This window comes from Oncorhynchus clarkii, chromosome 21 (assembly GCF_045791955.1).
Source record: "Oncorhynchus clarkii lewisi isolate Uvic-CL-2024 chromosome 21, UVic_Ocla_1.0, whole genome shotgun sequence".
Taxonomy (NCBI): Eukaryota; Metazoa; Chordata; class Actinopteri; order Salmoniformes; family Salmonidae; genus Oncorhynchus; species Oncorhynchus clarkii.
In genome coordinates this window covers 31909894-32054072 of record NC_092167.1, presented here as the reverse complement: position 1 = coordinate 32054072, position 144179 = coordinate 31909894, and the positions used below count along the sequence as shown (strand labels likewise).

The 144179-nt window shown below is 42.8% G+C and overlaps 6 protein-coding genes and 7 non-coding genes across 15 annotated transcripts in view; 9 read left to right on the top strand and 4 right to left on the bottom strand.

Annotated features, from left to right (window-relative positions):
- The window catches only part of LOC139378905 (dual specificity testis-specific protein kinase 2-like), a 22718-nt gene extending 10769 nt beyond the window's left edge, over positions 1-11949 (top strand). The window contains exons 3-10 of the mRNA XM_071121499.1: positions 2979-3100; positions 3823-3871; positions 4836-4982; positions 6244-6326; positions 8503-8677; positions 8944-9030; positions 9194-9290; positions 9833-11949. Of these exons, the coding sequence (XP_070977600.1) occupies positions 2979-3100; positions 3823-3871; positions 4836-4982; positions 6244-6326; positions 8503-8677; positions 8944-9030; positions 9194-9290; positions 9833-10995 (1923 nt within the window). The 3' untranslated portion in view covers positions 10996-11949. The remainder of the gene's footprint in view (positions 1-2978; positions 3101-3822; positions 3872-4835; positions 4983-6243; positions 6327-8502; positions 8678-8943; positions 9031-9193; positions 9291-9832) is intronic.
- A 4302-nt stretch (positions 11950-16251) lies between these two features.
- LOC139379189 (uncharacterized) lies at positions 16252-20327 on the top strand. Its single transcript, XM_071122009.1, has 4 exons — positions 16252-16593; positions 19307-19478; positions 19584-19687; positions 19848-20327. Exons 2-4 carry the CDS (start codon positions 19331-19333, stop codon positions 20325-20327), a joined length of 732 nt encoding a protein of 243 aa, XP_070978110.1. The 5' UTR covers positions 16252-16593; positions 19307-19330.
- Positions 20328-23203: 2876 nt separating this feature from the next.
- LOC139378904 (phosphatidylinositol 3-kinase catalytic subunit type 3) lies at positions 23204-41639 on the bottom strand. 2 transcript variants are annotated; one of them, XM_071121497.1, is made up of 26 exons: positions 41181-41586; positions 39995-40183; positions 39495-39638; positions 39125-39254; positions 38980-39006; positions 38001-38087; positions 35850-35948; positions 35625-35696; positions 35395-35499; positions 35212-35304; positions 34648-34833; positions 33086-33225; positions 32786-32864; positions 32632-32699; positions 32369-32474; positions 32045-32161; positions 31753-31884; positions 31358-31486; positions 30959-31028; positions 30805-30869; positions 30400-30484; positions 30199-30273; positions 29826-29994; positions 29612-29702; positions 29373-29498; positions 23204-23452 (listed from the first exon to the last, which is right to left on the bottom strand). In XM_071121497.1, exons 1-26 carry the CDS (start codon positions 41243-41245, stop codon positions 23438-23440), a joined length of 2664 nt encoding a protein of 887 aa, XP_070977598.1. In that variant the 5' UTR covers positions 41246-41586; the 3' UTR covers positions 23204-23437. The 2 variants fall into 2 exon arrangements, with proteins under 2 accessions (XP_070977598.1, XP_070977599.1); XM_071121498.1 differs by lacking the exon at positions 38980-39006 and having other exon boundaries at positions 41181-41639.
- A 2310-nt stretch (positions 41640-43949) lies between these two features.
- LOC139379033 (prostate-associated microseminoprotein-like) lies at positions 43950-45109 on the top strand. Its single transcript, XM_071121758.1, has 3 exons — positions 43950-44073; positions 44387-44495; positions 44935-45109. The coding sequence occupies exons 1-3, from the start codon at positions 43950-43952 to the stop codon at positions 45107-45109; spliced, it is 408 nt and encodes a 135-aa protein (XP_070977859.1).
- A 3301-nt stretch (positions 45110-48410) lies between these two features.
- On the top strand, positions 48411-48483 carry trnav-aac (transfer RNA valine (anticodon AAC)). Its single transcript has one exon. It is a non-coding gene; the product is annotated as a tRNA-Val (tRNA).
- A 2727-nt stretch (positions 48484-51210) lies between these two features.
- Positions 51211-51282, top strand: trnad-guc (transfer RNA aspartic acid (anticodon GUC)). Its single transcript has one exon. It is a non-coding gene; the product is annotated as a tRNA-Asp (tRNA).
- A 1984-nt stretch (positions 51283-53266) lies between these two features.
- On the bottom strand, positions 53267-53338 carry trnad-guc (transfer RNA aspartic acid (anticodon GUC)). The gene has a single exon. It is a non-coding gene; the product is annotated as a tRNA-Asp (tRNA).
- A 3984-nt stretch (positions 53339-57322) lies between these two features.
- Positions 57323-57394, bottom strand: trnad-guc (transfer RNA aspartic acid (anticodon GUC)). Its single transcript has one exon. It is a non-coding gene; the product is annotated as a tRNA-Asp (tRNA).
- Positions 57395-58971: 1577 nt separating this feature from the next.
- trnak-cuu (transfer RNA lysine (anticodon CUU)) lies at positions 58972-59044 on the top strand. The gene has a single exon. It is a non-coding gene; the product is annotated as a tRNA-Lys (tRNA).
- Positions 59045-65859: 6815 nt separating this feature from the next.
- On the top strand, positions 65860-65932 carry trnak-cuu (transfer RNA lysine (anticodon CUU)). The gene has a single exon. It is a non-coding gene; the product is annotated as a tRNA-Lys (tRNA).
- A 348-nt stretch (positions 65933-66280) lies between these two features.
- Positions 66281-66353, bottom strand: trnak-cuu (transfer RNA lysine (anticodon CUU)). Its single transcript has one exon. It is a non-coding gene; the product is annotated as a tRNA-Lys (tRNA).
- Positions 66354-78248: 11895 nt separating this feature from the next.
- Positions 78249-101304, top strand: LOC139378903 (adipose-secreted signaling protein-like). Of its 2 annotated transcripts, XM_071121495.1 has the most exons (7): positions 78301-78438; positions 88650-88725; positions 89916-90006; positions 92389-92543; positions 94022-94160; positions 94867-94992; positions 99216-100899. In XM_071121495.1, the coding sequence occupies exons 3-7, from the start codon at positions 89988-89990 to the stop codon at positions 99314-99316; spliced, it is 540 nt and encodes a 179-aa protein (XP_070977596.1). In that variant the 5' UTR covers positions 78301-78438; positions 88650-88725; positions 89916-89987; the 3' UTR covers positions 99317-100899. The 2 variants fall into 2 exon arrangements, with proteins under 2 accessions (XP_070977595.1, XP_070977596.1); XM_071121494.1 differs by lacking the exon at positions 88650-88725 and having other exon boundaries at positions 78249-78438; positions 99216-101304.
- An 8004-nt stretch (positions 101305-109308) lies between these two features.
- LOC139379404 (ventral anterior homeobox 2) lies at positions 109309-132979 on the top strand. The gene is made up of 3 exons (XM_071122212.1): positions 109309-109631; positions 113335-113522; positions 131344-132979. Exons 1-3 carry the CDS (start codon positions 109382-109384, stop codon positions 131836-131838), a joined length of 933 nt encoding a protein of 310 aa, XP_070978313.1. The 5' UTR covers positions 109309-109381; the 3' UTR covers positions 131839-132979.
- The last annotated feature ends 11200 nt before the right edge of the window (positions 132980-144179 follow it).

Genomic DNA, 144179 nt, shown 5'->3' with positions numbered 1-144179 from the left:
CAGGGTAGGCAGTCATTGTAAATAAGAATGAGTTCTTAACTGACTTGCCTAGTGAAATAAAACATCTCCAAGTCACCAAGAAAATAAAGCTTGCAGTCAAAACAGAACCAAAGAGAGCGTATGCATGTAGGTCATTTCTAAATGCTGTCTGTTCAGCCACACATTTTTCTCTCTTGGTCTCTGTGTTTCTCTCCAGGGTGACTAGAGGTCACCGTAACTCAGACTCTCTCGTCAGCCAATGACAGACAGCCCTGCACATGTCCACTGATGCCCCTGACCTTTTTATCTGCTAAATACCAGCACTTCGCATGCAAGTGTGTCTGAGTCAGCTTTATTGGGCGTCTCCGTGTTCCTGTCACTGGAATGCTGATATCACACATGCTCACTGTTTACCTGTGATTATGGAGCTCTGACGCGCGCACACACACACACACACACACACACCTGAGGTAGACTCTCACACCACGTTGCCATGGTACTCCTTTTTTAGCTTGTGGCCTCTGGACACATTCCTATAACCATGCTTTACTGAGCACTTGTTTATTTGAGCTGAAATTCTGCATGAGGATGAGATGAGACGGATAGCCCAGAGAGACCGTACAGCCTTACCTAACACAGTTCAGTTCTGCTGGTTCAGCATTTGGCTCATGTCTGCATTATGGTGTGTGTGTGCGCCTATTTGTGAGTGTGTGTGTGTGCACATCTTTGTGTGAGGGAGCCACTGTCCTGTTCTACAGGCCTGTAAATCCACTGATGTGGTTAAATCCTGTAGAAATGTTATAAATCAGACCAGGGGGTAAACTATAGAGCTAATCTTCATTGTACAATGCATAGCTCTTACTGTAAGTGCGTGCGAGCCTGCAGAGTAGGAGTGCAACTGTGTGTGTGGGAGGGAGAAAGTGTGTTCTTCAGTCTCTCTAGTCCTTTCACTCCTCTCTTTTTATCTGTCTCGGTCTGCCTGAGGGATAGACTGCAGCGGCTGGACCAAATGGACATTTGGTTGTGTTCAAGCAGTAAACCTAAAGTCGTCGAGTGAAGTCGGGGAGGTGCGTCTCTGACAGCCGTACCCTCTGGTGGTTTTTCAACAGCAAGGCCCCGATTAACATGGCTGCCGTTGTTTTTAGGATTTTCTTCCGTGTAAGTGTCAAATAAACTGCTCTATACCCCGATATCACACACTCAAACTGAAAGCATAACGTTTGTACAGTAATTAATTGGTTAGAGGTCTCATCCCTTTCATTTGTATCCCCTGTAGTTTCAGAATCGCTTCAAAGTTTGTTCCCGTTTCAGTCAAGTCTTTGGGCATGGTTTTTTGTGGGTCAAACAAAAACACCCTAATTTGTTGACAAATAGTGCCTCCCACAATACAGTTAGTGAGAAGCACCCGCAGCGACTTGAAGGCAAACGTCATTAAAAACTGCATGACCTTGGATCACATGATTTTTGTAAAGTTCATGCATTTGGCATTAGTCGCAAGTCAGACACTTTTTTTTTTTTATCCCCGTAATGCAACACACTTTGAAAGGCGCGAGTGGCCAACGATGGTCAACGTCTTTGACAAAAGTGATCCGCTTGACTGCATACTGTAAGTGTGGTAGTACTGCAGCCTTGAATTAAGAGGCCTGACGTGCGTTTTTGTTTCTCTGGTCTGCTGGCCAGCTCCTATCCAGGCCACTGTCACGTTGACGATGTCGCCATACTCTTGCAGCATTTTCACTTGTGATTTACCTCTTGTGTTTTACCCAAAAGGCTCAGCGATTTCTGTTTCCATCTACGCGGCCCGGCACCCGTGTCTCACGGGGCCATGGCTCTGGCGGATCGGCTCTCACTTGGGGCCAAAGCAAGGCCCTGGGTATTTTTCAGCTTGCATTTACATCACGGCTAACTGAACTTTAACACCTCACAAAGCAACAGTCTTGAATGACGCATATGTTGTTGATTCTGCTTGCCACAAGTCTTAAGGGTCACACTCCTGATGGAAACACAATGACACTAGAGTTGACATTAACATGAAACACTGGCGACACACGTGTGGGTGACGGCGTCCGCATGCTGAACTTTGCAAGGTCAATAGTATGGTTTGTCCATTTTGAGACGCTGTGGTCAGAATACACTTCATCCAAAAACTCAAATCTGTAATTAAGTTGTCGTTTTTGCCGAGGAGATCTTAGTCAAGCAATTTTACATCTAAGTAGTTTGGTGTAGTATTTCTGAATTAATTGTTGTTGCAGGAAAATGAGTCGTCACTCGTATGACAGACCTCACTGAAGAATCCCTACTGTTGACCAATCCCCGACGAAGGGGCGTAGACGTCGGCTACCGATTTGTAGGTTTGCCTCAAGAAAATGTGCCCGAACAACCAAAAAAATCTTTACTGAAGGCTAAAAACGAGCAAAAATGTACCAAATCACATTATGCACAAACTCTTCCGAACTGTTTCTGATGAGAAGCATGCAGACCCCCTTAGTCTTTGAACACTCGCCGTCTTGCTCGCGCTCTCTTTCGCTCAGGCACTCGCACTACCAAATGTAACGCACAAATTCCCACACACGGACAAACATGACAGTAACACTCACAGTACTAAGTGGGTTGTTTTTGTGGACTGTTAGAGTACTTAGTGGTTGTCTATATGGTTTATTAGTTAGACGGGCAGGAGTCAAAGCCTCTCAGAACTCACATATAGGGGATAAGACAACACATCTCCATGATGACCACCAGACACTCACCAACACCTTGGCCAGAGTAGAGCCATATTGTCCTGACTCTAGAACACAGGCCAAGACACTAGAACAGTTGGGTGGAAATGCATACTAGAACTGGGAACCAAAGATCCAATTGACGAGTTCACATGTTCAGTTCTCGTAATTACAATCTCTGGTGTCCAATGGTGTATCGAACTTAACTGTGTGTCATATCGTCTGTCTGAGGTCTGACCCTAGTGATGCCCCCCCCCCCCCCCCCCCTGTCTCTCTGTGTAGGTGCAGCACCGCATCAGTGGCCAGGTGATGGCGCTGAAGATGAACACCATGGCCAGTAACCGAGCTAACATGCTGAGGGAGGTCCAACTGATGAACCGCCTGTCTCACCCCAACATACTCCGGTCTGTCCGTCTTCAGACGTGTATTAAAACACACACCTGCTTTCCATATGAAAGCTTTAGTCAACAAGGCAAATCCTCAGTATACACATTTGAACCATGCATTTATAACGCATTGTGAAACTTGTCATGAGAGACTCATATTACCTGTTTTTGAAATTGAAGAGTGTCTGGTAACACCTTTCTCTATACCGGCGCTGCTGAGTGGAACAAACTACCATAGCAACTCAAAGCTTGTTTTTTTTTCTTCACGTCTGCATGTAGTGCTCTAAACCAGGGGTACTCAATTCTTCCCCTACAAAGTCCGGAGCCTGCTGGTTTTCTGTTTTACCTGATAATTAATTGCACACACCTGGTGTCCCAGGTGTAAATCAGTTTCTGATTTAGAGGGGAACAATAGTGGAACTGGTTTCGAGGTCCTAGAGTTGAGTTTGAGGACTCTAGACTATGGCAATGTGGTCCTTTTTTAAAATGTATTTGGCGTTATCTGTGTAACCAAAGTATGGCTCGTAGGCTAGATCAACTGTGTAGCATAGAGGCTTAGTATGTATACGTGTTTAACCATTTATTTAAGAGGACCACAATGGAAATGCGTATACAAACTTTTTTTGTCATCCTCTGAATGTAAATGCATTATCTACATTTGGTTGAATTGAGTTTTTAAATTGTCAAATAAATCTCTCCTAGTTATTGTCTTCTAATATTCTCCCTCTCTCCTGTCTCAGGTTTGTAGGGGTGTGTGTTAATGAGGGACAACTCCATGCATTGACAGAGGTAAGATGTCTCTTTAAACTCTGGTAGACTGACTAGGATCTAGAGAACACTGGACAAATTTAACTATACTAAACAAAAATATGAATGCAACGATTTTATTTAGTTAGTTCATATAAGGAAGTCAGGCCCAGCCAATCAGAATTATATTTTTTCCTCCCCAAATGGCTTTATTGCAGACAGAAATACTCCACAGTTTCGTCAGCTGTCCGAGAGGCTGGTCTCAGACTATGTGAAAAAGCTGGATGTGGAGGTTCTAAGCTGGCGTGGTTACATGTGATCTGCGGTTGTGAAGCCCGTTGGACGTACTGCCAAATTCTCTAAAATGACGTTGGAGGCGGCTTATGGTAGAGAAAAGAACATAACATTCTCTGGCAACCGCTCTGGTGGACATTCCTGCAGCCAGCATGCCAATTGCACACTCCCTCAACTTGAGACATCTGTGGATTTGTGTTGCGTGACAAAACTGCACATTTTAGAGAGGCCTTTTATTGTCCCCAGCACAAGGTGCACCTGTGTAATGACCATGCTGTTTAATCAGCTTCTTGATATGCCACGTCTCATGTGGATGGATTATCTTGGCAAAGGAGAAATGCTCACTAACAGGGATGTAAACAAATTTGTGCACCACATTTGAGAGAAATAAGCTTTTTGTGAGTATGGAAGATTTCTGAGATCTCTTATTTCAGCTCATGAAACTATGGACCAACACTTTACATGTTCTGTTTATATTTTTGTTCAGTATACTTTACCACTGACGGTTCACTTCTGAATGGTCGTTATGGTTAGGCTGAGGAAAATCTGAAGTTGAGGCAATCATTTGATTGACGGGTGCCATTGTCATGGCTACCATACAGCGACCTGTATCTCTCTTCCAAAATAGATTTGATCTCCAATTGAGAATAACCTGTATAAATAAAGATTTGATTGACACTTGGCTGAGTGTGGTTGTCATGGTTACTTCCAGTACATCAACGGGGGTAACCTGGAGCAGCTGCTGGACAGTGACCGGTACCTGTCGTGGTCAGTCAGGATGGGCCTGTCTCTAGACATCGCTAGGGGCCTGCAGTACCTCCACACCAAAGGCATCTTCCATAGAGACCTCACCTCCAAGGTAGGAAGCACGCATATAAACACACATGTAGGAACACACACGTCTGGTAATTGTACATACTTCAAATCAAATGTTATTTGTTACATGCGCCAAATACAACCGGTGTAGACCTTACCGTGAACTGCTTACTTACAAGCCCTTAACCAACAGTGCAGTTCAATAAGAGTTAAGAAAATATTTACTAAATAAACCAAAGTAAAAAGTAACACAATAAAATAACAATAACGAGGCTATATACAGGGAGTACCGGTACAGAGTCAGTGTGCGGAGGTACAGGTTAGTTGAGGTAATTTGTACATGTAGGTAGGGGTAACATGACTATGCACAGATAATAGACAGCGTATAGCAGCAGTGTAAAAACAAATGGAGGGGGAGGGTCAATGTAAATAGTCCGGGTGGCCATTTGATTAATTGTTCAGCAGTCTTATGGTTTGGGGGTAGAAGCTGTCAAGGAGCCTTTTGGTCCTAGGCTTGGCACGCCGGTACCGCTTGCCGTGCGGTAGCAGAGAGAACAGTCTGACTTGGGTGACTGGAGTCTTTGACAATTGGATGGCAGGAAGCTTGGCCCCAGTGATGTACTGGGCCATATGCACTACCCTCTGTAGCGCCTTGAGGTCAGATGCCGAGCAGTTGCCCTACCAGGCGGTGATGCAACCAGTCAGGCTCTCGATGGTGCAGCTGTAGAACATTTTGAGGATCTGGGGACCCATGCCAAATCTTTTCAGTCTCCTGAGGGGGAAAAGGTGTTGTCGTGCCCTCTTCACGACTATCTCGGTGTATTTCGTTGGTAATGTGGGCACTAAGGAACTTGAAACTCTTGACCCGCTCCACTACAGCCCCGTCAATGTGAATGGGGGCCTGTTCGGCCCGCCTTTTCCTGTAGTCCGCTATCGGCTCGTTTGTCTTGCTCTTATTGAGGGAGAGTTTGTTGTCCTGGCATCACACTGCCAGGTCTCTGACCTCCTCCCTATAAGCGGTCTCATCTTTAAGCATGCAGCAAGCCACACGCATACACACACTCCATAAAACACAGTTGTGCCTACTGAAGTACACAGTTAACTGTTAGAATACATGGATTTACCAGGGTCCATATTCATAAAGCATCAGAGTAGGAGTGCTGATCTGGGATCGTTTTAGCTTTCGTGATCATAATGAATCAAATGATATGGATAGGAGGGACCCGATCCCAGATCATCCTATTCGGAGACGCTTTGTGAATACGGACCCTGACCTCTTGTCTTCCTGGTTGTCTGTCCTGCAGAACTGCCTGGTGCGTTGGGAGAGTGGCCAGTGTACGGCTGTGGTGGGGGACTTAGGCCTGGCAGAGAAAATACCAGAGTACAGGTCGGTTGGCTTCATAAATCATCCAGCTATCAGCATGCACTGATTTTAGATAACACACTTGAATGGCTGCTTCCTCTCGCTCTACCTTTCTCGCTCGCTCCATTTCAATAGCTTGTTAGCGCTCGCCTGCTCTCGCTCCCTCTTTTGCTCCATCCATCCATCCATCCATCCATCTCTCTTTCGCTCAGCCAGTATTTTATGTTAATGTAAGCTCTAGTGTTGTAGTATTGTTGACACAGTATTGTAGACACAGCTCTACCGTTAGGATCAGTTTCCTCTTCCCCAATCCTAACCATTATGTGTACAGGAAAAAAAACACAACACTGACCTTAGATCAGTGTCTTAGGAGGGCCATTAATCCCACTAAAGCACAGTCCGATTTTCGAAAGAATGCGAGACTCTTTCACCTGAAGAAGTTGCGCTTTACCCGCTGTATCGGACTGGGTGAGTAAGCCCCTGTTTCAGGGGCGAAGGAATGTTTCGAGCGGCGTTCGTTCGCACCCCCAACCCCAGTTTGTTAATGACGCTGACATTTCCGCCTCCTATTTTATTAATCGCTTCAGCCTGCGTTGAACACAGATTGCCAGCGCTCGTGTTTCTAAACCTCTCCGCTTCTCCTTGATGACAGGAGTTAATGTCCTGGTAGCTATAGCTCATATTAGCTACAGATCCAGGAGCAGCTTACGCTCCCTCAATCCGAACCTGAACTATTAGGGCTAAAACACGAAACTGAGCTTGGCTCAAACACTCCGCTGGCCTCTTTACCGTGGTAAATGGGTCTGTATCCTGTGTCTGACGGGAGGCAGCTGTTGCGTTAAACAGACTGTGTGCCGTTGCTGCCCACTGTTTGTCTTCTGGTCAACCCAGTGTTTATCTTTGTGTTTTTTGCGTATGTACAGGCACTTTGTTTTGGTACCCCACAACAAGTTCTTGTGTACCGTGCATGCTTTTAGGTGTGAGTAAATTGATTTTGACAGTGGAACATGTTAGTATTTGGCACCAGTGAATGTCTGCTGTGTGTTGACTGAACTTCCTCTATTGCAGCGTTTATTAACATGCATACACTTGTCAGAGTATTTTTCTGTGTTGCCTTTATACATAGTGTGTGTGTGTGTGTGTGTGTGTGAGCTCTGCCTCTGAGAGAGCGGGCGAGAGACACAGATGGAGTTCAGGAAAGCTTTCCAAATAAGGTCAAACTATTCCAGCACACTCTCTTTCTCTCTCCTCTTTCTTTCTCCCTCTCTACCTCTCGTCCTCCCGCCCTCCCGTCCTCTAACACCGCCTGACCGGAGACTCTCCCTCCCTCTTCCACATCCCCAAATGGTTTACACTGGGAGCTATGAATGTCTGTCTGCATTCCTCTCCTCTATCGCTCCCTCACTCTTTCTCAGCTCCCATAACTTCCCTTACTATGATGATGGGGAGGGGAATTGATAGTTGTTACATTTTGCAAAATAATTTGGGAAGATATATCAATATTTGACTCCAAGTATCGATTAGTAAACATTTCCTACTGTAGGTAGAGTTGGCGCCGTAATGCAGGTATTTTTATTGTTCTCTCATCTTTTTGTAAATTGTGAGACAAAATGTTTTCAGCACTTTTTAAAAATGTATTTCCCTGACTGATCAAAACTTGTTTTCTCATGCTCTCTCGTCTTTCTGAAGCAGACACATGGTGAGCAAATATGTTTGGAACATCGAATTGCACTATCGAGTCGCAATCCATATAGAATCGTGAGAAACGCAATACACATCGTGTCGGCACCAAGGTATCGTGATGATATCGTATCGTGAGGTCCCCGGCCAAATCTATTTCTGCAAAATCATGGTTCACAGTGAGATGGAAATAGCAGAGAGGAAGTGACTGCCAGCAGGGTGTCTGACCGTTTTTGCCGTGTGTGTGTATATATACACACACACACACACACTAGTTTTACCCCATATGGTTGTTAATGAACTAGAGCATGATGATACTAGCTGCTAGCTCCAGTCTTGTTGGTTTCGGTCTGTCTCACTTGCTGTTCTCTGTGTGAGCTGTCGTGCCTGTGTTAATGACTCCAGGTGGAACTTTCCCCTCTGTATGATACAGGTCTAGGATCAGCTTCCCCTCCCCCAATCCTAACCTTAACGTCATCGCCTGTCATCACGCCTCATGCCTGTCTTCCTCTGTCCTCAGTGAAGGGGCAGACCAGCAGCCCTTGGCCGTAGTGGGTTCCCCCTACTGGATGGCACCTGAAGTGCTGCGAGGAGAGATCTACAACGAAAAGGTGGATGTATTTGCGTACGGCATCATCTTGTGTGAGGTCATCGCTAGGATACAGGCTGACCCTGACTTCCTCCCACGCACAGAGGTATGTTCATCACACTCAACATGCACGTGCGCACACACACACTACCTCACACACACACAATCATTTCCCCCAATATTATTGTGTGGTGTAGACTTTGTTCAAACTTTTCCCTCTTCTGCCCATTGTATGCAACTGCAGTATAAAAGCCTCTCGGGCAGTAAGTCGCAGGACTTTCATTGAAGTCTCTATTCTATTGTGCAAATTAGTGACTTTGCGTCTCCTTAGGGCTCTGTTTCACAGGGAGATGTGTGATTGTCTGTCTGTAGGACTTTGGCCTGGACGTCGAGACGTTCCAGCACATGGTGGGAGACTGTCCACCTGCCTTCCTGAGCCTGGCTGTCACCTGCTGCAATGTAACACACACAAATCCTCTTCTACCTTTTCTCGCTCCCTCTCTGTCCCCTTCTATCGTTTCCCCTTATTCCTTCTCCTGCGTACTGTTGACTTTTGAGGAACTTACCCCCCCTCCCGTCTCTTTCGCTCATCTAACTCTCCGTCCATCTCTCTCTCTCGCAGATGGATCCAAAGTGCCGTCCATCGTTCTCAGAGATTGTAATGGAGTTGCAGAGGAGAGAGACCGAGAGGACACAGAAAGACGAAGCTGCACTAAAGGGTGTGTGTTTGTGTGTGTGGGGGTTAAAGAACACCGGGGGGGGTCTTAGTCAGTGGGGGGGGGGGGGGTTCTATATCTATCAGCATTGTGTATTCAGGCAGGGGTCATTAACTGTTGTAATTGAGCTGAGGCGGCAGGTTATATGGGGTGGTATCCTGGGGATATTCTGCTCTCTAGACTCCTACAGGTTGAAAGATGGATAGATTAGGGGTGTGCAGGTAGCTTGACTGGTAAGAGTGTTGGAACAGTGACTGAAAGGTCGCAGGTTCGAATCCCCGAGCCGGTAAGGTGGGGGGGGAAATCTCCCAACTGCTCCCCGGGCACTGATGATGTCCATTTTTAAGGCAGCCCCCCTGCACCTTTCTGATTCAGAGGGGTTGGGTTAAACGCTGAAGACACATTTCAGTTGAATGCCTTGTTGTCAAACTGAGTTGTGTTTTTTTTCTCAGGCTCAAATCTCAGGATTTGTATGTTTTTTTTCTTAGTCTCAGCAGATTGCCAGCCGTGTATTATTCTTATTGAATCTCTCTCTCTCTCTCTAGATCTCGGCCCACTGCGGAGGCGCTTCCTCTGTCTCCCCGGCGACCCTCGCCTCTGCCGCAGCAAATCAGACGTGCTCCCTCCGGCTGTGCTCCCCACTCTGGCGCCTCCCACCCGTGTCAACCCCTTCTCCCTGCGAGAGGACCTAAAAGGAGGCAAGATCAAACTGTTCGACACGCCCAGCAAGTCTGTCATCTCTTTAACGTTCACCTTACCCAAACCCCCGGATCCCTGTACCTCGCCCTCAGACAGAGAGGGGGGTACCCCCCGAGGAAGGCTCCACAGACGCTGCTTATCCCTTCCTTGCACCCCCCCACCAGATCTCCTGCCCCCCACCACCAAAGACAATACCACAGAAAAAATGGGGGTATTGCCAACTGACCTAGACGCTGAGAATGATGAGGGGAATGTTGAGAACGAGAGAGAGGAGCGGGGAATCGTGAAAGATAGATTTACCTTTGAGTCGAATGAGTTCGTAGACGAGGAGGATGTGGAGAGGAGGAAGAGCAGCGAGGGCCTCACGGGCGATGACTCAGGGCTTCCTCTCGATCCAGAGCTGCTGTCATTGGACCAGCTGAGCGAGGAACAGGAAGAGGAAACTGACCAGGAAGTGGAACCTATGGATTGCACCAGCTCCCCTGACACTCTAGATGGCACTCTCCCTCCACTCTCTTCTTTCCCTACTCTTCCACCTTATTCCAAACCCTCCACCACATTCAACAACGGCTGGGGTAATGTTCCCCCCGTCTTCAATGGTCCTCTATGCCTGCCCCCCCTCCCCTCCCCCCACATGGACAACAACAACAGCACCACGGTGGTCATTAGTCGGCCTCTGGGATGGCGGGGCACCAACCGGAACCACTCACCTCCTGGTAGGCCCATTGGGGGCTCTCCATCGCTGTTCGGGTCCGGTAATGGTTCTGGTCCTTCTCTGGAGCAGGAGGAGATGATCTCGTGTCCCGGTTGCTGTCTGGTGGGTTTCCGGTTCCCTTCTCTGTGTTTCCGCACGCCCCCTCGCCGGAACCCCTATAAGAACCTGAACGGGAACGGAGACAGTACTGGAGTCACCCGAGGGCTGCTCTATAAAGGGCCTAAAGGGATACCGTCCTCCCCTACCAACCCCGAGCCTGGCCCTGGTCTAGCCCTGCCTGTGGCTCAGACATGAGAGACAAAGAATGCCCTAACCACAGATCTAGGATCAGATTACCCAACCCTGTTATTCTAACCTTATTTCTTAGGAGGGAGAGACTGGGAACTGACCTTGGATCAGTGCCTATGGGCTACTTCATTCCATTCTTACATATAGATGTTTACATAGCTGCTGGTGGGAAGGCACTGTTGTGCTAGTGGTCTATGAGTGTTGGGACGCACTCTGCTGGACTGAGGCGGTATTGATAATGCTGTACTGTATAATCCAGTATCACGCTATACTGATAAGGGGAGTGAGCTGAGGTCTCACAGATCTCTACAGTGGAGGAAGGCTGGTAAACTAACTGATTTTAATAAAGAAGCAATGACAATACTCCCCCTCAGCATGACGGCACTTGTATTGGTCAGAGCCATATTTAAATGTAAGCTAAACATGGCTTTGGTATTGGACCAATCCCGTGGGATATGTATTTTATGACATTCTTCTATGCTGTGGTCCATGGCTCCTTTTCTGACGGTCACAGTTGTAAGTACTATTTTTGAACGGTGGTGGTGTTGCTTCTATGAGGAATGTTATGGAATAGTGTTACTTATGAAATGTTGTGAAATATGAATGTTATTATTTCGATGTTTGATACTGTCTGAACGGTCGAAGGCTCAGCAGTTTGCTTTGTGTTCAGGCTGCTACACAGCTGTACGGTGCAACCTGGAGATGCTACGTACGAAAAGGGCAATGAAAGGTGTGTGTGATCCGTACACTGTTCTGTTGACTGATATCTCGCTGTGACATCTCTTACGGCCCTCGGGACAAAGCACTTATTGCGTTTTTATTTGGACTTGTTTGGACATTTTATTAGTTTTTTTGTTTGTTTTGTTTTTGCGAATGAACGGTCAAAGACCTGCTTCAGCAAAGAGATGTACAGATTCATATTATTTAAAAAATGGCATTGAATAAAACTATAGAATGGGACGACTGTCTGCTTTCTCTCTAGCTGGATTGCAGGATTTCTAGCCAACTATCGACCCAAACCTGCCATGAATAACTAGGAAGCATCAAGTAGTAGTGACTTTGGAAATAGTGACTCAAGACTATGTACTTGAATGAATATATATATTCATCTATAGAGCTTGCAAGGTGGTTCTTTTCCCTCTGTTTCCTGTCTCACTGCTTGTCTTTGCGCTTCAGGTTATACCATTTCCTCTCACACCCGTGACTACCGTGTCACGTCCTGATCCTTCCACCCCCTGCCCGTCTTTATCTATCCCTTATCTATTATTTTTATTTCTCTCTCTCGCTCTCTCCGCTCGCTCTCTCTCAATGTAGGTAAGTGACTGCTTACGCTACTCCTTTCCTATTCAACTTTGGGAAAATGATTTGTTATGCATTTTATTGTCATGTAGTCCTCTGTGACATTGTGTGCATCAGGGTAATTGCATCAATGTGTTATCCCCTACCTCAAGGGGATTTTGTTTTGGAAAAAGATTTAGGGTGTGTCCTCAGTCTTTCTCAGCCTGGCGTCTAGCTTACCTGTGTCAACATGGTGACGGCGCCAGGTGTACTGACGACCCTTGTGTTAACAGGATTGTGTGTCCACCTCACAGGTAAGTCTGTTGCGCCCTCAAACCCACCTTTATTAAATAACCCAAACCCTCCATATTGGGGACAGTGACTGATCTAATTTACACCATCTATGGGGGGGGGGGGGGGCTTACCAGAGTTACTCATATATATGGTTTGATCTCAATAGATTACATGGCCAACTAAAGGTTAAAATGGTGTCAGTCATGTTATGTCTGTGAATTGTTCACGCATGGTTATCCTTGTTTATGTGAGATCTTGAATATGAAAGTGTAGCATATGTGTGTGTGTGTGTGTGTGTGTGTGTGATCTATTCCTGTGTGTTTGTGTGTTGACTTTGAAGTGTTCCGTGTGAACTCTCAGGATCATCTAGAGCCGTCTGTACCACTCGTCTGTATTCCCTGAACTTAAACTGTGTCCTGCAGTGGGATTGTCCACAGGCGAACGCTACCACCACCTACACCGTCCAAACTAAGACTCAGGGGTGTGTCTGACTCCTCATTGCTCACTATTGACTTAATGGACTAGTATCTAGCTCTAAGGTTCCTCTCAGCTAAATGCTGTTCTAAGATTTGGGGTTCTGTCTTGTCTGCTGTCTCCATTGACCTAATCGATCTAGCTCAAATAGTATGCTGTATTACTGTTTTGCTATTTTCTAGAATTGGTAGTGAATTGTTTCCTAGAAAAGCACTACATTGACGGATCTTCTGTAATGTTTTGTTCTGTGTGTAACTATGTTATAGTCATTTTAAGTAGAGTGTTTTTTTAAATCGCGTCATTGAAGGTTGTAATCAGCAATGGGATTCTGATTAGTCATTTACTTTACAGTGAAGCTAATATGGATAGTGCAACTGTTGGGATTGTGAGGGGAAAGCTAGCCTAGAAAGGAAATGGAAAGCAAATTTATTGTGTGAACAAAGCGCTCTAGCGATGCGGAGAGGGGTAGCGTGAGAGCGGAGAATTTCAAACTTGTGGTTTTTGCAGAGAAACCTCAAAGGGTTTTAATCAGAGGGATGAATCAGTCACTCGAGTCCATGGTTGGTTGACTTTATGGGTAGATGGGTTCCGATAGATGGGCACTTGTTTTCTACCACAGCCGTGAAAACACCCTGGCTGCTCCTCTCCCCTGCCACCTGGTTTCAGTCATAACCATCACCACCCATGTCGTCCAACAACCAGTGTGTGCCTGTTATCTTGTGTGGGTATTGCATATTTTCAGAAAGGACATTTCCACATACATTTTAGAAGATCGGAATAATAAATACTACATAGTTAATCTCCGTGTTTGTGTATGTTTCTATGTGTACAGTATATAGTACCAGTCAAGTTTGGACACACCACCTCATTCCAGGGTTTTTCTTTATTTTGACTATTTTCTACATTGTAGAATAGTGAAGACATCAAAACTATGAAATAACACATGGAATCATGTAGTAACCCAAAGTGTTAAACGAATCAAAATATATTTGAGATTCTTCAAAATAGCCACTCTTTGCCTTGATAACAGCTTTGCATTCTCTCAACCAACTTCGAGGTAGGCACCTGGAATGCATTTCAATTAACAGGTGTGCCTCGTTAAAAGTACATTTGTGGAATGTCTTTCTTTCCTTAATGCATTTGAGCCAATCAGTTGTGTTGTGACAAGGTAGGGGAGGTATACAGAAGATGGCACTATTTGGTAAAATACCAAGTCCGTATTATGGCAAGAACAACTCACATATGCAAAAAGAAATGACAGTCCATTACTTTAAGATATGAAGGTCAGTCAATCTGGAAAATTTCAAGTACTTTGAAAGTAAAAACCATCAAGCGCTATGATGGAACTGGCTCTCATGAGGACCGCCACAGGAAAGGAAGACCCAGAGTTACCTCTGCTGCAGAGGATAAGTTCATTAGTTACCAGCCACAGAAATTGCAGCCCAAATAAATGTTCCACGGAGTTCACGTAACAGACCGATCTCGACATCAACTGTTCAGAGGAGACTGCATGAATCAGGCCTTCATGGCCGAATTGCTGCAAAGAAACCATGATTTCTGGATGTGTGATTTCCACCGTGAAGCATGGAGGAGGAGGTGTGATGGTGTGGGCGTGCTTTGCTGGTGACACTGTCAGTGATTTATTTAGACTTCAAGGCACACTTAACCAGCATGGCTACCACAGCATTTTGCAGTGATACCATCCCAACTGGTTTGCGCTTAGTGGGACTATCATTTGTTTTTCAACAGAACAATGACCCAAAACACACCTCCAGGCTGTATAAGGGTGATTTGACCAAGAAGGAGAGTGCTGCATCAGATGACCTAGCCTCCACAATCCCCTGACCTCAACCCAGTTTGGGATGAGTTGGACCGCAGAGTCAAATCAAATGTTATTTGTCACATACACATGGTTAGCAGATGTTAATGCGAGTGTAGCGAAATGCTTGTGATTCTAGTTCCGACAGTGCAGTAATAATCGACGAATAATCTAACCTAACAATTTCACAACTACCTTATACACACACGTGTAAAGGGATGAGGAATATGTACATAAAAATATATGAATGAGTGATGGTACAGAACGGCATAGGCAAGATACAGTAGATGGTATCGAGTACACTATATACATATGAGATGAGTAATGTCGGGTATGTAAACATTAAGTGGCATTGTTTTAAGTGGCTAGTGATGCATCAATTTTTCCATTATTAAAGTGGCTAGAGATGAGTCAGTATGTTGGCAGCAGCCACTCAATGTTAGTGATTGCTGTTTAACAGTCTGATGGCCTTGAGATAGAAGCTGTTTTTCAGTCTCTCGCTCCCAGCTTTGATGCACCTGTACTGACCTCGCCTTCTGGATGATAGCGGGGTGAACAGGCGGTGGCTCGGGTAGTGTTGTCCTTGATCTTTATGGCCTTCCTGTGACATCGGGTGGTGTAGGTGTCTTGGAGGGCAGGTAGTTTGCCCCCGGTGATGCGTTGTGCAGACCTCACTACCTTCTGGAGAGCCTTACGGTTGTGGATGGAGCAGTTGCCATACCAGGCGGTGATACAGCCCGACAGGATGCTCTCGATTTGTGCATCTGTAGAAGATTGAGTGCTTTTGGTGATGAGCCAAATTTCTTCAGCCTCCTGAGGTTGAAGAGGTGCTCCTGCGCCGCCTTCACCACGCTGTCTGTCTGGGTGGACCAATTCAGTTTGTGTGTGAACTCTTTCAAGACTGTTGGAAAAGCATTCCTCATGAAGCTGGATGAGAGAATGCCAAGTGTGTGCAAAGCTGTCAAGGCAAAGGGTGGCTACTTTTTGAAGAATCTCAAATATAAAATATATTTTGATATGTTTAACACCTTTTTATTTGGTTACTTCATGATTCCATATGTGTTATTTCAAAGTGTTGATGTCTTCACTATTATTGTACAATATAGAAAATAGTCAAAATAAAGAGAAACCCATTAATGAGTGTCTCTGAACTTTTTTGACTGTGTGTGTCTGTGTTGCAGTGATTCGTGGCAGGACGTGAAGAGTTGTGTGCGGTTCTCCTCCCAGCTGTGTGACCTGTCCGAGGCCTTCTCTAACTTCGAGGTGTACAACATGATCCGCCTGGGCCTCCACCAGGGCCCGGGGAGTCCAGTCTGGACAGAAAATCTGGGGTTTGGCGTCCGTGATTTCAGTCAGTAGCCTGTCTCTCCTCTAAGACCTGTCACGTATCTTGCCACTGTGATTTATTGTTCAAATCAACAACGAAAAAGGAAGAGCATTTAACCATCTTAATACACTGCAGAGTTCAAATAGAGAGGGCTAAAATGGCTAAAGGCACTCGCATGAAGAGATTGTTGTGATTTTTTAAATGAAAGTGGCTTTGTTTCTCCTCTTCAGACTTCAGCAGCCCCTCTGTCTTGGTCTCTCTGTCTGGAGAGAGGCTGGGAGTGGAGGTGCACTTACCTTGTTCTAGCAAAAGGGAGTGTCTTCCTCTGCAGAGTTGCTGTCCACTGTCAAAATGTATTGACCTCTGGGTCACCGTGACAGTATATGACCGACAGAACCCCTCTGACTACAAGGTACCCCTGTTGCCATCGGCGATACCACTTTTTACTGACCCTCCTTTTGTCTTGCTCGCTCTCGTTCACACATCCTTTTTCCTTTCTACCTGCTGTAAGTGAATGTAAGTGGTACAATGTTAAGGAGTGAGTGCTCAGAAACTACACTCATGTTTCCAGTGGTGTAAAGTACTTGTGTAAAAATACTTTAAAGTACTATTAAGTTGTTTTTTAGTCTAGCTGTACTTTACTTGTGTGTGTGTAAAGTACAGCAAAGTAAAGTACAGCTAGACTAAAAAACAACTTAATAGTACTTTAAAGTATTTTTACACAAGTACTTTACACCACTGGAAACATGAGTGTAGTTTCTGAGCACTCACTCCTTAACATTGTACCACTTACATTATGTATATATGTGTGTGTGTGTGTGTATTTTTTTTAAACATATTTTACTTCACTACATTCCTAAATAAAAGTATGTACTTTTTACTTTCCCTGACACCCAAAAGTACTCGTTACATTTTGAATGCTTAGCAGGACAGGAAAATGGTCTAAGTCACACACTTAACAAGAGAACGTTCCTAATCATCCCTACTGCCTCTGTGCCATTGCGGACTCACTAAACCCATGCTTCGTTTGTACAGTGCCTTGCGAAAGTATTCGGCCCCCTTGAACTTTGCGACCTTTTGCCACATTTCAGGCTTCAAACATAAAGATATAAAACTGTATTTTTTTGTGAAGAATCAACAACAAGTGGGACACAATCATGAAGTGGAACGACATTTATTGGATATTTCAAACTTTTTTAACAAATCAAAAACTGAAAAATTGGGCGTGCAAAATTATTCAGCCCCCTTCAGTTAATACTTTGTAGCGCCACCTTTTGCTGCGATTACAGCTGTAAGTTGCTTGGGGTATGTCTCTATCAGTTTTGCACATCGAGAGACTGACATTTTTTTCCATTCCTCCTTGCAAAACAGCTCGAGCTCAGTGAGGTTGGATGGAGAGCATTTGTGAACAGCAGTTTTCAGTTCTTTCCACAGATTCTCGATTGGATTCAGGTCTGGACTTTGACTTGGCCATTCTAACACCTGGATATGTTTATTATTGAACCATTCCATTGTAGATTTTGCTTTATGTTTTGGATCATTGTCTTGTTGGAAGACAAATCTCCGTCCCAGTCTCAGGTCTTTTGCAGACTCCATCAGGTTTTCTTCCAGAATGGTCCTGTATTTGGCTCCATCCATCTTCCCATCAATTTTAACCATCTTCCCTGTCCCTGCTGAAGAAAAGCAGGCCAAAACCATGATGCTGCCACCACCATGTTTGACAGTGGGGATGGTGTGTTCAGCTGTGTTGCTTTTACGCCAAACATAACGTTTTGTATTGTTGCCAAAAAGTTCAATTTTGGTTTCATCTGACCAGAGCACCTTCTTCCACATGTTTGGTGTGTCTCCCAGGTGGCTTGTGGCAAACTTTAAACAACACTTTTTATGGATATCTTTAAGAAATGGCTTTCTTCTTGCCACTCTTCCATAAAGGCCAGATTTGTGCAATATACGACTGATTGTTGTCCTATGGACAGAGTCTCCCACCTCAGCTGTAGATCTCTGCAGTTCATCCAGAGTGATCATGGACCTCTTGGCTGCATCTCTGATCAGTCTTCTCCTTGTATGAGCTGAAAGTTTAGAGGGACGGCCAGGTCTTGGTAGATTTGCAGTGGTCTGATACTCCTTCCATTTCAATATTATCGCTTGCACAGTGCTCCTTGGGATGTTTAAAGCTTGGGAAATATTTTTGTATCCAAATCCGGCTTTAAACTTCTTCACAGCAGTATCTCGGACCTGCCTGGTGTGTTCCTTGTTCTTCATGATGCTCTCTGCGCTTTTCACGGACCTCTGAGACTATCACAGTGCAGGTGCATTTATACGGAGACTTGATTACACACAGGTGGATTGTATTTATCATCATTAGTCATTTAGGTCAACATTGGATCATTCAGAGATCCTCACTGAACTTCTGGAGAGTTTGCTGCACTGAAAGTAAAGGGGCTGAATAATTTTGCACGCCCAATTTTTCAGTTTTTGATTTGTTAAAAAAAGTTTGAAATATCCAATAAATGTCGTTCCACTTCATGATTGTGTCCCACTTGTTGTTGATTCTTCACAAAAAAATACAGTTTTATATCTTTATGTTTGAAACCTGAAATGTGGCAAAAGGTCGCAAAGTTCAAGGGGGCCGAATACTTTCGCAAGGCACTGTAAATGTCAGTGTTGGAGCGTGCCCCTGGCTATCCGTAAATTCAAAAACAAGAGAATGGTGCTGTCTGTTTTGCCTAATATAAAGAATTTGAAATTACTTATACTTTTACCTTTGATACTTAAGTATATTTTAAACCAAATACTTTTAGACTTTTTTACTCAAGTAGTGTTTTACTGGGTGACTTTCACTTTTACTTGAGTCATTTTCTATTTAAAGTACCTTTTTAAAAAAAATGTTTACTCAAGTATGACAATTGGGTACTTTTTCCAGCACTGGTTGTTTCTTTGCTGCATATATATATATATATATATATATATATATATATATATATTTTTTTTTTTTTTTTGTGTGCATTTGTTAGTACAAGTGTCCTTGATTGGCTCTCTGACACAGTCTGATACAGCCTCTCTGATTGGCTGATCCTCTTGCATGTGTCTGATACAGCGTTTGTGATTGGCTGGTCCTATTGCAGACACAGATTGGTTTGGTCCAGACGATGGTGTATGGGGCAGAGTTCTCAAACCTGGTCCCAGGACATGACTACTGTGTCGTGGCTAACTTCTCCACCAGTCCGGCCACCTTCCCCCAGGCCTCGTCTCCTCCCTCGGACCCCAGTTGTGTCCACCATGCTGGCCCAGGACTAGGTTAGAGGTTTACGTTGGGTTAAGGTTGAGTCGGGGTGTGGACATGAAGCTTGGGTTATGAATACAACCCTAATTACAAAATGACGTGTGGTTTGTGTTTCCCAGGGTTGCAGCCAGTGTTGTTGGGGATAGGAGTGTGTGCTGTACTCTTCTCTCCTCTCCTTGCTCTGGCTCTGTACCTGCTGAAACAAAAACGAGATGTACCACACGTAAACAGACTCCCCAAGTCTCTAGTAAACTGTCCTTATTCTTTTGAAACACAAACACATGAGTATTTCATTTGTGTATAGTACTATATAAAATGCAGTATTATCTTGAATGTCCTTGGATATATCATTACACTGTTTTTGTGTATATTTTTTAATGCAGGCATCTCTTCAGGCATTCCTCGAGGACCTGCCGGAGTCCCCTTCAGACCCTGTTGACCCCAGTGACATTGTAGACGACCACCTCTCCATCCTGTCCTCTTTCTCCAGCTGTGTCTGCACCGAGGCCCAGGCCCCAAGCCTGGGTAATGGGTACAACAGCAACCCCTTCCTCAGTGACTATAGGTCAGGCAACATGCACTGGAACACTGAGAGAATGGAGCTGGACCTGAACTCAGGCAGCACCATATCCCTGCCATGCTCCACTGTGCCTATAGGCCTGCATATGATCCAGTGCAGCTTTGATTCACCTCGACAACCACATCCAGGGCCCAATGTGCCAGTTCTACCGTACCCTGGTTCTCTATCTCTGTCAGAGGCCGTGGAGGGCCAGGTGGTCCCGCTGTGTTCTGTGAGGTTTGGGAGGGTGAGTGGGGGGGATGGGGGTGAGAACCTTGAGGGACTACAGTGGTGTAACCTGTAGAATGTTGCACTGCAGTACTCACAATGCCATGTTTAACATATTCCTATGAACTCCACAGTGCTGAGAGGAGTTCAAAAACTTTATTGACCATTTTTGTTGAAAATTGTAATTTTTTTCCCTCAGCTTACAGACATACAGTTTCAGTTCCAACAGGACTGTTGTATGGTCCAGCACCTTACCAAGGTCAACCATAACAGGGACAATACTGGACGGTGCAATCATAAACACATACACTCTTAGAAAAAAGGGTTTCAAAAGGGTTATTCGGCTGTCCCCATAGGAGAACCCTTTTCGGAACCAAAACTATTCTTCCTGGAACCAAAAAGGGTTCTTCAATGGGTTATCCTATGGGGACAGCCGACAAACCTTTTTAGGTTCTAGATGGCACTTTTTTTATTTATTTTTTTACCTAAGGGGGTTTATTATTCTGACTCCCCTTTAAATGTCCTTTGTCTACTGTGCCAAGTCTGTCTTTTCTGCTCTTTTTCTGTGTCATAATAGGTTGTTCTCCCCCCTCTCTCTGCCTTGGTTCTGACTCACTGTTGCCCCATCCCATCTCTGGCCTGACCCCCACTCTCTTTCCTGTGTCTGACATCTCATTCTGGGGGAAGAGCGCAGAGGTTAGGGGAACATCTCTCTCATGCCTCTCGTTTCACTGGTGGTGCACTTTTTCCGGAACATTAGAACATTCGGGGGGGGGGGACAGAGGAGACGTTGGATGGGAAACAGTGATTGGCCCTATAGTTCCTTGAAACCACATAGCCTGCGTATGGCTCATAATAATATCACTGTCTGGAGGATTTTGATTCATGTTGTTGGTCTAATATTGGGGTTGTATCATGAGTCCAAACTAAGCAGTGTGTTTACCTGCCAATCATAAAAGTTACTTCTCAGGCATCCAACAGGTATTGCATCTAACCTTGAACTTTGGTTTTTGGAGCAAACTTGTATTTGCAGTCAATTCACCGGAAACCTGATCCAAAATGGTCGCTTTGTGGCTCACTCTTCACTGGTGTGTGCTGGCTAGCTCTGCAGCTGAGCACAGCACAATAAGGTGAGTCCAAAAATGTCTTATATGCTGCTGCATAAATGATGTAATATGCCAGGGAGATATGTATACCGTAGCTAAGAAAGTAATACTAAGTGTATGAAATAATTTGCTAAATTTTTCCCTCTTAATTTTCCATTCTGTTCTGAGCCTATAACCTGTTTTTGAGAAATGTAATCATTGAATATTGTAAGAGCTTTCATTGTCTGCTTATATGCCCCCTTTATTTATCCTAAAAGTTCTGACTTGGTGTACAGGGAGAATACCTTAAGAACGCCCGTGTTCTGAATTCTGTCACTGTACATTTCAAAAGGGTTGAACAAGTAGTTATGACTACGTCCATCCTAGCTCAGTCATACATTTATAAAAAAAAAGAAAATCAAAATCACGGATTGCCTCTCATCCACTTGTCCCCTTATGCCATAGTTTGTATATCTCAATTGTCAGTTAAGCAAGCTGACATTTTTTTTTTTAAGCAAGTCAGCCATGTTTATTTTAAATGAAGTAAATGAGGCTGAATGAATTGTTTCGCTGGCAGACAAGGCTCCGCTGATAGCCAGGTGTAGCAGTGGTAAGGTGTTGGGACAGCTTTATGTATGCACCGTTTGTCACTGTTATAGTGCAATTAATGTATTGTTCAGTGTTGAGGCTTTGCTGGCATGCATCCCACATTTTCTTTGTTTGTCCCCCAACCAAGATTTACATGCTAAAATCGCCACTGTCAACAGTGTGACCTTTTCGAAAATGACTAATTCATGGGTCAGCTGAAACAGTCTGCTAGTGTCTGAAAGTGAATACATGATACCCTTGCTTTCCATTCAGGTGCATCCTGTTCTGTGAATGTCAAGTTTCATATTAACCAGAGAGGAGGGGGAAGATGTATATGTGAGCACAGCAGAGCTTGAAAAAAAACCACCACCCACAAGCCTAATAAAAACTGCTTGAAATGAGCAACAATGAGATCAGCTTGAAGACTTTGTTGTGTAATGCTAGATAAGTGTAATTGCTGATGTTCTTTATGTATAGTTCCCATTCCAACACCATAAGGAAATGTAAATTGAGTGAACAATAAATGTTTGTCATTTTGAAGTGTTTATAGTGCAATATCTTGCTTTGTTTTTCATTTCCTAACCAGTTGTAAATGGATTACCTTAAAAAAAATACAAGTACAATGAGTACTACTGTTCTTTTGTATATAAAATAAAAAGCAACTAAAGTGTTATAATTCCACCTGCGATGGTAAATTCATAGTCCTGGTACCTTAAAATGCAGAAGTGTACATGCAATGTGTAGTAGTGTCATGTTTTGAGGTATAAGAAAGATCTGTCTAAAAAGCAACTTACAAAGATTACAATAGAAAAGTCTATTCCTTTCAAACAAATTGTTGCCCTTGGTCAGGGTGTCAGATCAAACATGACAGAACCACACAACTAACCACCTGTCATCTCCAGCTACAGCGTCTTCGACTGACCTAGATTTAGGATGAAACCAATGTGTTCTAAACTAAATGGCCCTTGTATGGTGACGGGGTTTCAAAAGTCCTCTGTTGAAATACAAAAGCCAGAAACCGCATGTTGCCCTTTATAACCATGATAAATTACATTCAGCTCTACATAATGACCTGGTGATTCATCTCTTACACAGGATAAACTCACCCCCCCATCATAACCATCCCACTATGTGTTGCTGCTCAATGGATATAGCCGGCCAGACATGTTAATCATGTACGTTAGCCATTATACCACACAAGTCCCAACAGATTATTTTGGGAATGCGATGTGTGTGTAAACGCACTAAAACACAACTCCAAGACAAGGCAACACCAGTGTTGCACTGTATCAACATGGTTTTTATTTGGCCATTAGTTTTATATCTATATATAATATATACAAAATGAAAACATCAGTCATTGTTTTGTTTTTGCAGTAGAGGTTGGCCTCTATTCAGCAGTGTCCTGGATGGATCCTCAATCTCACACAAGGGCGGGGGAGTGTCGGGACTGAGTTACTATGGATACAACCCCTCCTGTCTGTCTGTTCATCCATTGTTCAGATGGTCCTTCTCATCTGCGCCAGTACTGGAGGAGAGATGGGAGACACCACTGTTAGATGACCCTCACATCTACAACGCACAATTATTGGCAAAAGACTATTTAAAATGCAGCGTTATAAATAAACACTACTGATTAATTGTAGGTAGCAATCTCGGTTAACCCAGAACTAAAGTCTTGCGTAATTGGTCAGATGCTCGATTAAGAATTGGGTCCAGGCCCCCCGGGTGGCGCAGTGGTTAAGGGCGCTGTACTGCAGCGCCAGCTGTGCCACCAGAGACTCTGGGTTCGAGCCCAGGCTCTGTCGTAACTGGCCGCGACCGGGAGGTCCGTGAAGCGACGCACAATTGGCCTAGTGTCGTCCGGGTTAGGGAGGGTTTGGCCGGTAGGGATGTCCGTGACTCCTGTGGCGGGCCGGGCGCAGTGCACACTAACCAAGGTTGCCAGGTGCACAGTGTTTCCTCCGACACATTGGCACGGCTTGGTTTGGTTGTGTATCGGAGGACGCATGACTTTCAACCTTAGTCTCTCCCGAGTCCGTACGGGAGTTGTAGCGATGAGACAAGATAGTAGCTACTAACAATTGGATACCACGAAATTGGGGAGAAAAAGGGGTAAAATTCAAAAGAAAAAATGTCAAAATGTCCCCTTGCGAAATTGTGATTTGCCCAAAGCACCAGAACTAACGCTGCTAGTTATCTCACACATCCTGTTGGTACTGTAGATCTTTCATGATACATGTATGTTTAACCTGTTTGGGATAGGGGGCAGCATTTTCACGTTTGGATGAAAAGCGTGCCCAGAGTAAACTGCATGCTACTCAGTCCCAGTTGCTAATATTGTTGAAAGATTATTATTATTATTATTATTAGTAGATTTGGATAGAAAACACTCTGAAGTTTGTCTGAGTACAACAGAAAATATGGCAGGTGAAAACCTGAGAAGAATCCAACCAGGAAGTGGGAAATCTTTGTAGTTTGTAGTTCAACTCTATCGAATACACAGTGTCTATAGGGTCATATTGCACTTCCTAAGGCATTCACTAGATGTTAACAGTCTTTAGAATCTTGTTTGATGCTTCTACTGTGAAGGAGGGGGGAATGAGGGCTCTTTGGGTCAGTGGTCTGGCAGAGTGCCACAAGCTGGTGACGCGCATTCACGTTAGAGTCAGCTTGCATTTCTGAAGACAAAAGGAATTCTCCGGTTGGAACATTGAAGATTTGTTAACATCCTAAAGATTGATTCGATACTTCATTTGACATGTTTCTACGGACTGTAACGGAACTTTGACTTTTCGTCTGCCCCTAGTGATCAAGCGTCGTGAGTTTGGATTGTGTACTGAACGCGCAAACTAAAAGGAGGTATTCGGACAAAGATTAACTTTATCAAACAAATCAAACATTTATTGTGGAACTGGGATTCCTGGGAGTGCATTCTGATGAAGATCAAAGGTAAGTGAATATTTATAATGCTATTTCTTACTTCCGTTGACTCCAACATGGCGGATTCCCTGTTTGGCTTGATTTTGTTGTCTGAGCGCTGTACTCAGATTGCATGGTTTGCTTTTTCAGTAAAGTTTTTTTAAAATCTGACACAGCGTTTGCATTAAGAAGTATATCTTTAATTCTGTGAATAACACTTGTATCTTTAATCAATATTTATTATAAGTATTTCTGTAAATTGATGTGGCTCCCTGCAAAATCACCGGATGTTTTGGAAGCAAAACATTACTGAACGTAACGCGCCAATGTAAACTGAGATTTTTGGATATAGATATGTACTTTATCGAACAAAACATACATGTATTATTTAACATGAAGTCCTATGAGTGTCATCTGATGAAGATCAAAGGTTAGTGATTAATTTAATCTTTCTGCTTTTTGTGACTTCTCTTTGGCTGGAAAAATGGTTGTGTTTTTGTGACTAGGCTCTGACCTAACAATCATACGTTGTGCTTTCCCTGTAAAGCCTTTTTGAAATCGGACACAATGGGTAGATTAAGAAGTTTTTCATTTGCTGTATTGCACTTGTTAATGTATGAAAGTTACATATTTCAAAAAAATATTTGAATTTTGCGCGCTGCCTTTTAAGCGGAATGTTGTCAGTCACACCCCCCCGTTAAGAGACACACACTAAACCCCTGCAGAGAGAGACACACACACACACAAACCCCTGCTGAGAGAGAGAAAGGGACACACACACACACTAAACCCCTGCTAAAAGAGGCACTAAACCCCTGCTGAGAGAGACACACACACAAACTAAACCCCTGCTGAGAGAGAGAGACACTAAACCCCTGCTGAGAGAGAGAGACACTAAACCCCTGCTGAGAGAGAGAGAGACACTAAACCCCGCTGAGAGAGAGAGAGACACTAAACCCCTGCTAAAAGCGAGACACACACTAAACCCCTGCTGAAAGAGAGAGACACACACACACACACTAAACCCCTGCTGAAAGAGAGAGACACACACACACACTAAACCTCTGCTGAGAGAGAGAGACACACACACACACTAAACCTCTGCTGAGAGAGAGACACACACACACACACTAAACCTCTGCTGAGAGAGACACACACACACACACTAAACCTCTGCTGAGAGAGAGACACACACACACACACACACACACACACACTAAACCTCTGCTGAGAGAGAGACACACACACACTAAACCTCTGCTGAGAGAGAGAGACACACACACACACACACACACACACACTAAACCTCTGCTGAGAGACACACACACTAAACCTCTGCTGAGAGAGAGACACACACACTAAACCTCTGCTGAGAGAGAGACACACACACACACACACTAAACCTCTGCTGAGAGAGAGACACACACACACACACACACACTAAACCTCTGCTGAGAGAGAGACACACACACACACACTAAACCTCTGCTGAGAGAGAGACACACACACACACTAAACCTCTGCTGAGAGAGAGACACACACACACACACACACACACACACACTAAACCTCTGCTGAGAGAGAGACACACACACACACACACTAAACCTCTGCTGAGAGAGAGACACACACACACACACACTAAACCTCTGCTGAGAGAGAGACACACACACTAAACCTCTGCTGAGAGAGAGACACACACACACACACACTAAACCTCTGCTGAGAGAGAGAGACACACACACACACACACACACACACACTAAACCTCTGCTGAGAGACACACACACACACACACACACACTAAACCTCTGCTGAGAGACACACACACACACACACACACACACACACACTAAACCTCTGCTGAGAGACACACACACACACACACACACACACACTAAACCTCTGCTGAGAGACACACACACACACACACACACACTAAACCTCTGCTGAGAGAGAGACACACACACACACACTAAACCTCTGCTGAGAGAGAGACACACACACACACTAAACCTCTGCTGAGAGAGAGACACACACACACACACACACACACACACACTAAACCTCTGCTGAGAGAGAGACACACACACACACACACTAAACCTCTGCTGAGAGAGAGACACACACACACACACACTAAACCTCTGCTGAGAGAGAGACACACACACTAAACCTCTGCTGAGAGAGAGACACACACACACACACACTAAACCTCTGCTGAGAGAGAGAGACACACACACACACACACACACACACACTAAACCTCTGCTGAGAGACACACACACACACACACACACACACACACACTAAACCTCTGCTGAGAGACACACACACACACACACACACACACACTAAACCTCTGCTGAGAGACACACACACACACACACACACACACACTAAACCTCTGCTGAGAGAGAGACACACACACACACACAAACCTCTGCTGAGAGAGAGACACAGACACACTAAACCTCTGCTGAGAGAGAGACACAGACACACAAAACCTCTGCTGAGAGAGAGAGAGACACACACAAAACCTCTGCTGAGAGAGAGACACACACACAAAACCTCTGCTGAGAGAGAGACACACACACAACCTCAGCTGAGAGAGAGACACACACACACACTAAACCTCTGCTGAGAGAGAGAGAGAGACACACACACACACTAAACCTCTGCTGAGAGAGAGAGAGACACACACACACTAAACCTCTGCTGAGAGAGAGAGACACACACACACTCTGCTGAGAGAGAGAGACACACTAAACCTCTGCTGAGAGAGAGACACACACTAAACCTCTGCTGAGAGAGAGAGAGAGACACACACACACACACTAAACCTCTGCTGAGAGAGAGACACACACTAAACCTCTGCTTAGAGACACACACTAAACCTCTGCTTAGAGAGACACACACTAAACCTCTGCTTAGAGAGACACACACTAAACCTCTGCTTAGAGACACACACAATAAACCTCTGCTGAGAGAGAGACACACACACACAAAACCTCTGCTGAGAGAGAGAGACACACACACAAAACCTCTGCTGAGAGAGAGAGACACACTAAACCTCTGCTTAGAGAGAGAGACACACTAAACCTCTGCTTAGAGAGAGAGACACACTAAACCTCTGCTGAGAGAGAGACACACACTAAACCTCTGCTGAGAGAGAGACACACACTAAACCTCTGCTGAGAGAGAGACACACACTAAACCTCTGCTGAGAGAGAGAGAGAGACACACACTAAACCTCTGCTGAGAGAGAGAGAGAGAGACACACACACACACACACACACACTAAACCTCTGCTGAGAGAGAGACACACACTAAACCTCTGCTTAGAGACACACACTAAACCTCTGCTTAGAGAGACACACACTAAACCTCTGCTTAGAGAGACACACACTAAACCTCTGCTTAGAGAGACACACTAAACCTCTGCTTAGAGACACACACACTAAACCTCTGCTTAGAGACACACACACTAAACCTCTGCTGAGAGAGAGACACACACACACAAAACCTCTGCTGAGAGAGAGAGACACACACACAACCTCTGCTGAGAGAGAGAGACACACACACAAAACCTCTGCTGAGAGAGAGAGACACACTAAACCTCTGCTGAGAGAGAGAGACACACTAAACCTCTGCTGAGAGAGAGACACACACTAAACCTCTGCTGAGAGAGAGACACACACTAAACCTCTGCTGAGAGAGAGACACACACTAAACCTCTGCTGAGAGAGAGACACACACTAAACCTCTGCTGAGAGAGAGACACACACTAAACCTCTGCTGAGAGAGAGACACACACTAAACCTCTGCTGAGAGAGAGACACACACTAAACCTCTGCTGAGAGAGAGACACACACTAAACCTCTGCTTAGAGAGACACACACTAAACCTCTGCTTAGAGAGACACACACTAAACCTCTGCTTAGAGAGACACACACTAAACCTCTGCTTAGAGAGACACACACTAAACCTCTGCTTAGAGAGACACACACTAAACATCTGCTTAGAGAGACACACACTAAACCTCTGCTTAGAGAGACACACACTAAACCTCTGCTGAGAGAGAGACACACACTAAACCTCTGCTGAGAGAGACACACACACACACAACCTCTGCTGAGAGAGAGAGACACACACACAAAACCTCTGCTGAGAGAGAGAGACACACACACAAAACCTCTGCTTAGAGAGACACACACTAAACCTCTGCTTAGAGACACACACACTAAACCTCTGCTTAGAGACACACACACTAAACCTCTGCTTAGAGACACACACACTAAACCTCTGCTTAGAGACACACACACTAAACCTCTGCTTAGAGAGACACACACACTAAACCTCTGCTTAGAGAGAGACACAGACTAAACCTCTGCTTAGAGAGAGACACAGACTAAACCTCTGCTGAGAGAGAGACACAGACTAAACCTCTGCTGAGAGAGAGACACAGACTAAACCTCTGCTGAGAGAGAGACACACACATACTAAACCCCTGCTGAGACACACACCTGGGCAAACTTGTGTATCTGCTCCACCACAGCAGCAAACAGAGCTCCCACACTCTCGTCAATCAGACTCTGCATGTAATGCACCGCCTCCTCATCCGACAGGTCCAATCGAAACTTGTCCTGCACCTGGGAGGGGGAGGAGACAGAATATTCAGTGAACGTCCCATTCAAAATGGGACTCTTACAATTCACATAACCATTCGCTAAACAACATAGCGAAATGAAATACACACACACACCTTCTTAACAGTCTTGTCAGGCTCCAGGGCAATGTCGGGAATGTTGGCATCCACCATGAGAGAGAACAGATTTAGGATGAGGTTAGAGTACCTGAAGAGACAGGGATGAGAAAGAAAGAGAAATTAAAAAAGGTTCATCACAGCTGATATAAATGACCAATTAGTGGCAAAAGATCAGAATTGAGCTGCCTGTGTAAACGCGTGTGTGTCCGACCTCCTGAGGTGTAGGAAGGCAGTGTAACACTGTTTCCTGAACTCCTGGTACTGTTCACTCTGCATGCCGCCCATCCCCTCCACCATCTCCTTACTCAGCTTCATAGGAGGAGGCAGGGGCTTGGGGTCACGACCCAGGATGTAGCCAAAGTCTATGTGGAACAACTTTCCTGAAAAACGGAAGGTGGAAAGGTATTCAATCAAATGTATTCATGAAGCCCTTTTTTACAACAGCAGTTGTCACAAAGTGTCATCAGTCACACAGAATAGAGTGGAGCAGCATTTGAAGGAAAGGACTAATGGATCAGACAACGTATGGTAGAAATCCAACCATAGGGTGTTGGAGGTACACAACATAATTCCTATAGACTCACCAGTCTTTGTGAGGAGCAGGTTGTCCAAGTGTCTGTCTCCTACACCCAGGATGTATGTGATGACACAGTAACCAGCTGGAACAAGAAAGAGTAGAGGAAAGACAAAAAAAAAGATGTGTCATCCCAAAACACACTTTAAAATGAGCCCACGCCAAGGCCAGGGATTGGTCGGTGGGAGGGTGTTATTGGTAGTAGACTCACCACAGCTCTTGACGTAGGTGTCCATCACCTCAGGGCTGATGCCATAGGGCCCCTTTTCACTGGGGGCGTGTTTTCTGAAGAAACTCTGGAGAGACACAGGAAGAGAGAGAGGAGTCTTACACAAATCAAATGGCATTTGTAATATGCGCCAAATACAACAGGTTTACCATGAAATGCTTACTTACAAGCCATCAATGCAGTTAAGAAAAATAAGAGTTAAGAAAATATTTACTAAATAGTTTTTTTTTTAAGTATAATAATAACACAATCGCTTACAACAAATTAGGCCAGAGAAGACATCACAAGACGTGTCTGCACAGACATGCACAGAGCAAAAATGCTAGACAAACACCTTACATAGCAAATCATGTTAAGTCTCTTAGCCATGGATACAGTCAATTCTACCTGGATGTTTCCTTCAGTGGCCAGGACCTCAGCCACAGGCACTGACTGAACAAACTGCATGAACCCTGGAGGAAGGACAACACACAGGTCAGAGGTCACTTCACACATGCCCTGACCCAGTATTCTAATCGATAGCTACATCGGTGGTGCTCACCATGCTTGGTGCTTGTAGCCAGCACTTTGTAAGGTGTCAACTTCAGGTCCAGGTTCTCTTTCCTGAGCAACTGAGAGAGAATTTACATAATTCACACTACACCGACTCTTAACCTTCTCTAGAACCTTCTAGGCAAGGCTGAAATATAAACAACAGCCTGTGTCTTTACATTTCAGTCATTTAGCAGATGCTTTTATCCAAAGCGACGTACAGCAAGTTTGTAGTAAGGTAATATGATAATAATATGCTGGTTTCAGACCACGTCCATAATAATAAATACAGTACTTTGTTTCTACGGTAATGACACGGCAATAATGCTAGTTTCTGACCACGTCCATAATAATAAATACAGTACTTTGTTCCTACGGTAATGACATGGCAATAATACTAGTGTCTGACCTTGTCCATGAGAGAGATGATCTGTAGAATGAGCTGGTCTTGTCTCAGGTCGTCTCCGTGTTTAAAGATGACCGGGTACATCGCCCCGTCCTCCGCCTTGAAGATCAGCTTGGCTGGCATCAGGGCGCTCTATAATACACGCGCAGACATACAGAGGTGAGATAAGGACACGTAGAACAAAAAGGCACATTAGCAGACAAACATAGCAGCACATACAAAAGCAACTGCTACATAGCACAACCAAAGAAGAGGGAGAGAAAGGGAGGAGGAAGGAGGAGGAAGAAGATGAAAATAAGGAGGGATACGTTCAAGAGGGAGAGGAGAAGGAATGGAAGGAGGAGAGGAAGGATAGCGTTGAGAAGGTAGAATTAGCCAGCGATGGAGAGATGGTGCACCTTGAATAGCGTGGCGGTGTCTGGTACGATGCCTCGGATTCTGACCGAGGGTTCCAGAGGTAGCGGGATGGGGTCAATCTCACACAGGTTCACCTTCTCATTGTCCGCCAGCAGAGCCTGCAGTCGCTCCGTCTGAAACACGGGGGGGGGGGGGGGGGGGCGCCAGTGTCAACCAGCAATCGTAAACACCAGTCGCAGGGAAGACCTGGGTCATGTTCATTGGGAACCACAACGGAAGAAAACGGACTGACAGAGGGAGGAGTGTAAAGTGTGCGTCATTGGTCTCTCGTACCTTCTTCTTGCGGTTGCCGCTCTCTCTCTGCACGGCCTTCATCAGCTGCACCAGTCTGTCCACAAACGTCTGTTGGGATGCCAGGAGAGACCGCATCACCCTCACACTCTTATCACCCTAGAGAGAGAGAGTACAGAGAAGAAAGTAAGATCATGAAAGAGGGGGAAATTAGTTATACTCATGGTTACCAAAGCAAAAATACTTGCTTGGCGGTTTTTCCAACGTACTGCACCGTATCATTCACTGCACAAGCAAATTCATAGTCCTGAAAATGTCAATTAACGGAAGGATGAAGTAAGATATGAGGCACGTTGAAAGTCTAACCTTGAGCAGCGCTTGGCTAAACCTCCCAATGACGTTGAGGTACATCTTGTGGGTTTTTAGGTCTCTCTGCTGGGTGTCCTGGTCCTCACACTCCACTATTACATACCTGAGGGAGCACACACAGATTTAGTACACACGTGTTTATATATGCGCACACACACACACACACACACACACACACACACACACACACACACACACACACACACACACACACACACACACACACACACACACACACACACACACTAATTGATCCTCACCAGTAGAGGTAGTTGGCCAGTGTTGAGTTCTTACAGGCACGGGAAATGAGAAAGGTACACAGGTCCTGCTGTAGAAACACAGAACAAACATTACTACCTCTCTCGTCAGACAAATAAACGTCTGTCCTTTCCCCTTCTCCTGTACACTTTTTACCTCGGGATTCTCACTGTCCGCCCCTTCCTTTCCATTCGGGACAGGTGAGGGCACTGCTGGAGCAGTCAAGATCTGGGAACTGGAGACATACAGACAGTTCATGTTGCACTGTTAGAACACAGTTAAATAGCACAGCAGACAACCAACACCAGACATATCTAGGGGCCAGGAGCTTTTTTCCCCTGTCCAACACTGGCTAACTGACCAGAATAAACTCAGGGTCCTAGGCTATGAATTAGGGCCAGAGTTTTCCCTGATTCGGTCACAACTTTCAACCCTCCACCTTGACCCCCCTCTAACCTGTCTAGGTCCCCCAGGGTGGAGCTCTCTGCCAGGCCCTGGCTGTCCCGCTTGCCTCCTGGCTCCAGCCCACACTGGATGTCGTTGAAGTTCTCATATTTCAGAGCCTGGACCAGCTGGAGAAGGTACATCAGCAGGTCCTGGAGCACAGGGAGAACGATACGTAGGTGTGTGTGTGTGTGTGTGTGTGTGTGTGTGTGTGTGTGTGTGTAGTACATGTACACACACACAAACGTTCAAAAGTTTGGGGTCACATAGAAATGTCCTTGTTTTTGAAAGAAAAGCACATTTTTATGTCCATTAAAATAACATCAAATTGATCAGACATTGTTAATGTTGTAAAGACATTTGTAGCTGGAAACAGCTGATTTTCAATGGAATATCTACATAGGCCTGTTATCAGCAACCATCACTCCTGTGTTCCAATGGCACGTTGTGTTAGCTAATCCAAGTTTATCATTTTATGTTAGCACAGCTGAAAACTGTTGTTCTGATTAAAGAAGCAATAAAACTGGCCTTCTTTAGACTAGTTCAGTATCTGGAACATCAGCATTTGTGGGTTCGATTACAGGCTCAAAATTACCAGAAACAAATAACTTTCTTCTGAAACTTGTCAGTCTATTCTTGTTCTGAGAAATGAAGGCTATTCTATGTGAGAAATTGCCAAGAAACTGAAGATCTTGTACAACGCTGTGTACTACTCCCTTCACAGAACAGCGCAAAGTGGCTCTAACCAGAATAGAAAGAGGAGTGGGAGGCCCCGGTGCACAACTGAGCAAGAGGACAAGTACATTAGAGTATCTAGTTTGAGAAACAGACACCTCACAAGTCCTCAAATGGCAGCTTCATTAAATAGTACCCACAAAACACCAGTCTCAAAGTCAACAGTGAAGAGGTGACTCCGGGATGCTTGCTTTCTAGGCAGAGTTGCAAAGAAAAAGCCATATCTCAGACTGGCCAATAAAAATAAAAGATTAAGATGGGCAAAAGAACACAGACACTGGACAGAGGAACTCTGCCTTCATTTCTCAGAACAAGAATAGACTGACGAGTTTCAGAAGAAAGTTTGTTTCTGGCCATTTTGAGCCTGTAATTGAACCCACAAATGCTGATGCTCCAGATACTCATCTAGTCTAAAGAAGGCCAGGTTTATTAATTATTTAATCCGAACAACCGTTTTCAGCTGTGCTAACATAATTGCAAAAGGGTTTTCTAATGATCAATTAGCCTTTTAAAATTATAAACTTGGATTAGCTAACACAACGTGCTATTGGAACACAGGAGTGATGGTTGCTCATAATAGGCCTCTGTACACTATGGAGATATTCCATTAAATAAAAAAAGCAATTTCCAGTTACAATAGTCATTTACAACATTAACAATGTCTACACTGTTTTTCTGATCAATTTGATGTTATTTTAATGGACAAAAAATGTGCTTTTCTTTAATAATAAGGACATTTCTAAGTGACCCCGAACGGTAGTGTACATGGCTCTGCTGTGTCACTCCCCCTCCCCCACTCACTCACACAACCCAACACTTCACCGCCCCATGCAAGCTACCTCGTCGTCGGCCTGCTGCAGCCTGGTCACAGCATAGCGTCGTACGGTGGGGTTGGTGAACTGGGAGGAGAGCAGCTCTAGGGAGTCCTCAACATCCATGGGCCTCCACTTCCCCAGCAGCTCCAGGGCCTGCTTAGCCTCCCCGGGCAGCGCCCAGTTCACACACTTTAGGAACTTAGTCAGTGCCTGGAGGGGAGAGGGAAGAGGGGCTCTTAGGTAATTAGCTTAGACAAGTGTGTCAACACTCATGGAGTGTATTTGAGTGTTGTTGTGGTGAACATAGGGCTCTGGGTTTTTCCTGACCCTGTGACTTAACCAAGAATAACTCAGGGCCCCAGTTATACTGGGACAATGCTAATCTAGGATTCTTCCCTGGTCAGGTTACGAGGTCAGGAACTCGATGGGCCCTAGATGCTGTCCAACTTTGTTTCCATTTTGTATGGAAATGTATTCTGCTATAAACATGCACATACTGTGTTGTGTGTCTACATACTTTAAATCACAAATAAAATGGACTAAAAAGGACAACCAATGAAAGGACTTCAAACTTAGCAGGACACACACCTTCTCCTGAGTGGTGAGGTAGTAACGGAACTTCCACACCAGGTCCTGTTCCTCTGAGCTCAGTTGCTTGGTCGGAGGGTAATTCACTATGACCTGTAGAGAGAGACATACACACGAGATTGAGCCTACTGCTAAAATCACACACAGACACACATACAGTTGTGGTTGACTAATGGTACTAACGTTGAGCTGATCTCGTGTGGCAGCGTTAGGCTTCAGGTCGTGGTCCGACGGGCCACTCCGAAGGCTACGGGCCAATTTATGGTGCTTGCTCTCCACAAGGTTCTCCTATGGCAGGGGCAGAGGGACATTATAAATGATTAATACATTAAACTCAATACATGTATGGTAATATTGATATGTTGAAAATAAAACAAATCTCCATTCTAACCCTGTGTGTGTGTGTCTCTTACCATGCACATCTGAGGGTCAGGGACTTTAACGATGTCAGCGCTGGTGAGCACCGGTGAGGCGTCATCTCCATCCTGGAGGGGGAGTAGTTAGTCAGTCAGCCAGCCAATCAGCTAACACATCACCACGGCAATCAACCAATCAATCCCTTTCAGAATTATGACAACAGCTCAAATGTCACAACCATGTATGTGTGTGTATGTATATATATATACATATATACCTACCTTCTCATAATAGACAATACTGTACTCAGGCTTTTCTCCAGTTTTGACACGAGGAAACTCCACCATAAGATACATGAAGTTGGAGCTACGCTTCTCACTCTGTGGGAACACAAACATAAGAGGCTGACTGACTTTAGATTTTTTTAAAGAGGTCTCGGCAGAAATGAGCGATGGCCTTTACATATAAAGTACGTCATGTTATGTGTCACACATATCTGTGATGAGGCTGTTCAAATCAAACTTTATTTGTCACACGCGCCGAATACAACAAGTGTAGACCTTACCGTGAAATGCTTACTTACAAGCCCTTAACCAACAGCGCAGTTCAAGAAGAGTTAAGAAAATATTTACCAAATGGACTAAAGTTTAAATTTTAAATTTTAAAAGTAACACAAGAATAAAGACTATATACAGGGGGTACAGGTTAGTTGAAGTAATTTGTACATGTAGGTAGGGGTGAAGTGACTATGCATAGATAATAAACAGCGAGTAGCAGCAGTGTACAAAAGGGGGGGTCAATGTAAATAGTCCGGGGGGGGGGGATTTTATTAATTGTTCAGCAGTCTTATGGCTTGGGGGTAGAAGCTTTTGAGGAGCCTTTTGGTCCTAGGCTTGGCGCTCTGGTACCGCTTGCCGTGCGGTAGCAGAGAAAACAGTCTATGACTTGGGTGACTGGAGTCTCTGACAATTTTATGGGCTTTCCCTGACACCGCCTATTATATAGGTCCTGGATGGAAGGCAGCTTGGCCCCAGTGATGTACTGGGCCGTATGCACTACCCTCTGTAGCACCTTACGGTCAGATGCCGAGCAGTTGCCATATAAGACGGTGATGCAACCGCTCAGGATGCTCTCGATGGTGCAGCTGTAGAACCTTTTGAGGATCTGGGGACCCATGACAAATCCTTTCAGTCTTCTGAGGGGGAAAAGGTTTTGTTGTGCCCTCGTCACGACTGTCTTGGTATGTTTGGACCATGATAGTTCGGGGCTCCACTACAGCCCTGTTGATGTTAAATGGGGGCCTGTTCGGCCCGCCTTTTCCTGTAGTTCACGATCAGATCCTTTATTTTGCTCACATTGCGGGTGAGGTTGTTGACCTTGCACCACACTGCCAGTTCTCTGACCTCCTCCCTATAGGCCGTCTCATCGTTGTCGGTGATCAAGCCTACCACCGTTGTGTCGTCAGCAAACTTAATGATGGCGTTGGAGTCGTATTTGGCACGCAGTCATGGTTGAACAGTGAGTACAGGAGGGGACTAAGTACGCACCCCCAAGGGGCCCCAGTGTTAAGGATCAGCGTGGCAGACATGTTGTTGCCTACTCATACCACCTGGGGGCGGCCCGTCAGCTATTCCAGGATCCAGTTGCAGAGGGAGGTGTTTGGTCCCAGAGTCCTTAGCTTAGTGATGAGCTTTGTGGGCACTATGGTGTTGAACGCTGAGCTGTAGTCAACGGGGCGGTAATCATTTAGGCAGGTTACCTTCTCTTCTTTGGGCACAGGGACTACAGTGGTCTGCTTGAAACATGCAGGTATTACAGACTCGGTCAGGGAGAGGTTGAAAATGTTAGCGAAGACACTTGACAGTTGGTCCGCGCATGCTTTGAGTACACCTCCTGGTAATCGGTCTGACCCAGCGGCTTTGTGAATGTTGACCTGTTTAAAGGTTTTGTTCACATCGCCTACCGAGAGCGTTATTACAGTCATCCAGAACAGCTGGTGCTCTCGTGCATGCTTCAGTGTTGCTTGCCTCGAAGCGAGCATAAAAGGCATTTAGCTCGTCTGGTAGGCTTGCGTCACTGGGCAGCTCGTGTCTGGGTTTCCCTTTGTAGTCCGTAATAGTTTTCAAGCCCTGCCACATCCGACGAGCATCAGAGCCGGTGTAGTAGGATTTAATCTTAATCCTGTACTGACGCTTTGCTTGTTTGATGGTTCGTCTGAGGGCATAGCGGGATTTCTTCTAAGCGTCCGGATTTGTCTCCCGCTCCTTGAAAGCGGCAGCTCTAGCCTTTAGCTCGATACGGATGTTGCCTGTAATCAATGGCCTCCGGTTGGGATACGTACGTACGTTTAGGTGATTGTGAGTGTGTATGGTTTACAGTATAAGGCATCAATGATTTAAAAAAAACTGACCTCAGATTCTCTACTAACTCACCTCGTTGATCATCTCTATCTCTCTGAAGGTCAGGCGGTCCAACCAGTCTACCTTCACCATGTGACCCTGCCGGTGGGCCTTGGTCAGCTAGAAGGAGAGAAAGAAAGAGGGATGGAGGGAAGGGAGGGAAAGAAAGAGGAGAAGAGATTGAGAGGTTAGGAATAAAGGATGCAATCGAGGTGGAGCAGAGATATGCAGAAAGCTAGCTCGGCCAATCAGAGCGCAGCTTGGTGCCAGTGGCCAATCCAGTGCAACGGAAGCACTGAAAACACACTCAGCAGCCAATCCGCTCAGTCAGTGTGGGTGACAGGGGCACACAAGCACAACATTCGCTATAGCTATTAGAGCTCACTCTGAACTTAGTACAGACAGTTTCCAGTATTTACAGCCAGTTGACACACCCATGGGGCACCATTAATCCCTTTTATTTTGACTTCAGCTTGATAAAATGGTCAGTGGGTCTAATTCTTAGTAAATTACTGCAAAATGAAAACCAACACACCAAAGGCTAATGACACATTAGTGCAAGATTTAAATTGGGGTTTCCTAAACTCGGTGCATGGGGTGCATGTTTTGGTTTTTGCCCTAGCACTACACAGCTGATTCAAATAATCCACTAATCATCAAGCTTTGATAATTTGAACAAGCTGTGTAGTGTTACGGCAAAATCCAAAGCATGCAACTCTTGGGCTCCAGAGCACCGAGTTTAGGAATCCCTGATTTTAATTATATGCATTATACAAAGGTGGTGCTTCTTAGTTGTTTCTCTGGTAAAATGGCAGGGGTATTTGATGCACCATATTCCTAACAAACATTAACAAGCCACACACACACAAATTCAGCAAGATTTAGCTATAGGGCCTAATATGTGCACCAACAAAGAAATAGACACAAACACACACAGGCCTACACACACAGGCCTACATACACATCCAGCATTCCGACCCCCTCTCCCCTCCTTCCAACCCCTAGTACTCACATCACTGAGAAACTCCAGGTCAGGGGCCTGGAATAGACAGTGATTTAGACGAGTCCTTTCACAGGAGAACATCACACACTCTCTCCGCCGTCAAACACACAAACCCAAACAAACCCTCCAGGGGGACCCCTGACCCTGTGCTTACCTTGGCCAGTCGCCCCATCTGGTCCTCTGCCAGACTGCTGCTGGTCCTCCCTGGGGTGCTGGTGGGCTCCCCTCCGTCCCCCTCCACCCCCGGCCACACCTTCAGGTCGTGCATGCCCTGCCGGAACATCCTGAGAGAGAAGAAGGGGAGATGGAGAGGGGACGGGAGATGGCATCAGTCAATGTTCTGGTTGGCTTTCGGAGTTGTCCCCCACCCCAATAATAGCCACATACTTCTTCCATATACCGTCAGCTAGGGTTGGGGTCAATTCCAGTCAATTCAGAAAGTATACGGAAATTCCAATTCCCTTCCATAGTACAGCAATATACAGTATATGGACATATATTTGCTGAGATGGACTTGGACTCACCCATATTTGCCGAAGAGGGTGACGGTGGTTCCCCCCACAGGGGTGGCTCGGCCCGGTCCGTACACATCCCACACAGTAAGGGCCACCTGGGCACTCTGGGGCAGGTCTGGGTACTTCACTGGCAACTTCAGCCACTCATTCCAGCTGGGGAAGGGGAAAGAGGAAGGGGGAGAGAGAGCAAGAGAGGTGATAGGGAGGAGAGACAGGGAGAGAGAGAGGGAGAGAGGGAGAAAGAGAGAGAGAGAGGTGATAGGGAGGAGAGACCGGGAGGAGAGAGAGTGAGAAAGTTTACAGAACAGTTCACAAGGATGATTATATTTTGTATATATTATCGTGAAATGAGTCTACAATGTGAGATAAAGACCAACCAGGTCAAAGAGTTGATTACGGTTGCTCTCAAATGGCACCCTATTCCCTATATAGTGCACCAACCTGGTCAAAAGTAGTGCACTATGTAGGGAATCGATTGCCATTTGGGACACAGCCTGGGTGTCACTCACTTCCAGCGTGTACTGAAGGCCTTGTAGGAGGTGCGCACGGGCAGCGCCAGGGGCTTGCCCTCTGCGAACACCTGACAGGTAACATAGAGGTCTGAGCAGTTCTCCTGGTAGAGGCCAGAGAACCGCAACATTGGATCCTGCAGCAGGGCCTTGTAGCTCTTCTGCTCCCGTTTTCCCTCCAAACTGCCTCTGTAGGGGGGGTACAGGGGGGAGATCATGAGAGACAGACAGAGGGAAGTAGTTTGACACTACCACCATCACTTGTCATCCTTCCCTTTCAGAATCAGTATTCTTAGCCACTCTGCTCAGCCAAAGTCCTAAAATCTAGACAAAAGTTGTAGATCAACACTCTAGAGGTCCACAGATCTATCACCTGCAAGTGTGTTCACATTTGGCTAAATTAGTTGTATTGCCACTAGGCTAAATGACAGGGCATATCACGGAACATATCTTTGTGCATTCTGCGGTGTTGAGACAACGTTAACAGTCCCCTGACAAGTTGTGACAAAACGCATCACCCTATTATTCCAGTGTGTAACGGCCTAACGGGAAGCACTGCACTGTTTGTTGAGAATTATGAACGTTATTTACAGGCCACCATAGCGGAGCCTAGCTCGTTAAGTGACGTCACGAGAGGTAGATGAGCCGTTGGAATGTGCATGATGTCAAGAAAATGCGGATTTTTCCGTGTTCCCAAATAAGAGCCCTCACCGGGCACGTTATGGAGCCGTGATACTGGTTGAGTCATGGTGTTGCCATGCTCGCTAAGGTAAATAGAAGACAAACAACTAACGTCAGCTAGCAATGTAATAAGATACTTTTGGGACAAGTGTTGCAATCATTTTTCATGCATGTAAAGTGGTATTAGACAGAGACTCGAGGTGCATTGTAATTGATGTCAACATGCTATCATTTAACAGTACGCAGTTATAGGCATAAGTAGGCTAGCTAGGTCACTGAGGTATAATAAGACCTAGGTAGCCAGCTATAGCTACACTGACTGATATTGTTTATTGTTGACATCAATCAATCACATGTATTTATAAAGCCCTTTTTACAGCAGATGTCAACGTTCTTCTGAGACCCAGCCTAAAACCTAGAAGAGCATTTAAGGAGCGAGCGAGATAGTTAACTTGCTACTTGTAAAGTATGGTCCATAAGTAGCCCACGGTAACAAAATACTTACATTTTCAGTTGAACATTAATGTCCAAGTCACAACTGTAGACATAGTTAAACTTGTCTGTGTCCATCTTATTTAACACATACGAGTAAAAAGCTAGCGAACGTTACTCATAAATTCGCAGAGGCAAATAGGATTGTAGCTAGCAAGCCTTTCCTGGCCGTGGGCTAGCTTGGAAGGCCTGAGTGCAAAAATCCCCTTGGTAGCGCACAAACAATAGTTTCTGCAGTTGTCTTGAAAAAAATACTGAGATACAGTCCGTTTACAGACCATCAGTCCGATCGAAATGTGAACTTTTATCGCCTCGATTCACAATAATGACATTATAGCGACACATTTATTTTCGGACTTGAGTATGTTTTTTTGTGATCAAAACAGTCTGCTGCTGATATCAGGAAAACTTAATCAATCTCTAAGTCACTGTCAATGAGCGAGTGTGTTCCCCATCGTTGTTTTCAAATGTTGATTTAGCTGGTCTGATAGTGGTCACTTACTTCCTGGATGGGAACATTGGGGGCGGGGTTTACCGTGTAATCTTAAAGGGATAGTCAACAGAAGTACATTTTTTATTTTATTTTACCTTCATTTAACTAGGCAAGACAGTTAAAAACAAATTCTTATTTTCAATGACGGCCTAGGATGTATGGGATTTGAGTTCCATTATAGTTTTGCAACACATTTATGTGCAAATGAAATGTCTTACTTTGAATTGTGTATACGCTAAACCTCTTCGTTGGTCTTTGGGTTGGAGCACATGCCATCATAGGCACTACTAGCAGAGTGCTTAAATTGAACTGCATCCCATGCTCTCTACATCTCCATGGGGCAGTCTTGTGGGGTTATTGTCTTGTATTGTGGTGATGACAGCAGGTTTAAGAGCGTTGGGCCAGTAACCGAAAGATCTCTGGGTCAAATCCCTGAGCCGACAAGGTGAAAAATCTGTTGAGCAAGGCACCTAACCCTAATTGCTCCTGTAAGTTACTCTGCATAAGAGAGTCTGCTAACCCTGTCAAACCCTAAAAAAGGAGGGTTTGTTTGGGACATGTGATTTGGCTGGGTAGAGTTGTTCTATCCGAGGTAGCAAGTTAACGCTCCCTGAGCCAGAACAAAACATTAGCTCATCTCCTTCCACTTTTGCTGTCAATCTGCAGACAGACAGAGATCATGGGGAAAAACCTGTGATGAGGGAACATGTTTTTCACAATGGACCCCGCGGGCCTCATCATTTGTGTTTTACGCCTGTGTTCCCTCCTACCCCCACAGAAGTCTGGCGGGTGTTGATAGGTCTCCCTCGTCAGCTAGGGGTGATGCTGACAGCAGGGCCCTGACGTGCTCTGGTCCTGTATTGTTGTGACTCAGTGTGTGTGTGTGTGTATGACAAAGTTGGCCATGTCTCTCCAGCTCCACAGCTTGACTTGTCACAGTCTGAGGAGGAACATGTCTCGACTCTGGAACCTTGTCACCTCAGTACCCTGTGCACATTATGTGTGAGTCCCAAATGGCACCCTATTCCCTATACAGTGCACTACTTTTGAACAGGGCCTATATGGCTCTGCCTGGTCAAAAGTACAGCACTAAATATTCTCCCCTCCCAGAACCTAAGGGTCCTATACAATAAGACGATGACGGATGCTGACGGATTCCCACCCTTTGATTGACGCCATTTAAAGAGGTGCTGAGTAGGAAAACCCTCTTAAAACAAAAGCAATTTGTCTCACACCCATTAGTGTCTTCATGGACGAGCAGTTCATTGGTAGCATGAGAGTGAGAGAATCTCCATCCTTTTCCATTTGACATTCCATAGACCAGGATGTCGCCCTAAAATCATGACACATTTCATCCTAAGTTGAAGAGCGGGTGTATAAAAGCATACCTGCCACCTGCCTGCAGCAGCCATAGCAGCAGCCAGTATAAAAGTAAAAAAGTCTGATCCTGTCCTTTATGAGTTTCCTGCTCCCAAACATCCTGCGTCTCTGTCTCTGCTCCTCTGGGGTGGGCGACTGACTAACCGCTGCTGGACAGGGCCCGCATGAGGTCACAGATTGGAGACAAGGCTGCACGCCATGACATCATACACATGAGCTCATCCAAATGAGGTAGACTGGGGTCAGTGGAGGCAGTAGGTCGCTGACTTCATTTGCAGTATTATGCATCTGTGTTTGCATGTAAGAGCGTCTTAGTAACCACATAGTAACACATCTGGTAGTGAAAGGTAACACAGCTAGTCACTCACTGGTACTTTCTTCCTCAGCTGGAATCCTTAGTAAGGTAGTAATGAAGATATTTAACTTCAATCCCAATAGGGAAATCTTATGTGGATAAACACAGATTTGAATCAATGGAGTTAAATCATGTTAGCCATTTATTCTTCTCTCTATTACTGGTTCTCCACAGGCCTCCCCTTCCGCTCTCCTTTCTACCTCTCTCTCACTTCCCTCCTTCCTCTCACCTCTCGCTTAGCCTCCAAGTCTTAGTCATTTTAGGATGTGTCCGTGTTTCTATCATTTTAGAAGTCATGCCCACTGGAGCGAAGAGGTGCTGATCTCCAGATTGCCAAGGCGATGCCAAGACACAGACCCCCCCCCCCCCCCCCCCAAGCCCAACCCTGTTGCCCCACACCCCTGCCTCGACCCTGGTCGGTCCTCGTGATGGAGCTAACTAACCCCACCTCCACCCTGTACGCTGCGGTCGTAAAGATGTTGGGGTATAAATTGAGGTGGAAGAGGGGAATCGGAAAACTCTGAGAACTAGATCTAGAACTACAAAACGAGAACATGAAGAACATGGTGACGATGGACTCCATTTTTGGGAGAAACTGGCCACTGACCTTCCTGGCTGGGACACTGCTCTGGACCACCTGCCTTGCGGCTCCTATGCAGTGCCACTTCAACTCCAAAGGTAAGCAAAGCCATGCTCTAGGATAGGGTGTTTAGCGTTAATCTGAAGGCATTGGGCCTGTTGAATGGATTTTAAATTCAGAGTAGATTTTTTTTACCCCGTGATTCAGGGTATCATTCAGGTTTGCTCTTCTTAAATGAAAGTCCATCGTCAACACGTCCAAGCCCAGGAAGACTGCTTTTGGTACTAAATTACTTTTGTTTATGTTAAAGTTGTGATTTATAAATTGAAGTTGAAGTTTTGTGGATAAATTAAACTTGGTTTATGTATGATTGGGGTAACACCTTTGGTGGGGGGTATCTCTCTACCCTAGCGCTGTGTGTGTACGAGGGGAGACACTTCTCTCTGGGGGAGTCCTGGATGGAGGACGGCTGTCTGCAGTGTACCTGTCTGCATCCTGTCGGCGTCGGCTGCTGCGAGACGTGAGTACACTACGCACCTTTGATCAATGTGCCTTTCTGGGTCGTTGTATTTAGATTTGCAGCGGTGGGAATAGGAACCTGATTGCCATGGTTGGGAGAAGCTTGCAATGCAATACAGCCATGGAAATTGGATCCAGGCGCAGAGGTCCTTGAAAGGGAATTTTGAAAGATCTGATAATTATGGTTTTTGATTTGAAAATAAATGCAAGGAATATATTCCACCAGGCTCTGAAATGCTTAGAGTTGTATTACATTATCTATGTGGCGTTGTTACTTCAGGATATTCATATTGTCATCATCATGCTTTCAGAGAAAGCATATATGTAAAGCAAGCCATTGAAAACGTTGAAAACGTACCAGCTCAACAACCCCTCTCTCTCTCTCTCTCTCTCTCTCTCTCTCTCTCTCTCTCTCTCTCTCTCTCTCTCTCTCTGTACAGGGTGCATCACCCGGTGGACTTCCCAGGGTGGTGTGAGGTTCGGGTGGACACTCTGACCTGTAAGATGACCCTCGTTCAGAGCGCTGACCCCCGCCTGCCCTGCAGCCCCGGGTATGGACACAGCCTAGACCCCAGCCACGGCTCACTGGAACACTACTTGAAGCTAACGGAGTAGACAGGGACCGAATCACAGTCGGACAGTGGAGGCTGGTGGAGGGAAAAATCGAAGAACGGGCTCATTTAATTCCAGCCATTACAAGGAGCCTGTTCTCCGATTTAAAGTGGCACCAGCCTCCACTGAAGTCGGACGATCAACCTCCCTCCACCCGTCTGTCTGTGTACTTCAAACGCTCCATTCTCACGTGTTGCAGACCCGTAATTTGCTAACATTTAAACCTCATGAATATTACAATATATTGTACCATAAGCAGAAACGTATACTCCGTTGGAATGCAGAGGTGATCCCACATAATGTAATCCCACATTTATGGCACTCTGTAATGCTCTACTGTAAATATCAACTCTTATAGTAATATATCTAACAATTATTGTCGTATTTGTTCTGTATTGCAGTTATATTCAGTTATCCTCTAAATAAAATTCTTATTCAGTGAAACTTTTGTTGATTTGAGTGTTAAAAGCAATCTCTTCACGGCAAACACACTTTTTAATTCATGATTCACATCGTTGAACAGTGGTGAAAAAATACATCTGTTGTAGAGCACGAAGCTCTTGAATATGAAATACATAAAAAATGGAGTGACGAATCAATGGACTGTATTTTGGGGGGTTTTGAATGAAGGGATAAAAAAAATAGAGAAATGTAAATGACACCACAGACAGACAGTAGCATTTTACATTGGTCGTCATCATCATCTTTAAGCTATATAAAAATAAAGTGAGGGCAATCCCCAAAACATAGGACATACTGCAAAATATGTTAAAACACCAATAAATTGATGCCTGCTTTACATCACCATTCATGCAAATATAACCCTCCACTCCTCACGCTCAAATGTTGATGCTGTTGGTCCCTGTGAATTGGGAGACGTAGGACGTCAGGGCGGGATTGGTGGGGAGCACTTTGATTGGCAGGTTCCAACTGAACGTATCCACGTCAACATGCTCCGCCCCCGTCCACACAGTGACCTCTGATTGGTTCTGCAGCACGGTGGACGGTTCCATGGGCTCTCGGTACGTGACAAACTCAAAGTGCAGACGCCATCGCAGGGTCACTGTGTACAAGTTGAACATGTTATAGTTAGTTTAGGTTGTTATAGAAGTGTCTGAAGTATAGTTAGGCTGTACAGTCAGAAGGTCTCAGAGGGTTGAGGAGCTACTCCTATGGATGGATTCCCATACAGATTTAACCCAGTCTTTATTGAAAGTCCTTCTTAGACCAAGACTAGGCTTAATCTGTGTCTGGGAAACCATCTTCTTGTGATGGCACTGTGACTCCCAGAACATGAGCAGCATCCTCAGTCATCTGTAACAACAATGGTCCTTCTAGTCAAGTGCTCAAACCCTCTCTGCTAAGCCAGATAATAAACAAAAAGCAGACAGGGATGGCATCCTATTCCCTATACAGTGCCGTGAAGAAGTATATGCCTCTTTCTGATTTTCTCTATTTTTGCTTATTTTTTCGACACTGAATGTTTGTATATCTTCAACCAAAACCTAATATTAGATAAAATGAATCTGAGTGAACAAATCACAACATTTTGATAATTATTTCATTTACTTTATAAAACAAAGTTATGCAACACCCAATACCCCTGTGTGAAAAAGTAATTGTCCCCTTAAACAACAACTGATTAGTGGAGGGCAGCGCACAATTGGCCCAACGTCGTTCGGGTTAGGGGAGGGATTTACAAGTAGGCCGTCATTGTAAATAAGAATTTGTTCTTAACTGACTTGCCTAGTTAAATAAAAGGTAAAAAAAATGTATAAATATTAAATTACACAATAACTAGTTGAGCCGCCTTCAGCTGCAATGACTGCAACCAAACACTTCCTGTAGTTGTTTATCAGTCTCTCACATCACTGTGGAATAATTTTGTCCCACTCTTCCATGCAGAACTGCTTTAACTCAGCAACATGTGGGTTTTCAAGCATGAACTGCTACAACAGGTGCTGCCACAACATCTCAATCGAGTTTAGGTTTGGACTTTGAGTAGACCATTCAAAAACATTTACAGGTGACCGGAAACATGACCGAATACAAACAGTGTAGCTATTCCCACCGCAAGGCAATCAAACCAGCTAAGCGTCAGTATAGAGACAATATAGAGTCGCAATTCAACTGCTCACAAGAGGTATGTGGCAGGGTCTACAGTCAACCACGGATTACAAAAAGAAAACCAGCCCCGTCGCGGACCATGATGCCTTGCTCCCAGACAGACTAGACAACTTCTTTGCTCGCTTTGAGGACAATACAGTGCCACTGACACGGCCCACTACCAAAACCTGTGGACTCTCCTTAACTGCAGCCGGTGTGAGTAAAACATTTAAACGTGTTAACACTCGCAGGGCTGCAGGCCCAGACGGCATCCCCAGCCGCGTCCTCAGAGCTTGCGCAGACCAGCTGGCTGGTGTGTTTATGGACATATTCAATCAATCCTTATCCCAGTCTGCTGTTCCCACATGCTTCAAGAGGGCCACCATTGTTCCTGTTCCCAAGAAAGCTAAGGTAACTGAGCTAAACGACTACCGCCCACTTCCGTCATCATGAAGTGCTTTGAGAGACTAGTCAAGGACCATATCACCTCCACCCTACCCGACACCCTAGACCCACTCCAATTTGCTTACCGCCCCAATAGGTCCACAGACGACGCAACCGCAACCACACTGCACACTGCCCTAACCCATCTGGACAAGAGGAATACCTATGTGAGAATGCTGTTCATCGACTACAGCTCAGCATTTAACACCATAGTATCCTGGGTCTCGACCCCACCCTGTGCAACTGGGTACGAGTTGGCCTACCGATTTCAAGAGAATACTGTTCATGTAGATAGAACGAGATGTACAGTTGAAGTCGGAAGTTCACATTGGGTTGGAGTCACTAAAACTCGTTTTTCAACCACTACACAAAATGTCACCCAAAGAGTGAGTCTTTGTGACCTCTATATGACGAGCAGCGGCAGTACGTCAATGCCTACCTGATCCACGACACCGCGACTGGAAGAACCTGAATCTGAAATTAGTCTCTGTAGACCTGCAGGACAATCACCTGATCCAGGACACACATTACCTCCAGGACATGTTACCCGTCTGCCAGGTACCACTGATAATAATATAATACAACTATAACATTTAGTAGCGCAGGGATTCCACCTAACTCAGTACATACAGTACATGCAAGACATGTAGTCCATCTGCCCGGTAAGGAACAGAATTTCAAAGTTGGGATGCTTCTGCTTCTGTAGGATTACTTACAAGGATAAATATATATAGACAGCAACATCTTGCATCTGGTTTCCGTAGTGTAGTGGTTATCACGTTCGCCTAACACGCGAAAGGTCCCCGGTTCGAGACCGGGCGGAAACAGTTTTCTTGGCGGGCAATAATACCTGTTTTCATACACAGTACTTAAGCGTTCAAGTATTGCAGAGCAAGTTATGGCATGCAATTATGAAATGGAACGCTTTATCCACAGCTATAATTTTTTTTGTGTCTAAATAATGCTCTCAGAAGTAGGTTTTGAATTATATTATTTATTTCTATACAGACATAAATTAATATATAATTTTGGCAAATGTATTTCATAAAAAAATATATATATTTTTTTAAGTATTTAATTATTTGATACATTTATTTCAAGTGTTATTTTATCCCCTTCAGGTTGTAATGGCGTTGGAGATTAAGTTTGTTCGTTTTTGTAATTTCAAGATTGCTCTCACCATATTAGTTTTAGATTATAGGAATGATGAACTGCTCTCTCTCCTCCTCTGTCTCAATGCGTACTGTGTGGCTTTGTGGCTGGCCTCTGTGTGTGCGATGTGTAAAAGAGAAAGGCTATAGTGGACAGTGAGGCTGCCTTCCAGCGATTCAGAGATATATTAGACTTATTGCCTTCGACAAGCTGCTATAGAATAGTCAGTACCTTAACAGCCAGCATTCAGTAATGAATGGGGACTGAATACAGGAAAAATAGTTTTGCTTTGTGTTTACACATTCTTCTTCAATTAGTTGGCTAAGACATTGATTCTTGTGATGTTATGTGTTTATATAGTATAGAGTTTGAATTCAAGCAACAATTCAAAAACTAGCAACTGAGTTTATGGAATACTAGCGCTTAGCGTTTTACTGAAATGCTGTTTTTTAAATGTTTTATTATACAAAATATACACAAAAAAATATATATATATATATATATATATATATATATATATATATTTACTTCGGTTCAGTTATTTGAATTGCATTTCGTTCATTTTTTTCTGTTTGATCGATTTGCAGTTTCTGTAGAGATAAATCAGGGAGTTGTAGTTTCCAACAGGCCAATATACAACATGGTTTTGCGCAGAAAACGTGGTAATTAACTACAATGACCATAATCCGTTGCGTGCCCGCTTACTCTTGTACAGGGCAGACAAACAGCGACCAAGAGAGATTTCGAAAGCAGTTACTTTGCGAGCCTGAAAATACATGATTTAAGAGATTGTAAATTCAATACAGTATGAATTGTTTACATTGAAGATCTACAAAAATAGTGATTTTGGCAGACAACGTAGGCAGCAGCTCTATAGAGATGAGATGACTTGAAATGAAATAATAAAGTCATCAAATAAAACAAAGATTTTATTTAAGTAATGTGAATATCAAATCAAATGTATTTATATAGCCCTTCGTACATCAGCTGATATCTCAAAGTGCTGTACAGAAACCCAGCCTAAAACCCCAAACAGCAAGCAATGCAGGTGTAGAAGCACGGTGGCTAGGAAAAACTCCCTAGAAAGGCCAGGAAGATCACATCAGTGATTCAACCCACTCAAGTGACGCACCATTCCCAGGGACGGTATGAAAGAGCCCCAGTAAGCCAGTGACTCAGCCCCTGTAATAGGGTTAGAGGCAGAGAATCCCAGTGGAAAGAGGGGAACCGGCCAGGCAGAGACAGCAAGGTTCACCTTCCCACTCCTGGGCCAGACTACACTCAATCATTATGACCCACTGAAGAGATGAGTCTTCAGTAAAGACTTAAAGGTTGAGACCGAGTTTGCGTCTGTAGGCAGACCATTCCATAAAAATGGAGCTCTATAGGAGAAATCCCTGCCTCCAGCTGTTTGCTTAGAAATTCTAGGGACAATTAGGAGGCCTGCGTCTTGTGACCGTAGCGTACGTGTAGGTATGTACTGCAGGACCAAATCAGAGAGATAGGTAGGAGCAAGCCCATGTAATGCTTTGTAGGTTAGCAGTAAAACCTTGAAATCAGCCCTTGCCTTGACAGGAAGCCAGTGTAGGGAGGCTAGCACTGGAGTAATATGATCAAATTTGTTGGTTCTAGTCAGGATTCTAGCAGCCGTGTTTAGCACTAACTGAAGTTTATTTAGTGCTTTATCCGGGTAGCTGGAAAGTAGAGCATTGCAGTAGTCTAACCTAGAAGTGACAAAAGCATGGATACATTTTTCTGCATCATTTTTGGACAGAAAGTTTCTGATTTTTGCAATGCTACGTAGATGGAAAAAAGCTGTCCTTGAAATGGTCTTGATATGTTCTTCAAAAGAGAGATCAGGGTCCAGAGTAACGCTGAGGTCTTTCACAGTTTTATTTGAGACGACTGTACAACCATTAAGATTAATTGTCAGATTCAACAGAAGATCTCTTTGTTTCTTGGGACCTAGAACAAGCATCTCTGTTTTGTCCGAGTTTAAAAGTAGAAAGTTTGCAGCCATCCACTTCCTTATGTCTGAAACATATGCTTCTAGCGAGGGCAATTTTGGGGCTTCACCATGTTTCATTGAAATGTACAGCTGTGTGTCATAATAACTGATGGTTAATAAATGATAACCAGTCAATACCATTAAAGGACTTTTATTAGTTGTTTTATTCTGTGTTGTTACAGCATTCAACCCATATAATGCATAGTGAATTGAATATCAAAAACCGTGATTATTTTTTCATCATCTAACCGAAACCGAACCGACCACAAAAAGCATTAATCGCTCAGTACTATGGAATACCAATGGCAAAGCATAAAATGTTCATGGCGTTATATGTCAGGTCCAAATACTGTGTGCTAAATACATAAGAGTATGATTTATTCAGAGTTTTCAGTCCTCGTTAGTATAGTGGTCAGTATCCCCGCCTGTCACGCGGGAGACCGGGGTTCAATTCCCCGACGGGGAGGAATACGTTTTATTGTGTTTTGTCTGTCTGTGAGATACGCTTCACACTATAAGAGGCCATTCAGATCTTGACTTTACGGTCTCTCGGTCTCTTCAGGCCAGTACTACAATTACGACAGCAGTGGGCGGTATCTCTCCAACAGTGTGATCTCAGACCAGTGTGACGGTATTGTGTTGAAAATCTCCCCCCTAATAATTTCCTTAATTTTGTGGCTAAAGTCAAATACTTTCTGTGACACACATCAGAGTCAAATACTTTCTATAGAACAAACTTCACGACAGGATAGGCAACATAAATGTATAATTAACGTATGTGTGTTATATTAAACATAGAGGAGGGAGTAAAATGTTGGCAAGGAATAAACATTTCAGAACAACTATGGCTGAATTATTATCCTTATACTTTCAAAAATACTAGTCAAATAAGACATGGGAGAGATGACGAATTTTGGCAAAGAGATTGATTTATAGACTAAATTCAGACACAATCACGAATATCATTTGATAAATATATACAGTGCCTTGCGAAAGTATTCGGCCCCCTTGAACTTTGCGACCCTTTGCCACATTTCAGGCTTCAAACATAAAGATATAAAACTATATTTTTTTGTGAAGAATCAACAACAAGTGGGACACAATCATGAAGTGGAACGACATTTATTGGATATTTCAAACTTTTTTAACAAATCAAAAACTGAAAAATTGGGCGTGCAAAATTATTCAGCCCCTTTACTTTCAGTGCAGCAAACTCTCTCCAGAAGTTCAGTGAGGATCTCTGAATGATCCAATGTTGACCTAAATGACTAATGATGATAAATACAATCCACCTGTGTGTAATCAAGCATTGCACCTGTACTACCATTACTGTACCTCAATTCCACCTCGCAAAGTTTACATTTCCTTCTCCTTTACCTCAAAGTATTGCCATACAGGACTTCGCTGCTGTCGCTTGCCTTTCTCTGCCATTTTTACAACAGTTAACGACGGTGACGTAATGGTAGAGAGTCGACTCCAAAATAATTAATTCCTCGACCCTCTGTGTCGACTCCCATTTCTGAGTGTCAAGATGAGATTCCAATAGGAATCGACTCCTAAGAGTCGAATGCCGTACTTCCGAGAACACAATTACTCACATCTTTCATAATGAGACGGCGAGGGACTGATAGAGAGAGGGAAGGGCCACAGTGTCGACAGGTCGGCCACCAGGCAGACGAAGTCAGACCATGCACTAGGCCTATCTATCGACAATCAAAAGATGTATCTAACAATTGAATGCTGTGTCTCTGGAATTTATTGGCTTTCAATGTCTTGCAACTTCAGTAAAGCAGGGCCTATCATCAATGAATAGGCTAGGATATTCTACACGACACAAACCGAAGACTGAACACACACTCAAAACATTAGAGAAGAGAGAGCTGGGGTGTAATCATTAACCCAGACTGTTTTTCGGTTTGGGATCCCAATTTCATTTGAACGTTTAAACATTCACATCCCTAATTAAAACCACAGACCTTTGCTTTATATACTATCAGACCACCGCCACTGTCCTTGTGCTGTATGTATGTTCATACAACATCAATTAAATCTGGGATACTGACCCAGATCTGTGATACTGACCCATATAGCGAGCAGTCCTCGTGAACCCTGACCATGGATGTTTGGCTGTCTGTGATTTCATTCTACATGAAGTTTTATTCTAAAGGCGGGTGGGGGTGGGGGGGGCAGCCATATTAAGAATGTCGTTATTATAGAATCTCAAAATAGAACGGGGTTGAAGTCAAGATATGAATTACTTGTTTACTCCATGTGTAACTCTGTGTTGCTGTCTGTTCACACTGCAATGCTTTATCTTGGACAGGTCACAGTTGTAAATGAGAACTTGTTTTAAACTAGCCTACCTGGTTAAATAGGTTAAAGGTTAAATAAATAAAATTACAATTAAATGGGGGTTAGTTATCTCTCGAACAGAATTCAAAAAAAGTTTCCTCCCCGTCGGGGAATTGAACCCCGGTCTCCCGCGTGACAGGCGGGGATACTGACCACTATACTAACGAGGACTTGGCAATTCATAAGAAGTTACATTATTTGTTTCCTTTCCATAGAGCTAAAAGTGATCGACATGACTTTTACTGTTGAAAAGTATAAATAGAGTAGAGTACATACACACACTAAAAAGGTAAATATATATATATAAATATATCTCCATGCTCTTGCATTATCATAATTCATATGCGCGTCACCAGAAATCCATGCATGCCTGTACATCCTGAGAAATTACAACATATTACTGGCCAGTTGTAGGCTAAACTGCAGAAAAAAAAATAACTAAATGGTTGCCCAATCAGGCTGGCAGGATGCAGTTATTTCTAAATGAATATATATTTAATACGCCAGGCTTTTTAGATAGGCTGTTTGATGAGGTTTACAGCCTAGATTCGAGTTTTGTAGGCTACTCAACTGAAAACAATAATAACATTCTTCATTACATTGTGTTGTTGTAGCCTAGGTAGGATACAGTTCTTGTCCCTAAAAAACTGAAACTATTGGGTAGCTTTATGGCTTTTAGAGCTGGTATCATGGGACTGGGAGGAAGCGCACTCAGCGCGAGCGCACAAAGTGTTCAGGCTACCTATGATTTCGTTATCTGATAAATGTACTTTTATATCACTGTGCTAACATTGAGCTTGTGAATTATGGGCTAACATGAATACGCTTCTAATTTAAGCTATAGGCTACATCTCGATCCTGTCTGTCATTGTTCTGTTGCGTAATTACGCACCTGGCCTCTCCATTGCCACGGCTTTCCCTCTTAAATCTTGTGGAGTCCCAGGAAAAGCCAGACCACTTATTTCAATGTATTTCTTTAGCCTACACATAGCCTATTGCACGAGATATGCACGCTTGCTGAATGTAAAATAGGCTAAAGAATTAAGAACGGGTCAGGGAGTAGGAAAGGAGAAGGCAAACATTTCCTACAGGCCAATCTTAACCCTGGGCGACATCCTGACAAAATAAATTATATGAGTTGTCTTTCAAACCTTCTAAACTGTTGAGAATAGACCAAAACTGATCCAAATTATTGCATAATCAGGCCTAGGTTGTAGGCCAATGCAGTTACTTCAGCTTGAAACAAAACATGACATTTGAGAGGTTATTCAAATTAGCCTACATCATTGCAGTTTTACAACCTATAGACAATAATTGTTCACTCACTTGATAACAATAACACGTTCCTCATTGCAATGTGTTGTTGTAGCCCAGGTATAATAATTGTCTTGTCTAAAAATGTAGGCCCAGGCCTAATCAACAGTTCAGCTTTGCGTGCCCGGGGACCACAGAGTGCAGAGCCTGGGGGAACGCACTAGATCTGCCATTTCACAATCTGCTAACTTTTTCCCTTGCACGTCGACTGGTAAATATTTAGCCTATAATTCTTATATTTAGCTAATGAACTGCCTAATATCTAGCTATACTGAACAAAAATATAAATGCCATTTATTTTATTTTTTTACTGAGTTACAGTTCAGGATATATATCAGGAAATCAGTCAGCATATCAGGAAATCAGTCAACTAAAAAAAAAATCATTAGGCCCTAATCTATGGATTTCACATGACTGGGCAGGGGTGCAGCCATGGGTGGGCCTGGAAGAAAATAGGGAGCCAGGTTCACACAATCAGAATGAGTTTTTCCCCACAAAAGGGCTTTATTACAGACAGAAATAATCTTCAGTTTCATCAGCTTTCCGGGTGGTTGGTCTCAGACAATCGCCCAGGTGAAGAAGCCGAATGTGGAGGTCCTGGGCTGGCATGGTTACATGTGGTCTGCGGTTGTGAGGCCAGTTGGTTGTATTCTCTAAAACAATGTTGGATGCAGCTCATGGTAGAGAAATTAACATTCTATTCTCTGGCAAAAGCTCTGTTGGACATTCCTGCAGTCAGCATGCCAATCACACACTCCCTCAAAACTTCAGACATCTGTGGCATTGTGTTGTGTGACAAAACTGCACATTTTAGAATGGCCTTTTATTGTCCACAGCACAAGGTGTACCTGTGTAACGATCATGCTGTCTTATCAGCTCCTCGATATGCCATACATGTCAGGTGGATGGATTGTCTTGGCAAAGGAGAAATGCTCACTAACAGGGATTTAAACAAATTTGTGCATAAAACTAGAGAGAAATAAGCTTTTTGTGCATATGGAACATTTCTGGGATCTTTTATTTCAGCTCATGAAACATGGGACCAACACTTTGCATGTTGCATTTATATTTTTGTTCAGTATAATATTTAGCTTCTTACGTCGGCTATACATCACTAGCGTCTCTCTTCCAGTTGTTCCAGTGCGCAACATGCTATAACAGGGGTAGGCAACCCTGCTCCTGGAGTGCCGCTGGCACTTCATGTTTTTGATTGAACTGACCTTGAAGACCAGATGTGTTGAATTTAGGCATTCATTGAACTGATCACTTGACTTAGTTGGTGTGGTGCCTAGCTGGAACAATATCTTAAAGTACATGCGGCACTCCAGGAACAGGGTTGCCTACCCCTGGGCTACAGGCTACACAAGCCTCTCCGGAGTAGGCCATTCCTCTTCTCGTGAAATTGATATTATTGGGTGTCTGCCTGAATAGTATTAACTCCAATCTCTACAAAGAGCACTTTCAACCATAGACATCAGGCAAATACATAAATTGGCGTGGAAATATAAAATAAAGACACCACAAAACCAATATAAACAGATGGAGCAGAATATGTGCCAGTATGTATGAGAGTCAGGCATACACAGAAATGCGCACGGATAGTGTTTGAGGTGGATTAATGGTCAAAGCAGATTAAATCATCCTATGATGAAACCACTGATATGTATGTTACCACACACACAATGCCCCAAAAGCATCTATGCATTGGCCCGGGAATCAAACGCAGGCCTCCAGCGAATTTTACCACTGGTAGTAAGTGTAGTGGGTCACGCCAAATTTTAGGGACAACCATTTGAAGGGGCATGAATAAAGTTGAGGCGATTACTGGGAATTGTAGAGGAACAGAGCAGACGAGTTTAATGATGAGGCCAAAAGATTTCTAAACTGTTCACGTTCGTTAGCATTCTCATAGAGAACGATTGGTGGTGTTAGCTAGTTAGCTAATTACACTGTACCAAATGCTCGTTATCCATTCAGCCTGTTTCCCTTTTTAATCAAAGAGCAATACTTGAAATTGCAATTTTGTTAGACAACATATCAATGACAGAAGTCAGAAAGCGTGCCGAAATGTTTTATGTAGATGACATAAGTGATATTTGAACTTTGAAGAGTGTACAGGACGTAAATGTTGGTATAGTGTGTGTCTATATGGATGCGTTTAGACAGGCAGCCCAATTCTGATATTTTTTTTCACTAATTGGTGTTTTGACAAATCAGATCATCTCTGAAAAAGATTTGATGTGATTGGCCAAAAGACCAATTAGTGGAAAAATTATCAGAATTTGGCTAACTGTGTAAGCACAGCCTCTGTCCACCTATAGAAATGCAGGTTAGCGTTTTTCGCTATGAATCTTGTTCTAAAAAGGCAGCTCTGCAGAGTGGTCACTAGCTGGCACAGCCACTAAATCATAAAATCTGACTTTAAACCTAATCCCACTGCTAACCCTAAATTTCAGGAATTTGTGAGCTTCTGCTCTCCCAACCTGGTCATCGAATTTCGCCCTTTTTACCTTCCGAGAGAGTCCTCTGGGAATATCGTTACGGCTGTGTACATCTTGCCCAAAGCCGACACCAAAAATGCTCTCAAAGATTTTCCTTGGACCTTGAATAAACTGAAAAGTGGAGGAGCAATTCAGCGGATCGGATACGTATGCGGCCGGGGCTTCTAACTATCACAGATTACAAAAAGAAAGCCAGTCACCAGCGCCACCCTACCAGACGAGCCAAACACCTTCTCACGCTTCAAAGAAAACGACTGAGCTGCCGAGGAGAACCCCTGAGAGCAACGTAATCTCACCAGAACAGGCTAGCCAGGAGTATAAGGGGGAAAAAAGCTTTTTCTCCCCGTCGGGGAATTGAACCCCGGTCTCCCGCGTGACAGGCGGGGATACTGACCACTATACTAACGAGGACTGGTTATGTTATGAAGTTTTACCTTTTAAAAATATATATATTTTGGCTATGAGTATGCTTTGTGGCCAAAGCATATGTTTGAGGAAAAGATACTTCAGTCCATCCCAAACTTGTATCTCAAACAGACCGTTTTAAAAAATGCTTGCTGTTTCCTCATAGAGTATGATGTCATACTCTTGAGGAGGATTAGCTGGCCAAGCAGCTGTCTACTTGCATTAATATTTTTTTATGACCGATATCAATGACAAAAACATTTTTGCAGATAACATTAGAAAAATATATTATTAAGTAAATATTTACAACCTGTTGTGCCGAAAAAGTAACACCACCAGTCATTATAAAAGAGAATGCTAACAAATGTCGCTACAGAGTGCTTATACTAAGGGAAAACAAACGTTTACATTTTTTAAATAATTTTCCGCAGCATAGAATAAACATACCTTTCAAATTCTGTGCATGTTATTTAATAGTTTTGACAAATGTAATTCATATTTAACATTTTGCTTGTTTATGAGTGGGCCGGAAGAAGGAATACAGAGACAAGGTTGCTTACCGTGTCAGAGTTAAAGCATTTTGTTTCTGAAATAACACGAGTGTCACGAGCATAGGGTTTCAGATTTAAAATGAAGGGACTAAAAAGTCGGTAGAGCATGAGACTCTTAATCTCAGGGTCGTGGGTTCGAGCCCCACGTTGGGCGCTCAGTTTTGAATAGGAAGTGATTTCACAACCTCCATGGCAGTAACCTTAAAATGTTCATACTTTAATAAACTGAAAATATACTATTTATTAATTTGGTAATAATATTACATATACTATTATATTTATATATAATTATATTTTATTAGTAGAGTTTCTCTAACTTCAAAACGTCCAAAATAATTTAAATGAAACCAACAAAACAATTTTAATTTGATGTTTTATTCAAAATTAAATCAATCAAATCAAATACTGAACACTGAGATTAGTGCAACAATCAGGAATGGTTTGGTGATGGGTAGTAGGGGCAGAGATACTTTTGAGGAGATGGGAAACTCCATTGGAATCGAATTAAGGCCCATCGTGTACGCTGCCCACACGTCGTCAGTGGGCCGTGCCGTGCATTCTGGGTGTACACATACGTCGTCAATGGACCGTACTGTGCATTCTGGGTGATTTTGGGACAAGGAGCATTCTCCTTCAAGGAGTGAATGGGAGTAAATTGGTCGCTAGCACAAAAATACAAAATTAGCATGAATTTGGTCAACAAGAAGTACAACATTACAAATATTTTCCTAGATGTGATATAATGAACGTGTTCTTTGTAATATCGTATAGCTTTGATATCGTAACATTACGTACTTTCGAGGAAAATAGGCAGGTTTATCGACTCATACCCTTTGAGAAGGGATTGCGTGACGATTATTTTAGCAACTGCGTGACGCAGCATTACAACGTGAATCTGATTGGTCAACAGTCTGACGGGTTACAAGTTCCTCCATTCATTGCCAATGTTATTCCTATCTCCTCCTGTCTTTAATATCTCTAGTGAGGGGGGTCACAGGTTTACAAAGGGAGGGGCTAAACTATATACGTACAGCCCGGCTAGCTCAGTCGGTAGAGCATGAGACTCTTAATCTCAGGGTCGTGGGTTCGAGCCCCACGTTGGGCGCTAACTTTTGAATATTCGTTTTTTTTATATGAAATTGTATGCACCTGTACTTTTGTTTTGATGCATATTGCACATTTTCTGTTAATCCAATAAACCTCATTTCACTACTTAAATATTACTGTGTCCATCAGTTATTTGATAGATCAAAATGAAATTGCTGATCCAAACACACAATTATTTATAAATGGAAATCATGGAAATTGTCAGGGGTGCCCAAACTTTTTCGCACGACTGTACGTGTCATGACGTGAGTCATGGCCAAAAGTGTTGAGAATGACGCAAATATTTATTTTCACATAGTCTGCTGCCTCAGTTTGTATGATGGCAATTTGCATATACTCCAGAATTTTATGAAGAGTGATCAGATGAATTGCAATTAATTGCAAAGTCCCTCTTTGCCATGCAAATGAACTGAATCCCCCCAAAAACATGTCCACTGCATTTCAGCCCTGCTACAAAAGGACCAGCTGACATCATGTCAGTGATTCTCTCGTTAACACAGGTGTGAGTGTTGACGAGGACAAGGCTGGAGATCACTCTGTCATGCTGATTGAGTTGGAATAACAGACTGGAAGCTTCAAAAGGAGGGTGGTGCTTGGAATCATTGTTCTTCCTCTGTCAATCATGGTTACCTGCAAGGAAACACGTGCCGTCATCATTGCTTTGCACAAAAAGGGCTTCACGGGCAAGGATATTGCTGCCAGTAAGATTGCACATAAATCAACTGGTCCACGATGGCGTAGCAGTCGGACGTCTTGTCGTGTCGTGTCCCTTGTATATATTGTATATATAGTTTTTTCAACATATTTTTCTTCGCATATCTTTTAAAACATTTAGCTAAACCTCAACTTCTAAATACTCTCCTGCAACCCGCCTCACCCAATGTAGCTATTTTTTTCTAAAGTACTTATATTTACTTCGGATCCGGATCCCCTCAACTGAAGCTAGCCAGCTAACTACCAGGGATCAGTCAGCAAACCATTGCTAGCGGTCTTCAGCTAACCGGTCATCAGCTAACCTTTAGCTCGGAAAGCTCTCGCCAGTTCGAACAACGCGACTCTAACCAGAGCATAACGGACCTATATTTTTTTATCCACGGATTCCCACCGTAAACGGAACATCTTCAGCTGGATCTTCACAACTAGCTAACTAGCTAACCGCAACCCCGGATGATTACTCATGGCTAGCGTTTCCACCCACTTAGCTTGAAGCTAGCCCGGCCAGAGCTCCTGTGCTACCACCAAAGCATAATCCTGGGCTACAATATCCGGACCCACGACCGGTCTATCGATGTCACCGCATGAAGAGGCATAAACAGACTCACCCCATCGCGACACCCCCCAAAGGCTAACTTTCTAGCCTTTGCTATCTCCTTGCTTGCTAATTCGGCCTGCTAACTGCTAGCTTGTTTAGCCCCGGTCTGCTAACTGCTACCTTGTTTAGCCCCGGTCCGCTAACTGCTACCTTGTTTAGCCCCGGCCTACTAACTTTTAGCTTGTTAGCACAGGCCTACTAACTGTTAGCTTGTTAGCACAGGCCTGCTAACCGTCTGAATCGCCGCGTCCCAAACACTCACTGGACCCATATTTACTTTCAATCTCTTTTCGATTTTTAATTTGTTTATACCTTCCGGTAACCTGCCTCACCCAATGTGATACAGAATCGCTATTATTTTACATTTTTAGAACACACTCAAGAACCTCCAGAAGCTAACCAGCTAACTAGCTACAAGCTATTTAGTCATTGTTAGCCACTGCTAGCGGCTTTTACCTTACCTGGATAATACTCGCCAGTCCAGCTTCCCTGCCCCATCCACCGCTTCCCCCTGGACACTGATCACTTGGCTACATAGCTGATGCATGCTGGACTGTCCATTAATCACGGTACTCCATTCTGCTTGTTTATGTTTTATCTGTCGGCCCCAGCTGCACTCAGGCTCTAGGCACTCAGGTGTGTAGTTAATCCGACGCCCCCTGCCTAGTCAACGCCATTTTACCTGCTGTTGTTGTGCTAGCTGATTAGCTGTTGTTGTCTCACCTACTGTTTTAGCTACTGTTTTAGCTAGCTCTCCCAATTCAACACCTGTGACTACTGTATGCCTCGCTGTATGTCTCTCTCAAATGTCAATATGCCTTGTATACTGTTGTTCAGGTTAGTTATCATTGTCTTAGTTTACAATGGAGCCCCTAGTTCCACTCTTCATACCCCTGATACCTCCTTTGTCCCACCTCCCACACATGCGGTGACCTCACCCATTACAACCAGCATGTCCAGAGATACAACCTCTCTCATCATCACCCAGTGCCTGGGCTTACCTCCGCTGTACCCGCACCCCACCATACCACTGTCGGCGCATTATGCCCTGAATATATTCTACCATGCCCAGAAATCTGGTCCTTTTATTCTCTGTCCCCAACGCTCTAGGCGACCAGTTTTGATAGCCTTTAGCCGCACCCTCATTCTACTCCTCCTCTGTTCCGCGGGTGATGTGGAGGTAAACCCAGGCCCTGCATGTCCCCAGGCACCCACATTTGTTGACTTCTGTGATCGAAAAAGCCTTGGTTTCATGCATGTCAACATCAGAAGCCTCCTCCCTAAGTTTGTTTTACTCACTGCTTTAGCACACTCTGCTAACCCTGATGTCCTCGCCGTGTCTGAATCCTGGCTCAGGAAGGCCACCAAAAATTCTGAGATTTCCATACCCAACTATAACATTTTCCGTCAAGATAGAACTGCCAAAGGGGGAGGAGTTGCAGTTTACTGCAGAGATAGCCTGCAAAGTAATGTCATACTTTCCAGGTCCATACCCAAACAGTTCGAACTACTAATTTTGAAAATTACTCTCTCCAGAAATAAGTCTCTCACTGTTGCCGCCTGCTACCGACCCCCCTCAGCTCCCAGCTGTGCCCTGGACACCATTTGTGAATTGATCGCCCCCCATCTAGCTTCAGAGTTTGTTCTGTTAGGTGACCTAAACTGGGATATGCTTAACACCTCGGCAGTCCTACAATCTAAGCTAGATGCCCTCAATCTCACACAAATCATCAAGGAACCCACCAGGTACAACCTTAAATCTGTAAACAAGGGCACCCTCATAGACGTCATCCTGACCAACTGGCCCTCCAAATACACCTCTGCTGTCTTCAACCAGGATCTCAGCGATCACTGCCTCATTGCCTGTATCCGCTACGGAGCCGCGGTCAAACGACCACCCCTCATCACTGTCAAACGCTCCCTGAAACACTTCTGTGAGCAGGCCTTTCTAATCGACCTGGCCCGGGTATCCTGGAAGGACATTGACCTCATCCCGTCAGTTGAGGATGCCTGGTCATTCTTTAAAAGCAACTTCCTCACCATTTTAGATAAGCATGCTCCGTTCAAAAAATGCAGAACTAAGAACAGATACAGCCCTTGGTTCACTCCAGACCTGACTGCCCTCGACCAGCACAAAAATATCCTGTGGCGGACTGCAATAGCATCGAATAGTCCCCGCGATATGCAACTGTTCAGGGAAGTCAGGAACCAATACACGCAGTCAGTCAGGAAAGCTAAGGCCAGCTTCTTCAGGCAGAAGTTTGCATCCTGTAGCTCCAACTCCAAAAAGTTCTGGGACACTGTGAAGTCCATGGAGAACAAGAGCACCTCCTCCCAGCTGCCCACTGCACTGAGGCTAAGTAACACGGTCACCACCGATAAATCCATGATTATCAAAAACTTCAACAAGCATTTCTCAACAGCTGGCCATGCCTTCCGCCTGGCTACTCCAATCTCAGCCAACAGCTCCGCCCCCCCCCCGCAGCTACTCGCCCAAGCCTCTCCAGGTTCTCCTTTACCCAAATCCAGATAGCAGATGTTCTGAAAGAGCTGCAAAACCTGGACCCGTACAAATCAGCTGGGCTTGACAATCTGGACCCTCTATTTCTGAAACTATCCGCCGCCATTGTCGCAACCCCTATTACCAGCCTGTTCAACCTCTCTTTCATATCGTCTGAGATCCCCAAGGATTGGAAAGCTGCCGCAGTCATCCCCCTCTTCAAAGGGGGAGACACCCTGGACCCAAACTGTTACAGACCTATATCCATCCTGCCCTGCCTATCTAAGGTCTTCGAAAGCCAAGTCAACAAACAGGTCACTGACCATCTCGAATCCCACCGTACCTTCTCCGCTGTGCAATCTGGTTTCCGAGCCGGTCACGGGTGCACCTCAGCCACGCTCAAGGTACTAAACGATATCATAACCGCCATCGATAAAAGACAGTACTGTGCAGCCGTCTTCATCGACCTTGCCAAGGCTTTCGACTCTGTCAATCACCATATTCTTATCGGCAGACTCAGTAGCCTCGGTTTTTTCGGATGACTGCCTTGCCTGGTTCACCAATTACTTTGCAGACAGAGTTCAGTGTGTCAAATTGGAGGGCATGCTGTCCGGTCCTCTGGCAGTCTCTATGGGGGTACCACAGGGTTCAATCCTCGGGCCGACTCTTTTCTCTGTATATATCAATGATGATGCTCTTGCTGCGGGCGATTCCCTGATCCACCTCTACGCTGACGACACCATTCTATATACTTCCGGCCCGTCCTTGGACACTGTGCTATCTAACCTCCAAACGAGCTTCAATACCATACAACACTCCTTCCGTGGCCTCCAACTGCTCTTAAACGCTAGTAAAACCAAATGCATGCTTTTCAACCGTTCGCTGCCTGCACCCGCACGCCTGACCAGCATCACCACCCTGGATGGTTCCAACCTTGAATATGTGGACATCTATAAGTACCTAGGTGTCTGGCTAGACTGCAAACTTTCCTTCCAGACTCATATCAAACATCTCCAATTGAAAATCAAATCAAGAATCGGCTTTCTATTCCGCAACAAAGCCTCCTTCACTCACGCCGCCAAACTTACCCTAGTAAAACTGACTATCCTACCGATCCTCGACTTCGGCGATGTCATCTACAAAATTGCTTCCAACACTCTACTCAGCAAACTGGATGCAGTTTATCACAGTGCCATCCGTTTTGTCACTAAAGCACCTTATACCACCCACCACTGCAACTTGTATGCTCTAGTCGGCTGGCCCTCGCTACATATTCGTCGTCAGACCCACTGGCTCCAGGTCATCTACAATTCCATGCTAGGTAAAGCTCCGCCTTATCTCAGTTCACTGGTCACGATGGCAACACCCATCCGTAGCATGCGCTCCAGCAGGTGTATCTCACTGATCATCCCTAAAGCCAACACCTCATTCGGCCGCCTTTCGTTCCAGTTCTCTGCTGCCTGTGACTGGAACAAATTGCAAAAATCGCTGAAGTTGGAGACTTTTATCTCCCTCACCAACTTCAAACATCTGCTATCTGAGCAGTTAACCGATCGCTGCAGCTGTACATAGTCTATCGGTAAATAGCCCACCCATTTTTACCTACCTCATCCCCATACTGTTTTTATTTATTTACTTTTCTGCTCTTTAGCACACCAATATCTCTACCTGTACATGTCCATCTGATCATTTATCACCCCAGTGTTATTAACCTGCAAAATTGTAATTATTCGCCTACCTCCTCATGCCTTTTGCACACAATGTATATAGACTCCCCCTTTTTTTTTTTTTTTCTACTGTGTTATTGACTTGTTAATTGTTTACTTACTCCATGTGTAACTTTGTGTTGTCTGTTCACACTGCTATGCTTTATCTTGGCCAGGTCGCAGTTGCAAATGAGAACTTGTTCTCAACTAGCCTACCTGGTTAAATAAAGGTGAAATAAATAAATTAAATTAAAAAACTTCAAGGAGAGAGGTTCAATTGTTGTGTAGGAGGCTTCAGGGCACACAAGAAAGTCCAGCAAGCGCCAGGACACTCTCCTAAAGTTGATTCAGCTGCGGAATTGTGGCACCACCAGTACAGAGCTTGCTCAGGAATGGCACCAGGCAGGTGTGAGTGCATCTGCACGCACAGTGAGGCGAAGACTTTTGGAGGATGGCCTAGTGTCAAGAAGGGCAGCAAAGAAGCCACTTCTCTCCAGGAAAAACATCAGGGACAGATATTGATATTCTGCAAAAGGTACAGGGATTGGACTGCTGACACAGACAGCATGTAGGATGCTACATTTTTCACCAGTTGCAATTGTAAGGCCTCATTTAAAAAAATACTACTTCTATTAGGCTGTTAAACCTCATAACTGGCTGAGGTAGGCTAAGTTATTTTATATAGGTCTAGGCTCTGAAGAAATAGACTCCAATTAAGCCCTCTTGTTTGTAAAGTCAAATTAAAATGAAGATTATTGTTGAAATGAATTGCCTGACAGGTGTAGGTTTTCTCCATCTGTTGGTGTGCAACACTTGCATTTTCAAATCTGAGAGTAAATAAAACCGATTACATTGATAAGTCACCTTGTCCGAGAGAGATTTACATGGTTATCAAAACGACACAATAGGGTAAGCCTACGCAAAACACAGCCCTTATTTGCAGTGTTTGTAAAATCCACAATGGATCAAGTGAATGGTTGAAAAACCATTGGAGCCATTTCCGTGTTTACCGCTAGGTTTTATGGGTATTATGAGGTGTCCACTGTGGGGCTCAGTTACAAATACTATAACATTTACAATATTTGATTAGTTTCAAGTTAGTAGCCTCTAACTTCAAAACATCTAAAATAACGGAGTACAATTAAACCAACTAAAATAAGAAAATGAATTTAATGTTTTGTTTAAAGTTAAATAAATAAAATACTGAACACTTGTGAGTGCTACAATCAGGAAGGGTTTGGGGAGGGGTAGTAGGTTGAAGGTATACAAAGGGAGGGGCTAGTCCTGTACACACAGCCCGGCTAGCTCAGTCGGTAGAGCATGAGACTCTTAATCTCAGGGTCGTGGGTTCGAGCCCCACGTTGGGCGCTTCCTTTTGAATAGGAAGTGATTTCACAGCCTCCCTAGTGGTAATTGCAAATCCTTAAGCAATGGAATTTAATCCCTATATTTTTCAGTATATAATCAATCTTTAATAAGGATAATTTCTTAAAGTACATATTATGATTAAAAATACTAACACAAATATTTTTGTAGTATTGATGTTTTATTAGTAGTATTTCTCCAACTTAAAAAACTACTAAAATAATAGAGTAAAATTTAACCAACTATAAAAAATAAAATATTAAAATGTATTTAAAAAAAATTGTGAATACAGATGAGTAGTGCAATCTTGTCTATGAGCACAGTGAGGTTTAGAGGTGCAAAAACAACATGCGCCCAACGTGGGGCTCGAACCCACGACCCTGAGATTAAGAGTCTCATGCTCTACCGACTGAGCTAGCCGGGCAACTGACAGAATAAAGGAAGGAGCTCACTAAGAACATAACAAGGACACTCCCCTTCATCTCTCTGCAGTGGTGGATGTACTGTGTGTTTCTTGAGACTTGGGCTTGGGCTGACCTGGAATGTGCTTGTGCCCTGAGACGAGTGAGTGAGTGAGTGAGCGTCTATCTGGGGAAATGAGAGCAGAGGGAGAGCAGCTCGTTCTAATACAATCGCTGCAGCAGGCTCAACCAATACCCCGCTTGTTTCTCTACAGACAGAAGAACTAGGCAATAGTTGTTTAGAGAACGCAGCACTTCATTGTTAGAGTGAAAGAGATGTGCATGCTGGCAGCTACAAATACATTTTTCGGACCACGGATAATAAAAATAAAAAATAAAAACTTGTTATACTTCTATTCGGAAAATTCTCTATTACAATACTAGTTTTGTCAGAGTACTCGGCACACCCCTAGTTGCTAGTTAGTTAACTAACATTAGCTAGCTGGCTAGTGTTTGTCTGGGGAGTTCCATTTGTTGCAGAAGCTTACTAGCTAGCTGACTAGCAAGCTAGTAGCTAACAACCATAGCTAGCTACAGCTCCTCTCCACAGATAAGGTTAGTTATAAAAATCTTTGTTGTCTTTGTTGTTGGTGGCTTGTTCTCTGTTGTCTAGCTAATGAGCTAGCTGGCTAACGTTCATCAGGCAGCTGTATTGTAGCCAACCAGGAGTAGAAAAGCCAATGGGCAAGCCACTACCAGTAGTAGTGTTGTCATACCAGAATTTTGACTTCAATACCGATACCAGGTTTAAAACAATGAAAACAATGGATACACTACAAGAAAGCCAAGGAAATGGTTACAGTAGGTATGGGTCGTCAAGTTATAGCAGCAATCTACCTCACCAAGCAAAGTGAGAAGAATAAGAGCACCATATTGAAGCTACCCAGTAACACCTGTGTGGGTGGTGTTGTCATCATGTTTGACAGTCTCCTGGAGGGGAAGGAGTCTCTCCAAGAAATGGCCATATCACAGTCTGACGATATGGACAGCCCCATCAAGAGGATCCTCCTGGATGATCTATTTTGGGAGAAAGTGGTAAGCAGCCTGAAACTCCTGTAACCTATAGCAGTAGCCATTGCACGGATTGAGGGAGACAATGCCATCCTGACTGATCTTCAGACCCTGCTTGCATACAGTGCCTTGCGAAAGTATTCGGGCCCCTTGAACTTTGCGACCTTTTGCCACATTTCAGGCTTCAAACATAAAGATATAAAACTGTATTTTTTTGTGAAGAATCAACAACAAGTGGGACACAATCATGAACGACATTTATTGTATATTTCAAACTTTTTTAACAAATCAAAAACTGAAAAATTGGGCGTGCAAAATTATTTAGCCCCTTTACTTTCAGTGCAGCAAACTCTCTCCAGAAGTTCAGTGAGGATCTCTGAATGATCCAATGTTGACCTAAATGACTAATGATGATAAATACAATCCACCTGTGTGTAATCAAGTCTCCGTATAAATGCACCTGCACTGTGATAGTCTCAGAGGTCCGTTAAAAGCGCAGAGAGCATCATGAAGAACAAGGAACACACCAGGCAGGTCCGAGATACTGTTGTGAAGAAGTTTAAAGCCGGATTTGGATACAAAAAGATTTCCCAAGCTTTAAACATCCCAAGGAGCACTGTGCAAGCGATAATATTGAAATGGAAGGAGTATCAGACCACTGCAAATCTACCAAGACCTGGCCGTCCCTCTAAACTTTCAGCTCATACAAGGAGAAGACTGATCAGAGATGCAGCCAAGAGGCCCATGATCACTCTGGATGAACTGCAGAGATCTACAGCTGAGGTGGGAGACTCTGTCCATAGGACAACAATCAGTCGTATATTGCACAAATCTGGCCTTTATGGAAGAGTGGCAAGAAGAAAGCCATTTCTTAAAGATATCCATAAAAAGTGTCGTTTAAAGTTTGCCACAAGCCACCTGGGAGACACACCAAACATGTGGAAGAAGGTGCTCTGGTCAGATGAAACCAAAATGGAACTTTTTGGCAACAATGCTAAACGTTATGTTTGGCGTAAAAGCAACACAGCTGAACACACCATCCCCACTGTCAAACATGGTGGTGGCAGCATCATGGTTTGGGCCTGCTTTTCTTCAGCAGGGACAGGGAAGATGGTTAAAATTGATGGGAAGATGGATGGAGCCAAATACAGGACCATTCTGGAAGAAAACCTGATGGAGTCTGCAAAAGACCTGAGACTGGGACGGAGATTTGTCTTCCAACAAGACAATGATCCAAAACATAAAGCAAAATCTACAATGGAATGGTTCAAAAATAAACATATCCAGGTGTTAGAATGGCCAAGTCAAAGTACAGACCTGAATCCAATCGAAAATCTGTGGAAAGAACTGAAAACTGCTGTTCACAAATGCTCTCCATCCAACCTCACTGAGCTCGAGCTGTTTTGCAAGGAGGAATGGGAAAAAATGTCAGTCTCTCGATGTGCAAAACTGATAGAGACATACCCCAAGCGACTTACAGCTGTTATCGCAGCAAAAGGTGGCGCTACAAAGTATTAACTTAAGGGGGCTGAATAATTTTGCACGCCCAATTTTTCAGTTTTTGATTTGTTAAAAAAGTTTGAAATATACAATAAATGTCGTTCATGATTGTGTCCCACTTGTTGTTGATTCTTCACAAAAAAATACAGTTTTATATATTTATGTTTGAAGCCTGAAATGTGGCAAAAGGTCGCAAAGTTCAAGGGGGCCGAATACTTTCGCAAGGCACTGTATGTAAGAGAAGAAATCCGTACTGCCCTGCCCACTTCACCGTTGCTCCAAGCAGAGGAAACTGCAGTTATGAAATACATCAAAAAAGCGTGAAGACTTTTGCCTGAAGCCCATACACGCCGCAGCGTACATGTTGGACCCCAAGTATGCTGGGAAGAGCATCCTGTCTGGTGCAGAGATCAACAAGGCCTGTGGTGTCATCACTAAAGTGTCTCGCCACCTTGACCTGGATGAGGGCAAGGTTCTTGGCAGTCTGGCGAAGTACACTTCCAAGCAAGGGCTTTGGGATGGAGATGAATTGTGGCAGTAGTGCCAATATATATCTCATCAGCCACCTGGTGGAAGGGACTTTGTGGATCTGAGGCTCTTTCCCCTGTTGCCTCCTTCATCCTCCAAATCCCACCAACATCAGCTGCCTCAAAGCGCAACTGGTCCTTGTTTGGGAACACACACACACCAAAGGACGCAACATACGGACCAATACAACAAGGATTGAAAAATTGGTGGCATCCGGGCATATTTTTGTCTTTTTGAGCCTGACAATGAGCCATCCTCAACAAGGTTGGAAAGTGATAGTGAAGATGAGGCCTCAGAGTCTGATGTTCAAGAGGGGGACATTGAGGAGGTCCAGGGAGAAGACATGTAAGCCTGAGAGGAAGACAACCAAAGCATTAGTTTCTAGACTATCATTTTACAGATGTATGTTGAAAAAGTTTTTGGGAGATGTGATGGATCATTGGGGATCATTCAATATTCTCTTTATTTTGTTGTTCAGTGAAATCATCCCATGTGAAGAGTCAACTCATTTAATTAAAGTTCAATTCGTAACTAAATAGTTAAATATATATATATATTGGAAGGATTTAATAATTTGCAATTATGTCTACTTATGATAAGGTAAAAGGTTTCTGTTTCTGTCTCCATATGATATGGTAAATATATCCGATGCAAAAAACATCTACATTTAAATGGTATTAATATGAATTTGCATATATTTCTGAAAATGTCCATATTTTACTGTTAATTCACACCTCTGAGTATTCCCCAAAATGTGCAACCCTACAAATAACATTTTATTTTATTGTGAAAGATGTTTTGATCACATTTGATCACAAATTATGGAAATTTGATGTTCAGTCAACTTTAATGGGTAGTGCAAGTGTATTGCCTAACATAAAAACAATTTAATGTACTCTAATTTACAGTACTGGAGCATACTAAAGGTCAATTTTGATACATGCATCTTACATTTTTTGCTTTTGGAGTAACTGGTTGCTAAAATAACTAAATTGAGAAGACATAATGATGTCGTGTTTTGGTGATTAAATCAAAGTGCACATTATATTTAATAGTATACTTAGATTTTGGATCAATGGTTGTGTGGTGAAAGATGTATGCACAATTATAGGTTTGAATGTAAGACTGGCTGCGTTACAAGTATTACCGGTTTGAAGTTGAAATGTCACCACATACTTTTGAAAATAGCACCAAAGCAAAAAAACAAACAAAAAAAACAGGTGACTTCAATTCGGGTCTTTTTTGTGCAGTTTTATTAAATAGAGAATACATCTACTGGGTTCGATAATGCGACCAAAACAGTCGCATATGCGACCGTTTGACTTGGCAGTGCGACACACATTTTTTTTACTGGTTGCAATAGTGCCAGTGATTTCTTGTTACCTGGTCACGTTAGATTTTGGTTCACAATTCGCTTTTTTTAATCACAATGATTTACTCATACAGTAATGTGCAATTAACCAAAAATATACCAACTTTCTGAAGAGGCAAAGGGAATGCCCTTGTCTGTGTGTGTCAGGGCTCGACATACAGGGACATTTTTGGAAACCCTATGGGGCAGTCGATCATCCCCGCCAGTAGCCTGCTTAGGCAATTATTTATCGAGGCTACATAATTTATTAAAAAAACAGATGTATTCTCGACGCTGTCGTTATGTTGATTATTTATCACACGCGCTGCACACAAGATAATCTATAGATAATCTGTCGGACTGAGAGCGCTCTCAAACAACTGGTTGTTGCATGAGTGAAGACCGACAGGGGTAGGAAAGCAGTAAGATGTTCCAAGTTATGATATCTACCAGTAAATGCTAATGCAAAAACAATTATTCAAACAAGCTATTAAAAAAGTTCTACGTCTTGGTTGAATATTTGCGATGCGCAATTCAGTCATCATGATGCAGCCTACTTTGTAAATCTTTGGGCTCTTTGGTTCTTGAAAAGTAATTTAAGTTATGGTAGACAATTTATAAGTCATACTGATCCAATATCTGTCACTTCATTTCTGATCAGTTTTTATGAGCGATGTAAGTGAATACGTTTTTTATGAAAGACGTAAGGGCTTTGGTTTGTTTCCTAACGTGGACAGACTTCATTAGTTTGTTTGTCAGGAGCATGTTGTCTATATAATCGGGCAATGCCGTAAAAATAATGTGAATGGCAATGCATAATGCCACTGGGTAGGCCTATTAATTTTTTAACTTATTCTTAACCTTTTTATATACAGTGCCTTGCGAAAGTATTCGGTATGTAAGTATTCGGTAGGGCTTTCCGCATCAGTTGAGCTATTCATAATTAAAGGTACAATAAAAATAGCAGGGTAGAGGTGCTATTGTTATTGACGTTGCTGTATTTATGATATGATAACTAACAACAGTTTATTTTCCTGTAGATTAAGGAAGAACAGCTCTGAGATCCCTAAACAAGAGATGATTATCTGGCTGTAAAGACTTGAAGATAGGCCTTATTTGGAGCACTGTACCGCCTTTACCCAAAGTTATTTTATAGCATATGAAATTGATATTTTGGTCAATAAATCATCTTGATTACTTTGATTTCTACAATTTGTGCTATGGCTGTGCATAAGTGTTATAAAGTGAGTGATTAGTATTTATAACTAATAAAACATGAAAACAACTCATTCTAAAATGTCTAGAAATGTCTTAAGTCGGATGTCTCAAGACATTGGTATTTCTATGGACTGTCTTAAAGACGTCTTCATTTTCTAAGACAAGTCGTAAGACAGGTCTCTAAATGCCTCAAGACGTCTTAATTTATATGTCTTTAGACATCACAGGGAAGGAATATCAGGGGAATCTCCAAATCAACCTGGTCCCAGAGCATTTCGTATTATTCTGTACGTAAGTCCGAGGCACGCCATTTATTATGATATGTTATGCTTCGTATGGTATGTATTCATTTGTCGGTGTCTATCACTCATTTTGTATGACAGGTTACAAATTACTTTTCAATTTATGTTTTGAGTTTGCAAAACATAGAATATGTTTCGAATTAGCAAAACGTATGATATTTTATGAATTCTAGCTAGGTGGCCAACGTTAGCTAGCTGGCTAACGTTAACTAGGCTATGGGTTTAGGGGAAGGGTTAGCTAACATGCTAAGCAGTTGCAAAATAGCTAAAAAAAATAGTAAGCAGTTGAAAAGTTGCTAATTAGCTGAAGTTGTCCTTGATGAGATTTGAACTCGCAACCTTTGGGTTGCTAGACATTCGCGTTATACACCCGACCAAACTACTTTCATTTTTGCCTTAAGTAACCATCGGTCTTATGTACCCATACCAAACGTCACATATCATACTACTGTTCGGGATTTACATTTAATATGGTGCGTCTAGTCTATGAGACCAGGCTTTCCCAAAAGAAAGTGAAAGTTCTGTACTTTTCTGAACTGAGATAAAGGGCTCACTCGGCCATATAAATGGGTAGAGGCAGCGTACCACCATTCAACTTCGAAGAAGACTAAGTAGAAGAATAAGCTATATCAGACAGATTCTTACATTTACAAAATGGGTGGAATCTACAGTTATTTATACCCAGAGGTAAGTAACCTACATTTTACTATTCATACTAAGATCCTTTCTGTTGGCAACTAGTCTGTAATCTGAAATCTATTTAGCAAAATTCTGAGAGAACATCCACAATTTCATAATTTTAAGGTGCCCGCAAGCATGAATGTATGCATTCCCCAAACCATAAAATGCTAGACTTACATTTAAATGCATTATTTGTTGTTTTTCAAAAGAGATACATGATCAGGAAATATAAGGGGAATGGGAAATCCTGTATGATTACTTCTCACTTATTAGAGTGAACTAACTTAGTCTGTTTTGCCCCAGTCTTCAGGGGAAATCACAGTTGTCACTCAGACAGAGACCTATCAGGACACAGACAGGTGAGCCTAGAACCTAGAATCTCTCTCTCCTTGGTCAAGTCAATCAAATTAATTTACAAACCCTTTTTACATTAGCAGATATCACAAAGTGCTTTACGGTAACCTGGCCTAAACCCCAAAGTGTAAACACTCCTGTCTATCTTTCACTTTCCCTTTAAGTAAACTTCCCCTATCCCCACCCAGGTCACCTGAGCAACAAGGTAATAACACAGGGGATTCCCAGCCGTCAGGGAAGAGCCATGTTGGCCCTCAATTAGAGAGCTCAGACAGGGAGGGGAGACCGTCTAAAATGTGGGGGGTCTATCCTTGTGGGGACCTAAAATTCCCCCAAGTCATTTCCCAATGAGGACAAGGGCTATTATAAATGTAGGGGTTTATGTTAAGGGTTAGAATTAGGGTTACGGGTTGATGTTAGGGGTTAATGTTGGGGTAAGTGTTCGGTTTAGGGTTAGGGGTGAGGGAAAATAGGATACTGAATGGAAATTCATTTTACATAACGTGTGTGTGTGTGTGTAAATACCCTGGTTTAAGCCTTATCTCTTTTACTATTGCTTTGAAAAGTGAACATCGGTTTCTGTCCACCCAGGTCACCAGAGCAACAAGGTGATAAGACTAACACAGGGAATTTCCTGGGGGAATCACGAAGTGCCTTAGGTGTAAGTAGGCTTAACTCTGTATATGACTGAAACAAAGACCAACTCAAGGAAATTATGTTTATGAGTGTGGGGTTTCCCCCTAATCAAAGCAGCTGGTTGGGTTAACATTTAGGGGAAATAGTTAAGGGTTTATTGTTTTTATATTACCACCACAATATAAACCTTTTTAAAATTATATATTCCGACTTGTTTATAACCCCCGTTTTTCTCTTGATTATTAAATATCTGTGTGCTCTTTTTATTAAGGCCAATGACAATATTGAGGATGTGGACAAGTTCAATGTCCTTGTGAGGTGTGCGGGAAAGACCATGGACATAGACGTGTTCCCTCTGGAGAGAATAGCAGTTCTGTTGGAAAATGCATGTCAACAGGCAGGAAAGAAATGCAGCACAATGAAGCTTGTTTACAACGGTAGGCTATCTATCCACATGATGCATCCTTATGAGTTAAAGCAGCAGGCCAGTTGTTTATTTCATATGGATTGTTGTTGTTTTGTTGTTGACCGGTGTAGAACAAGGTCATGAGAATCTTACATAGGCTAGGTAATTCACAGTTAAACACTTAGCTGTAAAAGTATTGTATACTAAGATATGAATGGAAATGGTCTTTCTTTAATAATAAAAAACAGCTTCTAAAAGATTGGTTTGATGACTTCTGTTTGCAGGGGAAATGCTGGATGAGAGCAAAACAATGAAACACTACAAGCTACGAAGAGGAAACTCAGTCAACCTCATTCATGCCTGTTAAAAGTATGTAGCCTAAGTTAAATGTGTTACTTATTCTTACTGTTCGTGTCATCATAGCTGCAGAAAGCAGAATATAATATAAATTGGTATCTTTGTGTCAAAACTGAGAAAGGCTATAAGATGCACTACACATAAATGGTATTACATAGTATCATTACCTACAATTTTATAAGCTAATCTTTGAGTGCTGGTGCCCTAGCATTACATTGTAAAAAACTATTGAGGCCCTAGACGCTAGCATTACATTTTACCATTAGGCCTACCTGCAATTTTGTCCTGTCTATTTGCTTTTAACAATAAAACTGATATTTATCCAGACTTGTGATAATTGTAGGCTACTTATTCTACAAGATCACAATGAATATTCAATTCGTATCATTTTAAGAAGCTAAAACTAATGCAAGAAATCATCAGGATACAACAGCAAACTAGATTAGAATAAAATATTGAGCTAACGTTAATATGCCTACATGGTTCCCTGACAAAAAGGTGTAGTCGTAGACCAGGCTTAAAATGACCACTAACACAGCGAAACGTTGAAATTTAGCCTACTTCATAATAAGCCAACTTACATCTAAGACCTAGAAGGCCAAATTATATTATTTCTTACTTCAAATAACTTACAAGTTGTTACGTGTTTACTGAGACATAAAATGTCAAGCGAAAAAAATGGGGGTCCTATAGGCCATTTTTGTGCGTCATAAACGTAATTTTCTTTTACCAAAGCACATTAAACACTAATGCAATTATGCTAGAGAATTGTTTGTTTCTAGTTCAAAATGAGTCTATATTTACTTATTTTCTAACTGCTTACAAGCTTACCTCGCCTGGCAGTTTAGGCTACCATTTGAACTAGTCAATGGGGGGGAAAGCCTGTAACGTTAGGCCCTAGGCCTAGCTCATACATTGTTTGTGCATCAATAACTACAACATTTTATTTGACCAAAACATGTTAAAACCTGAATGGAATTATGTTAATTGTTCAAAATGTGTGGAATATTTTTCACTTTTGTCATATTTGTCGACTTTCTTTACCTGGTTGGCTACGTGGATATGGGGCCTACTCCAGAATGGCGCTCTTCTCCCAAAGCGCATTGTGGTGGGTTTAATCCAAAACCCGAAAAAGTTGTTTTTCATAAGTAGCCTAATTACTATGCCCAAATAAAAGCAGATTAAGCGTTTTTTTTATACCTTTCCTTATATGCTAGTTTATAAGAGGGAAATTACAACAATTTAAAAATATTACAATATGGCCTAATGATTCAGTCTATGCTATAAGCTACTAAAACTATGAAATAACACATATGGAATCATGTTGTAACCAAAAAAGCGTTAAATATATTTTATATTTGGATTCTTCAAAGTAGCCACCCTTTGCCTTGATGACAGCTTTGAACACTCTTGGCAGTATCTCAACCAGCTTCATGAGGTAGTCACCTGGAATGCATTTCAATTAAGAGGTGTGCCATTGTTAAAAGTTAATTTGTGGAATTTATTTTCTTCTAAATGCATTTGTGCCATTCAGTTTTGTTGTGACAAGGAATGGGTGGTATACAGAAGAAAGCCCTATTTGGTAAATGACCAAGTCCATATTATGGCAAGAACAGCTCAAATAAGCAAAGCGAAACGACAGTCCATAATTTCTTTAAGACATGCAGGTCAGTCAATACGGAAAATTTCAAGAACTTTGAAAGTTTCTTCAAGTGCAGTCGCAAAAGCCATCAAGTGCTATGATGAAACTGGCTCTCATGAGGACCGCCACAGGAAAAGAAGACCCAGAGTTACCTCAGCTGCAGAGGATAAGTTCATTAGAGTTACCAGCCTCACAAATTGCAGCCCAAATAAATGCTTTACAGAATTCAAGTAACAGACACATCTCAACATCAACTGTTCAGAGGAGACAACATAGATCAGGCCATGTTCGAATTGCTACAAATAACTAATAAAGGACACCACTAAAAAGAAGAGACTTGCTTGGGCCAAGAAACACGAGTGGTGTACTGGTGGTAATCTGTCCTTTGGTCTGATGTGTCCAAATTTGAGATTTTTGGTTCCAACTGCTGTGTCTTTGTGAGACGTAGATTAGGTAAACAAATGATCTCTGCATGTGTGGTTCCCACCATGATGCATGGAGGAGGATATGTGATGGTGTTGGGTGCTTTACTAGTGACACAGTCTGTGATTTCTGCAGCGATACGCCCTCCTATCTGGTTTGCGTTAAGTGGGACTATAATTAGATTTTCAACAGTTCAATGACTCAACACACCTCCAGGCTGTGTAAGGGCTATTTGACCAAGAAGAAGAGTGATGGTGTGCTGAATCAGATGACCTGGCCTCCACAATCACCCGACCTCAACCCAATTGAGATGGTTTGGGATGAGTTGGACCGCAGAGTGAAGGAAAAGCAGCCAACAAGTGCTCAGCATGTGGGAACTCCTTCAAAACTGTTGGAAAAACATTCCAGGTAAGGCTGGTTGAGAGAATGCCATGTCATCAAGGCAAAGGGTGGCTACTTTGACAAATCTCAATTTATTTTAAGTTTAAAATGTTCTACTTTTACCCCCCATTTCATGGTATCCAATTGGTAGTCGCTGCAACTCCCGTACGGACTCAGGAGAGGCAAAGGTCGAGAGCCATGCATCCTCCGAAACACAACCAAGCTGCATTGCTTCTTGACACTTAACCTGGAATGCCACTTAACCTGGAAGCCAGCCACACGAATGTGTCGGAGGAAACACCGTACACCTGGCTACCATGTCAGCATGCAAGTGATTTGTATCTGACAATTTTGAGTCTGCAATCGAACCCACAAATGCTGATGCTCCAGATACTCAACTAGACTAAAGAAGGCCAGTTTTATTGATTCTTTAATCAGCACAACAGTTTTCAGCTGTGCTAACATAATTGCAAAAGGGTTTTCTAATGATCAATTAGACTTTTAAAATGATAAACTTGAATTAGCTAACACAACGTGCCATTGGAACACAGGAGTGATGGTTAAAAATAAAACAATTTGTACCGAATAAAAAATACAAGTTAAATGTGTTTCCATCATATTTTCAACTCTACTAATGGTTTCCTTGAACATGTTGTGCTATATAGCAATTGTGCCCACTCTGGTATTGGCATGTGCACTCTAGCCAACAACTCGCAGATAAAGGGTGCACAGATAGCCTACATGATGAGATTATTACGGCAGCTACAGGCTGTGTTTACATATTCGCGAACCACCCATCACTATATAAAACTCTGATGAGATTAGAGACGCGTTGGTTTTGATCAATTTCCACTGTCCTCCAAATTGCTGAATCTCATCCTCACGTCAGCTACAAGAAGCAGCCACAAAGGGGCAACATAATACAATTAATGTAGGTGGTTGGAAAGACTTTATCGACCGATGCACCTTTGACAGTTCTTAATGTAGACTTGATTTGTGTGAATTTACTGTATATCATAGCTACTACTATCTCCTGAATTGGATTGCAAACCACGTGACAAATGCGGAAGTTGGCACCGGTCGAAATCCGGCGAAAGGGGAGTTGATTCGTAGCTCAGTGGAGTGTATGCGTTATTTGCTCATCCTTCTTCGTTGTTTGAGGTCCCATATTATTTTGTCTCTCAGTGACTTGGACTCAACTGACAAGGACACTAACTGCACTGTGTGCGCATTTAACCTCAATTGCAGAATTTACAAGGTGAGTTCTTGGAGACCAAAATACGGTGATAATTATTTCCAAACTGAGTTTGCTACCATAGAGATCCTATATTAAATTAGTAATTCTACGGTTGCCACTTGCTCAGCACTGTCGAACTCCAAGTCCGAATAGACAGCACGTGTCAAGACAGCAGGCGCAAACTCGTTTCAGGACGTAGCCGCTTATTATAGAAATATCAGACTATAAACTAATCTTTGTACACAAATAATCTTTTTTTTTTTTACTAAATGTACATTAACTTACGTAAATCTACCAAAAGGTTCAGTTAACTAGTAGACTAAACTTATTTCAAGTGAGAGAAAGCCTTTTTAGAACTCACAATAGTCACTGGTAGCGTAGGTGATTTGTTAAACGCTTCGAACACACCGACAGTAATTTTGTATTTTGGTACACCAGAATTACATGAATTACCAATGAAACGCTGCGTGTGCCTTGCAGCATTACGTTGCAGATGCAGCTGCAGTTCGTTCGATGTGGCGCATACGTTGGATTTGTCGAATGTATGCGTCAAACTGTGAGCGTAAACGGCTTGACAGAAATAATAACAGAAGGTGAATATTGAACTTTTGTTGCATACAAATCCAGATAATACGGCATACTATTTTGCGCAATGAGGCTTGCCGGTGTTTGAAGTGTATCTGCTCTAGGCCAGGGTTTCCCAAACTCGGTCCTGGGCCCTACATATATCTCATTATGCAATTGGTTTGAATGGAATACTGTATTAGTCAGCTATAAGCAGTAGCGGTGTGTGGGGTAAAACAATTTTTAAAAAGTACCTAATTGTCATACTTGAGTAAAGGTATAGATAGATACCAAATAGAAAGTTGTAAAAGTGAAAGGCCGCCATTGTAAATAAGAATTTTGTTCTTAACTGACTTGCCTAGTTAATAAACAAATAAAAAGTTAATGTAATTTCTAAAATATACATAAGTATCAAAAGTATAATTTTCAAATTCCTTATATTAAGCAAAGCAGATGGCACATTTTCTTGTTTTTAAAATTTACAGATAGCCATGGGTGCATTCCCAACACTCAGACATAATTTACAAACGATGCATTTGTGTTCAGTGAGTCTGCCAGATCAGAGGCAGTAGGGATGAGCTCTGTCAGTGACCATCGTGTTCTTGGTCACCTCCCTGACCAATGCCCTTCTCCCCCGATTGCTCAATTTGGCCGGGCGGCCAGCTCTAGGAAGAGTCTTGGTGGTTCAAAACTTCTTCCCTTTAAGAATGATGGAGGCCACTGTGTTCTTGAGCACCTTCAATGATGCAGAATTGTTTTGGGACAATTCCCCAGATCTGTGCTTCGACACAATCCTGTCTCTACAGACAATTCCTCATGGCTTAGTTTTTACTCTGACATGCACTGTCAACTGTGGGACCTTATGTGTGTGCCTTTCCAAATCATGTCCAATCGATTGAATTTACCACAGGTAGACTCCAATCAAGTTCTACATGTAACGCTCAATGAGTGAATAGGTGTGGAGTCAGCCACAGAGAGCAAAAGGATGCGGGAAAAACACGCTTTAATGTCCAGAATAAATCACAGGAACAAAATAGAAAACAATAAGGTGAAAAATTAAAGGACAGCGAGAAACCCGAAATGCAAACACAAACCACTCTAACACATACAGACGAACAAGCCCGCACAAACAGAAGCAGGCTGAACGAACTTAAATAACCCCACCCTAATAACCAAACAAGAAACGGGTGAAACCAATTAGACAAAACCAAACGAACACAGAACAAAGGATCGGTGGCAGCTAGTAGACCGGCGACGACGACCGCCGAGCGCCACCCGAACAAGAAGGGGAGTCACCTTCGGTAATATTCGTGACACTACATCTCAAGGATGATCAATGGAAACAGGATGCACCTGAGCTCAATTTCAAGTCTCATAGCAAAGGGTCTGAATAATTATGTAAAAATGGAAAGATCTGACCTAACACAATGGCTTCAAGTGATTCCTCTCATCAACACAAATATTGACGATGGAGCATCTGTTAGCTACATGGTGACATTCAACCATGCATGTTTCTACCGGAATATAGCGAAGAAGATTCGAAACAAAGATTTGGATTTATCTAACGTTAGAAGCTCAGCTGATGTTACAGCCGATACCAGCACCAAGAGGGCAGATGACATGCATTTGCCTAGCTAGTTATTTTTTTCCTGCAAGCCACCAAGCTAACTTTAGATTATCTACTCAAACCGAAATGGTGTATTGCTGGCTAACATAATACTGTGATACAGTGGGGGGAAATCTATGTATTTTTCTGTTTGCTAATTTAGCTAGCTAGGTACACAACTACCAGTAGCCATATCTATGACTAAAAATAGTGGTTTTACAAAAGATCACCGATTTGTATCTCGATTGTGAAACCTCTTCCTTTTTAGTCGTAGCTATGGCTAGCTACTAAACTGCAACCTACAATGTTACAACCAGCCACCTAAAGCTAGGTTTACCAGCAAAAGTTAGCACATGACTGGAGTTGGCTAGCTAGTTAGCCACGCCTCTCAGTTTGTAACTTGTTAGCAAACATGTAACATCAGCAACTGTAAATAATTTTACCAGCTAGCTATGTAACGTCATTGATGAAGGTTGACATTGGTTGTGATTATGACCTTGGATGCATTTCAATCTCACAAAATTTTAGGCATGACACAAGATAGGATTCCAAACAGAGTAACAAGTATTGCATATCTAGCAAAATACATTTACTAGCAAACAGTGAGGAGAAACAATACTACAATTAACTTTTGTAAAATCTCTAAAACTGAAGCTGGTTGTACTATAAAAAATATTTGCCTAAGCATGCCTGATATACATGGCTGTAGGTATCCACTGTCTGCTTACATACCTAGACTAATTTGTATCGCCTGGTTACTGTGCAAAGGTTGAGAGTTATGCCATATTTCTTTGTTAGGCAAGATATGTGCACGCAAGTTCAACTATCCTCATGTTGATGTTATGCTGGCACGGTTCAACTGTTGTTCAAACTCTACAATAGAGTATGCAGACAATACCGTGTGGTGCCTGGTCTTCTTGTAGCAGAACTGAATCCTGTGAACTGTCTCTTTCGAGGGATTAGACATTATTATGTTGGATTTAAAGCAGATAACTCAAGAGGAGTTTAATAGCAGTTCATAATAAACACAGCTTTACAAGTATTCCCTGAACTTACTGTATGTTTCTTTGGAATGGCAATTTCTTTATGACCACCTCTCCCATAATCTGCTGATCACCAGTTCTCTTAGCTACAGATTGTTACACCAGACCATGCTGGAGGATGTTGCAGGCAGCAGAATGTTCTCCACGGCGTCTCCAGACTCTGTCACGTGCTCAGTGTGAACCTGCTTTCATCTGTGAAGTGCACAGGGCGCCAGTGGCAAATTTGCCAATCTTGGTGTTCTCTGGCAAATGCCAAACGTCCTGCACGGTGTTGGGCTGTAAGCACAACCCCCACCTGTGGACGTCGGGCCCTCATACCACCCTCATGGAGTCTGTTTCTGACGGGTTGAGCAGACACATGCACATTTGTGGCCTGCTGGAGGTCATTTTTCAGGGCTCTGGCAGTGCTCCTCCTGCTCCTCCTTGCACAAAGGCGGAGGTAGTGGTCCTGCTGCTGGGTTGTTGCCCTCCTACGGCCTCCTCCACGTCTCCTGATGTACTGGCCTGTCTCCTGGTAGCGCCTCCATGCTCTGGACACTACGCTGACAGACACAGCAAACCTTCTTGCCACAGCTCGCATTGATGTGCCATCCTGGATGAGTTGCACTACCTGAGCCACTTGTGTGGGTTGTAGACTCCGTCTCATGCTACCACTAGAGTGAAAGCACCGCCAGCATTCAAAAGTGACCAAAACATCAGCCAGGAAGCATAGGAACTGAGAAGTGGTCTGTGGTCACCACCTGCAGAACCACTCCTTTATTGGGGGTGTCTTGCTAATTGCCTATAATTTCCACCTGTTGTCTATTCCATTTGCACAACAGCATGTGAAATGTATTGTCAATCAGTGTTGCTTCTTAAGTGGACCGTTTGATTTCACAGAAGTGTGATTGACTTGGAGTTACATTGTGTTGTTTAAGTGTTCCCTTTATTTTTTTTGAGCAGTGTAGATAAAAACAAATCGAAATGAAATACCCAGTGGTGGAAAAAGTACCAAACAGTCATACTTGAGTAAAAGTTAGCTTAATAAACTCAGCAAAAAAAGAAATGTCCCTTTTTCAGGACCATGTCTTTCAAAGATAATTTGTAAAAATCCAAATAACCTCACATATCTTCATTGTAAAGGGTTTCAACACTGTTTCTCATGCTTGTTCAATGAACCATAAACAATTAATGAACGTGCACCTGTGGAACGGTCATTAAGACACTAACAGCTTACAGACGGTAGGCAATTAAGGTCACAGTTATGAAAACTTAGGACACTAAAGGGGCATTTCTTCTGACTCTGAAAAACACAAAAAGAAGATGCCCAGGGTCCCTGCTCATCTGCGTGAACATGCGTTAGGCATGCTGCAAGGAGGCATGAGGACTGCAGATGTGGCCAGGGCAATAAATTGCAATGTCTGTATTGTGAGAAGCCTAAGACAGCGCTACAGGGAGACAGGATGGACAGCTGATCGTCCTTGCAGTGGCAGACCACGTATAACAACATCTGCACAGGATCGGTACATCCGAATATCACACCTGCGGGACAGGTACAGGCTGGCAACAACAACTGCCCGAGTTACACCAGGAACGCACAATTCCTCCATCAGTGCTCAGACTGTTCGCAATAGGCTGAGAGCGGCTGGACTGAGGGCTTGTAGGCCTGTTGTAAGGCACGTCCTCACCAGACATCACTGGCAGCAACGTTGCCTATGGGCACAGACCCACTGTCGCTGGACCAGACAGGACTGTCAAAAAGTGCTCTTCACTGACAAGTCGCGGTTTTGTCTCACCAGGGGTGATGGTCGGATTCGCGTTTATCGTCGAAGGAATGAGCTTTACACCGAGGCCTGTACTCTGGAGCGGACCAATTTGGAGGTGGAGGGTCCGTCATAGTCTGGGGCGGTGTGTCACAGCATCATCATACTGAGCTTCTTTTCATTGCAGGCAATCTCAATGCTGTGTGTTACAGGGAAGACATCCTCCTCCCTTATGTGGTACCCTTCCTGCAGGCTCATCCTGACATGACCCACCGGCCATACTGCTCATTCTGGGCGTGATTTCCTGCAAGACAGGAATGTTAGTGTTCTGCCATGGCCAGCGACGAGCCCGCATCTCAAGCCCATTGAGCACGTCTGGGACCTGTTGGATCGGAGGGTGAGGGCTAGGGCCATCCCCCCCCCCAGAAATGTCTGGAAACTTGCAGGTGCCTTGGTGGAAGAGTGGGGTAACATCTCACAGCAAGAACTGGCAAATATGGTGCAGTCCATGAGGAGGAGATGCACTGCAGTACTTAATGCAGCTGGTGGCTAGACCAAATACTGATTTTTGACCCCCCCCACCCCCCTTTTTGTTCAGGGACACATTATTCCATTTCTATTAGTCACACGTCTGTAGAACTTGTTCAGTTTGTCTCAGTTGTTGAATCTTATGTTCATACAAATATTTACACATGTTAAGTTTGCTGAAAATAAACGCAGTTGACAGTGAGAGGACGTTTCTTTTTTGCTGAGTTTAGAAAATGACACGAGTAAAAGTCACCCAGTAAAATTCTACTTGAGTAAAAGTCTATAGGTATTTGCTTGAAAATAATACTTAAGTATCAAAAGAGAAAGTTTGAGTCATTTGAAATTCCTTATATTAAGCAAACCAGATGGCACTGTTTTCTTGTTTTTTATTTATTTACGGAAAGCCACAGGCACACTCCAACCAGATCAGAGGCATTAGGGATGACCAGGGATGTTCGGTTGATAAGTACGTGAATTTGACTTTTCTTTTCCTGCTAAGCATTCAAAATGTAACGAGTACTTTTGGGTATCAAGGAAAATGTATGGAGTAAAAAGTACAATATTTTCTTAAGGAATGTAGTGAAGTAAAAAAAGAGTAAAGTACAGAAACCCCAAAAAACGATTTAAGTAGTACTTTCAAGTATTTTTACTTAAGTACTTTACACCACTGGAAATACCCATATAAATAGCAATTCATGTTTATTCTTCCCAATTTAAAAACACTCTTACATATCTGTCTAGGTTGGAATTGTTGCTGTTAAAATACAATAAATAATTTTAATTTTGACCTGGAATAAATTGAATAATCACATCACACAGCTAATAAGCAATCCCGCTATGCCTTCTGATGAACCATCAAACAAGTAAAGTGTCAATACAGGACTAAGATTGAATCCTACTACACTGGATCTGATGCTCGTTGGGGGTGGCAGAGCTGGCAAAATATTACGGACTACAAAGGGAAGCCCAGCCGCGAGCTGCCCAGTGACACGAGCCTACCAGCGAGCTAAATTACTTCTATGTGTGCTTCGAGCCAAGCAACACTGAAGTATGCATGAGCGCACCAGCTGTTCCGGACGACTGTGTGATAACGCTCTCCGTAGCCGATGTGATTTAAGACCCTTTAATAAACAGATCAATATTCACGAGGCCGCAGGGCCAAATGGATTACCAGGATGTGTACTCGGAGCATGCGCTGACCAACTGGCAAGTGTCTTCACTGACATTTTCAACCTGTCCCTAACCGAGTCTGTAATATCTACATGTTTCTAACAGACCACCATAGTTCCTGTGCCCAAGAATACCAAGGTAACCTGCCTAAATGACTACCGACCCGTAGCACTCACGTCTGTAGCCATGAAGTCCTTTGAAAGGCTGGTCAAGGCTCACAACACCATCATCCCTGAAACCCTAGACCCACTCCAATTCACTTACCGCCCCAACAGATCCACACATGACGCAATCTCTATTGCACTCCACACTGCCCTTTCCCAACTGGACAAAAGGAACACCTATGTGAGAATGCTGTTCATTGACTACAGCTTAGTTTTCAACACTATAGTGCACTCAAAGCTCATCGCTAAGAGACTAGACACCTCCCAATGCAACTGGATCCTAGACTTCCTGGCGGTCTGCCCACAGGTGGTATGGGTAGGCAACAACACATCTGCCACACTGATCCTCAACACTGGGGCTCCTCGGGGTGCGTGCTTAATCCCCTCCTGTACTCCATATTCACCCACGACTGCGTGGCCAAGCACGACTCCAACAGCATCATTAAGTTTGCTGACGACACAACAGTAGTAGGCTTGAACTCCAACAACAATGAGACAGCCTATGGGAGGAGGTCAGGGACCTGGCAGTGTGATGCCTGGACAAAACCCTCTCACTCTATGTGATCAAGACAAAGGAGATGATCGTGGACTACAGGAAAAGGAGGACCGAGCACAACCCCATTCTCATTGAATGGGCTGTAGTGGAGCAGGTCGAGAGCTCGAAGTTCCTTGGTGTCCACATCACCAACAAACTATCATGTTCCAAACACACCAAGACAGTCATGAAGAGGGCACGACAAACCCATTCCCCCTCAGGAGACTGAAAAAATTTGCCAAAGTTATACAGCTGCACAATCGAGAGCATCATGACTGGTTGCATCACTGCCTGGCACCCAACCACAAGCCACTACAGAAGGTAGTGCGTATGGCTCAGTACATCCCTGGGGCCAAGCTTCCTGCCATCCAGGATCTCTATACCAGGTGGTCTCAGAGGAAGGCCCTAAAAATGTCCAGACTCCAGCCACCCTAGTCTCTGCTACCGCATGGCAAGTGACAAGTCTAGGTCCAAAAGGCTCCTTTTTCTACCTCAAGCCATAAGACCGCTGAACAACTAATCAAATGGCTACCCAGACTATCTGCATTTGACAGCGTAACCCGAGGTCATGCTCAGCATTGAGATTGTGCCTGCACTTGTTTCTTAAGTATGCCAGAGTTGAGATGCCTTACTCGCATAGGTACAGTACCAGTCAAAGGTTACTACATGATTCCATGTGTTATGTCATAGTTTTGATGTCTTCACTATTATTCTACAATGTAGAAAATAGGACAAATAAAGACAAAGCCTTGAATGAGTAGGTGTGTCCAAAAAAAAAACTTCATCTCAAAGTACTCTGTAAACCTCCCCCAGCCCAACGACTTTGACAGATCATTCTTGTCAATAGCAGCCCTTTACAGGGGATTTCTGTAGACATGTCTTTGTATTGCGTTTTGAGAATCTGCAGATAAAATAATGAGGTGATTTGTTTCATGACTGTTGTAGTCTTGATTTTCCACCTTTCCGTGTCTCTTGCTAGTTTCTGTCCCACAATCTTGATGTGCTCCATAACCGCAAGGTATGTCCGCTCCCTCATGCTTGTGTACTCTGTGGTCCTCAGGCTACCTCTATCCACCTGTAACCCCATAACATAACTCAGCAATAGAAACACTACCATTTCATGTTTATTCCGTGCTTACTGTAAATTGTGTCATCTTAACCATCATCAGCTTGTAAATATTTTGACCAATATACCTCCACCTTGTGCAGCACTAGGGGTTGGAAGCACATGTTTGTGGAATCAGATTCAGTACCACCTACAACAAAATGCACAACAATACACAATTAGTGGGGTGGTTAAATTGTGCATTGTTGTATGTCTTAGACTAAGCATAGCTAACATGGACATTTCAATATTGTCAGCTTGCTGTTTAGCTAACTAGCATCACTAAATTAGCAGCAACATTGCTAGCCAGCTTGAGACTGAGAACCAACTAACTAACCACAGACAATGTTATACACATTCATCATTGCTACCAACACACAGAGAGTGATTTAGCTATATCAACAATTCTATTTTTAGTAACTGAGTGTTTTCCAGACAAGGTGGAAGAGATGGCTACCAAATTGAGATGCTCTTTATTTGGTAACATTAAGTTAGCTAACGTCAGTCAAAGATAGAATGAACAAACAAACATGTTTACTCTGCTGACGGTAGCTACCAGTCTAGCAGTGACTACCATGGCATAGGTGAAATTGTTTGACTGTGTGTATACCAAAAGATATGATTTAGCTGATGGCTTTCAAAGTTCAGTACGGGATTGTAATGTTAACTAGCTAGCTAACTTGCCCAGCTAGGCTAGCAAGCTAGTTAACTTTAAGCTACTTCTAGTTGAGAATCTTCAGTTTTTGTTATGAAGGAAAAATAAATTGTTATGCAGGTCTTTAGCTGTTGTACACAAAAAACTGTGTCATTCTGAACTTAATCCGCAGTGTAATATTCCATTTTTTTGTGACTCGAGCGATATCGATCCGTCCATTCTACAGGTAACTGCCAAAACAAAGGAAACACTTAAGTAAATGAGGGATACAAAGTATATTGAACGCATGGGGTGCTTCCACACAGGGAGTTCCAGACACTTGTAGAATCTATGCCATGGCGCATCGAAGCTGTTCTGGCCCAACGCACTATTAAGACACTTTATGTTGGTGTTTCCTTTATTTTGGCAGTTACCTGTAGCTACACAGAGAATGGAATAGCTGGATAAGGGAAATGGCTCAAGTAGTGCAAAAGGGAATGTAACATTGCAGATAAAATTCGTAAGGACACAATTTCATGTGTACAACAACATCTTAAGACCTGCATCCCTATACTGAGAGCTTTGCCGTTTCTAAAAGGCCGTATTTGGGCCTTTGTTCATGTTTTTTCGGGCCCCCATACTACACAATGAGGATGAGGAAGGGATTTGCTGTTTGGGGTTAGTTTCTCATGTGAAATCACAAAAAAGGTGTCTGAACCCTTGTATAACAATCCATTTACATAAATTTAGATTTTGTTGTAAAAAAATAACTTGCTTTAGTCACCTCCCTTATGGATGCTCCTTCCTTCTTTGCAGGATAAAAACTAGTCATTGGTCACCTCAACCTACCTAAGTTATTTTCAGGCTGGTTAGTCAGAGCAACTTGTTAATTTTCATAGTATGTCAGCACCCCCCCTAATTACCCTCACTTGACGTAATTTCAATCACTAAGAGTGCTGTGTCCTTCGACAACCTTTTAGGAAGCCTGGCTATCTTGGTTTTTGTTCGGGTAATATTTTGTGCTTTCTTTTACAGAAACCTGTGAGAGAAGTTTCTCTGAAAATGTAATAATTAACCATCTGAATCTCCTCTGTGTACATGTAATCCTCTTTGAATGTTTGTTGTTTTTATTTAATTCAAGTCACAGTCCCTTGGAGATGGAGCCTGGCACACACAGCTGGGTGCTGTTGTTTGACCTGCAGAATTAGTAACCTGGGGTGAGGATTTATTAAAGACAAATATTAGCTTGTCTTTCAGAAGCATTTATTTCCTGATTTCATTATGGTTACGTCACCTTTTCCTTTCTTCTTTTAGCTCTTTCTTTCTTGCCCTCCCTACTTGTGTTAAAGCTAGAGTCCTTACCAATAACAAAGCAGCGCCCCTCTGTTTTGGTAAAACGCTGAGGTACGGGACAAATGTGACCACTCTTAAATTGATAGACTGAGCTATGGACGCAAGGAGTGACCATCCACGATATCAAAATTATAGTTCTAACCATGTTTTGAGTACTATCACAATTTTTTTTAGATGCCAAAATTCACACACAAAGGAGACTAAACTCTTTGGTCCTTTTAATAACATGCTGTATGTAAAAATATTGCGCGCTATAAGCTTATAAATTAAATTAACTAAAGTTCAATCCGCTTTGTGTTTTGTTTCCTTGCCGCGATACTGGCATTGTCCCGGCCCTCGTTTTGCGGCTATACAGTGTTTGTTTTACATTTACATTGTACGAACACCATTGGTGTAAAACAAGTGCATATTTTGGGTTCTGATGGGGTACGACAGTTTATTATGCTTATGAGGCATTTTTAATTTATATTCTTCAAGAATCAATGGGTATATATCATTAATTAATACGTCCAAAATGGCTTTATCAACTATGGATTCTCGCTATTTACATTATTTTTTAAATTTGACGTATTTCTCCCCAATTTCGTGGTAGTTAGTCTTGTCCCATCGCTGCAACTCCCATACTGACTCGGGAGAGGCGAAGGTCGAGAGCCGTGCGTCCTCTGAAAAACACAACCCCAGCCATGCCGCGCTGCTTCTTTGACACACTGCTCACTTAACCCGGAAGCCAGCCGTACCAATGTGTCGGGGGGGAAACACCGTACACCTGGCGACTGTGTCAGCGTGCATTGCGCCCGGCCGGCCACAGGAGTCGCTAGTGTGCGATGGGACAAGAACATCCCTACCAGCCAAACCCTCCCCTAACCCGGACAACACTGGGCCAATTATGCGCCGCTCCATGGGTCTCCCGGTCACGGCCGGCTGCAACAGAGTCTGGACTCGAACCAGGATCTCTAGTGGCCTTAGACCACTGCACCACTTGGGAGGCAGCTTTCATACTTTATCATTGAATCCTGTCCTTTATCCTCTTTCTCTGTCTGTCTCTCTTTCTCAGGGTTGTTTTGAGGCTGGGCCATAGAGATGACCAGGCTGTGACGGGTGGATTCTGTGTAGGATTGACCCTGGCATGGCTACTGCTAGGAAGAGTAAGTAGGTACTTCAAAAGTGTGTTTGTTGTTTATGATTTCGGAGGCTTTGTGGCAACATCACGGGAGGGATTGGCATGGAGATGGTAAAGGCTCTCCCTCTCTCACCCTCCCCTATGTTATAACAGCACTACAGTATACAAATACTTAGTAAGTGTGTCATTTAAATAAGTGATTATCAGGAAGGGTACAGGCAACATGAGACAAGAGAATAAGACCTGGGAGACAGTGGCTGGAATTCAATCCAACCCCTAAATGGCGATGTTTACGTATGCAATGTCTTTGTTTACAATGCACACATACTACGTCTTTAGTCTGAGAACTACAATTATCCAGTTAGTCTTTGGATGCGTGTAATTTGAAGGGATTCTAGTTTTGGGAAAAACCACAATGTGGACTTGATTGAATTAAGCCTGAAGTGTGTCTGTGAGTGACAGTGTGAATGAATATGATGCACATGACAGATAAGCAGGAATTGTTCAGGGAAGCTCATAGAAACACAGCAAGAGAACACCACCTGGGAGACAGGTCACTGTCATTAATACCCCCGTCCAAAAGAGATGATTGGGTCTTTGTTTCTGCACACAGAGCTCAGCTCTCCCTGGGTCTTTGTCCTCACTTTGATTAATTTAAGCTACAGACTGAATGAGAGACTTTCTATTTGGTTTCATCTCAATGTATTTTTTATGTGTCTAGGATGTAGAATGGAGGGGGAGAGAGCGAGAGTCCTGGAAGGACATCGACTGGCACAATGGAATAGTCCCAAGGCAGGCTCACTTAAATGCTCCAAAGTGCTGTCTGGGCTGGTGTCCAGAGAATGTGGATTAACCAAACGGTCTTGTTTAAAAGACTGTGGATCTCTTAGTATTGTCTGAATCCACAAATGTAGTGTAGCCTAGTAGCTAGGCTTCATATTGGAGTGGACACAGAGCTACAGAGCTACTCAGAGGGTGCGTTCCAATAATTTCTCCTGAAGTGTACACATTTATTAGCTCCCACAAATCTTATAGCATTGGGTTGGTCGAGGCATGGGGTAGAGGGCGTTTCAACCATATTTTTATACCAGTAATTTCCTTTCAAATCAGTGAAGGGAACAAGTGTACCCTTTGGGAGGAAGGAGAGATGATTGGGGCGTCGCAAGAGTTACGCATCTTATACATCACACTTCCATAACAGTTCTGTTGTTCTTCTGTACTGCAACTTTCCCCAAATTCCCCGGTTTTCCAGAAATGGGAAGATTGGAATCACTAGAGTATAAGCAGGAATTCCGGGAATCCTCCAACCAGGATTTCTGAAAAACCGGAGAACTTTGGGAAGTTACCTTAATCTTGCTCTGGTGCGTATGCAGGCCAATGAAGAACTGGGACATTTTCATCTTTCAGGAATTGTGTACAGATCCTTGCGACATGGGGCCGTGCATTATCATGAAACACGAGGTGGTGGCTGCAGATGAATGGCACGACAATGGGCCTTAGAATCTCGTCATGTTATCTCTACGTATTCAAATTGCCATCGATAAAATTCCATTGTCCGTAGCTTATGCCTGCCCATACCGTAACCCCACCGCCACCATGGGGCACTCTGTTCACAACGTTGACATCAACAAACCGCTCGCCCACACAACGCCATACACGTGGTCTGCGGTTGTGAGGCCGGTTGAACGCACTGCCAAATTCTCTAAAAAGACGTTGAAGGCGGCTTATGGCAGAGAAATTAACACTAAATTCTCTGACAACAGCTCTGGTGGACCTTCCTGCAGTCAGTATGCCAATTGTATTCTCCCTTGAGACATCTGTGGCCCTGTTTTGTGACAAAACTGCACATTTTAGATTGGCCTTTTATTGTCCCCAGCACACAGTGCACCTGTGAAATGATCATGCTGTTTAATCAACTCCTTGATATGCCACAGCTTTCAGGGGGATGGATTATCTTGGTAAAGCATAAATGCTCACTAACATGGATGTAAACAAATTTGTGCACATTTGAGATAAGCTTTTTGTGCATATGGAACATTTCTGAAATATATTATCTCAGCATTTATATCAACATGTTGCTTTGATATTTTTGTTCCGTGTAAGAGGGATCTGAGTTTCCCAGACAATTGAAGGCACCAGAATGACAAGCACCTCAGACAGGCAGAGAATAAGTTGGATTACAATCAAAACATTCAAGTTGCCCTGTTCTTCTCTCTTGTAAAGAAAACCATTTTATTTTTGTGACTTATTCCTGAGTGTCACTGGCATAAGAAAATTGCTTGCATCGTGAACTGTTGGACCAGAGGGACTTGCAATTAGTGTGTGATTTGTGTGTGTGTGCTGTGACTGAAGGTGTGTGTGTCAACGCTGTTGTTTATGTATACTGAGGTAGTTGTTCTCTCCTCAGGCTCTGCGGCAAAGGCGGGGGCCGTCAGTTTCTCAGAAGAGCCAACCACCGCTATTGCTGCCGCCGGCACCCCCTCCCATGTCCACTTTGACGAGAAGCTCCACGACTCTGTCGTCATGGTGATCCCTCAGCCCGATGGGAACTTCATGGTCAAGGTGTTTTTTGTTGTTGTTTAACATGTCTGACGTGATAATGACCATAACAAGCATAAACGGCACACCCAGAGAGCCAGGATACTCTGAAACTTACCCCTTCGAAATCTCTAGTGGTCCCACAGTCACTCTTCTTTACTTGTAAAAGTCAATACAGCAAGTGTTGCCATTTTGAAACTACGTCCCTGTATGACAACTAAGGGGAGGAGACAGGCTTTTCTCTCATTTCTTCTAATTTCCGGTCTCTGTTTTTAAGGTTCAGTTACACTTATGCCAGATAGATCTCTCCTTACTTCCTGCTCCCATAGCCCTCCAACCATCAACTGTTCACGTTAGGGCCCTGAGTTTATCCTGACCACGTGACCTGTCCAAGAAAAACTCAGCTACACTTCCTGGGCTCCATAGCTAGTGGACCCTAGGAAGAGTAGCTGCTGCATGAGCAACAAGCTAAGGGGGATCCTAGTAAACTAAACTAGTCTACACTTCGCTAGTAGCTAGCCCCATTTTTTTTGGACTGTTTTAGGAGCCATTAGCCTGGTCACAGATCTGTTTCTGCTGCAAATTGCCAAGTTGGCTATACAGCACAAGTAGATGTGGAACCGGGCATTGAAGTGGATCAGAGAACCTCTGTAGTCTCTGCAGAACAGTAACAGTAGGCCTGGGCAGTATGACTGTGCTGGTCTGACTGTGCTATTCCACTGCCCTGGTGTGGGAAGCGGGGTCCACCAGACAGACGGCAGGGTTGAATGTGCCGTGCGTCTGAAGTTCTCATCTACCCACTAGGAACCTCAGGGTTGCCATGGAAACAGGCGGGGGGGGGGGGTAGACCAACCGTAGCCAGAGTCGCGACTGGCAAACGGGGCTTGTGTCAATCAGATGTAGTGGGCTGTAGTGTGTGGGGTGGTTGGAGATGGACGATACGTTGCATAGCTGTATAATCAAAGCACTGGGTTTGTTTGTGAAAGAAACACTCTTCCCTCTTGATCTCCTTCACTTGTTCTGTGTTTTGTTTGACGTTGCTAGAGGGGCATTTGAGGCTTGGGTTGCTTGTTTGAGGCATTCGAGACTCCCTGGAAGTGCTGAGCGTTATCTTTTGGCTCCTCTCTTCCTGTGGCTTGCTCTTTTCTCCCTCCTTATCTCTTCTCTGGCAGCTTTTTTTGCTTGCTCGCCATTTTTATTTGTATATTTTTTTTAATCTTCACTCTCTCTTTCTTGCTGCTGTTAAATTGCATTGCCGTTTTTATGAAATTACATGAACCAGAAAGGATGTTTATCAGAGAGAGAAAAGCAAGTTTATTTTTGTAGCAATTTTTGTCATCAGATGAAACTTAAGGATGTGCATGTTCAAAACAGGAAGCTTCTTTGCAGGGTAGCTCTATCTTTTATTGCTTGAAAATGCCTTTCCTGGGCATTTGTGTATATGGTAACTGAATTAGTCTCTTTTTCTGTCTCCCGTCCATCCCCCCCCCCCCCACCCTCAGGTTGGTTTTCTGAAGACCCAGCACAAGTATGAGATTGTCTTCGACCTCCCTGAGGTTCCGTCACTGGGGAAGGCTGTGTGTCCAGCTCCTGTACCCAACCAGCACATCTGCATCACCAATATCACTCCTGTAGCAGAGGGTATGTCAGAGTCTTGGTCAAGCCGGCCTCAGCCCTAGTCCCGGTCCCAGTCCCACCTGTCCATCTAACCCCAGACTCCAGCCCCAGCTACTTCGACCTACTAGCCTACGCTTCGGTTTTACTGTAGCTGTCAGCCCAACCCTCAGATACAGCCTTTTCCCTACACCCAGAATCCAAACCCTTTTGAAATTCACTGATCTTTCTCCAGTTGACCAGACCTTCATATCAGTCATTCTTTATAGTAGCCGGACATCTAATATGTACAGGAAACACTGAAAGATTGCTAACATCCCCCAGGGGGTTTCTGTAGTTTGTAATGAGGGTTTTTATTACCACTTACTCACTACAGTGGTTTGTTCTAGCATTGACTTCAGTTTGTTGTGCCATTCCATTTCACCATCTGCTGGGATACCATGACCTTCTACTTTTGTGTGTGTTATTTGTAGTGTTGGCCAGCTGTGTTTAATGTGCTTGACCCCAGAGTTTTTACACTCTGGTAGACATTTCGCTCCCCTGGCCCTGTGAGTCTGGCATCTCTGTCCACTCTACCCATTCAAGAGAAACAACCATACTTAATTGAGTGTAAGAAGTGAGAAATACAGAAAAAATAGAGGGAAAAGTCAACAAACAATACAATTATTGCAGTCATAACAAGTATCTTTCTCTCTCTCGCTCTCCCTTCCTCCCCTCTTCCCCCCCTCCCCAGGTGGTCTGAGAGTGACGTGTGAGTACATGGCCCACCAGGAGGGCGTGCTATGTGAGGAGCTGATGCTGGTCAGTGAGAGCCAGGAGGAAGTCTGTGTGGGGGTCAAGGTTCAAGCCCGCGTCATGGGTAAGTGTAGGGGGAAGTTGTCCCTAGACTCTGTTTTGGATAAGATTGGGATTGACGAAGGATGACCTGATCCTAGATCTGTACCAAGGGGAACTTCACCCCGCAGCAGGTAAGTCTACAGTTACAGCCATGATAACAAAACCAATTTGTTCCACGTTGTCTTCATTGCAGTCACGCTGTGCAGGAGATCTCGCAATGCCTGGAAAAGTGTTTAGCGACAAATGATATAGCAGTACTTTGAGATGTGAGCATGTGTAGATCTCAGAAGATTTCTGTATCATGTCAGTGTGGTTCCTGAGAGATGTTAAACACTTCTCCAGGCGTTGTAAGATCTGATCACCTGCACACTTTTCATGCAACTAAAACTTGTAGTCACCACTTTTTTTTCTTTTTTTTCACCTTTATTTAACCAGGTAGGCCAGATTGAGAACAAGTTCTCATTTACAACTGTGACCTGGCCAAGATAAAGCAAAGCAGTGTGACAAAAACAACAGTGTTACACATGGGATAAACAAACGTACAGTCAATAACACAATATAAAAATCAGTATACAGTGTGTGCAAATGTAGTAAGATTAGTGAGGTAAGGCAATAAATAGGCCATAGTGACGAAATAATTACAATTTAGCATTAACACTGGAGCGATAGATGTGCAGATGATGATGTGTAAGTAGTGATAATGGGGTGCAAATTATCAAAAATGAATAACAATATGGGGATGAGGTAGTTGGGTGGGTAATTTACAGATGGGCTGTGTACAGGTGCAGTGATCGGTAAGCTGCTCTGACAGCTGATGCTTAAAGTTGGAGAGGGAGATACATCTCCAGCTTCAGTGATTTTTGCAATTCGTTCCAGTCATTGGCAGCAGAGAACTGGAAGGAAAGGCAGCCAAAGTAGGAGTTGGCTTTGGGGATGCCCAGTTAAATATACTTGCTGGAGTCCATGCTACAGGTGGGTGTTGCTATGGTGACCAGTGAGCTGACATAAGGCAGGGCTTTACCTAGCAAAGACTTATAGATGACCTGGAGCCAGTGGGTTTGGCAACGAATATGAAGCGAAGGCCAGCCAACGAGAGGATACAGGTCACAGTGGTGGGTAGTATATGGGGCTTTGCTGACAAAACCGATGGCACTGTGATAGACTACATCTAATTTGCTGAGTAGAGTGTTGGAGGCTATTTTGTAAATTACATTGCCGAAGTCAAGGATTGGTAGGATAGTCAGTTTTACAAGGGTACGTTTAGCAGCATGAGTGAAGGAGGCTTTGTTGCGAAATAGGAAGCCGATTCTAGATTTAATTTTGGATTGGAGATGCTTAATGTGAGTCTGGAAGGAGAGCATGGCCTGGTGGAAAGCAAGGCCAGCCGTAGAAAAATGCTTCTTGAAATTCTTGATTATTGGTGGTGACAGTGTTTCCTAGCCTCAGTGCAGTAGGCAGCTTTGAGGAGGTGCTCTTATTCTCCATGGACTTTAGTGTCCCAAAACTTTTTGGAATTTGTGCTACAGGATGCAAATTTCTCTTTGAAAAAGCTAGCCTTTGCTTCACTGAAAAACTGTGTATATTGGTTCCTGACTTCCCATAAAAATTGCGTATTGCGGGGTCTATTCAATGCTAATGCAGTACACCACAAGATGTTTTTTGCTGGTCAAGGGCAGTCAAGTCAAGAGTGAACCAAGGGCTATATCTTTTCTTAGTTCTACGTTTTTTGAATGGGGCATGCTTATTTAAGCACTTTTAAAGAATAACCAGGCATCCACTACTGACGGGGTGAGGAAAATATCCTTCCAGGATACCCGGGCCAGGTCGATTAGAAAGGCCTGCTCGCTGAAGTGTTTTAGGGAGCATTTGACAGTGATGAGGGGTGGTCGTTTGACCGCGGACCCATTACGGACGCAGGCAATGAGGCAGTGATCGCTGAGATCCTGGTTGAAGACAGCAGAGGTGTATTTAGAGGGTAGGTTGGTCAGGATGATATCTATGAGGGTACCTGTGTTTACGGATTTGGGGTTGGTTCATTGATAATCTGTGTGAGATTGAGGGCATCTAGTTTAGATTGTAGGACTGCCGGAGTGTTAAACATATCCCAGTTTAGGTCACCTAACAGTAGGAACTCTGAAGATAAGTGGGGGGCAATCAATTTGCATATGGAGTCCAGGGCACAACTGGGGGCCTATAGCAACAGTGAGAGACTTATTTCTGGTAAGGTGGCTTTTTAGTAGAAGCTCAAACTGTTTGGGCACAGACCTGGATAGCATGACAGAACTCTGCAGTAGATTGCGACCCCGCCCCCTTTGGCAGTTCTATCTTGGCGGAAAATGTTGTAGTTGGTGATGGAAATTTCAGAGTTTTTGGTGGCCTTCCTAAGCCAAGATTCAGACACGGCTAGGACATCAGGGTTGGCGGAGTGTGTTAAGCCAGGTGAGCATGTGTGGGGGGTGGGACAAAAGAGCTATCTAAGGCAAGGTGAGCGGGACTGCGGGCTCTATAGTGAAATAACACAATAAGGACGAGACCAGGCATATTGACATTAGAGAGAGGCATAAAGTTGGGTACATACAGGACCTGAGTTCGAGGCTGGGGCCGACAGATAAACAAAATGGGGTACCGTGTTATTGGAACAGTCCAGGGGGCATCAGCTGTGTAGCCTAGTGATCATAGGGTCCAAAGAACAGCAATAGGTGAGTCAGGGAGCCGTTCTGTAGTCAGTACTAGGCTAGGCAAGTGGGAAACATGACGCTTATAAAACTAAGGGGTCCAGAAACAAGGGTCCAAACCAATTGGCAAAAGAGATATTGTAGCCCTAGAATTAGCTGGTATATGGGCCTAGATCGTGGCTAGCTCAAGTCTAACTGGTGCTTGCTACGGGACAGAGGCGTTAGCTAACAGTAGCCAATCGGTAGCATCTAGCTAGCTGCGATGATCCGGTGTAATGCTCCAGAGTGGCAGGAATCCGGTGATGTGGTAAGGAGAACCTGTCCGATATGCTCTGGCGGTGTCCGAGCTAAGAGGTGAAGACCGCTAGCCGTGGCTAACAAAGGCTAGTAGCAAGTTAGCTGGCTAGCTCCTGATGGAGGTTCCAGTTATAAGGAATAAAAATATCAGATCTGTACCAAATTGGGTGAGGTGGGTTGCAGGAAAGTATATTTAGTTCATAGATAAAAAGTGAGATTAAAATGTATACGAGAAAAAATAAACGTCTATTTGCATGGAATAAGGCAAACACAACACTGTTACGCCATCTTGGAACGATTACAAACCTTCTGTCCGTCCTAAAAATGAGTACTTGTGTTGTATCTTGCTGTATGTGCTCTGAAGGGGTCTGTCTGCGGTCCCTGAGGAGAGGTTTGAGAACCACGCTGTACAGTGAACCCTCATAATTTCCTGTGTACACAAGTGCTGAAAACCCCCTCCCTTCTTTCTCTAATAATATAATTTCTAAATAAAAAATGGGAAGGGGATACATGGTCAGTTGAACAATTCAACCGAAATACCAGTTATTTCTGGGTGTGTCAGTTTAGTTTTATTGTAGCCAGCTAGTCATTGTCTTCCCAAACAAGGCAAGGCAATGGTGTAGTGTTGTTGAATTGAGTAACAGTCTAGCGCCTAGGAGTCGGATACTGCTCCTTAACAATTCATGTTTGGATAATAGGTTGAGAACAATTTATGAAGTAGTGTGCTGTTGCCACCTCCTGGAGAGTCTGAACAGCATGGGTTAAGCATCACTGATGACTTCAATAATGTGATAACTTGAGTAAAACATAGTGAACCGCACATAAATGGGGAGCTTGTTAGATGGGTAGATGGGAGCGTTCGTATTCACATGCAATATCACAAATGACACCCTACTACCTATTTGGTGTACTACTTTTGACCAGAGCCCTATGGACCCTGGTCAAAAGTAGTGCCCTACATAGGGAATAGGGTGTGATTTTGGGACGTAGGTACAGAGTGGGGAGGCGAACATAAACGTCTGTAGGCAGGCAGAGGAGGGAAGGGAATGTTGTGTTTGTGACTGGGCCGGGAAACAGATCACACAGCTTAAATCCTTTTGGGCTTTACTGACCCTCTCTCTCGCTCTACTTTACTAGCAACACACTGTAATAGAGGACTGGCACTGGTCTGATGTTGTAGACTAACCCCTTTCTGATAAATAACCTAATGGTATTTTATCTCTTTCTTTCTCTCCCCTTTTATTTTCTGTTTCTCTCTCTCTGTGTTTTCCAGACCGTCACCATGGTACACCCATGTTGTTGGAAGGAGTGCGTTGTGTGGGAGTGGAGCTGGAGTATGACTCTGAACAGAGTGACTGGCAAGGATTTGACTAGACCAGGCAATGCGACACACACACACACACACATTCAAACAAAAAGACAGTGCCACATATATTGGAATTCATCATCCACTCCAAACTATCCCTGACCATTCAAGATGTTTTGGTCCAAAAGGAGGATGAAATTAGGAAATGGACAGTGGTTATTTTTTTTAAAGCAAGGCTAATGTGATCAGATCTCTGTTGAGCATACCTCCAGTCTAGTTAGTTAATGCATCTGAAATGCATTGAAACAGGTACTATTTTTTAAATTGTCATTAGTACTGCAATGATAGACGTTATCCAACTACCCATGCCTTTCCACTGCATGACCCTATGTTGTGTTGAATAAGTTTTCTGAGTAAACCTATAGGGGGCAGCAAAGCTCACGTAAACAATTCAGCCCATTTCACCCAGCCTGGCTTTAACAGTACCCGTAGGGGTCGACAAAGACCATTAAATGTATCCCTCCCATCTGACATGGAGGGATTGAAAATGACTTATTTTAAGTTCATAATAATAATAATTATACGCTATGAATCAATTGCAAGTGCCTACGTTGCTGTATAGCTTTTACCATCAACTGCCTTCTATCCCTTGCCTAGTTAAATAAAGGTTAAATAAATCTAATAAAAATGTGACAAAATAATCCATCTATCACTCACTAACCTGCCCTCCCTCCCCCAACCCCCACACCATCCTCTCTGAGCACTCATACTCTTGTTGCAACCTAATCTCTTAGTAAGAAGTATAGTTAGTTAGTCACTGTTTACTGTCAATAGTTAGTCACTGTAAATGAATATTCCCGTCAAATTAGAATATCTAGTACAATCAGTCTCTGTATTTCACATAGCTAAGTGGAATTAAACCTGTTTTCTTTATCAAATCAGACAATCTACATGTGTTAAATGTGTTCGCCCTTAATTGTTTTTATATTTGTGTTTAATAGGCTCTGTAATGTCTTAAAGTTATCCCTTGTTATCTGGTGTCCATGCTAGATCCACCCTCCCAGGTTGAGGTCAATTTTCATTTAAATTCCAATCACTTCAGGAAGTACACTGGAATTCCAATTGTCTTCCCTGCTTTTCAATGTGGATCATTCGGAATTGGAATGTGGTTTGCTTTCTGAATTGACCCTAACCCTGCCATGCTTCAAACGATAGTGAAACGGATGGTGGATTCGGCTTGGATACCATCCGATCTAGTCCCATCGACAGGTTAAGAGTAGAAAAAGAGGGGGCACTATTGTTCATGCAGTCAGACTGATCAAAATAATATTCTCCACCCACATTGTGATAGACATCATGGCTGTTCTTAGCGGGGTTGGGTTAATTCAGAAAGTAAACCAAATTCCACATTTGTAATTTAAAAGCGTTTAAAAGAATTGGAATTTCATTGTACTTCCAGAATTAAAATGGAAATGACCCCAACCCTGGTTCTTAGGTTACTGTAATGAGGGATTACTGTACTAGGGTGGGGGTAGCATTTTATCAGTCAATACACTGCACAATACATGTTCCCTTATAGATGTTTGTTGTTGTGATCGCTCTTGTTTTGTTATGCCATGAAAGAATAAAGTTGATGTATTTAAAAAGATAAGTACTTTTGTATAACTGTGCTTTTTGTTCCACTATTGCATAACTCTGTGATTTTCCCTCTGGAGTGTGGTCCTTACTGTACCATTCACTGTGTTCTGTTGGATGTGATGGTACTACAGGATACATCTGTCGTGAGGTTTATAGTGTTTCCCATAGGCTATGGGTATGCTGTGGTCTAGATATTTGCACAGATCCATAGATTAGGTAGAAAATTGACCTCTTTCCCCACCCCCTTACCCTGACGCACCCGTTTTCCTAGTCCCCTTTGTCTCGCTCTTGCTTCACCTCCATTTCCCTCTACCTCACACATCCTTGTGTGTCCCTGTCTCAGTCCTAATCACGACACAACTTTCCCTACTACTGTAACCACAGATTAAAATCTTACAAACGGTCAAGACCTCTCTCAGTTGGCGTTTTGTGTTCTTTGTTCCTCCACTATAAAAGCCTGGCCAGTACTTCATGGCTGCTCTCGTGTTCTGGTTCCATCATGACCGTAACTAGCCGTTAGACCCAAGATACAAGACTCGAATTCGTCTCCTTTAGATGACCCAGTCCCCTTATGTAAATTGACTTTACTTATTTGTTTTAAATGCATAACGTGTTTTATGCATAACTTCACAATCCCTTCATTTGGATGAGGGGATGTAAACATGACCCAGTAGTACCCTAGTTGACACACACACACACACACACACACACACACACACGTTCACAGTCAGTCCACTAAGTTGGCACGGCCACAGAAAATTCCATTGTCTGTACTCTCTCTCTCATTTCGGTTCTAGTTCCTGTTCCTTCCCAGCCAGCAGCCATGAAGCCAGTGTGACCGGGTGGGTAAGAAATGTGAAGACCTCTCTAGAATCTTTGTCCTGGTTCTCCACCCTTCTCTCGAAGTATGCACTTGCACACTTCCCGTCATGGATGTAAGTTAACAATTGTGGTAACTCCCTCCAAACAATTCTTACACCAATTCAATGCAAAAATCAATGACTTGGAGTGTGCAAGTGCACATTTTACTTTGGGAGGAGGGTAGAGAATAGGGACATAGCATCTCCCTTGTAGAATGGTGTGCACTAGTTTTCAGTGAACAACTCTAGCTCTCAACATTAAAAAGAGCTTTTAGAAAACGATCAACTGGCCAAAATGATCGACCCATGATGCACCACTGATACACTAAACAGACTACTTAAATGACCGCATTAGAAAGTGTAGACTGTTAAACCGTTCTCCTTTCTCTCTGGGAATTATCATATTCATCATGTTACTGAGAGGGTGATCGCAACTCCATACATTTCAGTCACTGCTTCAATAGTAGGTCTACATCACTGAACCAACTTGTAGGCCTCCTAGGCAACGACGTTTCCCACCCCTCTGGTGCATAGTAAACTACCCCCTTTGCATGATAACTATATGGAAATAAAATGAAGGATCCTGAAGCAAGGCATTTGTCATTTAAATTAAATATTAAGATTGCCATGTCAAAATGGTAGGGATAATAACAAGCTTACACTGCTATTATACTTTGGATTGTTCAAAGTGTACAGGCAAAGCAGTAAACCAATCATTGTTTGCATACTTTTCCTCTGATTAGGCTATCATTACTATTAAACTATTTTAGGAGTCATATTTTATTTATTTATTGTAGAGTAGGTCAGTATAGTAGGCTACATGGTCTAATGCATACACTCTAAATCTAGAAGTACATGATACTCACCGTTTGGATTCAAGATTTAAAGGACTGCAAACCTCCAATATATTCATTAGCCTACTTTGAACGTCTGTTCTTTAGATAATATTAAATATATGAGCCCATGTAGACTATTTGAACATTTTAACTAATACATTTTCTCTGCATCGTTTTTGGCTAGCGTTACTCTGTCCGTAACCTGTAGGCATAAAGCGCAAGACAAGACTACCGCCATTTCGATACAGCCTGAACTAAATTCTGAGCTTTGAAATCACAGCGTTCACCAGAGCAGGGACAACGGGTGTTGGTCCCTCAGCCGAAAGTGTCTTATTTTGTTTTGTGGACAGTTGTTTGTGAAATCATTTAATCATCAAATCCGTGCTAAAATGGACGGATTTACATCGTCTTCATTCATTAGCCTGTATAGGCATCAATTAAAGCCTAAAGACATATCACCTGTTGGCTACGGTTATAATGGCTATTTTATGCATCCGAAATTATGACTTTGTATACATCACTTATAAATTGTGACTTGTGTTACAAATAAATATTAAGACGTGTGACCTGATATCAAAATTAATATACCATCTATATACCTGTATTATGTAGCCTGTACATCTTCCCAAATATAACATACAGTTAATTAAAAATGTTCCAAACATTTCTCCTTTCATTACATATCAGAGTTTTTGGTGGAGACCAAACGTTCCATTCTACTTTAATGCTTTGACATGCAGATGTAGGCCTAAATGAGTTGAGAATGAAGTTGCCTACAATGTAAACGGTCGCCAAGTTACTGTAACAAAAGGTACAGTATGTTACCTTCCAAATAAACTTTGATTTAACAGTAAAACAAAAGTATTGTCTTTATGATTTACCACCACAGACACATTGCAAGCAAATTTAGTAAATACAATATATTCCATTTGTTAAAAGTTTATAATGTCAGTTTATCCGTGATTAGAATTTAAGTGATGAATGATTGGCCTTACCGTTCCATGAGGCAAAATGCAATCATTAATTCAAAGCATAGGCTACACAATGCAACAGTCGGTTAAAGGTAGGCTCAATTGTTTCCACTATTCAGACGCTGTTGAGGTTCATGCAGTTGGGACACCAGACTACAGGCTTCTGGCTCCAGAAACAGGACATCGGATATTAAAACCTAATCGTCTCCAAACAAATAGTTTGACACATGACAGCATGGGTCATATGTTTCATGTTCAATTTTCACCCCTTCTCTCTCTCTCTCTCTCTCTTTAAAATATCTGAAATGAATAGAATTATGCCCCGAGAGCATTGTCTCGCTCTACCGGGAGAGCATAGCCTTGTATTTGGGTATGATAGGCGAGACCCACCGAGAGTGTTCGAAACTCTCTCATCTCTATTCTGACGAGTTGAATCTGATTGACATCAACCACAGAGCAAAGCGCAAATATAGGCTAAGGTTGACTCCAACAAATTCCTACAACAAAATCATGATATATATATATATATATATATATATATATGTATATATATATATATATGTATTTGTATAGGCGTATGTTAATAAGTTAACACATTTCAATAAACGTGTATTGCATGTACTTGTGTTGCTATAGTTGCGGGTCTTGGTGCATAGGCCTAAACCCACGATGAACACCTGTCTTCACTAATTGCCGTGCACCCCCCTCCCCTCGCTCTCTTCAGAACCCCTCAGTTCCAATGTCCATTCTACTTTAAAACATGTAACACATTGGAAGAATTGCAGAGACAATCAATGATATGCCAATCAACCATCATACATTTTTAATTGAAGAATAAATCTATATGATAGTTAATAGTTGTTGTTTTTTTAAAGAAAATTTGTTCCTTTTTAGTAAAGACAATTAAGATGTATGAAAATGAATATATAGCTGTAAAACTTTTAGCAAAAATGTAGCCTAAAACCAATGTCATGACCTTCAATGCATGCTGGAACAAATGTCGATAGAAATGTATAAACATCTTTACAGATACTATACTAATAACAATAATGAAATCCCTGTAAATCCCAAAATAGCAATTAATTATCGTTAACATTTAACAATGTTATGTTTTAAAAACCCTTACAAACTCCAAGCATGGCAGAGGACCAGTATCAGAGAATGCAACCGAAATTGCTATATTTTATATATACATCTATCTGACTCAAATAGCTCGAGGCTAACCCCTGTCATAGCCTATAACGCAACACAACCTATAACTCAACACAACTTGTTTGCAAAATCTTATTTTAAAGATTTGATGGTGTAAAGCCTGTTGAATATGAACACTGCTCGGTGTTCAGAGCGAACCGACGGATTGCAGTAATCTGGATTGATTGACAGAATCCATGCCCACTGGGAGTTGAATCAGACGCACAAACACTATTTAAACTAACATTTGTCTGCTAGATTGAGTTTATATAGGCTAACGAACGATTCATTATAGAGTGTATCGTTACCTGTAACTTTTTTTTTTTGTATGTGCAACCTATAACCTTTTGGTAACCTAACCATTGTGAACTTTGTAAAACAGTAATAAGTTATGGGAAATACAGTTGTACGAAATAGTTATACTGATGGTGTGTGAAGATTTGAAGATGAACACTTTATTCGAGCTTTAAGTAGGATTCGGCAGATGTGTGAAATAGGCCTTATAGGGGGAATGGAACAGACTTCATAATGCTGTTTAGATGACTGGAAAGAGACTGAAGAATTCAACTCAATTCAACTTTATCCCCACAGGGGAAAGTAAGAAAGGAGAGTCAGTTTACGAGATCATATCAACCCAACACCCTCCACTTAAAATTAAAATACAGTGCACAACAGATATCATTCTGTGATTGAAACAATTATGGTCCCATGGGAAACCATAGACTTTCGCAGTTGTAGCAATAAGACTGGTAAAATATTGGATGTTCAATTTAAGACATTATTTGCAGTGAAAATGGAAAGGGAAAAACTATGATTGGCAATGGGTAAGTGGTGATACTATTTTACATTTTGAAAACTTGTGGTGCATTTTGAATAGTTGTATAGTTCATCACGTGTGATGGCTAGGGAAGAGGGATTGCGCTTGTGGAAGGGTGTATATGATTATAACCAAAACACATTTTGTGCGTGTGGTTTATACTCCCTCACACAGAGCTGTTGTGGCAATCAGTCGTCTCTTGTCTTGCTGCTGAGTGGAGGATCTGATTGTCAGGTCCATTCAACGCATTGACAGATTACAACATCTGAAACGAATAATGAGCAATTTGAATAATTAGCATCTTCCTACCTGGCAAAACTGTTATTATGTAATCCCAATCATTTACAATGTGGATGTTTTTTGCTTTATAATTGTGTAGGCCTACAACAGACAGACAATCACATGCAGTTGTTCCCAGTTACAATTAGCAACAGCCACAATTAGGCCTACTGCGCAGTCATAACAACGGTTTAGGCATTCAATTAACTCGAATTAACTAAAAGCCTTTTCAATAGGGAAATTTCAATGGCTATTCAATGTGAATTTGAGCGAGGTAGTTCACGTTTTTGTATTATATTAGGCCTAATGGGCAGATGGAACAAGGCTAAATAATTTAGCGAAGTTAATGTGTTTCTGAAGAACTGTGGTTATAGCCTATAGGCCTGTGGTTTGGAAATCAATAACAATATGAACTTTAAATGAAGCCATCCAGTAAAGTATTTCTACTTTTCAATATTGAAGTCCCTTTTTTATAGACTCTTACAACTTTCATCAGTTGGAACTCTTAGTTGACAAAATTATATATTACCATCAAATGTCTTGTCCAGGAGTTGTGCAAAATGGGTTGTGTAACCAAATAGATGCATTTTTGTTACAGAAATTAGGCTGTGTAGGTAGACTATAGATCTAAGCAAGTGAACCTAATGGCCAAATCCTTTCTAGTGAACAACAAAATGTAACCTAGGCTACACTCTTCGGAAAAAAATTGGCTATCTGGAACCGAAAAGGGTTCATCGACTGTCCCAATAGAATAACCCTTTTTGGTTCCAGATAGAACCCTTTTTGGTTCCAGGTAGAACCCTTTTGAGTTCCAGGTAGAACCCTTTCCACAGATGGTTCTACATCGAACCCAAAATACATCTACCTGGAACAAAAAAGGGTTCTCCTATGGGGACAGCCAAAGAACCCTTTGGAACCCCATTGTTCTAAGAGTGTATAGGCCACTTCTGTTTTATCATTGACGTTTTAGCTATGCTATTATCCTATTAGTAGGATATGCGCATTATACACCAACTTGGTCTGTAATTGGCCTATCAAACATTCCCTATTGTCTAAGCATGCTCTATTTTTTTGTTTTCTTGGAATGCCCATACAATGGAAGCCCGTTTCTGACACACAACAAAAAAATCTCATTATGAGATACTTAAGTCATTATTATGAGATGGTAAGTTATTACGAGATATGTAAGTCATAATTATGAGATAGTGTCTCATTATTCCGACTTTCTATCTCATAATTATGACTTTCATATCTCATAATTATGACTTTCATATCTCATAATAATGTCTTACCATCTCATAACAGCTTACTATCTCATAAGTATGACTCATTATTCTGACTTACTATCTCATAGCTCGTTGGGGTTTTTTGTTGGCGGGAACAAGCTTCCATACATTCCAGATTTGAAGAAAGGAATTTCATGATTTTCCTCTCAAAATAATGGCAAAATTGCCTACCGTGGTTTACTGAACTCATTGCATCCATTGACTATTCCAGGCTTCGAGTAGTTTCGTTATATATTTTTTTGTAATGAAGTTTAAACTAGTTTGGAAAAATGTCTATAATGTTCCATTGTTTATTGTATTATTAGAATAAAAAGCACACTGTTAAACTTAATAAATACAAATCTAGTTATTATTCAGTAGCTGGTTTCACAGACTTTTTTTTTACTCACCTTTTCAGTCCAAGTGTTAGATGAACAAAAAAAATGTTGGCCCAAATGTAGGCAAAAATTCAGTCAAAAAATGATGTGTTTGCTCAACTTGTCTCATATGTTCATTGAGCTGTAAATTATTATTTGAGCATCTTACCTAAGTAAATGTATGGAACTAGTTACACACACAGTGCTTTTAACAAACAATGTTTCCAACTTACATATTTGACATGTATGATTATGTTGTACAGTAACTATTATCTAACATGTCCTCTCCTGGGATTTGAACTCTTAGTTCATGCCATTCCGATCTTCCTGCGCTGCCACCATGTCCGTGTCAATTCTCGGTTAATCTGACTATTCTCTCATTGATTTGATTGACTTATTTCAGCAGTTTGGGGGGTTTTCTGTATTGTTGTCCAGTGCTGGTGGAGCATATTACTTTGAAGTGCAAAATGTAACAATATAGATTAAATCAGTAATTAACACAGACATGGTGGCATAGCAGGAAGACTGGAGTGAACCAAGAGGTTTTGAGTTCAAATCCAGGTAAGAACATGTTTAATATTCATTACTGTATAAATTAACATGCACAATGTAATCATGTAGCCTTTGTTAACTTGTGTCAAATATGTACATTGAAAACATTGTATGTCAAAGCACTGTGTGTGTGTAATTAGTTCCACAGACTTTTTTTAGGTAATGCCCAAATAATAATTTCTAGTTGAATGAATATATGATACAATTTGTGAAAACACATTTTAAGTTGACTTAATTTTTGCCTACATTTTCTAAAGTTGAGCCAAATATTTTTTTAGGTTCAGTTAACAATTGGACCGAAGTGTTGAGTAAACAAAAAAGGCTGTGGAACCAGTTACTCAATAATAATAATACGTATGTATATTTTTTTTTACAGTGAAGGGTTCTTCGGCCGTATACACTTATTGGAACGTACACTGACTGATCTGTCTGTTTACCAATCAAAGACGAGCAAACCGGATATTACGTTGCTGGTGACAGCCTCTTTAAAGTGCACCCTGCCACAACATTATTGTCCATATGACTGTCACACCGTCAAGACAAAGCAAAACTATCGCCACCAAGATTATCTGAACAATCATACAAGATTTATAGGCTACACACAGTTAATGGCTCGGTCAAGCCTCGCTTGGTTCGTTATGCCTCAAGGTATGTGACCCTTTCCCCTGTTTGAACGCCCCTCAACATTCTCTACACATACATTATTGCACTCTCCAAAGGAAGAAGACCCCGAGCAGACCACCAACAACCCAACATCCGTGACCACGCCAAGACAGCTCCACCGAAACCAACAACTCAAACGGTGGTAAATGTAACTGATTTCAAGCCCATGCTCAGGGGTGCAAGGTTTATAGGACAAAACGTGTCATTTCTTGAATGCAGAGAGTGAACTGACTGTGCTGTACAGAGGCTGAGACTGTTCCTCTGCTGGTTACGCGCTCGTCTTTCATTTTATTTATATGTGGGTGAGCAAGTGTAGCACCTCCCAGCTTCTTTGGTCATAGATCTGGTCTCCCCTTGTAGACTATACACTTACTGTACGTACAACATGCATGTTAGATTTAGCGCGGTCCTATAGCTGAGGAGGGACCCTAGGCTTGTCCAAAGGGCCCCCTCATTCTCACCACCATCCACGATCTCTCTCCTGTACTTCGGATCGCAAGATAGTGCTGAAACATGATGAGACACTTGCAGTGCAGCTCGGTTCCATCCCAGGTCGGCGTGGCGGGTTCTGTTTTTTAACTGGATCTACTCTGGGGCATGGTCTGCAAAGGTGCAAAGAGTAGCAATAACTGCCCAATAGCGAGGTGAAGAATACAGAAGATCTATACACCAATATTCAAATCGATGTTCGATCAAGCCACGAATATGGGCGATGAGATCGCCGAGGATCGCAACAACCACCGCCTTGGATCCAACTCTCAGTGCCGTGACGTGATAGACAAATGCCATACCGAACTTGGGGGCAGGTCGCCGGTGCAGAGCACAACCGATACCCCGGGTACATCGGCTTCCACCCCGACCTCCTCCAGTGAAGACGGACATGATAAACTTTTAGGAGTGGACCCAGACTACTGCCGGAGGATTTTAGTTCGAGGTTAGTAACGAAATATAATTTATTATTGTTGTGGCGAAAATGGAAATCTATATTGCAAAAAGAGGGCACATATTGTCTTGCATACGTTACTGAACAAAATCAGGTGTTTATAATTCTTAATATTTGAGAATTTCCATTACATTAATTTAATATATGTAATGCATTTGCAAATATACCACTATTGCAATCACAACTACTAATAGCCTAATTCTACAACAACTACTACTACTACTAGGTTACTAGGCCATGTTACTACACTGCTACTTCTTCTATAATACTTTTACGCTTACAAATAAACAAATAGTTGCAGTGATTTATTGTAAATACAATCAAATAAGGTATTTCATATGCAGATGAAGATATAATACTATTTATGTCCAATATACAAAAGGAATATATAGCTAGCCTATATTCTGGCTCCTGATACCTTTTTGAAACAAATTTGCTATACTTAGAAGAAGAAAAAAAAATCTAACGAAATTTGAATGAAAATGATGAACATCTGAAATTAAAATGTACAGTAGAGCTTAGAGATAATGATAACATATAATAATAGCAGTAGCTGCTTTGTACTATATGAATCAACAAATTATAAGTAATGATTGGCAAACAAACTACTTAAAAAAAAACACACAACCCATCATGTGTACTTCTGTGTGGGTTTATTCATTTTTATCTTTGTTTGAGTTAAGGTATTATTACTCAAAATTAAGCAATATGTTGTCCATGCTCTCTTAGATTAAAATAAATTGAGCCCCACCTTTCTAGCCCTATTGCCGTCTTTGGATGGAATTCTCCAAAATGTGTAGACTAACTTAATAGTTATTTTAACAATTGTATATATTTATATTGCTATATATATATATATATATTGTGGTTCTTAGGATCTACAACTTCTTTAAAAAAATGTGTTGAGAATGAAACAAAACACAAGTTACTATTTTCAATTTCCAAATATATAATTGTGTAATTAGTGGCCTACTCTATGCATGAGTCACACAACTGATATCTCTATAGTTTATTTCACCATGTCCAAAAATCTTGGAAGTGTATGAGCCATGATGACAATAAGGGTTCAATAGTTTGTAGTAAATTATGACAATAATCATTGTGGGGGGGAGATCCCGTCAACAACATTCCTTTCTCATAACAAAACAACACCATGGCATATTTGTTATATTACTAATTACCTTCCTAATGCGTATTAAAATATAGTAAAATAGTTCCAGGAGTATGCATTTTCAGAAAATAAAAAGAAGAAACAGTTTGTAAAACATGTGAAATTGTTAAAGGTGTGTGCAAAATGACATAAAATACTTAGTTCATGTCAAATAGGCTATAGTAGTTATAGGCTATGTGACTGACTGACTTAGAATATAAATTAATTGAATGCAACTCAATAGTTTTGTTCAGAGCGTAATGACGTCTCTTTGCACTGCTCTTTAGTCAGGGCTGTAAAATGCATTACAATGTCAATGTCAACAAACCCTAAAGTAATGCATTTTTTGTTTGTTGTTTAATCCTTAGTGAGATAATATCACAATTATGAATATGGCTTTCTAAGTAAATAGTCATAGTGAGCAGCAAAAAAACAGTTTATTTTTGAAACGTTTGAACTTGTTGGCCTATTCATAATATTCAAGTTGACCACTTATTTCTAAAATAGCATATCCATGCCCCTTACCCGGATAGTTCTCACACCAATGTGAGATGAATATTTGTCATGGATACCGTAACACCATATATCAGTTAATCACCAAACTATTAGCCCACAAAAACACTGATAAATTAATATTATCTTCTTACAAAAAACAGTTACCCCCCTATTTGTGCACATTTGATTTTCACCAAATGTATAAATTAACCTTTCATTTGAACAACGATGATCATACACATCACCTACAGGAAAGGTCTACATAATTGAATTCATTGCGCGTGCCCCGGGGCTAAATCTAAACAGAAAGCCGGGTAATTGTAGAAGTGAACGGCCTCGGCGGTAGACTGAGATTGATTAGATGTGGTGAGGGCGAGTTGAGCGTTTTTGGCAGAGTTGCTCGGGACACCAAGCTCGCAATACCCGGTGTCACTATTTGTTTTTAAAGCTGATGATTGAATGCGCTAGGTACCGCTTGAGAAGCCGAGGTCAGAGAAAGGTCAGGCGGGTCTGTCTGTGCAAAGTCTCGATGTGCGTGCAAACCGTTTGAAAGGCCCTGCTGCAAAGTTGTACATTTTGAGGATTTTAATATTGGGTATTATGAATGAGTAGATGTTTAGTTAGAAATGATAAATATGCACAATGTTGGAACGGGTCTCTATAGCTCGTGCTAACACCATGGATGCTTGCATGGAAGTTGGACAAGCTCTACGCAGAGACCGTGCCGTATAGGCCCTATAGATGCTATTTCCTCATGAAATGTGCAATATATTGGCTGTAGGGCCTATGTGGATGAACCACATCAGCCCTACGTATAGCCTACAACCCTTCAAATAGTATACGGTGGTTACGCATGATGCAGTACGCCTATATAATGTTATATTCTTTCAAGAAATTCAGATTTGTTATATCTTCTATAACTTTGATTACATTTAAGTTTTGCTGAGGAATTGAAATAGATTTAGACGCAACATGATTCGACAGATCTAGGCTACTGCTCCTTTGACATATTTATTTTATGGTGGGACCCAGCTTGGTTAGTCTATATGTTTTGCACTTAATAGGTTTTTGGTATTGCATAAATAGCATCTTAGGCATATTCCATACTTGTATATAAAAACAGACATTTCATGATGTTTTACTGAACAAAACGATTTCACGTTGTCCCATAAATGTCTATATTTAACGTTGTGTACTGATGCGTCAACTAGCCGGTTACACTATATTCTCCAGGGTGGATTCTAGGACCCATGGCAAATGCAGAGGTTTAATTTGAAATATAACTCTGAGAACATGCTCTCCAAAAATGTAGGCCTACTTGCGCTGAGACAGACAATTACGTACCGGTAGGCCTATAATTTAATAATGGGATAGGGAAGTATCTTTCAGTTCTCATTGTTCTGGCTATAACTTTTTGAGAATATTCCCCAAACACGGCAAAAAAAAAGCAAGCTACTATGGTGAATGTGTGAAACTCAGAGGTAGCCTATTCTCCAATAAAAATAAAAATAAATGGTATACCATACTTATGTCCAGTTCATTACATACTGCAGCACACTATATTCTCCAGGGTGGATTCTAGGGTGGATTCTAGGACCATTACATACTGCAGCACACTACAGGACCATAGCCTACTCTCAGTTGAAAATATGGAAGAACTATTCTAAGGCATTTTACGCGTAATATCTATCTATCTAACGAACGGATATGCCTGTTATCTCTGTAAGGTGCATTGAGTTTTATTTAGGGATATTGTGATTCTTACAATATATTATCCATCTATTACTTCTTCCCCTTTTATTTATTTTTTACTACAAACTTGACTAGCCTATATTTCCAAGGAAGACAACTAGATGTCAATGTCCTCATACTGAAAACAATGATCACGTCAAGAGATTATTATTATATATATTGCGTAGGAGCACAATGTTTAACAATATCTTCCTGGTCGGTACAAAAAATAATGACATTGGTAGGCTACTACAGTGTGTGCAACTATAATACGACTTTGGGACATTTCACACACGGTGTCTGGCTGTATATCCACAGATGCCAAGGGCACCATCCGGGAGATCGTGTTGCCAAAGGGTCTGGACCTCGACAGGCCAAAACGAACGCGGACATCATTCACCGCCGAGCAGCTCTACCGACTCGAGCTGGAGTTCCAGCGCTGCCAGTACGTAGTCGGCCGCGAGCGCACTGAGCTGGCGAGGCAGCTGAACCTGTCCGAAACACAGGTAAGAAACATACATCATTTGACAGTGTACGCCTATTTCTTCAGAAGTGGTGCATTATCGATAATATATTGATATCCTATTGTGCCAATAAAGACAACTTGTATAGGTAACATTGAGTCCCGATTGTAGGCCTATATATTAGATTGAAAGGTATGCTTTTTTTAAGGAAGGCTATCATGATAACTCATCGCTGTGCACAGTCACATTCTATAATGTCTCAGATGTTTTTACACCCAACTTTTGTCATGGAGATGCATCTACTAAGGAGAAAGCACGACGTGTACATCTAACATCATAACCAATGTCTTTTTTTGGAAACTCCAATGGTCATCATGATATAGGCTAGGATTTGCGCAAGGGCTCCATTCTTGGGTTCTATCCATGAGTCCATATTGTCAGTGCTGACTTTTCTTAGCGGGAATTCACAGTAGCTCCATCGCCAGACGTCTCATGTAAATAAACCAAACAACATAACCACCTCGATGCTTTCCAGTAAGTATTCAATACTAATAATAGCCTAATAATAATAACAGGTATTTGTGTTATTTAAACTTTTTTGTTGTAGATACCCGTGGGTTGTAGCCTATAAAACAAACATTAGTCTAGACAACAGTAACAAGGGACAGATGGATGTAGGCTAAGCTGCTATAGCCAGTGCCCTCCACATGAATGATTGAGCAAGGATGGAGAATAACACACAACATGGTGTGAAAGAATAGGGCCTCATTTGTTATGTCAACTGATGCATTACTTTGCCTCTGATCCAATTATACGAGTTATGTCTATATAACTAAACTAGTTACATGTCAAGATAACATCATTTCCACAATACATTTAGTAGGCTAGACCTAACGCAATGTGTCGTCCATAAATCCATTCCTGAAAATGAAAGATTGAAAGGGTTCGTGTGAATGAAACCACTTCTTAAATACGCTGTAGGCCCTATTGTCGTAAGGACCGTGTCCAATACCAAGTAGCCTCCAGTTAAACTGCATCTCCCTGACCACTGTTAAGAATCACCTTTATTCGCCACGTACATTTATATGTACCAGGACTTTGACCTGGTGAAATGGTGCTAACCACAAAACTGAATTTATACAGGCAGAATATCTAAACGAAGAATTTACACATAATCCACATATTCTATAGATACAGCAAAAACGGAACAATTACACATAGGCTAGCTGTAGCCAACATAGCTGATAAAAATGGAGAATTGTCCAGCGAATTGATAACCGCTACAGATCAATGGCAATGATGGAGAGGAGACGAGACGAGGAAAGCAAGCTAATACCTTTGGGACGCAAGCAGCCACATTCATGCAATGTTCTTCAGGGCATAGTAGTGTGAGGCCTACAGCTTACCCAGCCATTCTTTCAGATTGTTTAAAACTATAATAATCATATATTTCTATAGTCAATATTGTCAGTCATAATTTTGCACAGTAACCGAAAGGTTGCAAGATCGAATACCCGAGCTGAGAAGGTAAAAATCTGTCGTTCTGCCCCTGAACAAGGCAGTTAACCCACTGTTCCTAGGCCGTCATTGAAAATAAGAATTTGTTCTTTACTGACTTGCCTGGTTAAATAAAGGTAAAAACAAAAAAACATTTCATCTGGAGGCTATTAAAAACAATACCCAGAAGGTGTTGGAGCATTTTAGAGCAATTTCTTAAAGCTGTGTCCATTGAAATTGTGAACTTCGTCTGCTAATATATTTTGCTTTGATTGTTTTGATCATTTACAACATTGTACAGTCCCAGGAGAAAATTTGCATATAAGCCCTAATCAACGAATTTAAAATAAAAAATACCCCAAAAAACAAAGAACAACCACATTAGGCGATTAATCATTCTGTCATTTCTAAAAACTTTCACTTTTTATGTTTCGGTGAAGTTAAATTTCAGAGTTTATATGTTCACTTTGTTCGAGTAGGCCTCGAGGCTCTTAGCTGTATCTTTATGAGTTGCTGGTATTCAAGGCTTTAAAACGAGTGATTTGATTTGCAGGTCCACTTACACACAACACAGTGCGTTTTAAAGCATTGCCATTTGAGAATTTATTGCTTATCGGTTTTGAGAGCGAGTGGTCGTGAAATGTACGATTGAGCGTAGTAATAATAGCTTTTATGAATCATTTATAGTACTAACTCAGCTTAACTAAAGGCAACATTATACTTTGATGGTCAGAAACACGATTTTCAGGAGGAGGTGAGACCTAAAATGCACATTTGGGAAAAAAATATACTCTGATTTCTGATTGCGTTTTGGCAACCTCATTCGTATTCATCCTCTCCAAATTTCCAGTCAGAGTCAAGTTCATTTTACAGCACCATGCAATACATTGGATCCACAATATTCTGATTCTGTAGTGTCCAAGCAGCCTCATAGGATGTTCACCTATTACTATTGTCAACATGTCTACTTTGGCATCCAAACAAACAATATATTTCGAAGTGAAGTCACACCAAGTTATCCAACTAAACAAAACGTTTAATGTTATATCTAGTATCTAGCACAATATTCCAGTAAACTTCAACCCAAGGCTATCACAAATCCTATTTTTGCTGTTAGCTATGTAGATGTGGGCCTCTGCATGGTTTGGTAACGGCAACGAGTGTTTACATCAAACGTCTCTTCACTTAGCGCCTACTGAGACATGTAAATGCGCACTCTCTCGTCGATTTCTTTCGATTAAAAAAGATCGGATGAAGTAGATATTACAAATGATTGAATTCATCAAATGCTATACTAGGTCCTACTTGATTTGTCAAGAGATAATAGCCTAATATCAAAATGTAATCGAGTAAATGTAATAGGCTCTTAGCCTGAACCTTAGTGCATCCAACAACGTAATAACATGTAGCCTAATTTAGCCAAGCATGTTTTGTGCTGTAACATATAGCTCAAATTACTCAATTTAGACATTGGTAGGCCTATTTTATATTCCGTGTTACCACCACGAAATCTCGGTCACGAAAGGCTTCATTGGGCTTAAAACATGTCGTTTTTATAATGTTTATTAAGTTATCAAAGGCACACCTCAATGGGGGTTGACCTGTGATATTGCACTCACTGGGCACGGACGTCAGTTCAACATCTAGTTTGATTTACATTTGGTTGAGTTGCCAACTAACGTGAATTCAACGTGAAATCAACAACTAAATGTCACTTAATTGGATTTACGTTAAAAGTTTAGTGAAACATATACGAAATTCCCTTATACAAAATGCCTTTATTGATGACTTTTTGCAAATCCAATCAGCATTCCAAATTGAATCGAACATCATCACATTCAATCATTTTTGTTGTTGCTGTGGTTGTTGTTGAAATGACTTGAAAACACGTTTTTTCCAGTGGGGAATGTGATGTCATTCACGTAAATAGTTTATTGTTCCAAAGTTGACGGATTCCTAAGCGCTAGTGTTTCGGGATATAGGCGTTGACAAAGATGTAACTCGAATATGTTTGGTCACTATCAAAATTCCACAGGCAACGAGCTACAGGCTGCATTTACATTTAGCCAAAATGTCATGATGATAATGTCCTTATTTTTGCTGTTCGTTCACGTGATAGGCTAAACATCAAACGGTTTGTTTAGGTATGACATGAATAAACCATCCTTATAATAATAGCCTCATGTAAGACAACTTATTCAATGAGGTGTTGCTTTGGGCAACCTAAACAGTTTCGCAGTAAAAACAAAGTTAATATCCAGACCAGTTGTGCGTAAAAGCTTTGAGTTCACCAAGAGACACGAGCTTCATGAAAGCAAACTATTTGAGAGGGGATGAATAACATTTCAAGTAAAATCCTCCCTCACGCAGGAAACACCTCGCCTCTCCCCAGAGCCCAGCAGGTGGCTCCCCCTTCCCGCGTAACGCGGCGGGGAGCCCCGCACTCTTGGCACGCTATGGAGGTTGTCTTGGGATGTCTGCGCGGCTACTAAGTATCGCCTACGCCAGGTGCACCTTCCTAGCATGCTAAACGCCGCCGGTTCACAGGCACTGTAGGGGAGGAGACCTGTTACTTTAGCAGTTAGAGGAGTTACTTGAGCTCTGGTGAAAGTTTCTCATCATTTGCAAATCAGTATTCTAATTTTTTTTTGGAACACGATAATTGAGACCAGCGAAGCATGAAGCATCCACTGACTTCACCAGTTATGTTTCAAAGACCTCTCCATTATGACAATTCATATTATATCAGGGGATACATTGATAAAGGCATGGTAATGGTTTTTCTACAGCTGCTATGACTGTGACTCCTCTTTTTCGGTTTAGCAGAACTGACTTACCCAGCAGGCAAAATACTCAAATAACATTTCTGGGTGGTTCTGATTCTGAATCCCAAAATTATGCTTGCTTGGTTTTCCTCAATTGTTTTCTCAGACCCTTGTTTTACATTTAAGCTTACAAGTATATTTTGGGTTGACCCTCGGTTAATACCTCCATACAATTTGGAGCCCTTTCATCCCGTCCACTTGCTTTCTCCTCCAATATTTAAACGTGATTCAATTACGTCTATCAATCCACCGAGTAGGCTTTTTCAGCTTGCTTGAAAAACACCATAGTCTAAGAGTGTGCCCGAAACAGCGACTTACTCCCTATATAAAGGGGCCCTACCCCATAGGGCTCTGTTTGAAAAAGAATGCACTATATTCGAAATAGGGTGCCATTTCAGACACACAGTAGACAGGGTCTAATGATTATCTTTCACATCGAGAAATGTTAATGGCTTTCATTATGTTACCTTTTAATTTGAACTTGGCTGTACATAAGCTATACATTCTACAATGTGAGGAATGAAGATATCTTATTGGTGGGTGGTGGCCCTAGGAGGAATGGAGATGTCTTATTGGTGGGTGGTGGCCCTAGGAGGAATGGAGATGTCTTATTGGTGGGTGGTGGCCCTAGGAGGAATGGAGATGTCTTATTGGTGGGTGGTGGCCCTAGGAGGAATTGAGAGGTCTTATTGGTGGGTGGTGGCCCTAGGAGGAATGGAGATGTCTTATTGGTGGGTGGTGGCCCTAGGAGGAATGGAGAGGTCTTATTGGTGGGTGGTGGCCCTAGGAGGAATGGAGATGTCTTATTGGTGGGTGGTGGCCCTAGGAGGAATGGAGATGTCTTATTGGTGGGTGGTGGCCCTAGGAGGAATGGAGATGTCTTATTGGTGGGTGGTGGCCCTAGGAGGAATGGAGATGTCTTATTGGTGGGTGGTGGACCTAGGAGGAATGGAGATGTCTTATTGGTGGGTGGTGGCCCTAGGAGGAATGGAGATGTCTTATTGGTAAGTGGTGGCCCTAGGAGGAATGGAGATGTCTTATTGGTGGGTGGTGGCCATATGAGGAATGGAGATGTCTTATTGGTGGGTGGTGGCCCTAGGAGGAATGGAGATGTCTTATTGGTAAGTGGTGGCCCTAGGAGGAATGGAGATGTCTTATTGGTAAGTGGTGGCCCTATGAGGAATGGAGATGTCTTATTGGTGGGTGGTGGACCTAGGAAGAATGGAGAGGTCTTATTGGTGGGTGGTGGACCTAGGAGGAATGGAGAGGTCTTATTGGTGGGTGGTGGCCCTAGGAGGAATGGAGAGGTCTTATTGGTGGGTGGTGGCCCTAGGAGGAATGGAGATATCTTATTGGTAAGTGGTGGCCCTAGGAGGAATGGAGAGGTCTTATTGGTAAGTGGTGGCCCTAGGAGGAATGGAGATGTCTTATTGGTAAGTGGTGGCCCTAGGAGGAATGGAGATGTCTTATTGGTAAGTGGTGGCCCTAGGAGGAATGGAGATGTCTTATTGGTAAGTGGTGGCCCTAGGAGGAATGGAGATGTCTTATTGGTGGGTGGTGGCCCTAGGAGGAATGGAGATATCTTATTGGTAAGTGGTGGCCCTAGGAGGAATGGAGATGTCTTATTGGTAAGTGGTGGCCCTAGGAGGAATGGAGATGTCTTATTGGTAAGTGGTGGCCCTAGGAGGAATGGAGATGTCTTATTGGTAAGTGGTGGCCCTAGGAGGAATGGAGATGTCTTATTGGTGGGTGGTGGCCCTAGGAGGAATGGAGATGTCTTATTGGTAAGTGGTGGCCCTAGGAGGAATGGAGATGTCTTATTGGTAAGTGGTGGCCCTAGGAGGAATGGAGATGTCTTATTGGTAAGTGGTGGCCCTAGGAGGAATGGAGATGTCTTATTGGTAAGTGGTGGCCCTAGGAGGAATGGAGATGTCTTATTGGTAAGTGGTGGCCCTAGGAGGAATGGAGATGTCTTATTGGTAAGTGGTGGCCCTAGGAGGAATGGAGAGGTCTTATTGGTGGGTGGTGGCCCTAGGAGGAATGGAGATGTCTTATTGGTGGGTGGTGGCCCTAGGAGGAATGGAGATGTCTTATTGGTGGGTGGTGGCCCTAGGAGGAATGGAGATGTCTTATTGGTGGGTGGTGGCCCTAGGAGGAATGGAGATGTCTTATTGGTAAGTGGTGGCCATGGTAGGACAACACTTTTAGCACCATTTACTGAAATGACTTTTCCCTCTGACTGAAATGATGGTCTAGACTGAAACAATTATGTTTTACAAAATACTTAAGCGAATGAGGGTTTATCTTTTTACTCTTGTTTAAATGATGACAATATATCGTAATCTGTCACCTGACAGGCTCTCAACCCCTTTGGACATAAAGAAGTTGTGTCAACATAGTTTCCATGTTATTTCAACTTGACTATTACGTTATTTTATTGTTCAAAACTGGTTGGATTATGGGAAATGAGACAGTTATGCATATAGCTGCCCAGAAACCTCTCTTTACCTACCCAACACTCTTCCCATCCCAACTGAGTTTACCATCACCAGGGACCATTTTACTTACATTGCAATGTATCAATATATTGTTCTCTGCTGCCCATCTGTGGAAAAGCCACGGATTTAATGGTGGAAGGGGGTGTTTAAAACTGGTTTAATCCCGGGCTGGGACAAGTGACAAAATGTTTTTAGCGAGCAGCTATGGCCAAACATTTGGATGTATTTTGATCTTTCAAGGCAGCAAAGCTTGCTAACATGCACAATCAGATGGGCCGTTTGAGCTGCTGGAAAACATCCACAACCATGTTTGTTTTAGAGACTTGTGTGTGAAGTACAGTAAGTGCTTGTGTGTGTATTGTTGATCATGTCTAGAGTGGTATGCAACCTCCAACCCTGTATTCTGCAGAACTGAATGCAAGATAAAAACAGATATGAAATGCTGGAAACAAACTGTCGAAACAAGGGCTCATTTATTCTATGCTGTACTGACCCTAGATCTTCGCGCTTGAGAGAGAGAGATACAGAGGCAGAGGGACTGACAGATAGAGAGAGCAGAGACCCAGAGAGTGGATCTGATCCTAATCTTACTAAAGCCCTGTGAGGAGATAGGATCGAGGACATATTAAAAAAGATGCATAACACCTCTGTTTTGAAACATCAGCTTGCTATACATCCTATACACACAGACATCCCTACTAATACCTTCTCTGCTGACAAACATCCCTCTGTCACTTCTCCTTCTGGGGAGCTCAGCTCTTTAGACCCGACCCACAGTAACCGTCTTAGTGCACCACGGGTACATGAGTGGCCATATGTGTGCAGGGGCCAGGAGTTTTCCCTAGCCACGTTGAATAACCGGACCAGGGATAACTCCAGGGCCTATGTAAAGTTTCCATATATACTGTAGTACAGTGTCTCTCTTCTTTTTTTTGAAACAGCAGCAGTTGGGCTTCTAGAGCAGGTTTTGGGGTCAGTTGGAGTTGAAGCAGTCAAACCGGGAAGCAAACTGAAATTTGCAATTCAATAATTTAAAGAAGGGTATATAGTTTTAATGACCTCATTTTGGGATTTTCACATTTGTATTTGTATTTATTATGGATTCTTCCTGGAGTCCAGCAAAAAAAAGCAGTAATGCATTTAAAAAATAATTTAAAAATCAATATTATCATAACAGATTTCACAACATATTAAGTGTGTCCCCTCAGGCCTCTACTCTATTACCATATATTTATAACACTAAATCTATGTGTACATGTGTGTTTCTTATCGCGTGTTTGTATGCATGTGTCTTTGTTTTTTGTTGCTTCACAGCCCCCGCTGTATTTGTATCTGTTTTTGAAATCTAATTTTAATGCTGGCATGAGTTACTTGATGTGGAATAGAGTTTCATCTAGTTATGACTCTTTGTAGTACCGTGCACCTCCCATAGTCTGTTCTGGATTTGGGGATTGTGAAGAGACCTTTGGTTGTCATGTCTTGTGGGGTATGCATGGGTGTCAGAGCTGTGTGCCAGTAGTTCAAACAGACAACTCGGTGCATTCAATATATCAATACCTCTCACAAATACAAGTAGTGATGAAGTCAATCTCTCCTCCACTTTGAGCCAGGAGAGATTGACATGCTTATTATTAAGGTTAGCTCTCTGTGTACATCCAAGGGCCAGCCGTGCTGCCCTGTTCTGAGCCAATTGCAATTTTCCTAAGTCTCTTTTTGTGGCACCTGATAACAGGATTGAACAGTAGTCCAGGTGCAACAAAACTAGGGCCTGTAGGACTTGTTTTGTTGACAAAGCAGAGCAGCACTTTTTTTACGGACAGACTTCTCCCCATCTAAGATACCATTGTATCAATATTTTTAGAACATGACAGTTTTACAATCCAGGGTTACACCAAACAGTTTAGTATCCTCCACTTGCTCAATGTCCACATTATTTATTACAATATTTAATTGAGGTTTAGGGTTTAGTGAATGATTTGTCCCAAGTACAATGCTTATAATTTTTGAAATATTTCGAGGAACGCATGGCTCTTGACTTTCGCCTCTCCCGAGTTCGAACAAGAGTTGCAGCAATGGGACAAGACTGCCAATTAGATAACATGAAATTGGGGAGAAAAAAAGGTTAAAATACGAAAAATACAAAAAACCTGAGATTCTTCACATATACTAGTCTGTGCTGTTGTCACTCATTTATTGCTTTGCTGTCGGGACTTTCATTTGTTGCCTTGGGCTATCACCAAGGATGCAAAAAGCAGGGGTCTGAGTGTGTGTCTGTCTGAGTGTGTGTGTCTCTCTCTCCTTTCTCTCTCAGACTCTGTCTCGCTCTGTGTGTGTATGTATGTATGTACATAGTATGTGGACACCTGCTTGTCGAACATCTCATTCCAAAATCATGGGCATTAATATGGATTTGCCACTCTTTTGGGAAGGCTTTCCACTAGATGTTGGAACATTGCTGTTGCGACTTGCTTCCATTCAGGCACAAGAGCAATAGTGAGGTTGGGCACGGATGTTGGGCGATTAGGCCTGGCTTGCAGTGTGCGTTCCAATTAATCCCAAAGGTGTTCAATGGGGTTGAGGTCAGGGCTCTGTGCAGACCAGTCAAGTTCTTCCACATCAATCTTGACAAACCATTTCTTTATGGACCTCACTTTGTCCACATGGGTATTGTCATGCTGAAACAGGAAAAGGCCTTACCCACAAACTGTTGACACTAAATTGGAAGCATAGAATCGTCTAAAATGTTATTGTATGCTGTAGCGTTAAGATTTCCCTTAAGGAACTAAAGGGCCTAGTCCAAACCATGAAAAACAGTCCCAGACCATTATTCCTCATCCACCAAACTTTACTGTTGGCACTTTGCATTGGGACAGGAAGTGTTCTCCTGGCATCTGCCAAACCCAGATTTGTCCGTCGGACTACCAGATGGTGAAACATGATGTATCACTCCAGAGAACGCTTTTCCACTGCTCCAAAGTTCAATGGTGGCGAGCTTTACATCAATCCAGCATTGCGCATGGTGATCTTAGGCTTGTATGCGGCTGCTCGGCCATGGAAACCCATTTCATGAAGCTCTCGACAAACAGCGATTTTGCTGACATTGCTTCCAGAGACAGTTTGGAGCTTGGTAGTGAGTGTTGCAACTGAGGACAGATGATTTTTACGTGATATGCGCTTCAGCACTCGGCGGTCCCGTTCTCTGAGCTTGTGTTGTCTACCAATTCGTGGCTGAGCCGTTGTTGCTCCTAGACGTTTCCACTTCACAACAGCCAATGATGGTGCCATGTTGAAAGTCACTGAGCTCTTCAGTACGGGGCCATTCTACTGTCAATGTTTGTCTATGGAGATTGAATGGTGGTGTGCTCGATTTTAAACACCTGATAGCAACGGCGGTGGCTGAAATAGACGAATCCACTAATTTGAAGGGACGTCCACATATTTTTGGCCATGTAGTGTATGTGTGTGTGTGTATCTGAATGTCTTTCGCTGTGCATTGTTCTCAGTAACTCCCAGACATTGTCTGGCTAGTCGTCTGGAGCACGGAGGGCACAGGGCATTACGTAGTCCTACAGATGTAGGAGAATGAGAGAGAGGACGAGACAGAGGCAGGGATTGTATAAAAGCTGAAAGAGTAGGACACATTTTTAGGAAGGAAGGGAGACAGACAGACGTGGGCCTAAACCAGTTACAAATGTTGTTGCATTGTCTATTCATTGCCGGGCTATTCATTATTTTAAAAGTGTGATCAAGAGTTTAAGGAATTTTATGTCCAGTGATTGATGTCCTACTCTGGCCTTGTACAGTCTCAGGTTGTAAAACTGACGTTCAACACATTTGACACAACGTTGTGACACAACTGATATTTTTTTGTGATACATCAGAGATATTATCTGCACAAAAAACGTTTACACAACCATTGTTTGGTGTCTCCAAAACGCTTTCGTAATGTATATTCTTTTGGTGCAACAAATCTCTTTTGAAGGATGTGTGTGTGCATGTGTGCAAGGCCTTCATTTCATTCACCGGGAAATAGCATAACGCAATTATCTCATTGGATTAGCAAGAACAACAAGCCGAATTGGTTTATCTAAACCTTGACATCATAGGACCTTAGGACGAAGGGCTTGGCCCACCCCCGGGCTGGGGGGGTGGGCGGGATGGGGAGGGGGACAGAGCACGGAGCAGAGGGCCTAATAATAGTCCCAAGTGCTTTTGCGCTAAGGAGGATTAGGGAGCTACATCTACCAGTGAGTGGCTAAGATGGGGTCGACCCTTGGCTGAACCTGCCTGGACATGTGTTTCAGTAATGCAAAGGAGGGATTGAGGGAGGGAGGGATGAGGGCAAAGGAGCAAGGGCACGAGGGCGAGAGGATGAGCAGGTGAAAAAAAGTGAAAAAGATGACGCGATAGGGGGTAGGAGATATAGGGGGTAGGAGATATAGGGGGTAAGAGTTAGAAATTGAAACTGGGGCCGTGTTTGGATGAGGTCCCAGGTGTTAGAACAGAATGTGGGATTGGAGATAGAGAGAGAAGGGCTGTGAAGGAAAAGGAACATTTGTCATATTCACCCATGTACAATGTTACCGTACCGTTTCCATAGAGAACATTTTGTAATTGCTACCATACAGTATTCTTATAGGAAATAAAGTCATTGTTACCATAGAGTTTCCCTATAGAAAAGGGCCATACAGTCATACAGTTTTGCTATAGAAAACGAAGTCATTGTACTCCTAGACCGAGGCCAGGCGGTCTGATGTTCATCACATGTGTAGGATCAGCGGGGTCGCGGGGGAACATTGAGCCTCTTCCAGGGTCACAGAAAGTGTTCGAAATATTGTCAGCAGGTGTCCGTCCTGCTTAATGGAGCTAGGCTTTTCCACCCCACAGACTCTCTTTTAAGAGATTAACTAGCTTCTCACTAGTACACCCAATTATTGGGTCACAACTACAGCCTTTAGTAGCTTTATAGGGCATTGATAAAGCCTTCATAAGAACTATATGGAGGCTTAGAAACAAAGTCATCCTACACAAAGGGTGATAAAAGTGTTACCACATTTTGGCCAGCCTAATCCTTTATATATGTATTTTTATAGCATTACATTTTCTAATGAATCATTCTGATGTGTAGGTTTGATGTCTTCATTAGACACAATCAGAACGATTCATGACACCGGTTATCTGTCTGCATGTATAGCCAGCCGGTGTTGCGTTGCTGATGTGACTGTAAATAGTGTGACATCCATCTCTTGAGCTGCTTCAGTTCGGTAGACTCACATATGGACTCCCAGTTGACCTTTGCCCTGGGTTAGTTAGCCCTAGCAGGTGGCTCAAACTAACACCACTCCATCCCTGCTTGTTTTCTGCTTGTGTTGTTGTGGTTTGGCAGTGTTTAGTACTAGTGGACTCAGGACTATCCAGCTCTGACCTGCACACTCTGTTTTACCCTACCTGCTCTACTCTAACCCTTGTGTTGTGAGATGGAGTGTGTAGTAGTGGACACAGGCCTACTATCCTGTAGCAGTCCAGCTATTCAGAATGTTCTGCTTTTACTCTATCCTCTCCTCTCCTACCTCTGTTCTAACCACCCCTGCCCAGCCTTGCTCTGCCCTGGCTGTGCCCCGGCTGTGCCCAAGCAGAGCAGAGAGGAGCGGGAGAGCTGCAGGGCAAATCCAGGTCATTGCCAGGCCGCTCTCCCCCCTCTCTCTCTCTGTAATCTCTGCCCTAGCTCTGAACCCTGGATCTCATTAGGATGGATTTATTTCCAATAGTGTATTTGTACGAGAGGGTAGAGATTTGTTTTCTTTCTCTTTTCATAATCCCCCCCCCCCCTTCCCTCCTGTAGTAGTCCCCTGTAAACCCCAGGGTTTTTCCTCAAGCGGACGACTGTGATATGAACGGCCCGGCCCCCTCCAGCCTCCCCGCATCTCAGTCCCTGGCTAAGCCACGCCCCACCGAGGAGGCGGAGAGCGGTGATTGTGGGTTTTCACCCAATGGGGAGGCATTAGGGACACAAGACTCCATCTGAGGTTTTGGTTTGAGAAACCCTGGTGTGGGAAGTGGTGTTTTTTAGCTTAGGCAGATGCACTATATACATAAAGAGGGTTAAGACGAGACAGAGACTATGTGGATTGAGGCCCAGGTCTTTACTCTATGTCTAAGATGTGGCATCAGTGTCCTTCTCAGCGGGGGAAGATCCCTTCCCAATCTCATTATACACATACTAATGGAACCGCTGAGACGACGGTGACCTGACGTCCTGAGACTTAACTAACCACCAGGACCGCAGGTGTAAACAACAGTTTTATTCAGGGTTGTGGTCAATTCCATTTCAGGTCAATTTAGAAATGTAACTGAATTCCAATTCCACACTTTCCTGATTTGAAAAGCATTGAAGAGAATTGGAATTTCAGTTTACTTCCTGAATTGACTGGAATTGAAATGGAATGCACCCCAACCCTGTAAACAACAGTTCTATCATATAGCTTTCACCTGTCCAGTCAGACTCTTTTAACCGAGTTAATATTTTTCTTGATTCTACCTCCGTTGTCCTCCTCCTAGAGTGTCTGAATATTTCCCCTCTCTCTTCAAGGTTACCAGAGATTATGTGTGTGAGTAAATGTTAAAGAGAGAGAGTTGTGGTAGGGACTGGGGAGGTTTCTGTCCTGTGGTTGCCATCGGTTGCATGTTTTATATACATATGACCTCTCTGTGACTGCTGTGTGTGATGTGAATGCAGCAGCTCAGCCCTTGGTCGTATTGTGTTGTGTGTGTCCTGTACTTGTCATGCTGCTGCTAATCATATAGGTTAGCTAGGTCCTACTCATCATTGATGCTTTCCAAATGGAACCCTATTCTCTAGTGCACTATATAAGGAGTAGGTTGCCATTGGAACGCAACCCACAATAGCCCCTCCTCCGTGTGTAGGCTAGGCTATACGGCGTGTGCACTGACTTGAGAGATGGCATGTTCAAAGCCACATCCTTACATTATTCTGCCTGACTGTCAAATCAGCAAATTGTTGTGAAACGTTAATAATATTACATGAACACTTTATGGTGTCTAGCTGCAAAATGGAAGCCGCTTGGTGCTCAGTCTGCTGTACCAATGGCCATATTCCCTTTTTAGCTGGATTAGATAGCAGGGTTCTCAAAATAAACAGGCGATGCGTTGATGGACGCAGAGCATGTGAATACTATGCAGGGGTGTCGTGTACCACAAAAATCTGAGGGGGGCAGAAAGTATGCGAGGATGGCTGTGGGGTTGGAGAATTTAGCATTTTTCAAATACCCAAAACAGCTTATTTCCCTGCAATCTAGAGCCATAATAATAAAGATATATACACTACTGTTCAAAAGTTTGAGGTCACTTAGAAATGTTCTTGTTTTTGAATGAAAAGCAATTTTCTGTCCATTAAAATAACACCAAATTGATCAGAAATACAGTGTAGACATTGTTAATGTTGTAAATGACTATTGTAGCTGGAAAATGCAGATTTTTTTATGGAATATCTACATAGGCGTACAGAGGCCCATTATCAGCAACCATCACTCCTGTGTTCCAATGGCACGTTGTGTTAGCTAATACAAGTTTATAATTTTAAAAGGCTAATTGATCATTAGAAAACTATTTTGCAATTATGTTAGCACAGCTGAAAACTGTTCTGATTAAAGAAGCAATAAAACTGGCCTTCTTTAGAGTAGTTGAGTATCTGGAGCATCAGCATTTGTGGGTTCGATTACAGGCTCAAAACCTTTCTTCTGAAACTCGTCAGTCTATTGTTGTTCTGAGGAATGAAGGCTATTCCATGTGAGAAATTGTAAAGAAATTGAAGATCTCCTACAACGCTGTGTACTACTCCCTTCACAGAACAGCGCAAACTGGCTTTAACCAGAATAGAAAGAGGAGTGGGAGGCCCCGGTGCACAACTGAGCAAGAGGACAAGTACATTAGAGTGTCTAGTTTGAGAAACAGACACCTCACAAGTCCTCAACTGGCAGCTTCATTAAATAGTACCCGCAAAACACCAGTCTCAACGTCAACAGTGAAGAGGCGACTCCAGGATCCTGGCCCTCTAGGCAGAGTTGCAAAGAAAAAGCCATATCTCAGACTGGCCAATAAAAAGAAAAGATTAAGATGGGCAAAAGAACAGAAACTGGACAGAGGAACTCTGCCTGGAAGGCCAGCATCCCGGAGTCGCCTCTTCGCTGTTGACGCTAAGACTGGTGAGAGAGGGAGAGAATTAGAGGGAGCGTACTTAAATTTACACAGGACGCCAGATAAGACAGGAGAATTACACCAGATATAACAGACTGTCCCCAGCACATAGACTTTTATAGTATAGATACTGGAGGCTGAGGGGGGGGGGGATCAGGAGACACTGTGGGGGATGTCAACAGACCAACTTACTACCCTGAGACAAGGCTGAGTATAGCCCACGAAGATCTCCTCCATTGCACGAGTTGCATGTTCAATAATAATTGTTAACATGATTTTTTAAAATAAAATCCTACATGTAAGATCCCTCAATAGAGTTGTGAATTTCAAGCACAGATTCAACCACAAAGACCAGGGAGGTTTTTCAATGCCTCGCAACGATTTGCACCGATTGGTAGATGTGTAAATATAAAAACATAGACGCTGAATATCCCTTTGAGCACGGTGAAGTTATTCATTAGGATTTGGATGGTGTATCAATACTCCCAGTCAATATAAAGATACAGGCCTCCTTCCTAACTCAGTTGCTGGAGAAGAAGGAAATTATGGTGATTTTAAAACAGTTAGAGTTTAATGGTTTTGATCATGAGAAAACTGAGGATGGATAGGCAACATTGTAATTACTCCACAATATTAACCCAAATGACAGTGAAAAGAACGAGGCCTGTAGGGAATAAAAATATTCCAATACATGCCTCGTGTTTGCGTGATCTTTTTGTCCTGAATACAAAGCGTTATGTTTGGGGCAAATTCTTATACAACAAATCACAGGTTCCTGACAGGTCACCTATTGGATGGTGTCATGACAGGTCACCCATTGAATGGTGTCATGAGCAATACAATTCACCAGGCGAAACTTGATCAAAAATATGAATAACAGCTGCCTGGCGGCGCCACAATCACCGCTGGCACGGGGGAGCATGAGGAGTGACGCTTGGAGCAAGACCTACAACAAAAACAATGACAGCTCTGAACGCAGGGCGAACTATGTTTAGGTCAGGCGCCACTTAAAGGCGCTGCATGGTCAATCCGACGTCCGCATTGGCCGTGCAGCATTTGCGGTGATATGGTCTCTGCAAAAGTCAGGGCATTCATACTTCTTGCGCTTCGCCGAGCAGAGCTGTTGTGAATGAAGTTGTCAAGGAGGTGAGTTTGTGTTTATACAGGACCTCCCGCCCTCACCTACCGTCAACCAATCATGCAAATGCGGAGCTACACGGAGCCCTCCGCATTGTTACAACATTTGAGAGGCGCACGGCGACGTGGCATAGAGCATCAATTAGGCCTGCGTCACACCATCCATAAAGCGCCTCCGACCACATTTTTGGATCAAACATAAATTGTCTCAAAGAGTTGGCTCCGACCAGAGCGCTGCAGCTCAGACCTTCGCTGTTTGGACCGACAGCCTGCGTCTTGTGCTCCTGCTCCAGGTTATAAAGGAGGCAGAGGGCGAAAACTGCAACGAAAGAGAGAGCATAGTTAGGGGATGCTCCAATCACAGGAGGAGGGTGACTCAAAAAAAGTTTGTACAATTAAGCATAGACCACCTCCAAGTCACAGCACAATCAGAAATCAATCAGAAATCTATTAAGGCCAATCATTTGTGAGAGCATGCAAAGATCGGTGATAATTCAATTCATAGGCGACCCAAGTCCACCCAAAGACGTGTGTCTGAGCAAAAGCATCTGATCTCCCCTGACCCCCCTTTCCCTGTGTATTGTGTGTGTGGCATATGCCTTGCCCCCCCCCTCCCCACAACTCTACAGTTCCACACACACACGCTATACATTAAAGCACTCGCGCATCAATGAAACATCCAGAAACAAGGACAGTCAATGTTCAGTGAGCTACCCTCACGAATGGCACGCAGTGTGCTGTGTAGAGAAGTTGACTGTGTAGCCTTGTCTACCTATCACAGCACAGCACAACAATTCACTTTGTCCTTGCTTAGACTCTCAGTCGAAACAGGTTTAGCAAACACCAGCCCCCCATATTCCCTTCAAAGCTATTGCTGTGCTTATAGTTTTGTCATACTTGGGAAATGTGTTGTATACTTTGCACTCATAGACAAAAAACAGATTCACTAACTAACTTTCACTGGCTGACAAGGTCCCCATTCCATTCCAATCGCACACGGACTCCTCCCCCCAGTCTCTATCAGGCACCTTAGTGAGAGAGATGAGGGTAAAATCATCCAATCGTGGTAAAACCCAGTCAGGAAAACAACAGTGTTGATCCAATGAGGTGTACTTGGGATTGCCTTTGTATGTATGATGCTTGTGTCTGTGGGTGTATGGATGGCGAGGCACTTTTGTATCGTGTGTCACCAACGTGTGCATACTGTGGGCATATCATGTGCTTTACCTTAGCCTCCACTGAAAGCCTGTCCTTGGTAACTCTCTCAATTTGGAGCTGCCTTCTTGACAAAGACTCCCTTGAAAATGTGATCTTTTACATCTCAATGGGACTTCTGGATTAAAGTTTCATTAACAGAATGAACTGAAATCCAGTGATGGCTAAGATGATCAGTGAGAAAGAGTCTGGGGCGACCTAGCAGTTAAGAGCTTTGAGCCAGTAACCAAAAGGTCGCTGATTCGAATCCCTCAGCCAACTAGGTAAAAAATGTGTCAATGTTCCCTTGATCAAGGCCCTTAACCCCAACTGCTCTGGATAAGTGACAAAATATAATGTGTTTGTATGGTTTTAACGGTACATAAGTAAGAGTTATTATTTACCCTGTTGTCAGCTGTTTTAGTGAACCAAACCATTTCATTAATAAAACCATGTTTTAACCCTTTAGCATTTCTCTCCCTTCTTCTGTCCTTCCAGGTCAAAGTGTGGTTTCAGAACCGTCGTACCAAGCAGAAGAAAGACACAACCAAAGACTCTGACAAGCGCTCCTCCTCCACCTCCGAGTCGCTGGCCACCTGTAACATCCTGCGCCTCCTTGAGCAGGGGCGCCTCCTCTCCGCCCAGCCCCCCAACCCCCTACTGGGCACCCACCACCCAGGAAACGGCTCTCTTTTGGGCAGCCCCGGAGGCTCCTCCTCCTCGCCGGGTAGCAGCACACCACCGAGAAATGGCGTTCATGGGATGGGCGGGACTTTCGGGCTGTCGTTGCCCTCCCTGGGTGGGACTCCGCCCTCGTCGCGTCTGGGCGTGCCGCCGTCGCACTCACTGTGCTTCTCCATGCCACTGCTAGGGGGTGCTCATCATGAACTGGCATCCGGGTATGGGTGTGGATCCTCTGCGTTCGAACCCTACATGCGGCTGGACAGGATCTCCAAGGATGGCGATCTGACTGGGAAGAAGACAGTTTCCTAAGGGGCGGCTACTTGGGGTTTTGGGATGGGGTTGGGATGACTCCCCCCTCTGTCCCTCCATCTGGTCTACCACCACCTATCCGCACACCAACATTGTTGTCCGTCGTTGGTTGGATCACCAACATCATTGTCCAAGATTGGCTGACAAGGATGGACAGACAGACAGCTGGGTGGAGGTGCACCTCAGAAGGAGCAGGGCTATCCTTGCGCAGCCGTGTTGTGTCATTGGTTGCACCCTGTACCCACCCGTTCTCCAGCTACTTGCTACTGAATATCGTCTATAGATTACATTACAAGGAGTGCAACCAGTTACCCCTTCAATACATTACATACTTCCCAGCAAAATCATCATGTGTGGCAGCTTTCTGCCAGAACGTTCTAAGTAAAATAATCATACACTTTAGCAGTTTCTAATATTAGTTCGTATTGTATAGTGTCCAACACTGATTCCTGTAAATTCTTTATTTGGTTGGTTCTGTGTGTGTTTTAAAATGTGGACAAATGGTGTGTAAACTAAAGCTAGTCTTAGGTCAAATCCATGCTAAGAAATATAAAAAGAAAAGGTACAGGGGATATGTCCTCGCCAAAGTAATGGGTTAGCGATAGCGCTGTTAGCTTCATCTCTGCTCTGCGCTACACCCTCACGTTGTTTTGTCGTACAATTAACTGGAGTAAATTCGAGGTCAACCTGATGAGCTTGACCCACTGACCTTTTATCCCCTCCCATGACATGAACTCTTGATATGTAATTCACCAGTGAAGCAGTATCACTTTGCCCGCAGTATGCGTTACCATTGGCTACAGAGACTACTCTCTAGTTTAAAGCAAGCAGGTTACCCTGACGACCCCCGTTCAGATAATCTCAGAATGTTTTGGAACACAAAGGGTTTATCATCATGGGGGGGTGGGGGATTTGTATTTGTTTTTAGTGTACATAAAATGCAACCCATCTATCCGGTACGTATACTACCGCATCACCTGGTATTCACCACTCATTCTCTTGTGGTTGAATGTTGATCACCTAGGTTTGGTGCACAGACACACAGACAGACACAGACAGACAGACACAGACAGACACAGACAGACAGACACAGACAGACAGACACAGACAGACAGACACAGATAGACAGACACAGACAGACACAGACAGACAGACAGACAGACAGACAGACAGACAGACAGACAGAGACACAGACAGACAGACAGAGACACAGACAGACAGACAGAGACAGACAGACAGACAGACAGACAGACAGACAGACAGACAGACAGACAGACAGACAGACACAGAGACAGACACACAGACAGACACACAGACAGACAATTCCTACTTAACCGGTCCATATCAATACTTCTCCTTATCTCATGGAACTCTGTGTGTGATGTTCTGATAGGTCAACACACACAGGATGCAGTACGCGTCATTGCTTTTTAACTGTTTTTAATGTAAATGTTTTCTCAGATTGGTACTTTCAAAGCCACTTGCTTCTTTTTCCCTTCTCTTGTTGTTATTATTTAAATGGTATTTGGCTATTCCCTCCCAGACACTCTCCTGTGCACAAGACTCATCCAATGTTTGATTTCCATTAATTTACCTTTGATATAAAGCACTTTATGTTCCTAGAAGCTTTTTCAATTTTTCTCCCTTTTTTTTTCTGGTTGAAAGTTTGTTCTCATGAAAGTTATTTGAGATCTTGAGATATCAGATATTCACAGGTTGTATCACAAATGGCACCCTTTTCCCCATATGGTGCACTACTAATCCTCCCTACAGTCACTCTCCCATAGGTACAGTTTTAAATGCAATGGATTCGGACTACCCACTACCCATTGACATGGCACGTAGCAGCCTATTGCTTGGAGTGTTGGGCCAGTAACTCAAAGGTTGGTAGATCAAATCCCCAAGCTAAAAATCTGTCGTTCTGCCCCTGAACAAGGCAGTTAACCCACTGTTCCTAGGCCGTCATTGTAAATAAGAATTTGTTCTTAACTAACTTGTCTGGTCAAATTAAAAAGACAGCTTAAGAGTTAGTTACAGGTTCTGGATTCAGTTGTTGAACATACACAAGCAGGAGGACACATGTTTTGATTTGGCCCAAAGAGACCTGAAGCTCTGAGCCGTATTGACTGTGACCAGACAACTTTCTTCCCTATGCTCTGGCCATTCATATTTGAATTCCCTAAGTCATATCTGCTTGCCTTTAAGGTCAGTTGACTCTCTTCATGGAGTCACACTAGGCCACATAGATAGGGGGCTCAAGATGGCTCTATCTCTTCTTCTCGTGAGGTCCCTGGTTGCTACATGATGACATCAATAAAAAATGGCCAACTTCATCTTCACAAATAAACGCTGAGGTAGTCCACAGTGTTTGGTCGTAATTTTCTCATGTTAAGCCTAACGTTTATTAGGGATACACCGATATTAAGTTTTTGGCCGATACCGATATCAAATATTTTCTTTGCCAAAAAACCCGATACCGATAACCGATATTTAACATTTTAGCGGCCTTTGAAGCATTCTTGTGCAGTTAAATAGTTGAAACACACGCACGCACACACACACACACACACACACACACACACACACACACACACACACACGCACACTAACCAAAAGGTTATTTTGTTGGCAGTTACGTATGTCCCCATTAACAGTAAAACATAATCAAAACCTATTTCTTTCACTTACCTGCTGTGCTGTTTCGTTGTTCATTTGTTCAGTCGTTTCATGCTCAACCAGGATTTCATCATACATGTCAAGCAGTGAAGTTTCAGCTCTGTCTGTCCGTCTGTGGCCTCTCTTCCTCGGTGGGCACTGTCACTGTGTCCATTTCCATCTTGTCCAGCTGTGTATGTAACATTTCACGTAAACCCTGTTTCTTGTCTGCGTCGAAGTAGCGGTCCTTGTACCTAGCATCGAGCATGGTGGCGACACAGTAAAGAGCCTCAGAGAGAATGCCATCGAATCGCTTGTTCACAGCCTCTAGTAGAGGACTTTTTCAAGTTTTAACCCCACGGTCCGTGTCAGCAGTTTTGTTGAGCAGGAGTTTCAATGCCATGACAGAGGGTATCACGTCTGCTGCAGACGCAGTTGATGAGCTCATTTCTCAAGTCAGTTCTTCGAATGGCGCTAGGAGTGTGTTCATGTTTCAAACATGTTCTCAAATGCCATTGAAATGGCAGCAGCGGTATGAGAACCAGCCCATTCTTGAGCATGCAATATGGCTTTCCTCAGTACGAAATCTTTGTTGACCCACGGTGCTGTCATACTGAGAATGCTCATGGGGCTGACATGTCTGGTCCAAATGTCAGTTATGACGTTAATAGCAGTGACGCCCATAGCAAGTAGCTCATCGATGTGCATTTCAACGATACAGTGTAACTCCGGTAGGGCTACGTCTGAAAAATACCACCTACTTGGTAGTGTGTACCGGGGCTCGAGGTGCTCGACCAGTCGGGGAAAGCCAACATCATCCACGACAGAGAACTGTTGATCGTCAAGGGCATTGAATTCCATTATCTTGGCGTCAATGGATTTCGCCTTTGAGCTGTCTCGCTGAAATGTTCCTACTCTTTCAAATGACTGCTCGACTTGTTTAGTTGTTGAAAGTGTGCGCTTGTTTTTTTTTCTGCTTTTTTTTCTCTGCTGAACGTCTGGGGGTGATGCACTTTCAAATGAGTAATTAGGTTTGTGGTATTGAACGATTTCACTCTCTCCCCTCCTCGGGAAATAATAGCGGTGTAAATATCTTCCTTTGAAACACCAAAATAGATCCACACAGCAGACATTGTGGGCTCGGTTAGGAACGCCGTGTTGCACGTGTAGCGCTGTATTTTTCGTGGCGTCATTACATCATCTACCTACGTTTTATATAGGTATGCACGTCATCTACCTACGTTATATAGGTATGCACGTCATCTACCTACGTTATGTAGGTATGCACGTCAGCTTTGACATCGGTTTTGTGTTAAACTAGACATCGGTCCGATGCCGATGTTGGCATCTTTGGCTAATATCGTCTGATTCCGATATGCTTACCGATATATCGTGCATCCCTAATGTTTATGTTTCACGAAGCTAGAGGCCTGCAGTGTTGCAGTGCTGCTATATAGAATGCTGGCTGGCGGCAATAATGTATTTACTTGTTCAGTAATCAAAGTGGGAACTTCAAACATTGAAGATTGTAAAATGAACAGCATACTAACCAATAAATTATTGTTTGAATATATAACTGTCCTGTTAGGTCTATAGCCTACCTTGTGCTCTCTCGCAGCTTGGGTAAAAAGTTTGTGCGGCTTAAAACCAGTGTATTATTGAGCATTAATAGAATCAGTCCACCGTCAAAACAATAGCTTACTAGGGATTGTTTCATTATGCAGACTAGCCTACTAATAGCTCAATGTGATCTCAGAGCATTTCATATTGTTTTGTACGTAAAACCAATACATTTTAATTAGGCCAGTCAGTTAAGAACAAATTCTTATTTACAATGACTGCCTACCCCGGACAATGCTGGGTCAATTGTGCTCCGTCCTATGGGACTCCCAAACACAGCCAGATGTGATACAGCCTGGATTCAAACCAGGGACTGTAGGGATGCCTCTTGCACTAAGACGCAGTGCCTTAGGCCGCTGCGCCACTCAGGAGTCAATTTAGCATGATATGTTATGTTTGGTATGTATTAATTCGTGGATGTCCATCATCCATTTAATATGTTACAAATTACACATTGTTACAAATACTAATTTGTTGTAACTGTTAGCTAGTACTAGGGGCTATTTAAAAATAAAAGTTATTTAATTAACTAGGCAAGTCATTTAAGAACAAAATGTTATTTACAGTGACACCCTACCAGGGAACAGTGGGTTAACTGCCTTATTCAGGGGCAGAACAACATATTTTTTACCTTGTCAGCTCAGGGATTCAATCCAGCAACCTTTACAGTTACTGGCCCAATGGACTAACCACTAGGCTACCTGCCACCCCAGTTAGGGTTAGGGGAAGGCTTAGCTAAAAGGGTTATGGTTAGGAGAAGGGTTAGCTAAAATGGTTAGGGTTAGGAGAAGGGTTAGCTAAAAGGGTTAGGGTTAGGAGAAGGGTTAGCTAAAATGGTTAGTGTTAGGAGAAGGGTTAGCTAAAAGGGTTAGGGTTAGGAGAAGGGTTAGCTAAAAGGGTTAGGGTTAGGAGAAGGGTTAGCTAAAAGGGTTAGGGTTAGGAGAAGGGTTAGCTAAAATGGTTAGTGTTAGGAGAAGGGTTAGCTAAAAGGGTTAGGGTTAGGAGAAGGGTTAGCTAAAAGGGTTAGGGTTAGGAGAAGGGTTAGCTAAAATGGTTAGGGTTAGGAGAAGGGTTAGCTAAAATGGTTAGGGTTAGGAGAAGGGTTAGCTAAAAGGGTTAGGGTTAGGAGAAGGGTTAGCTAAAATGGTTAGGGTTAGGAGAAGGGTTAGCTAAAAGGGTTAGGGTTAGGAGAAGGGTTAGCTAAAAGGGTTAGGGTTAGGAGAAGGGTTAGCTAAAATGGTTAGGGTTAGGAGAAGGGTTAGCTACAAGGGTTAGGGTTAGGAGAAGGGTTAGCTAAAATGGTTAGGGTTAGGAGAAGGGTAGGCTAAAAGGGTTAGGAGAAGGGTTAGCTAAAATGGTTAGGGTTAGGAGAAGGGTTAGCTAAAAGGGTTAGGGTTAGGAGAAGGGTTAGCTAAAATGGTTAGGGTTAGGAGAAGGGTTAACTAAAAGGGTTAGGGTTAGGAGAAGGGTTAGTTAAAAGGGTTAGGGTTAGGAGAAGGGTTAGCTAAAATGGTTAGGGTTAGGAGAAGGGTTAGCTAAAAGGGTTAGGGTTAGGAGAAGGGTTAGCTAAAATGGTTAGTGTTAGGAGAAGGGTTAGCTAAAAGGGTTAGGGTTAGGAGAAGGGTTAGCTAAAATGGTTAGGGTTAGGAGAAGGGTTAGCTAAAATGGTTAGTGTTAGGAGAAGGGTTAGCTAAAAGGGTTAGGGTTAGGAGAAGGGTTAGCTAAAAGGGTTAGGGTTAGGAGAAGGGTTAGCTAAAATGGTTAGGGTTAGGAGAAGGGTTAGCTAAAAGGGTTAGGGTTAGGAGAAGGGTTAGCTAAAATGGTTAGGGTTAGGAGAAGGGTTAGCTAAAAGGGTTAGGGTTAGGAGAAGGGTTAGCTAAAAGGGTTAGGGTTAGGAGAAGGGTTAGCTAAAATGGTTAGGGTTAGGAGAAGGGTTAGCTACAAGGGTTAGGGTTAGGAGAAGGGTTAGCTAAAATGGTTAGGGTTAGGAGAAGGGTTAGCTAAAAGGGTTAGGGTTAGGAGAAGGGTTAGCTAAAATGGTTAGGGTTAGGAGAAGGGTTAGCTAAAAGGGTTAGGGTTAGGAGAAGGGTTAGCTAAAATGGTTAGGGTTAGGAGAAGGGTTAGCTAAAAGGGTTAGGGTTAGGAGAAGGGTTAGTTAAAAGGGTTAGGGTTAGGAGAAGGGTTAGCTAAAATGGTTAGGGTTAGGAGAAGGGTTAGCTAAAAGGGTTAGGGTTAGGAGAAGGGTTAGCTAAAATGGTTAGTGTTAGGAGAAGGGTTAGCTAAAAGGGTTAGGGTTAGGAGAAGGGTTAGCTAAAATGGTTAGGGTTAGGAGAAGGGTTAGCTAAAAGGGTTAGGGTTAGGAGAAGGGTTAGCTAAAATGGTTAGGGTTAGGAGAAGGGTTAGCTAAAAGGGTTAGGAGAAGGGTTAGCTAAAAGGGTTAGGGTTAGGAGAAGGGTTAGCTAACATGCTAAGTAGCTGCGAAGTAGAAAAAAGTAGTAAATAGTTGCAAAAATTCTGAAATTGTCCGTGATGAGATATGAACACACACAACCTTTGCGTTGCTGACGTTCACATTATGCACTAACCTAACCACACCCGCTTCGTTTGTGCCTTAAGTAACCTTCTATCTTATGCAACCGTCCATACCAAATGTAACATATCATACTAATTTTAGTGTTCTGGATTTACATTTACTATGTTACTTCCAGTCTATGAGACCAGTATGTAAAGCTAAATACAGTATTTAGCTGGTAACCTATTTATATTACACATTGGAACTCGGACTACACGCTGACGGGGCAATCCGTCTCATCACTCGTAGGTTTACCAGTTATTCACAGAAGGTGGGTTGCTCTCATAAAATTTGATTTGAGCATCGCTGGGTCTCTGGCAGTCGTCAGCTTGGTTTTTTGGGGGAGAGAAGGAGGAGAAACAAGGCCGGCACGCTCACTAGAGGAACTGTCACTATTCTCGAGGGGAGGAAGAAGTAGAGGAGGAGCAAGGCTACTGTCATTGCTGGGCCCAGGCAGTGAGGTCTCTGTCGGGACTGGGAGGCTGCTAGTGCTAGCCAGCTCCTGCATAAGTAGGTCTACTAGCTTCCACCTGCGATGGTGTTTCATCAGTCGAGGGCGAGGTGGTAGCTTTGCTAATGTGCTGTGCTTGACTTGGCCAGGAGCTCACCGGAGATGAGCACCAGCACCTCAAATCTTCTACCGCTAGAGCTCCTGTTCCTCTTATAGAATATTAGCTCAAAGGTATTGTGGAGCTACTGTACCTAGATATAAACAGTACCGGCACCTATTTCAGTCCAATTCAAGCACTGGTTATCTTCTGTAATTTGTCATGAGCTTGATAAGATCAAGCTTTTTTTGCACTCTTTTTGTGCACCACTCGTTCTTGCTTTTTGTTTATCCATCTTGAACAATGCACTCACTCAATGACCTGGAGAGTGAGCGCTGCGGGGGGTTCCACTAAGCCAATGTCCCTTTTTCGTCGTAGTGTAGCACCGATTTGGGTCTTGTAGTTGTGGAAACGTCTTTGTTTGTGTCTTGTTGCCGTGGTTCTACTGGGGCTGTTGTTGAACACAGTTTTTTTTCAATAGGCAACATCCATAATTCAAGCTGTCCTCCATCAAATATTGAAGGGAGAGATGGACCTGAGAGGCAGGCAGGCAGAGAGCAAGCAACTTAGCTAGCTTCAAACTTCTACTGCTCGGCTAGCTTCGCACCACTACTACTCGGCTCAACTGGCTCTGTCTCACATTACAATTAGACATTCATCCATGTTTCTAAACATCAAATTTTGAAGTTGTTGCAAACTTCAAATTTCTAAGTGTTTAAGGTTTAGGCATTAACTTTGGATTTTTAATGTTAGGGTTAAGTTTAGGTGTTAACTCTGAATGGTTAAGTTAAGTGTTAAGGTTTGGGATAGGTTTAAAATAAACTTTTTTTTGCTAGATTTGAACTTGCAACCTTTGAAATCAGAAGCCAATGCCTATTTGAAGATAACAGCGCTCACTGTTGCCCTAGTGGCCGACTTCCACGTCATCTCCCAACGTCCTTGGACATACATGGATGTGAATACTGACTTGTATCACGGGGTGACCTGGCTGACTTGGCTAGCTTCACACTTCTGCTATCTGGCTAGCTTCACACTTCTGCTATCTGGCTAGCTTCACACTTCTGCTTTACTTCTTTTTATGTTTCTTTCTATCTTTCCCCCAAAACTATTTCAGTTTGCTCCCCTGCAGCTTTGCCCAAGGCATTCTCTCTTCATACAGAGCGAGTGAGACACAGTAGCCTATGTTTCGTTTTGGGGTATTCCTTGAAATAATTACTGCATTTCCTCTTGCAATGTCAATTTTTTTTTTTTCTTCAGGTCTTAGTACCTGGATCCAACTCTGATATTCACCTAGCACATCCACTCAAAACATCCTCAGATAATAACTAACCTTGAAGGGAAGTAACGGTCATGTGGCCCTCATCTCTTTCAATAACAACTCCCGTTCCTGCAGCTGTACAGTCAGTCGTGTGTTTGTATTGCATGTTCAACAGACGCTATACTTGTTCAAATGCAGTGTTGTAACCACATGGAAAAGCAGCACAAAACTAAAAAGCTATATAGTGAATGATGCACTGAATAAGAGGCCATTCTCATGTTCAAAACCACACAACGCTTCATATGAAGAAAAAACAACAACATTCAAAGGCACCACATCAGAAAATCTAGCCCTTGGCCTTACTGGGTCGAAGATGATAATGCTTTCATAGCAAATAGCTCAGCATCAAACAGTTTCTCTCTTTCTATGTCTCTGGGCTCACTGACTGAATGGAATTGTTTATTTTGTGATGTGCAATCTCCTGACACCGTGCGGCACTGAAAATACAGCATCATATACAAAGAAACCCATGCCAGAGAGAATTGACTGTGGGTAAAGAATACCAGAGTTCAATTCCATTTAAAATCCCATCAATTCAGGAAGTACACTATAATTCCAATGCTTTTCAATTTGGATTTGGAATTTGCTTTAGGTTCTGAATTGAATAGCATTGAAATGAAACTGACCCCAACCCTGGAGAATACAGTAGTTCCCTCCCTTCCTTCAAGCTCTCTCCAGGGCCCATATTTCCAAAGTATCTCAGAGTAGGAATGCTGATCCTAGATCAGCACTCCTATTTTGAGACACTTTGTAAATATGGGCCCAGTTCTCTCTCACTCTCACTCTCTCTCCATCTACACGGTGCTATTGTATCATGAGTTTGATGGTTTAAGTCCTATGAGATTGTGTGGCAATGTTTCTTTATTTGAAAAAAAAATAAATTATTATACAGAGGCAGTGTTTTGTTTTTACGCACAACTAAGGTTATATAGGCCATACAGTACAGTAATTCCTTTGGGCATGAAAGTTGTAACCTGATTCCAGATCTGTATGTGCTTAGGCCAACTATTATTTGTCATGCTGTTGGATAAAAGCACACAATGATCTGGGATCAGGCTAAGTAAAAGTTGTAATTGACCATGTTGAGTTAACCGGCAACATTACTCACAGTGAAGAACAAACTCAATGTAAATATATAGGTCTTTGCACAACCATCTCCATGTCAGTACCATGTGATCTTTACTCAAAACAAAAAAAGGATGATGGAAAAAATAACTTTATATATGTTTTACAATTCTTTGTCTCTAACAAATTGCACTTATTTAAAGATCATTTTTTTGTGTTCTGGTTTGAAAGAGCTGTTTTCATGCTCTATGGCTTGAAAGGCCAAGATATTGTATAATATGTATATGTATTTGTATTCATATGCGTATAAATATATGTCTATGTAATTGTCTTTCTGTCTGTCTCTTCTTTTCATCGCAACACTTGACTTCTGAGTGGCGCAGCAGTCGAAGGCACTGCATTTCAGTGCTGGAAGTGTCACTACAGACACTGTTTCGAATCCAGACTGTATCACATCCAGCCGTGATTGGGTTGTCCCATACGGCGGCACACAATTGGCCCAGGTTTGGCCGGTGTATGCCATCACTGTAAATTAGATTTAGTTCTTAACTGACTTTCCTCGTTAAATGAAAAAAAAAAATGTAAAGAAAATACTTAATTTGTATGGAAAACCCACTGTTAAATATCAAGACCTGTATGTAAGCTATAGCATTTGCTCAATGGGGAAACATATTTAATATTATACTGGTTGATAAGTTAGCCACTAGCTATACCCTCTCTGAATTGCAAACTTCATTCATATATCATTGATGTCCTCTCCTCTCCTCGCTTCCTCCTTTCCAGTGACACAGGGACAATTGACTCCAGGGTGCCAATTAAAATGATTGGCGCCTTTATTTGAGAGGGGAAAAGGCGAGGGCCAGGAGAAAGGAGAACAGATGGGTGGCCCGTTTCGCGAGGAGGGAAGGAAGGAGGGAGGGTGGTGGGGAGCTGGGGAGCCCTCCCTGTAGCAGTGGACGGAAGCAGAGAAGATAAACACTAATGGGTTGTCGGGCCAGTGCAACAGGCTTGCATGCGGCTAAAGTTATCATCGCAACTGCGCTTCACAGTGATGCTAAATCCGGAAAAATGATATTATTGTAAGGTGTCGTAATCGGAATGATTAGAAAAATATTAGTATCAGCAAATGTAATCTTTGCTTGTATGTACTTTTCTTCGTTCTATTAACTAGTGCTGTTGAATCAACGTTGTTTCAATGTAATTTGTCAATCTATTGCGACGTGGAATCAATGTGGAAAATACATTGGATTTGAAAAAGGTAAACAGTACTGGTTGATTACATCTGATTTCAACCAGCGTTGTAAACATTGAATTAGGGTAAAACTTAAACTTAAATTCATTGACTTAACCTGAATAACAGGTTTTTACATCAATCTGATTTCAACTATGTATACCTTGAAATTATGTTGAAAATTACACAAAGAAATGTTAGAAATCATTTTATTCCTGTTATTCCTATATATATATATATATATATATATCAGGTGGTTATATAGAATTTCATATTTGATTTGATCTTGTTTCAATGTTGGTAGTAAAATGGTATGTTTGAAAACGTCATTGTTTCAACGTCATGACATCAACCTAAATAAAGAGGAATATTGAAATTAAGTGTGAAGCCACAGTCCAACAATTCCCAATTGAACATTTGACTCCTACTGGTATATGAGGGGTAGTGCACACAGTGAGAACAAGTCCACCATCCAGATGCCTACCTCTGTGTCCTACTCAGATCCCGGAAACAAGATATGTTTGATTCAGCTCAGACATAGTGTCAACCCATTTAGACATGGATCGGCCTCAACTCATTTTGCGTAGACTACATAACTCACATGGAATAGTTGAAAGTAACTCCTATAACTCTTCTTTAACAAGCTGTATGTGAAAGTTAATTTGGAGTGAGGTTGGGTTTATGTACTGTAGGCGGGGCTGGATTAATGCAGGGGCACACCGGGGCTGAAGCTCCAGGGTCCAGGCCCATTTTACAAAATCAATAAAGGAAATACTGTATATATTAGATATGTAGTATATATATTGTATTTGTATTTATTTATTGGAACTGCCAACCACAGGAGGACTCAGGAGCCCACTCTCAATGAGTGTAGACAGCCTGCTGCTGCCGCTCTGCTAAACATCAGATGGGGGAGGAGAGGAGGTAGGAGGCCCACGTGATTAAATGGGGGGCCCTGCCATGATTGGGGAACTGATTAATAAAAACTAAATAATCAACTGCACAACAAAAAAATTATGACTGGTCAATTGTGTGAGTCACGGGCTGGGCCCAAGAGGCGTCCCCCCCAAAAAAATTATATATTTCCATATTATTTTTTATCCAACCACAGGAGCCCGCTCTCAATGTTCAAAATACAGCAGAGAGCAACATTTTGCTACAGAGGATCAATAGTTTATAAAAGGAAAACCGATTTAAGTTTTATCACAAGCACAAACAGGTATCTGCCAAAATAAAGGAAACATCATCATAAAGTTTCTAAAAAAGGTATTTGGCCAATACGAGCTCCCAGAACAGCTTCAATGCGCCTTTGGCATAGATTCTACAAGTAGA

What these genes read in the sequence shown, in the direction of transcription:
- LOC139379033 (XM_071121758.1), top strand. Translation starts at nt 43,950, where the DNA reads ATGAAGAACATGGTGACGATGGACTCCATTTTTGGGAGAAACTGGCCA. An exon ending in GTGCCACTTCAACTCCAAAG is followed by an intron (nt 44,074 to 44,386) that starts GTAAGCAAAGCC and finishes TCTCTACCCTAG; the next exon opens with CGCTGTGTGTGTACGAGGGG. An exon ending in GGCGTCGGCTGCTGCGAGAC is followed by an intron (nt 44,496 to 44,934) that starts GTGAGTACACTA and finishes CTCTCTGTACAG; the next exon opens with GGTGCATCACCCGGTGGACT.
- LOC139379404 (XM_071122212.1), top strand. Translation starts at nt 109,382, where the DNA reads ATGTTCGATCAAGCCACGAATATGGGCGATGAGATCGCCGAGGATCGC. An exon ending in CCGGAGGATTTTAGTTCGAG is followed by an intron (nt 109,632 to 113,334) that starts GTTAGTAACGAA and finishes GTATATCCACAG; the next exon opens with ATGCCAAGGGCACCATCCGG. An exon ending in TGAACCTGTCCGAAACACAG is followed by an intron (nt 113,523 to 131,343) that starts GTAAGAAACATA and finishes CTGTCCTTCCAG; the next exon opens with GTCAAAGTGTGGTTTCAGAA.
- LOC139379189 (XM_071122009.1), top strand. Translation starts at nt 19,331, where the DNA reads ATGGTGTATGGGGCAGAGTTCTCAAACCTGGTCCCAGGACATGACTAC. An exon ending in CCATGCTGGCCCAGGACTAG is followed by an intron (nt 19,479 to 19,583) that starts GTTAGAGGTTTA and finishes TGTGTTTCCCAG; the next exon opens with GGTTGCAGCCAGTGTTGTTG. An exon ending in AAAAACGAGATGTACCACAC is followed by an intron (nt 19,688 to 19,847) that starts GTAAACAGACTC and finishes TTTTTAATGCAG; the next exon opens with GCATCTCTTCAGGCATTCCT.
- LOC139378903 (XM_071121494.1), top strand. An exon ending in ATGGGAACTTCATGGTCAAG is followed by an intron (nt 92,544 to 94,021) that starts GTGTTTTTTGTT and finishes CCCCACCCTCAG; the next exon opens with GTTGGTTTTCTGAAGACCCA. An exon ending in TATCACTCCTGTAGCAGAGG is followed by an intron (nt 94,161 to 94,866) that starts GTATGTCAGAGT and finishes CCCCCTCCCCAG; the next exon opens with GTGGTCTGAGAGTGACGTGT.
- LOC139378904 (XM_071121497.1), bottom strand. Translation starts at nt 41,245, where the DNA reads ATGGACACAGACAAGTTTAACTATGTCTACAGTTGTGACTTGGACATT. An exon ending in GCCTTCAGTACACGCTGGAA is followed by an intron (nt 39,639 to 39,994) that starts GTGAGTGACACC and finishes CCCCTTCCCCAG; the next exon opens with CTGGAATGAGTGGCTGAAGT. An exon ending in CTGACAAGACTGTTAAGAAG is followed by an intron (nt 29,499 to 29,611) that starts GTGTGTGTGTGT and finishes TCCCCCTCCCAG; the next exon opens with GTGCAGGACAAGTTTCGATT.